The sequence below is a fragment of the Bidens hawaiensis genome, unplaced genomic scaffold (assembly GCF_021521415.1).
Source record: "Bidens hawaiensis isolate Kalapana, Puna unplaced genomic scaffold, B.hawaiensis_p1.1 tig00014463_1, whole genome shotgun sequence".
Taxonomy (NCBI): Eukaryota; Viridiplantae; Streptophyta; class Magnoliopsida; order Asterales; family Asteraceae; genus Bidens; species Bidens hawaiensis.
This window is the reverse complement of record NW_027492258.1, coordinates 235,806-379,984: the sequence shown is the minus strand read 5'-3', so window position 1 is coordinate 379,984 and position 144,179 is coordinate 235,806. Positions and strand designations below refer to the sequence as shown.

General features: G+C 36.3%; 8 protein-coding genes, 1 long non-coding RNA gene and 1 pseudogene across 11 annotated transcripts in view; 5 read left to right on the top strand and 5 right to left on the bottom strand.

The window, feature by feature from the left end:
• Positions 1–61,092: 61,092 nt before the first annotated feature.
• LOC143546766 (uncharacterized) lies at positions 61,093–63,441 on the top strand. Its single transcript, XM_077038355.1, has 5 exons — positions 61,093–62,453; positions 62,528–62,704; positions 62,767–62,886; positions 63,015–63,086; positions 63,168–63,441. The coding sequence occupies exons 1-5, from the start codon at positions 62,253–62,255 to the stop codon at positions 63,300–63,302; spliced, it is 705 nt and encodes a 234-aa protein (XP_076894470.1). The 5' UTR covers positions 61,093–62,252; the 3' UTR covers positions 63,303–63,441.
• A 13,826-nt stretch (positions 63,442–77,267) lies between these two features.
• LOC143546777 (fasciclin-like arabinogalactan protein 2) lies at positions 77,268–79,213 on the top strand. The gene is made up of 3 exons (XM_077038369.1): positions 77,268–77,669; positions 77,907–78,508; positions 78,725–79,213. Exons 1-3 carry the CDS (start codon positions 77,309–77,311, stop codon positions 78,980–78,982), a joined length of 1,221 nt encoding a protein of 406 aa, XP_076894484.1. The 5' UTR covers positions 77,268–77,308; the 3' UTR covers positions 78,983–79,213.
• An 8,788-nt stretch (positions 79,214–88,001) lies between these two features.
• LOC143546765 (uncharacterized) lies at positions 88,002–89,046 on the bottom strand. The gene is made up of 2 exons (XM_077038354.1): positions 88,823–89,046; positions 88,002–88,733 (listed from the first exon to the last, which is right to left on the bottom strand). Exons 1-2 carry the CDS (start codon positions 88,937–88,939, stop codon positions 88,032–88,034), a joined length of 819 nt encoding a protein of 272 aa, XP_076894469.1. The 5' UTR covers positions 88,940–89,046; the 3' UTR covers positions 88,002–88,031.
• Positions 89,047–93,420: 4,374 nt separating this feature from the next.
• Positions 93,421–94,734, top strand: LOC143546764 (uncharacterized). Its single transcript, XR_013137645.1, has 3 exons — positions 93,421–93,549; positions 94,485–94,537; positions 94,705–94,734. It is a non-coding gene; the product is annotated as an uncharacterized LOC143546764 (long non-coding RNA).
• Positions 94,735–98,421: 3,687 nt separating this feature from the next.
• Positions 98,422–100,459, bottom strand: LOC143546776 (thiohydroximate-O-sulfate sulfur/sulfate-lyase (nitrile-forming) NSP5-like). Its single transcript, XM_077038368.1, has 2 exons — positions 100,377–100,459; positions 98,422–99,448 (listed from the first exon to the last, which is right to left on the bottom strand). Exons 1-2 carry the CDS (start codon positions 100,404–100,406, stop codon positions 98,501–98,503), a joined length of 978 nt encoding a protein of 325 aa, XP_076894483.1. The 5' UTR covers positions 100,407–100,459; the 3' UTR covers positions 98,422–98,500.
• A 7,058-nt stretch (positions 100,460–107,517) lies between these two features.
• On the bottom strand, positions 107,518–110,364 carry LOC143546762 (uncharacterized). Its single transcript, XM_077038353.1, has 2 exons — positions 110,086–110,364; positions 107,518–109,967 (listed from the first exon to the last, which is right to left on the bottom strand). The coding sequence occupies exon 2, from the start codon at positions 108,552–108,554 to the stop codon at positions 107,586–107,588; it is 969 nt and encodes a 322-aa protein (XP_076894468.1). The 5' UTR covers positions 108,555–109,967; positions 110,086–110,364; the 3' UTR covers positions 107,518–107,585.
• A 15,427-nt stretch (positions 110,365–125,791) lies between these two features.
• LOC143546761 (NAD-dependent protein deacetylase SRT1-like) lies at positions 125,792–129,699 on the top strand. Of its 2 annotated transcripts, none has more exons than XM_077038351.1 (14): positions 125,792–125,943; positions 126,591–126,620; positions 126,703–126,795; positions 126,972–127,091; positions 127,172–127,272; positions 127,389–127,497; positions 127,593–127,672; positions 127,762–127,840; positions 127,941–127,994; positions 128,092–128,191; positions 128,279–128,382; positions 128,475–128,542; positions 128,670–128,772; positions 128,850–129,699. In XM_077038351.1, exons 1-14 carry the CDS (start codon positions 125,845–125,847, stop codon positions 129,321–129,323), a joined length of 1,614 nt encoding a protein of 537 aa, XP_076894466.1. In that variant the 5' UTR covers positions 125,792–125,844; the 3' UTR covers positions 129,324–129,699. The 2 variants fall into 2 exon arrangements, with proteins under 2 accessions (XP_076894466.1, XP_076894467.1); XM_077038352.1 differs by having other exon boundaries at positions 128,300–128,382; positions 128,850–129,694.
• An 865-nt stretch (positions 129,700–130,564) lies between these two features.
• Positions 130,565–133,032, bottom strand: LOC143546775 (uncharacterized). Its single transcript, XM_077038367.1, has one exon. The coding sequence runs from the start codon at positions 132,691–132,693 to the stop codon at positions 130,675–130,677; it is 2,019 nt and encodes a 672-aa protein (XP_076894482.1). The 5' UTR covers positions 132,694–133,032; the 3' UTR covers positions 130,565–130,674.
• Positions 133,033–139,436: 6,404 nt separating this feature from the next.
• Positions 139,437–142,916, top strand: LOC143546749 (protein NOI4 pseudogene; annotated as a pseudogene). The gene is made up of 3 exons (XR_013137644.1): positions 139,437–139,442; positions 142,076–142,279; positions 142,733–142,916. The product of XR_013137644.1 is annotated as a protein NOI4 pseudogene (transcript).
• A 139-nt stretch (positions 142,917–143,055) lies between these two features.
• The window catches only part of LOC143546774 (transmembrane emp24 domain-containing protein p24beta2-like), a 2,932-nt gene continuing 1,808 nt past the window's right edge, over positions 143,056–144,179 (bottom strand). The window contains exons 2-4 of the mRNA XM_077038366.1: positions 143,984–144,170; positions 143,789–143,896; positions 143,056–143,337 (exon numbers count right to left, since the gene is read on the bottom strand). Of these exons, the coding sequence (XP_076894481.1) occupies positions 143,204–143,337; positions 143,789–143,896; positions 143,984–144,170 (429 nt within the window). The 3' untranslated portion in view covers positions 143,056–143,203. The remainder of the gene's footprint in view (positions 143,338–143,788; positions 143,897–143,983; positions 144,171–144,179) is intronic.

Here is a 144,179-nt window from a genome sequence, read left to right as displayed (position 1 = left end):
GTTCTGTATTATGTATTTTTATTTAATGGTTTTGTTATGATATTCCTTAATTTTGGGACGAAATTCTCTAAAGTAGGGGAGACTGTAACAACTCGGGTTTTCGAACTTATACTTTTACCCGACTCGGTTCAATGCTCGGGTTATTTTTATTAAATAAATATAATTGGCGTTTATCGAGCAAAACTGATTATTTTATTAATATAATTAAATCTTTATCGTTTATACACTTTTAGCCCAAATCTTATAGTTTAAACTTCTTGTGTCCATATTTAAACATCAAGGAATAAATTGTAAGTATCGTTATTTAACCCGTTTTTGAATTTGGATCCAAACCAAAACCGAACCCAAAACGTTTAATACAAACCCTAGTTTGTTCTTGAGCCCAAATCCATCAACCAAAGTCTAATTAAGCGTTCATAAGCCTTAATTCGCATCCAGCCGACCCTAATCCCTCGCTTAATTTCGTCTAGAAGGATCCAGATCATGGGCCGCAACTTATTATCACGCTATGAACCCTAATCTCGTTATCTATATAAACGATGATAATTTTGCAATTAAACTCACACCTAGCTTCCTTAAGCCATCGCCTTCATTAACCCTATCATCAATTATATTATCATTGTCATTTACTAGCTCGTCCATAAGCATTATAGGCCGACAACCATTTAATCTCGTTCATCCTCCATTCAAACGAGTTAAGGTAATTAATTTAGATGGTTTTGATCGCGAGATGGTACTGATCAAAAGCCCTATGGCTGATTTGATTAACTTCATCGGGTAGGATCAAATCAGTGTGCTAGGGTTTATAAGCAAATTTGATTAAATCTGTTTCTGTATATATTATTTGGGTTCTGGGTTATATCGCGGTTGATGGGTAGTCCAGCTGGGTAACACCTATGGCTATGGGGGCAGAGGTCGCAGGTTCGATCCTCTGCTACCCCGAAACTTTCGAGATTTTTGTTAAATTTTTCCTTTTTTAAATTAATTAATGGTTATATTAATAAAAATAATAACTATTTAAACTTATTTTAGTGAAAACCGACTTTATAATACTCGTTCTCGTTGTCATTCGTGTATTTACATATATGAAAGCATATAAGTATATATGCATATATATATATAATTACTTTACAAACTAATATTTGATTTGTGTATATGAACTATTATATATTTGTGAAACTTAAAATGATATTTTTCAAGATATGTTTTATTTATTTAACTAATTATTTTATACTAAATCTTTATGATATTATATTATTATAATATTAACTTAATAATGTTTATCGAGTTGTCGAAATCAATCTTGTTCATTACTTAGCGGATTCGTATTTCTCTTATTCCTTTTTAGGCTTTATCGTCAACGTGTGATTACCGCGATCGCGATTGGTTGTTGAAACAAGCCATCTGCAAGGTATTTTGTATTAGTTTTCTTATATTTGCCATTTGACTCATACTAACTTGTTTCTTTCCTTTTCCGTTATGTTGCCCAACGTATCATTAATAACGATTATATGACCAAATGCGTTGGATGCCTTGTTACTGTTGCGCAGCAATTGAGCCATAAGGCTGGTTTTCAGGAGGCTGTGACGCATTTGCGAGACAATCTTCCTCCTGAAGCCCACATGCTTCAAGGCATTGATTTGGAGGTAGAGTATGTAACAACTCGGGTTTTCTAACTTATACTTTTTCCCGACTAGGTTCAATGATCGGGTTATTTTTATTAAATAAATATAATTGGCGTTTATCGAGTGTAACAACGTGAAAATTTCGAGTTCAAAGTATCAACTTTTCAAAGTCTAGGGACTGAAAATGCCAAATTCCAAACCTTAGGGTTAAAAATGAAAATCTGATTTCTTGTCCTATCGCGCTACGCGATGGACAAAAGAATAAGCCCATCGCGTACCGCGATGGAGCTTCTGACACGTTTTGACACGTGGCACACGGTGGCACTATGTGCTGCCACGTGTCGCCACGTGGCAGACCTACGTGGTGACTAATAACACCTATATCGCGATACGCGATAGGTGCCCAAAGGACCCATCGCGTACCGTGATGGGATCCAAATTTGGCTATAAATAGTAGGGCTACGGGTTCTCAAAACTCACGCCTCATTTCACACACTTAACTCTCTCTCTAGCCTCTCTCTAGAATATCCCAATCATATAAGCGATTTGCCTCGATAAGCGTGCCACAATCCTTTGTTTGTGTACCAACGTTTCCTTGAAGTTCGTGCCATCCTACACCCACATACAACCAAGATGGTGTTTGTTCTCGAAGTTCCTGTCCACGAGCGTTGAAGATTTGGCGTTCCTCGACTAGCGTGTCGAGATGTAAAGCGGCGTCGAAGTGCTGCTCAAGTCCCTTGAGTTTCTATACGCCACTTAAGGTTAGGCGTAATGTCGAATTCAATATAATTTAATATTATATTCAAGGCTTAAGCCTTAAGTCGAGGTTATACTCGATACCTCGATAAAAGAAAAGAAAAGAAAAGAAAACATAACAAAGAAACGAATGAAAGTTTGATTATTGAATATTGTGATACATATATATGTGTGTAAGTATATATGATTATATTATTTGTTATGAAAATATTATTTAATGAATAAAGAGTATTCTTAAATAATAAAACATTACGTTTCTTAAAGAAGAAGAAACGTGGGGTTTTATTATAAACTAAAGGTTTATAATTTAATTTTAAACTAAAGGTTTTCAATTAAATAAGAATTTAACTAAATGTTCAATCGAGGATTGAGATATAAGACTAAAGGTCTTAAGCCGGATCGTGTATCCGACTAACAAATATTTATACTCGTACTATAGGTACGTGATAAAGAAAGGGAAAGACCCTTGGACGGCGAGTGAAGCCGATCCTAAAGAGACAAGGTGAATACGCCCCCAAACGTTTAAACTTCTTTTCAAATAAGTAACTTGTTATATGAAATTGTTTACAAGGAACTATGTGTTCCTAAAACCGTTATAACTATGGGTATGAACCTAGCCCTCAAGCTGTGGTATACATATGTATGGATCCCTTCATAGGTGGTACTATGCGATGTATGGGCATGATCGCACCACCCTTGGTCGTAGGACGCTCTCCTGCAGGGAGTACGACCTTATGTGTATATTTACGAGTACTTAACTAAGTCGAACGCTGCGGTGTTTGCTGAGGTGACCTAGTGTAGAGGCTCTAGTTTATAATGTGTTATTTGACTTTGTTATTCCTAAGCCACATTGGGCCGAGGCAGGCGTAGTCTCGAGGGGTAATAAAGTAAAAGAAGTTATTTTGCGTCAGCGTGTTCACCAGCATTCGTTGCTGACGTATTTTCTTACATTTTGCAGGTGAACAAGTTTAGCGCTTGGATTGTCGAAGCACTATTTATATAACCGATGGCTCGGATTTATTTTGTGAACTTAATATATGGTGGTTTGTAAACATAAACAAGTAAATCTTTTGTTAACAACTTAAACGGGTATTTTATAATCCCGTCTTTTGAATATATATATAAGTTACACTTTCGATCCTTAAAGTTTATAAGTCTTCCGCAAATTAATGTAACTCTGATTTATTTACAATTACGATACCAACTTATGGGTCACGCTCCTAGGCCTAAGTTGGGGGTGTGACAGGTTGGTATCAGAGCCATCGATCTTAGCGAATTGGGTATCATAAAACAATACCCAAGCTTCGATCCAAGTATAGGAAATAATTGATTATGTGTTTTAGGGATAAGATAGGCTGGTAACCTTTCTTTTCCACTCTACATTCTAAACCACCCATAATAGATGTTATTCAAAGCTCACATCGAGAACTTCATACGCAAGGCCAAGGAAGCTGGAATTGCCGAACCTTACCCTGAAGACAACATGAGTGATGGTTACTATGAAGCATACTTCAATCAAGATGTCGAACATGACTTAACCAAACCAGTGTACTACCCCGGAAGTCGACACTACCCAATAGACATTCCCGATAGTCCACCAAAACAAAGGATGGAGCCACCAAGACACTCAAGCTATCATGCACCAACAATACCGATGTATCAACCTTCTGAAGTACCGACGTACCACCCATCGGAGATCCCAACATACTAACACTCAATGATACCACAAGGTTACCCAACTGGATATTTACCGAATCCTCACCCGTCCTATGCATTCCTCTCCAATAGACCAATCAAGGAGGAACCAAAATCCCCATCTTCCGACTGGATGCAATGTCACTCCGATCCATGCTGATGGTTTACTGGAAGCTCAACTCTTAATGAAGTCAACTCTCAACCTAACAATGGTGAAGGGCCGTCCCGAAAGCCCAATATGAGGATTATGATGCCTTTTGAGACCTTCCAGATGCCCTCAATGAACATTGAGACCACACAACCCATGGAGGAAGATGAACCGGAAGAAGAGGAACCCGAAGAAGAAGAGGATCCCGATGAAGACCCCGAAGAAGATGAGGATCCCGATGAAGACCCCGAGGAAGAGGAGGAACCTGAGAAAGAACCGGAAGAAGAGCATCCTGATAACCCTAATGAGATAACAAGTCCATTGGAAGGATCACTCACTTCCCAAAATACAAGCTATGGTTCTGTTGATCCATATGTTCAATACCTTGAGAAGCTCAGGATTCAAACTTCGTCAAGTTTCCCACCATTCCAAGGAGAAATTCCTTCAATTCAAGAGCAAGCTGATGAGATTCGTGAGCAGAACCAAGCTGCCAAGACCTACCTCTACATTTCATCCATCATGGACTATGTTCAGTATCCAGAACCGAGGAACCACTACGAGATGGTGACACTGGGTTACCGTGACCCACCTCCACAGTATGGATACCCCAATATAGTCCCACAATAATACGAAGAGCATTTGGATTGCGCTTTGCACGAAACTGATGACTGGAGGAAGAAGGTAGGCGAGGAAGAAAAGAAAAAGAAGAAGTTTGGAGAAACACTCCTTCGTAAGTGCAACAAACTAACGAAGTTTGTGAAGAAGTTCATGAAGAACTAAAGATGGTGGAACGTGATGAGAAGCTATGCGTAAAATAGTCTTGAATGTTATGTGTATAAATAAAGAACGTCTGAAACGTTCTTATGTAATGATAGGACAAGATATATATATATATATATATATATATATATATATATATATCGTTGGAACGATATATATATATATATGTGTGTGTGTGTAATGTATATATATCCTTGTGATATATATATATATATATATATATCAATGTGTAATAAATAAATGTGTGTTTAATAAAAGATATGTTGTTAAAATTTTCAAACCAAATTGAAAAAGAAAAAAAATGTCTGAACAAAGTAACAATAATGATAACGCTCGAAAAGAAAAAGAAATGAGAGATAAGGGGATAGGCCCTGAAAACGAGCGAGAGGAAGAAATTCCTGAAAAGTACCTGAATAAAATTTAAAAGATGATTAAAGATGCTGTTAGGGAAGAATCCGCGTTTAGATCTCAATCTAGACAATCTAGGCATTCTCGATCTGTTAATCCTTCTATTCATCCCTCTCGAAAATCCGAAAGATCTCGTCCTAAACCATACCGTGATGAAGAGAGCGATCATGGGTCTAATGCCGATGAAGGTGTTGGGCAAAAGTTTAAGAAGTTAAAAGTGAGTGGGTGTACGTTCAAGGATTTTAAATACTATGGACCGAAAGAGTTCCATGGTGACAAAGGAGCCATCACGACCGTGAGGTGGCTCGAGGAGATGGAAACTATTGTGATTACTAGAAAATGTTCTGAGGAAGAGAAAATCTAGTACTCTGCCCTAATGTTCAAGGGTGAAGCACACGAATGGTGGAATGCTCTGTTAATGAGCAAGGGAAGAGACAAGATGTATGGTCTGAGTTGGGATGAGTTTAAGGCCATGGTGATGGCGAAATTTTGTCCAATGCACGAAATCGACCAAGTGCAAACTTAGTTTCTCAATCATAAGGTCGTGGGGACAAATCTTCGTGAGTATACACTAAGTTTCTCGAGTATTGTCGCCTTGTTCCCCAGCTGGTTAACCCTGAGTCCAGCAAAGTAACTCGATATATATGGGGATTGCTGAGGGAAATCCGCAACATGGTAAGGTCCACTTGCCTCAAACCCCTGACTCTGCAATGGAGTTGGCTGGTTACCTGATGGGCGCCATGGTCCGCAACAAAGAAGAGGACAAGATGATGGAAACAACAAATGCTCAAGGAAGGACTGAAGGTGGTTCTAACTTCAAAGGCAAAGGCGTAAACCGAAACAACTCTACGCCATGCAAGACTTACAGGAGGTACCATAAGGGCCGATGCAACTTCGCCCCGTCTCCTAAAGTCTGTGAGTACTGTAATCGTACGGGACATGATGCTGCTAATTGTTGGAAGAAGAATATGACTTTCTTTAACTGCAAGGAAATGAGTCATTTAAGTTTTGAGTGCCCAAAGAACAAGCCTGCTGCTGGTGGTGCGGGTGGAAGTGGCCAAAACAAGAAAGGAAACGCTCGAGTCTTCGTACTCGACACAAAGAAGGTCGCTGACATGCCGGAAACCAAAACCGGTACGTTTTTAGTCAACGACACCTATGCTAGAGTTTTATTTGATTCGGGTGCGAATTTAAGTTTTATAGATTATAGTTTCTGTAGTCTATTAAACGAACCATTAACAAAATTAGATAAAACTCTAAGCGTCGAGACTGCTAGTGGCGAAATCATTAAGATCTCCGAAGCCCTTGAAAACGGAAAAATACTTCTAGCTGGTTATATTCTGCCTATTTGTTTGTTACCCATGAGTCTGGCTGGTTTTGATATTGTACTTGGTATGGATTAGTTATCCAATAACCAAGCCCGTATCATCTGCAATAGCAAAACTGTTGAACTTCAAGCCCCCGATAAACGAACAATTCAAATTGAAGGGGACAAGGACGCTGGCCAAGTTAACATAATTTCTATGATTAGAGCTAACAAATGTTTAAATCAAGGATGCCTCGCATTCATGGCATATGTCACTGAAGAGTCAAAGCCAAAAGAAATCAAAGACGTACCTATCATTTCTGACTTTTCTGACGTCTTTCCTGATGAACTTCCCGGAATCCCTCCCGATCGTGAAGTAGAGTTTAGGATCGATCTTATTCCCGGTACTTCTTCGATCGCCAAAGCTCCATATCGCTTAGCACCAACCGAAATGAAGGAGTTAAAGAAACAACTCGACGAACTTCTTGAAAAGGGTTTCATTCGACCAAGTTCTTCGCCTTGGGGAGCGCCAATACTATTTGTCAAGAAGAAGGACAGATCCATGCGAATGTGTATCGATTATCGTGCGTTGAACAAAGTTACAATCAAAAACCAATATCCACTCCCTCGTATCGATGATCTTTTTGATCAACTTCAAGGTGCTAGCTTCTTTTCTAAAATTGATCTTCGTTCCGGCTATCACCAACTCAAAGTTCAATCCGAAGACTGCTTTTCGAACAAGGTATGGACATTATGAGTTCACGATCATGCCCTTTGTACTTACTAATGCTCCGGCCGCATTCATGGACATGATGAATCGAATCTGTAAGCCGTACTTGGATAAATTTGTTATCGTCTTCATCGACGGCATACTTATTTACTCTAAGTCCTAGGCCGATCATGAAATTCATCTTCAAACGTTGATTGAAATTTTTAGAACCGAGAAATTGTATGCTAAGTTCTCGAAATGCGAGTTTTGGTTGCACGAAGTACAATTTCTTGGTCACATCATTAATGTTAACGGTATTCAAGTGGACCCCACTAAGATTGAAGCTATCTCTAAGTGGGAGGTCCCAAATTTGCCAACCGAGATCCGAAGTTTCTTAGGTTTGGCCGGCTATTACCGTAGGTTCATCGAGAACTTTTCTCGTATCGCCGTTCCCTTAACTTCCTTAACTCGTAAGAACATCAGGTATGAATGGGGAACGAAGCAACAAGAGGCGTTCAATATACTTAAACAAAAGCTAACCCAAGCACCTATCTTGGCTTTGCCAGAAGGTACTGAGAATTTTGTGATATTTAGTGACGCGTCTCACTCGGGTTAGGGATGCGTATTAATGCAACGCAAGAAAGTAATAGCTTACGCCTCTCGTCAACTCAAAGTACACGAAAAGAACTACACGACTCACGATCTAGTGTTAGGTGCCACAATCTTTGCACTTAAGATATGGAGGCACTATCTCTATGGAGTAAGATTTACCGTGTACACTGATCATAAGAGCTTGAAACATATTTTCGATCAAAAAGAGCTTAACATGCGTCAACGGCGATGGATGGAAATGCTCAATGACTACGACTGTGAGATCATTTATCACGAAGGCAAAGCCAACGTCGTGGCCGATGCTTTAAGTCGAAAAGAACATGAGAAGCCGAAAAGAGTTCGAGCCTTACGACTAGAACTACAAATTGATCTCATTGAACAAATCAAATCCGCGCAAACTCAAGCAACCGATGAAAACCAAATCGCCGATGAAAAACGCAACGGCACCATTGACTCATTAGTCAAAGGTGACGATGGTATCCTTAGACTTGGAAATAGGATTTGGGTACCAATCATTGGAGGTTTGCGTGAGAAAATTTTGAATGAAGCTCATAAGTCGAAATACATGATGCATCCCGGAAGTAATAAAATGTATCACAACCTAAAAGCGAACTATTGGTGGAACGGAATGAAAAAGGATGTCGCTTCGCATGTTGCGAAATGTCTTACTTGTTTGAAAATCAAGGCTGAACATCAAAAGCCTTCGGGATTGCTTCAGCAACCCGAACTTCCCGTTTGGAAGTGGGAGTTAATCACTATGTATTTCATTACCAAACTCCCGAAGATGACTCGACAACACAATGCTATTTGGGTAATTGTGGATCGTTTAACAAAGTCCGCACACTTTATACCCATCAATGAGTCGTACTCAATGGATAGATTAGCGCGTATCTATGTAAACACCATTTGTGTACTTAACGGAGTACCGCTGTCTATTATTTCTGATCGAGATAGTCGTTTTACATCTCACTTTTGGAAAAGCTTCCAACAAGCTCTTGGTACAAAACTTAACCTTAGCACTGCCTATCATCCACAAACCGATGGGCAAAGCGAAAGGACTATTCAAAAGTTGGAAGATATGCTCCGCGCTTGTGTGATCGACTTAGGTGGAAGTTGGGACGACCACTTACCCCTAATGGAATTCTCGTACAACAATAGTTATCACACAAGTATTCAAACCGCACCATTCGAGGCGTTGTATGGAAGAAAGTGTAGAACACCCGTGTGTTGGTCTGAAACCGGAGACAATTAATTGTCTGGACCCGAGATAGTCCAAGAAACCACCGACAAAGTCCTTCAAATTCGAGAATGACTTAAGACGGCGCGTGATCGCCAAAAGAGTTACGCCGATGTCCGTCGTAAGCCATTAGAATTCAATGTCGGTGACAGAGTGTTATTGAAAGTCTCGCCTTGGAAAGGCGTTGTTCGCTTCGGTAAGAAAGGAATGTTAAGTCCTCGATTCGTTGGACCCTTTGAGGTTCTTGAACGAATCGGCACTGTTGCATACCGTTTGCGACTGCCCGAGGAAATGCAAGGGATACATGACGTATTCCATGTTTCGAATCTGCGTAAATGTTTGACCGACGAATCTTTGGCTATGCCATTAAAAGACTTTGAAATTAATGAGAACTTAAAATTTGTAGAACGTCCAATACAAATTGAAGATTCGAAAACAAAGAAATTAAAAAGACGAACTTTGAAAATTGTGAAAGTAAAATGGGACTCGCGTAGAGCACCCGAATATACTTGAGAACTCGAATCATAAATGAGAAAGAAATACCCCCAACTATTCTTGTAAAGCAATCTCGAGGACGAGATTTGTTTCAAGGTGGGTAGGATGTAACAACATGAAAATTTCGAGTTCAAAGTATTAACTTTCCAAAGTCTAGGGACTGAAAATGCCAAATTCCAAACCATTGGGTTAAAAATGAAAATCTGATTTCTTGTCCTATCGCGCTACGCGATGGACAAAAGAATTAGCCCATCGCGGGCGATGGAGCTTCTGACACGTTTTGACACGTGTGCCACGTGGCACACGGTGGCACTATGTGCTGCCACGTGTCACCATGTGGCAACACTACTGCCACGTGTCGCCACGTGGCGCAACGGCTGCCACGTGGCAGACCTACGTGGTGACTAATAACACCTATATCGCGATACGCGATAGGTGCCCAAAGGACCCATCGCGTACCGCAATGGGATCCAAATTTGGCTATAAATAGTAGGGCTACGGGTTCTCACAACTCACGCCTCATTTCATACACTTAACTCTCTCTCTCTCTAGCCTCTCTCTAGAATATCCCAATCATATAAGCGATTTGTCTCGATAAGCGTGTCACAATCCTTTGTTTGTGTACCGACGTTTCCTTGAAGTTCGTGCCATCCTCCACCCACATTTGATGGTGTTTGTTCTCGAAGTTCATGTCCACGAGTGTTGAAGATTTGGCGTTCCTCGACTAGCGTATCGAGAAGTAAAGCGGCGTTGAAGTGCTGCTCAAGTCCCTAGAGTTTCTATACGCCACTTAAGGTTAGGCGTATGTCGAATTCAATATAATTTAATATTACATTCAAGGCTTAAGCCATAAGTCGAGGTTATACTTGATACCTCAATAAAAGAAAAGAAAATAAAACATAACAAAGAAACGAATGAAAGTTTGATTATTGAATATTGTGATACATATATATGTGTGTAAGTATATATGATTATATTCTTTGTTATGAAAATATTATTTAATGAACAAAGAGTACTCTTAAATAATAAAACATTACATTTCTTAAAGAAGAAGAAACATCGGGTTTTATTATAAACTAAAGGTTTATAATTTACTTTTAAACTAAAGGCTTTCAAGTAAATAAGAATTTAACTAAAGGTTCAATCGAGGATTGAGATATAAGACTAAAGGTCTTAAGCCGGATCGTGTATCCGACTAACAAATATTTATACACGTACTATAGGTACGAGATAAAGAAAGGGAAAAAACCTTGGACGGTGAGTGAAGCCGATCCTAAAGAGACAAGGTGAATACGCCCCCAAACTTTTAAACTTGTTTTCAAATGAGTCAAACTTGTTATATGAAATTGTTTACAAGGAACTATGTGTTCCTAAAACCGTTATAACTTTGGGTATGAACCTAGGGCTGTGGTATACATATGTATGGATCCTTACATAGGTTGTACTATGAGATGTATGAGCATGATCACACCACCTTTGGTCGTAGGACGCTCTCCTGCAGGGAGTACGACCTTATGTGTATATTTACGGGTACTTAACTAAGTCGAACGCTGCGGTGTTTGCTGAGGTGACCTAGTGTAGAGGCTCTAGTTTATAATGTGTTATTTGACTTTGTTATTCCTAAGCCACGTTGGGCCGAGGCAGGCGTAGTCTCGAGGGGTAATAAAGTAAAAGAAGTTATTTTGCGTCAGCGTGTTCACCAGCATTCGTTGCTGACGTATTTTCTTACATTTTGCAGGTGAACAAGTTTAGCGCTTGGAGTGTCGAATATTGATATATTCGATGGCTAGGATTTATTTTGTAAACTTAATATATGGTGGTTTGTAAACATAAACAAGTAAATCTTTTGTTAACAACTTAAACGGGTATTTTATAATCTCGTTTTTTGAATATATATATATATATATATATATATATATATATATAAGTTACACTTTCGATCCTTAAAGTTTTATAAGTCTTTCGCAAATTAGTGTAACTCTGATTTATTTACAATTACGATACCAACTAATGGGTCACGCTCCTAGGCCTAAGTTGGGGGTGTGACATCGAGCAAAACTGATTATTTTATTAATATAATTAAATCTTTATCGTTTATACACTTTTAGTCCAAATCTTATAGTTTCAACTTCTTGTGTCCATATTTAAACATCAAGAATTAAACTGTAAGTATCGTTATTTAACCCGTTTATGAATTTGGATCCAAACCAAAACTGAACCCAAAACGTTTAATACAAACCCTAGTTTGTTCTTGAGCCCAAATCCATCAACCAAAGTCTAATTAAGCGTTCCTAAGCCTTAATTCGCATCCAGCCGACCCTAATCCCTCGCTTAATTTCGTCTAGAAGGATCCAGATCATGGGCCGCAACTTATTACTCACGCTATGAACTCTAATCTCATTATCTATATAAACGATGATATTTTGCAATTAAACTCACACCTAGCTTCCTTAAGCCGTCGCCTTCATTAACCCTATCATCAATTATATTATCATTGTCATTTACCAGCTCATCCACAAGCATTAAATCTCGTTCATCCTCCATTGAACGAGTTAAGGTAATTAATTTAGATGGTTTTGATCGCGAGATGGTACTGATCAAAAGCCCTGTGGCTGATTTGATTAACTTCATCGGGTTGGATCAAATCAGTTTGCTAGGGTTTATAAGCAAATTTGATTAAATCTGTTTCTGTATATATTATTTGGGTTCTGGGTTATATCGCGGTTGATGGGTAGTCCAGCTGGGTAACATCTATGGCTATGGGGGCAGAGGTCGCAGGTTCGATCCTCTGCTACCTCGAAACTTTCGAGATTTTTGTTAAATTTTTCCTTTTTTTAAATTAATTAATGGTTATATTAATAGAAATAATAACTATTTAAACTTATTTTAGTGAAAACCGACTTTATAATACTCGTTCTCGTTGTCATTCGTGTATTTACGTATATGAAAGCATATAAGTATATATGCATATATATATATAATTACTTTACAAACTAATATTTGATTTGTGTATATGAACTATTATATATTTATGAAACTTAAAATAATATTTTTCAAGATATGTTTATTTATTTAACTAATTATTTTATACTAAATCTTTATGATATTATATTATTATAATATTAACTTAATAATGTTTATCGAGTTGTCGTAATCAATCTTGTTCATTACTTAGCGTATTCGTATTTCTCTTATTCCTTTTTAGGCTTTATCGTTAACGTGTGATTACCGCGATTCATCAATCTTAATACTTCTCTTTTTTCTATTGTTCGTGTATCGAGGTGAGTACCACATTCCCCTATTTTACCGCTTTCAATGTTTTGGGGACATATGCGTAAATAATATTTCTTATAGATACTTATACTCATAAAACTGCAACTTTGTCTTATGAGTTAACAACTTATACCTTACTTGTTTATGTGCTATTTGCTTTGTATGCTTTCTCATTCGGAGAGGTCCAACATAATCTCAGTCTAGTATGATCATACGCCAGTCGTTATAGCTTTGTGCTTCTCGACATCTCAGTTATACTTGCTCATTTGGTTATTTTGTTATTCGCATATGACTTGTTGCAAATACATATTTTTATTTATACTTTGTACTGGTGCGTTGCTCACTCAACCTTGTGTTGACAAAACTATATTATTTTCAACGCATATGCAGGTATTCGTTTGATGTGAAGTACAAGATCACTTAGGGATTTATGCTAGAAGGAAAACATAATGAGACATATTGTAATTGATTGATATATGTACTTGTGTATTTGAATTTTGCATGGATGTTTGTTATTTGGAAATTTATTTAATAGATATCGAAACTTTTAATATTGCATGATAGTACCTTGAAAGCTGTGACAATCAGTTCGCGCCCCGATATTTCCGCCTTAGGTTGGGGTGTGACAGAGTATAAAGGCGCAGAGACTGAGTATGATGCTCTTTCGTTTCCCATCTTATCCGTTGTTGCCCAATACGCCAAGGAGTAGAATAGCATGCAGTTACTGAGAGGGCTGTTGGAGCCACGGCAAGCTGGTCCTTATGACGGTTATGAAGTTTCTGGTCATGACACGGGGAAGAGATTAGATGACGTCGATTAGGTCTTCTTGCGTTGATATGTCTTGTATAGTTGGTAGGAATGTAATTTTCTTTGGCGGATGTTGGTATCCGCTTTGTAAATCCTCTTTTTTGTAATTTTTACGTTGTTTATTTTCGCCGTTTGAAATTCGGAGTATCGTTTTCATTCATTGTCAATGGCCGCTGGCCTGTTTTTACAAGGTGAAATCTATTTACATATAACACCTTCGCAGTTGCGGCGCTTTCCATGTTCTTGGAATCGGTGAGCCATCGAGTTGCATCAGCGCATAAGCGCCTTTTCCTAGGACCTCTTTTATTTGATAAGGCCCTTCCCATGTTGGTGCTAACTTTCCTTGCGCTTGGGCTTTTGATGCCTCGTTATTGCGAAGGACGTAATCTCCTGCATTGAATTCACAAATTTTTACTCTTGCATCATAATAATTCTGGAGTTGGCGCTTGTAATTTTGTTCACGCATTGCTGCCAATTCTCTTCTTTCTTCCAGGAGCATTAAGTCAATGCGCCTTTCGCTTTCATTGTCGGCTTGCAATAGGATTCTTGGAGATGGCACACTGACTTCTGCCGGGATCATTGCTTTCGTGCCATAATTTAGGCTGAATGGTGTTTCTTCGTTGCTTGTGTTCTTTTGAGTGCGGATTGTCCAAAGAACGTGCGCGAGCTGATCGACCCAACCTGACCTATATCCTGCCAATCTTCTTTTAATTCCGCCAATGATGCTGCGGTTGGCGCGTTCAACTTCCCCGTTTCCTTGCGGATGGGCGACAAAAGTGAATATCTTAGTTATGTTTAACTCTTTGAACCATGCCTTGATGCGTTGGTCCGCGAATTGTGTCGCATTATCGCTGACCAGGTTCATGGGTAGTTCGAAATGGCATATGATGAATTCCCATATGAACTTCTTGATACTGGTTGCGTTTATTGCGGCAACCAGTTTTGCTTCAATCCATTTGGTGAAGAAATCAATTGCTACGATCAAAAATTTCACTCGACCTAACGCTTCGGGGAACGACCCTGTTATATCGATCGCCCATTTCTGGAATGGCCAAGATGACGTCACTAGAATCATCGCATTTTTGGGGCGCAAAGTGTTTGGCGCATGGCGTTGGCATGCGTTGCACCGCCTTAATTCTTTCTCTGCATCAACGTGCATGCCTGGCCAATAATACCCCGTGTACATTATTGTTGCTACCACCATTCTTGGGTCTGCGTAAACCCCACAAATACCTTTGTGTATTTCTCGTAATAGATAGTTTGCATCTTTTGCATCTACGCATAGGAGGAGTGGCCCAAGGTAAGATCGTCTATACAAAATACCATTTTGGAATGTGTAGTTAAACGCTTTGTGACGGATCTTCCTAGCTTCCGCTTTCCTGTCTGGTAAGATACCTGATGACAAGTAGTTGATGATTGGGGTCATCCAACTGGATGTACCCGCGGAGCATACATAAACTTCTCTTATGGTTGTTGAGGGGTTTGTCAGCACTTCGACACGAACATCTTTGGAAAGGTGTTCGAAGCTGACTGATGCCAATTTGCTAAGAGCGTCTGCTTGTTTATTTTCGCTTCGTTTCACATGTTTTAGTTTGCATATGATAAAGGTTCCCATTAGCGCCTTGGATTGCGCTAAATATGAGGCCATCTTATCATCTTTTGCATCATATGACTCTTCAATTTGGTTCGCCACCAACATTGAATCAACATGTGATTCTAAATGATTTGCTCCCAGCTTTTTGGCGATTCTCAACCCTGCCAACAATGCTTCATATTCTGCCTCATTGTTCGTGCTTTTAAATTCCAAACGTATTGCATACGTGAAGTCTTGTCCTTCTGGATTGGTGATTTTCAACCCTGCGCTTGCGCCTTCATTGTTGGATGGCCCATCTGTGAACAGCTTCCATGTTTTTTCTTTATGTTGTTTAGCTAGGGGTTCCATGTCCTTTCGACATTCTTCCTCTTTTTCTGGGGGCACCTCTGCTATGAAATCTGCCAATATATGACATTTGATAGCAGCTATGGGTTTGTATTCAATGGCGTATTCTCCCAATTCTATTGACCACTTCGCTAATTGTCCAGATAATTCTGGCTTGGCTAATACATTTTATAGGCGATAGTTGGTGAGGAAGTTCACTGGGTGTCCGTGGAAGAATCTCCTTAGTCGGCGCGTTGTTTGCACTAGCGACATAACCAATTTTTCCAAAGTGGAGTATCTTGTCTCTGCGTTCGCCAATGTGTGACTAACATAGTAGATAGGCGTTTGAACGCCATCCGTTTCTACTAGCACAACTATGCGGACTGCTTTGTCCGAAGCTGCTAGGAATATTAGTAGTGGTTCTCTAGTTTGTGGCGCTGTTAATGTTGGCAGTTCTGCTAAGCGCATCTTGATCTCTTGGAATGTTGTTTCGGCTTCAACTGTCCACCGAAACTGAGATTCTATGAGACAGTTTCTCAGAGTTGAAATGAATGGAAAAGACCTGTCAGCATGGCTTGACGGGAATCTGTTGAGCGCGACTAACCGCCCATTCAGCGTTTGCACCTGTTGATGGTTTTAGGGGAGGGCATTTTCATTACCGCTTCTATTTTTTGGGATTAGCCTTGAATCCTCCATTATTAACGATAACCCCAAAGAATTTCCCTTCCTCCATTATGAAGGAACATTTACCTGGGTTAAGCTTCATGCTTATCCGTCGCAATGTCCTGAAGGTCTCTTCAATGTCTTTTAACATGGTTACTTCCGTATCGCTTTTGATACTAGGTCATCCATATAGACTTCTAAGTTTCTCCCAATTTGAGACTTGAACTCTTTATCCATCAGGCGCTGGTACATGGACCCTGCATTTCGAGGCAAAATGGCATCATTTTGTAACAACACGTTCCATTATTTGATCGGAATGCCGTTTTGTCTTTATCTCCGGCCGCCATATGGATTTGGTGGTACCCTTTATATTCATCCAAGAAACACTTGTATTGGAAGGGGACGAGTGATATACATGTATTTATACATCTCGGATCCCTTGTAAAGTTGTGTTTATTTAATGTTTCGAGTTCGTTTTAGTTCGTGTTTTGGTTTATCTTTTATTATTTAAGGTTTTGAGTCAAGTTTTATATATTTATCGTGTTTTAACTCTTTTAATGTCTTGCGTGTTAAACTTAATTCTTTCTATCATTTCATGCGAAGTTTATGTTCGTTTTACTCGTCAATGACTACATGATTAGTTCACTTAGAGTTTCGATTTGTTTTCATGTAGATGGTGGCTTTGGAGTCAATGAAAAGAAGTTCTAGAAGTTTCTCATCGTTACTTGGAGTTCAAGAAAGGGGCCTAACATGAATAAATAAGAAATAATTGCAAAAAACAAAAATTCCCCAAAAAGGGGCGCCGTGCCTAGGCAAATGCAGCAGAATAGGTTTCCGAACAATTACAGCGACAATAATCAGAATTGGAACACCTACAAAAACCCGAATCAGAATAGTTCCAACTGGCGTCCGTCAGGCACACCACCCGGATTTCAAAATTCTTATGCTCTAGCACAAGGTCAGTATTTTAATGATAATAATACCAATAATAATAATGTTCAAAATAATGTGCAGGATTCGAGCGGTGGAATTGGGCGTTTGGAAGAGATGATGAAACTAATCTTGGAGAGAGACCAAGCAACACAGAAAAAGTTCACCAAGTATGACTTACTCTTCAAAAACCAACAATCTTCTATTCTCGATATTCAAAGGACTGTTGGTGACATTGCTCGCCGTTTAGAAGAAAGGCCCCCAGGTCAGTTTTCGGGTATTCCTCAAACTAATCCAGCTGCTCAATTGAAAGCCATCTCCACTCGTAGTGGTAGGGTTTTTGGTCCGGAGGTAGTTAGTAAAGAAATTGAGAAGGGGGACGATGAATTGGTAGATGAGGAGATAGAGGTAGAGGCTCCGGGTAAGTCACAAGTTAAAACACCAATTATTGAGCCACCAGTTGAAAAGAAGCCGGTTGGAGTCCGGCCACCACCACACATCATTAACCCTGCTTATGTCCCGTATCCCGCTCGTCTAAAGCATCAACAGTATACAAAGGATTACAGGCATTTTCTTAATATTTTTAGCCAATTAAATGTCAACCTCCTGTTCGTCGAAGTCCTTCAACATATTCCTAAGTACGCCAAGTTTTTGAAAGATATTCTTAAAAGAAAGGATAAGTTGGAGGAGCTATCGACTGTACCGCTAAATGAAGAGTGTTCTGCGATAGTTCTTAATAAAGTACCAGAGAAATTACCCGACCCCGACGCTTTTACCATTCCATGCCTTTTCGGAAGTGATACGACGTGTCAAGCATTGGCTGATCTTGGAGTAGCATAAACCTCATGCCATATTCTTTGTATGAAAAGTTGGGTCTAGGAGAGCTCACCCCTACTCGTATGATGTTGTCTTTAGCCGATCGTTCCGTTAAGTATCCGAGGGGTGTCGTGGAGAATTTGCTCGTGAAGGTAGATAATTTAGTTTTTCCCGCTGATTTTGTTGTTATAGATATGAAGGTCGACGAGAGGGTTCCTATTATTTTGGGTCATCCATTCTTACGTACCGCTAGGGAAATCATCAAAGTGTTTGAAGGCAAGATAACTCTTAGAGCCGGTGATGATAGTGCCACTTATTTGGCTAAGTCCATGAGACATCCGAGTGGTCAAGACGGTCTCATTGATCCATGTCATCCAGTTTACTCGATAGAATCATTTATCTCGGACATGGATTCTCATCTTGACGATTCCCATTTGGTAAGTTTTAGTGTGAAAATGGGGCAAGCGGTTTCGAGTTCTCGGGTAATGGTAAAGCGTGTTAGAGAAATTGGTGGTGGAAAGCGAAAGATTGAAAGGGTTCATGGAATTAGAAAGAAGAATAAAAAGGTTGACGAATGGTCGGATAATGATTCGGAATTGTTGAGGGCATTGGAGTTCTACCGATGTGGAGGAAGCTCCACTTGGTCCGCCACGTGATTCGCTTAGCATGGTTTCTTGAGTGAAAACTCAAGTGTAGAGTTTGTATTATTTCTTTTATTTTTTATTTTTATTTTTATTTTCTTTGAGTCCCTAATGTAGTTTTTGTAGTTCGACTTTGTTTTGTGTTTTTGAGTTTTGCTAGATTGAAGATTGAGTAAGCTAGAGAGAAGATCCCCGAGGTTGAGTATAATGAAACGAACAAGTGTGAGGATGGAGCAGCCGAGCCGTATACTTTACGTTTTATTATTATTTGCTGCTGATAATTCATGTTTTATATATTTGTGGGTTGATTGAAGTACTTTAATTGCATAATATCTATCATTACGATAAGATACATTTTTAGATATGTTTGTTTTGTTTTACGCTTACGTTCGTGAGAGAAGGAGTTACCATTTGTTGAGCACGTTCGTAGTTGGAGGGCATTCATGGAAAGAAGACTTTGGCATCATGTTTCGTTCGTATATTACCAGCTAAGTCTTTTCCATTATCTAGCTTGTTAACTTTTTATTTTGTTTTGTTTTTTTTATTTTTAGGTTTTTAGTTTTTGTAGTCCGACTTTATTTTAAATTTATTTTTATTTTGATTCTTCATTATCCTTGCATTGAGGACAATGCAAATTTTAAGTGTGAGGATAGCATATTTGAGTCGTAATTTAAATTGATTTTGCTTTAAAAAAAATTAAAAATGTTTAAAAATGTCCCTTGAATCTAGTTTTTTGCGTTAAAGTGGGAGATGATGATATTTATCGGAAATTGGTTTTTCAAACTACTAATAATATGAGATAAATAAAAGAAAACGCACTTAACTTGGGATGTGTCGGTAGGCTCAGCCTTGAAAATGAAAGGGCAATTTGATAAAATTGGTCGGAAATATCTTGTGGGTAAAGCGTTTTGTCCGTAGAAAATAAGTAATGAAAGGTCAGCCATACTCAAGCCTCAATTCTTAGTATGAAAAAGTGGAAAATATCATAAAGTTTGAAAAGTTTAAAAAAATTTGAATACGTTATCATATCATGCTTGGGTAGGTTTAACGTTAGAGTATGCCGTGTAGCCTGTGATATAAATCTTAAACTGCTAGTTTTAGTGTTTTACACATCATTGGCGTATGGTTTTATAACCTCAAATCTTGTATTGATGGGATGCCCCGGGTCCAGAGACCATGGGTCTGTATGCCTACTATTCATCTGGGTATTCACGATTCCAAATGGGGTTGTGAATATTTAAAATAAAAGCTAAAAAAAGAGAAACCCTAATAAGTCTTTAAACATGATCACAAAAAGTACAAAAGTACAAATACATTACAGACTTGATCATCCACGCTGTTAATCATGTGGGGTCCCCTTGCTCACGTCTCATTACCATTAAGAAACGAACCACAAGAGACACGCCACATGTAAGCCCTACAGATGAAATTTTGCATACTCACCTATGGTAATGGTTCGGTGTATTGCTTGATAACGGGGGTATGTCATGTTGTGTGGAACACTAGCTATTAATTAATTGTACCGTAATCATATCTAATGGCTGCTTGGTAGACTTTAATGCTTAAGCTTAGGTGGATAAACAATACCCCTGATCGTCTTAACTATTCATAAATAAAAAATAGAGCAACAAAAGTTTTAAATCTGCTAATTTTGAGGTTTAAGTCAAGTTGGGGTGGTTTGGTCGGGTAAAAGCTGAAAAATAAGCGGGTCTTAATTGTGTAAACCACTGAGTAAAAAAATTTTCGGATCTTATTTGTCCCGGTAAAGATTAAGGCATGGGTTTAAGTGAACAACAATATCGGTGATCGCGGTTTTTGCGTTTTTTCTGAGCTTTAAAAATTAACTTATATGTTTGTAAGACTATATTTTCCGATTCTGATCCAACTGCATTAGACTTTTTCAGGACGAAAAAAGAGTAAGTGTGGGGATATTTGATATACATGTATTTATACATCTCGGATCCCTTGTAAAGTTGTGTTTATTTAATGTTTCGAGATCGTTTTAGTTCGTTTTTTGGTTTATCTTTTATTATTTAAGGTTATGAGTCAAGTTTTACATATTTATCATATTTTAACTCTTTTGATGTCTTGCATGTTAAACTTAATTCTTTCTATCATTTCATGCGAAGTTTATGTTCGTTTTACTCGTCAATGACTACATGATTAGTTCACTTAGAGTTTCGATTTGTTTTCATGTAGATGGTGGCTTTGGAGTCAAGGAAAAGAAGTTCTAGAAGTTTCTCATCGTTACTTGGAGTTCAAGAAAGGGGCCTAACATGAATAAACAAGAAATAATTGCAAAAAACAAAATTTCCCCAAAAAGGGGCGCCGCGCCGCGCCTAGGCAAATGCCCAGGATGCCTAGGCCGGGCGCCTAGGCCTTCTGGTCAGCCAAAAATTGCAAGCCCAAGCCCATTCTCGCTTATATAAACATCTTCATTCCCTAGCCGATCCTAGGATTATTTGCAGCCGTTTTTGAGAGCAAAACCAAGGGTTTGAAGGTGTTTTGGAGTTAGGAATCAAGGAGGATCATCAAGCTTTCGTACAAGCGTTCAAGAGTCGATTAAGACGGGTTCTCTTGTTCTTTATCTTTGTTCTTGTTCATTATCTTTCATGATGTTTCTTTTTGTTTTCAATACTTGTTTAGGATTATTTTTAATAATGATTCTAGGCTAGACTTCATGTCTACCTAGGTTTGATGAACATGTGTTGATTTGATTCTTGCTTTGGATAATGTTTTGATTATGGTTTTGTTGATTTAATAGTAAAAAACTTGATTTTTTTTCATGATGCATATAAGTATTTATTATCTTGATTGATTGTTAACTATTGCTTCACATAGATCTTTTATCTTTTGACTGTGTTCTTTAGATTTAGGGTTTATGTTTAATCAATTACCTGGTGTTTTGATTATTATGATTAAATGGGCCCGTTAGATCATAGAATCTTGTTGATAGTTGGTTAGGGTTTTAAATGTTTTGTTAAATTTCAATAGCTGTAAGGTGAGGAGTTGTTCATGTGTCTTGGTCAATTGCATGCTAGGATAGTAGTAACAATATTCTTGCTTATTGTGTTGATCCATGTTCATGATGTCATGTTAGTTTATCAAGTTATCTAAGGTTTAGTGTTTCGTAAGATTGCTTGCTTTAGGTACTATTAATTAACCCTAATTGATGACTTTGCGGAAATCAATTCAACTGATTGCTTAATAATCTAATAGTTGTTCTTTGGGATTTCATTTGATTCAGTCAAAGGTCCTTAGGGTTTTGTTAGATGAATATGTTTAGAAATCAGTTTCCATAATCATGTTATTTGTCCATTGCTTGATGATTGTTGATGCACGGGATTCTTACCTAGGTAGATTCCTTCTCTGATTGGTTTCGATCTCGTGATTGGTTGCTTGTTTCTCGTTTACTTTCTTATTTGTTTTCTTAGTTTAATATTAGTTTAAAATCCCCCTTAAAACATTAATAATAAATAGTCGTGTCGTAAGTCGAGTCTAATTAGTTAATTAACGTAATTTATAGAGTCCTGTGGGTTCGATATTCCGGACTTACTTAGCTTAGTACAATTGACCGGTTCACTTGCCGGTGTTTTGTTTAGTTGAGTCTTAGGTCTTGTTTTTATTACTTGTTTAATTTAGTTAATATTTATTGACTGTTTTTAGCACATCAACGAGCGCAACGACTTTTAGGTCTATTTCCTATAAAGGGTAACAATCTTTAGGGCATGCTTTGTTGAGATCCTTGAAATCAATGCACATTCGCCACTGGCCATTCGCTCTCGGTACCATTACCGGATTTGCAACCCATGTTTGGTATTGTATTTCCCGGATGATTTCTGCATCCATGAGTTGTTTTACTTGTTCATCACAGGCCTTAGCCTGTTCTGTCCCCATCTTCCTCCGTTTTTGTAATATTGGTACAAAAGTTTGGTTCACTTTCAACTTGTGTTCCGCCTTGGACCTCGGTACTCTTATCATATATGTTGGCGTCCTTGCGAATACATCTATGTTGTTGACAAGTATCCTCTTAACGCCATTCGGGTGTGGTCAGAAATGGTGGATCCGATGGTCACATTTTGCTCGGGAAATTTCCTGTTGAGAACCCATTTTTCGACCTCTTTGGACTTGCTTGTCTTTAACATCTTTTGTGGTGGAGTTTTTACATCCGCCACATGACATTCTTTATTGGCATAAACAATTTACATCCCTGTAGGCGTTGGCACTCCCAATATTCCATGGGCTGTTGATGGGTTGGGGTTGAAATCCCCAATCGCCTCTCTTCCCAAGATTATATCATAGTGTGGGTGTGGGGTTTCCATGACTAGAAAGTCCATGTCTTCAGTTCTTGAGTGTATCCCATCACTGAGTGTAACCGGTAATGTCAACTGTCCCAATGGGTATTCAATACTTTGATTGAAACATGTTATTTGGGCATTGACGGGGATCAGCTTGCGCCTGTCTTTCTCTTCCAATAAATCAAAACATTGGCGATACATGATATCGGATGTGCCCCCCGCATCAATGAAGAAGAGGGGCGTTCAATAATGTCCAAAGACTGCTGTAATTACTAACCGCGCTTTTCGGTTTGCTCCCCCTTTCACTTTTGGGAGGATTACCTGTTCTTCCTTCCAGGCGGCATATTCGGCTAGGTTGCGCTTTTTACTTGTAGCGCCGCCTGAAATCATATTGGCGTGCAGGTCTTTGATTTTCTTTTCTGGCCTTCTGCCATCGCGAATTTGGGTGGGGGGGGGGGCTTCCTCTGCCTTTGATGCTCTTTACTATGTGTTCCAATCTTCCATTTTTTACGTACGCCTGGATGGCATCTTTTAAATTCGAACACTGATTAGTTGTGTGGCCATGTTGTTCGTGATAGTCACAGTAACTTTTCATGTCCGCATTTGGCCCTGGATAGATTGGGGCGGGTTTCTTTAGTCGATTGCCAATTATATACCTAACTTTTTTCTGTTCGCGCGTACCTTTTTTCCGCGGTCATGATGACGTCCCAGCTTTAAGGCATGCCATCTCTTCCTGTAAGGGTTCGGATGAGGTCATCACACCTCACATTTTGGTGAAAGGCTGTGCGCATGAGTTCTACGCCAACACCCACAATATTCAACCCTTCTTGGTTGAATCTGGTGATGAATTCTTCTAGCGTTTCATGATCCTTTCTTGTGAAGTTAAGGATATCTGTTGGATCGCTGATGTGACGCCGTTGTTGACTGAAGTGTTGGGTAAACTTGCCCGCTAGATCGTCCCATGATATAAGCCAAATTTATATATAAATAAGTGTTTAAGGTTTTAAGAGATAATGAGCTAAAATTGAGTATGTTTACTAAACTAGAGACAACGAGCTAGATATAGAATTCATTTTAAAACAAGCTTGTCTAAAACTCTAAAAGGTAAATCAAGTCTTGATGTGAGATTTAATTAATTATTTAAATTAGTTTGAGAGTAAATGGAACGATGTTAAAGATAACTTAATTAAATTGGGGAGGGTTATTTTGAGAACCATGGTGAGTTTTAAGAACTTTAAGAACTCAATTTTGAACCACACATTTGATTAAATGATATGAAATATGTGGCTGAGATTAAATTTCATTAAAAAATGAAGCAGGAGAGAGAATAAGTATTTTTTATAATTACACAAGTTTAAACGTTAGTTACACATGTGTAAAAAGTCGATTCGGTGTGTACAAAAATACCGTAATTTTTTGTACATCACTTACACTTACGTATTACACATGTGTAAAAAAAATTCAAAAAAAAATTGTTACGTTGAGTTCTTTCGAGTTCTTAAAACTTAAAGTGGTTCTCAAAAGAAATCAATCCTAGAAGTTATTATTATTATTATTATTATTATTATTACTACTTGTGTTGAATAAAGTAATGCTAATATTAAATGTTCCTACAGTGAATGAGGATTCCAAGTTCAACAATTGGGTGTAAAAAAGATAATTAAAGAATGTGTTACGTGGGTTTTAAGGAAAAACATACAGATGGACTTTGAATTAGTAATTGGATTTGGGCCGTCGTGTTTTTGGGTGGACAGGGATATCAAAAGAGAGTTTATTATTATATAGGTTTTAAGGTTTTAATTGAAGTTGGCTGTTCTTTTTGTCTACTGTGTACGAGAGGGAAACACAATAATTCAAGGCAAGACAATTATTATTCTTTTCTTGAGATCAGCGCACAACACAAGAAACAAACAGAGAAGGAAAGGAGAATCTTTGGTTCATTAATCATTCGGTTTTCGATCTTTTCAAGTGTTTTTTTTATTACATACTGGTTTGATTTAAATATGGGGATGCTATTTGCTTATTGATTGCCGCTTTCGTTCGTAAGTGATAGCTTGGTAGAAAGCACTAGAGTACGAGACTTTCGTTCGAATTGGATTGCATGGAACACGACTCATGAGGCATATCGTTATATTTACCAGGAGAATCTGTTCCACTTTACTTATATTTGAATGTGTTTTAGTTTTTGTCTTTTTCCTGTGTCATTGAGAACAATGTGAAATTTAAGTGTGGGGATGGGAAACCGACGTTTTTAAATCCAAAAAATAAAAATAATAAAAAAATCCAAAATTTTTAAAAAATAATAATAAAAAAAATTGAACAAGAATGTCCCGGAATTTTAACGAAATTTTTTTGCAAATAATGAAAAATGATAGAAGAATTTGAGATTTGTTTTTAAACCTACTATTATATATGAGATTAAATAAAAGATAATGCACTAAACTTGGGATGTGTCGGTAGGCCCAACTAGCTTTGATAGTCCTTTTTAGCATATTTCATATATATAATAAATTGAAAAACGGTGAAACCGAATTCCGATGCTTAGGGAGGATTACCATAATTTAAAAACTTTGAGATGGTATGACTTAGATGCACTCAAACCAGCACACCACCACATGTCCATCTTTTTACGAGCTTAGAAATAGCTATATACTTTAGGGTGATATAAAAAAAAAGAAAAAAAAGAAGAAGTATGTTTTAAAAGTGTATTATGAAAAGCTGTTCCAAAAAGCAAATGATTATGAGAAAGTTATGTATTGTAAAATGCCAAAGAAGCATTCTCAAAGTTAGTAAAAGAGGTCAAAGATGCACATACTAGATGGGACTTAGAGTTTACGTGTTACCTTGGGGATAGTGACTCTGAGGATACACTATTGAGTCTCGAAGGTTCTGTGTCAATAAATATCAAATTAGGAATTTATAGTACAAAGTCCAATAATATTTAGGCATAGCTCATACGACCTCCACAGGACCATTCATCCATCAAATTTCACCGAGTGCATCTAATTAGTACTATCAACGAGTACTTGGCTTATGGTGATTTATCAAACCATTCTACTTTGACCCTAGTTTTTCTAGATCTCTTTGTTTGAGATGGGGTAGGTCTAGCCATAGTTTTTTGAACTTAAAACGCTTTATGCAATTGTGGGCTTGATAGGCTAGTGGCTGGGTTTTAGTGGACAACAATATCGACAATCATAGTTTTTGCGTTTTTCTGTACTTAAAAGATAACCTATATGTTTTGAATGCTAGTCTTAAATTCTGATTCCATTGCAAATACTTTTTCAGGAACGAAAAATGTTTAAGTGTGAGGATATTTGATATGAGCCAAACTTATATATAAATAATATAAGTATCTCTTACACTTTTAAGTGTTTTGAGCTAGGTTTCTATTGAATATTATTCTTAGTTGGCTCTAATATGAGTTTTTAAGGTTCTAAGAGATAATGAGTTAAAATTGAGTATGTTTACTAAACTAGAGACAACGAGCTGGATATAGAATTCATTTTAAAACAAACTTGTCTAAAACTCTAAAAGGTAAATCAAGTCTTGATGTGAGATTTAATTAATTATTTAAATGAGTTTGAGAGTAAGTGAATGATGTTAAAGATAACTTAATTAAATATATACGTTTGTTTAGACCCATAGAAGTTATGTTTATTAATATTATTATTCTTACTTGTGTTGAATAAAGTAATGCTAATATTAAATGTTCCTACAGTAAATGAGAATTCCAAGTTCAACAATTGGGTGTAAAAAAGATAATTAAAGAATGTGTTACTTGGGTTTTAAAGAAAAACATGCAGATGGACTTTGAATTTATAATTGGATTTGGGCCGCCGTTTTTTGGGTGGACAAGGATATCAAAGAAGAGTTTATTATTATATAGGTTTTAAGGTTTTAATTAAAGTTGGCTGTTCTTTTTGTCTGCTGTGTACGAGAGGAAAACACAATAATTCAAGGCAAGACTATTATTATTCTTTTCTTGAGAGCAGCGCACAACACAAGAAACAAACAAAGAAGGAAAGGAGACTCTTTGATTCATTAATCATTCGGTTTCGATCTTTTATCGTGTTTTCTTTATTACATACTTATTAGACATGTGTTTTGTTACTAAAACTGTTTTGCTTGTCAATAACATGAGTAGCTAAATATTTGAACTACCTAGGTTTTGATGAATATTGACATTGTTTGACGGTTTATTTGGTTTTTATAAATTACACAACGTATTACTTTTGAAAAGCTTTATCTATTTTGATCTTGGATGTGTTGGTTATTGTTTTTATATAATTTTTGCATGTGATTCTTCTTATTTCCTTGATTGATTGATTTTGTATCATTTAGTTAGGGTTATTCGGTTAGGTTAGAGACTTGGTGTTTTTGATCTGTTTATGGTTAGAGCGACCATAAGAATCTTAAGTGTGTTTAATTATTAAAATTCAATAGGTTCACATTCCCTGCGACCGAGAGGTAATAGGGAGTCGGTTTGTCTCGTGTCTTTATTCGTTTAGGTTGGAATTGCGCGAGGGCGAGTTTTGGTCTTGTCCGGCTTAGTTTTGCGTGCAAATAAGTGTCTTAGATCAACTTAAATTTTGTTACCCCTTTATCCTTAGAATTGCTAGTACGAATTTTAAGCGGGTTTTTTGTCGTTGAGTCCGAGAGGAGATGCACCATTAGGGTACCTTAGTAATCTTTTTCCCGGTGCATTTATTCAATTTTCATTGATTTGTGAGGGTTAGTTGGTGAGACCGAGATGTGATCTAGCGAATCTTAATGAGCCTTAGTTGATTTATTTTAAGATCACAGTGTCGTGTGATTAATTAATTCCATTAGCCGTTGAACGATCAATAAGATTCTTGCCTAGGTAGTCGTTTCTCCATATTCTTTAAGAGCTCCGTTAGTGCTGTTAGTTTTTCAGTTAGTTTTGTTAACTTAAGTTAAGTTAGTTAAGTTAGTTTTAAATGATTAAGATAAAAAAAATATAATATTTAGGCAGGACTAAGATTAAGGTTAATCATCTGAGCCGTTCTCACGTGTCTTTGTGTTTGACATCCGGACTTCCATTAGACTGTGCTGCTACGCGACCGGTACACTTGCCGTTTGTGTGAAGCTTAGTTAGGATTTTTTGGTTTTATAAATTTAAGACTTAGTGTTGAATTGCGAGAATTAGTTATTAATATTTATATATAGCTTTTCGCATATCAAGTTTTTGGCGCCGTTGCTGGGGACACGGTTTGAGGCGATTAGAGAACGACCTGAGTTGGAGACTTGCCTTTTTGTCTTTTTGTGTGTATATTTAGTTTAAATTAGTTAATATAAGTAGTTTAATTTAGTTTTATTTTATAATTATTTTATTATATGTTTTTTCCAGGGGCCCGTGGTACGTTTTTTTTAGTGATCTTTACAGGAAAAATGCTCAGGTTACAAGTTGGAGAACCACGGTGCAAAGTTTGTGGCGGAAATCACTGGGTGCATGATGTTTATGAGAGGAGAAATATAGAAGTCGAGGCACGGAAAGCTCCATGGGAATCACTTTTGGCAAAGCCTCCTCCATACCGATTTGCATATGATCAAATGGGGTACTTCTTAGGGTATATAGATTTGCCAGGGAATATATTAGAGCCTACCCTCGAATCGGAGGCAATAATGAATGACATGTTGTTTACTATTAGAAATGATTTAGAATATATTCCACCTTTGAATCCACCTTTGTTTGAAACCCTGAGTGAGATTGAAGATACCGGAATAGAGGAACAGAGAGTAGAGGAGTATGTTCCCTCTTGGGAGGAAGAATTTAAGGATGAGTTTGGTGACGAGTTGATGGATTTTACAATGATGGATGATGGAGAGTTTGACCCACTTGGTGATTTGAAGTTGCTCGAAGATTTACTATATAACGAGCCAAGTGTGGGGGTCAAGAAGGAGCCTTGTGAGGAGAGCCATGAGGTGGTTGGTTATTAAGTCTTTCCACCATAGCACTTTGATCGTGAAAAACAAAAACACGAACCGTACTCAATCTCCATTCGGGACGTGTTAGGTTTAAAAATTTGGCTACAAGGATCAGAAGGAGGAAATCTGGGCAAAGAAATCGTAGTGTGATGAAGAGATTGACTTCCCCGTTTCACTTCATTGAACCATTTTTGGGGGAATTCAAGAGTTGGTGGGCCGAGTATAATTCGTATGTTTGGGCCCATGAGAGCGGTGCAGTTGGTTTCGTCCCGACCAATTGTAAGAGGAGGGTGTTGAGGAGCACCGATGGGAAGAGGATCAAGGAGAAGCCTCCTGATTGAGGATTTAGGAGCGAGTCCGGCTGAAGACTTTTCTGTAAACTTAGCGGCTACCAGGGAGGCAACCCGGTAGTATGTTTTTTGTTTTATTTTTTTTTTTTTTTGGGGGGGGGGGGTTTCTTGCTTTGTTTTGCTGGCCATGTGCTTTCTGTGTTTGCTTCCAGGTTGCTCCAGGATGGCTTGTGGAAGTTTGATGAATACTGGTTTGATTTAATCTGGGAGGCTATTTGCTTATTGATTGTCGTTTTCGTTCATAAGTGAGAGCTTGGTAGAAAGCACTGGAGTATGAGACTTTCGTTCGAATTGGATTGCATGGAACATGACTCATGAGGCATATCGTCATATTTAACAGTAGAGTCTGTTCTACTTTACTTATATTTAATGTGTTTTAATTTTTGTTGTTTTCCTGTCTCATTGAGGACAATGTGACATTTATGTGTGGGATGAGAAACTGACGTTTTTAAATAAAAAAATCAAAAAATAAAAAAATCTCAAAAATTTATAAAAAATAGTAATAATAATAATAAAATTTGAAAAAAAATGTCCCAGAATTTTAATGAATTTTTTTGCAAATAATGAAAAATGATAGAAAAATTTGAGATTGGTTTTTAAAACTACTATTATCTATGAGATTAAATAAAAGATAACGGCCTAAACTTGGGATGTGTCGGTAGGCCCAACTAGCTTTAATTGTCCTTTTTAGCAGATTTCATATATATAATAATTAAAAAAAAGGTGAAACCGAATTCCGATGCTTAGGGAGGATTACCATAATTTAAAAACTTTGAGATGGTATGACTTAGATGCACTCAAACCAGCACACCACCACATGTCCATCTTTTTACGAGTTTAGAAATAGCTATATACTTTAGGGTGATATGAAAAAAAGAAGAAGTATGTTTTGAAAGTGTATTATGAAAAGTTGTTCCAAAAAGCAAATGATTATGAGAAAGTTATGTATTGTAAAATGTCAAAAAAGCATTCTCAAAGTTAGAAAAAGAGGCCAAAGATACACATACTAGACGGGACTTAGAGTTTACGTGTTACCTTGGGGATAGTGACTATGAGGATAGACTATTGAGGCTCGAAGGTTCTTAGTCAATAAATATATAGGACAAAGTCCAATAATATTTAGGAATAGCTCGTACGACCTCCACGGGACCATTCATTCATCAAATTTCACCGAGTGCATCTAATTAGTACCATCAACGAGTCATTGGCTTATGGTGATTTGTCAAACCATTCTGCTTTGACTTTAGTTTTTCTAGCTCTCTTTGTCTGAGATGGGGTAGGTCTAGCCGTCGTTTTTTGAACTTAAAACGCTAAATGCAATTGGGGGCTTGATAGGCTACTGGCTGGGTTTAAGTGGACAACAATATCGATAATCGCAGTTTTTGCGTTTTTCTGTACTTAAAAGATAACCTATATGTTTTGAATGCTAGTCTTAAATTCTGATTCCACTGCAAATACTTTTTCAGGGACGAAAAATGTTTAAGTATGGAGATATTTGATAGGAGCCAAATTTATATATAAATATTATAAGTATCGCTTACACTTTTAAGTGTTTTGATCTAGGTTTTTATTGAATATTATTCTTAGTTGGCTCTGATATGAGTTTTTAAGGTTCTAAGAGATAATGAGCTAAAATTGAGTATGTTTACTAAACTAGAGACCATGAGCTAGATATAGAATTCATTTTATAACAAACATGTCTAAAACTCTAAATGGTAAATCAAGTCTTGATGTGAGATTTAATTAATTATTTAAATGAGTTTGAGAGTAAATGGAACGATGTTTAAAATAACTTAATTAAATATATATGTTTGTTTAGACACATAGAAGTTATTATTATTATTATTATTATTATTATTATTATTATTATTATTACTTGTGTTGAATAAAGTAATGCTAGTATTAAATGTTCCTACAGTGAATGAGGATTCCAAGTTCAATAATTGGGTGAAAAAAGATAATTAAAGAATGTGTTGCGTGGGTTTTAAAGAAAAACATGCAGATGGACTTTGAATTTGTAATTGGATTTGGGCCGTCGTTTTCTTGGTGGACAAGGATATCAAAAGAGAGTTTATTATTATACAGGTTTTAAGGTTTTAATTGAAGTTGGCTGTTCATTTTGTCTGCTGTGTACGAGAGGGAAGTACAATAATTCAAGGCAAGACTATTATTATTCTTTTCTTGAGAGCAACGCACAACACAAGAAACAAACAGAGAAGGAAAGGAGACACTTTGGTTCATTAATCATTCGATTTCGATCTTTTATCGTGTTTTCTTTATTACATCCTTGTTACTTTTTGCTTCCACGTACAAAATATGTTACTTATTAGACATGTGTTTTGTTATTAAAACTGTTTTGTTTGTCAATATCATGAGTAGCTAAATATTTGAACTACCTAGGTTTTGATGAATATTGACTTTGTTTGACGGTTTATTTGGTTTTTATAAATTACACAACGTATTACTTTTGAAAAGCTTTATCTATTTTGATCTTGGATGTGTTGATTATTGCTTTTATATAATTTTTGCATGTGATTCTCCTTATTTTCTTGATTGATTGATTTTGTATCGTTTAGTTAGGGTTATTCGGTTAGGTCATAAACTTGGTGTTTTTGATCTGTTTATAGTTAGCGCGACCATAGGAATCTTAAGTGCGTTTAATTATTAAAATTCAATAGGGTCACCTTCCTTGCGACCGAGAGGTAATAGGGAGTCGATTTGTCTCGCATCTTTATTCGGTTAGGTTAGAATTGCGCGAGAGCGAGTTTTTATCAGCAGTATTCATGCAAGGTTAGAATTGCAAAGCCCTTTGTTGCTTTAGAAAAAGTAACAAAGTCCTTGGTTAGAATTGCAAGGAGTCTTTGTGTGAGTTGCTGGAATCAAAACACTTAAAAGTGTAAGAGATACTTATAATATTTATATATAAATTTGGCTTATATCAAATATCCCTACACTTAAACATATTTCGTCCCTGAAAAAGTATTTGCAATGGAATCAGAATTTAAGACTAGCATTCAAAACATATAGGTTAAACTGCGATTGCCGATATTGTTGTTCACTTAAACCTAGCCACTAGCCTATCAAGCCCCCAATTGCATTAAGCGTTTTAATTTCAAAAAACCACGGCTAGACCTACCCCATCTCAGACAAAGAGAGCTAGAAAAACTAGAGTCAAAGCAGAATGGTTTGACAAATCACCATAAGCCAATGACTCGTTGATGGTACTAATTAGATGCACTCGGTGAAATTTGATGGATGAATGGTCTTGTGGAGGCCGTACGAGCTATTCCTAAATATTATTGGACTTTGTCCTATAAATTCCAAATTCGATATTTATTGACTAAGAACCTTCAAGCCTCAATAGTGTATCCTCGGAGTCAATATCCCCAAGGTAACACGTAAACTCTAAGTCCCGTCTAGTATATGCATCTTTGGCCTATTTTACTAACTTTGAGAATGCTTGTTTGGCATTTTACAATACATAATTTTCTCATAATCATATGCTTTTTGGAACAACTTTTTATAATACACTTTCAAAACATACTTCTTTTTTTTTCTTCATTTTTTTCCTTTTTTTTATATCACCCTAAAGTATATAACTATTTCTAAGCTCGTAAAAAGATGGATAAGTGGTGGTGTACTGGTTTGAGTGCATCTAAGTCATACCATCTCAAAGTTTTTAGATTACGGTAATCCTCCCGAAGCATCGAAATTCGATTTCACCGTTTTTCAAATTATTATATATATGAAATCCGCTAAAGAGGGCTATCAAAGCTAGTTGGGCCTACCGACACATCCCAAGTTTAGTGCGTTATCTTTTAGTTAATCTCATATATAATAATAGTTTTAAAAACCAATCTCAAATTTTTCTATTATTTTCCATTATTTGCAAAAAAATTCGTTAAAATTCCGGGACATTTTTTTTCAAATTTTTTTTTATTATTATTTTTTTTTTAATTTTTGATTTTTTTTTTTGATTTTTTATTTTTTTTTTGATTTAAAAGCGTCAGTTTCTCATCCCCACACTTAAATGTCACATTGTCCTCAATGAGACAAGAAAAAGACAAAAATTAAAACACATTCAAATATAAGTAAAGTGGAACAGAGTCTCTTGGTAAATATGACGATATGCCTCATTAGTCGTGTTCCATGAAATCCAATTCAAACAAAAGTCTCATACTCCAGTGCTTTCTACCATGCTTTCACTTACGAACGAAAGCGGCAATCAATAAACAAATAGCCTCCCCACATTTAAATCAAACCTTTTGTTTTTTCCTTTTAATCAAGGCTACGTATCCTACTGTTGGTGTCTATTAATTTAAAATGCATAGTAAACTTATTATACTTAATGTTTTACTTACAATCAATAAATAAGACAATTATATGCATGTCCGTCTACCTAACTAATTTTTTGAGTACTTTTTAAAAGTCATTAATTTAAGAGAAATTTGCAATTTACCTCACTGGGTTATATCGCTGCTAGATGGATTGACCACTGAAAAAGAATTTGCGAACTTTGACTCCCTATGTTTCTCCGGCGGGTTTATTTGACTCCTTTCTGTTAGTTGACCGTCGTTGACTGACAAAAAATATTGAAATTACCATTTTACCCCAGAGCCTATAATTAATTCTAAAACTAATAATCCAATATCGTGTAGAGAGTGGGGTTCGAACCCCCAACCCACGGTTTAACAACAAACAACACCAACCAATTGAACTATACTAATATTTCTTATAACTATATAATATGAAATATATATTACCACTTTATAACTTCATTAAAGGTTTATCATCATCATCATCTCCAGATTTTATTAACGCGTCATCACCATATCTTCATCATCTCAAGTTTATTATCATCTCCAGATTTACAAAACAATTAACATCTAAATATCAATATTCATCCAAAAATCCAATAACAACAAATATGACATAAGAATTAATAACTATTAATTAATTTTTTGAAATAGAAAAACAAAAAAAATACGATATAAATCAATATTCTTCTCTCTGAATTCGTAGATCGGAACCAAAGTACCATTTGCAATCACTCCAGCGGAATCTTTTATGACCTGCGACGGGAGAAACAGGTGCGACAGGGGTGGGGTTGCCAAGGGGTGGAGATGCGACGGGGGTGGTGGCTTCCATGGATGCCGTGGTGGTGGCGTTGCAGAAGGTCGATGAAGCCACGAGTGTGGGTGCCGTGTCGGTGGCTGCCGCGGAAAAATGAGATGACCGGAAAAACGAGATGGCCGGAATCCATGGCGACGATGGCTACCGTGGCAGTGGCGTGGTGCCGGAGGTTAGGGATTTTGATCGGAATGATTTATGGGTGCGGTGGTTGAATTATTGAAGTGATTGGTTGTGGGATTTGAGAGATTTGAGGGTTTGAGTGATGAAATCTAGGGTTTGAGGATTTGAGACATTCGATTAATTGTTATGAAACTGATGACGAAGATGATGAGAGTAAGAGGGATTACTTGGTGGTGGGTTTGAAGATTTGAGGTTGATGATGATGAAGATGAACTGAGGTTTGAGGTTGATGATGATGAAGATGAACTGGTGATGATGATTAGGAAGATGAACTGCAGTTGCTGGTGTTGTTATATCCAGGAGTTATATTCTTCACAGCTGTAGCTACGGCTTGAACAATAGCTGCTTGAATCACGGGATCCAGTTGGACTCCTTCGTTGTTTTCCGGGTTTCTTCCAGCTGCGCTTCCTTCAGCTTTGGTGTTGGAAGCTGTCTCAACCGAAGGTTGCTGGACACGACGAGGCCTGCCGCATCGTCCAGTGCGACCTCCAGCTCCAGCAACGTCTCCAGCTCCAGCCATCGTATTTTAAAAGGGAAAACACAAACATCATCACTTAAGGAACTATTTAGTACAACGATAGTAAGGCTAACAGGTAATAACAGTGGCCAGCTGTGATTAACTGATCACGTTACTTTCCGTGTCCTATACACTTCCCTTTATGAGTCTATTTGTGCTGGTTCTACTTAAACAGTTAGTCAATCAAAATGATCAAGTAATCCTGTCCCTATCATTCCCATTTTCTTTCTTTATCATTTAACATACATCATTAATCGTACATCTTACCTTTACTGAGCTTGCTTGAGCGACACATGGCATCCTTGAACTGACATCTTCTTTCTTTTCTTACTTAAATCCCATTCTCTGTTCGAGTCTAAGCATGTAGGATGCTTAAATCTCTCGAACTTTGCTCTGATACCAACTTGTAAGGCCCCGTTACCGGTAGCCCTACTTTCGTGTTGGATTTACTCATAAACGCAGTTCTAATATCAGAGTTAATTAAAACATTCGCGGAACATTAAAAACTTTCATAAAACATTTCGTAACAATTCAAAGCTTGTCTTAAACAACAACTTGTCTTTCAAAAACAAAGTAATTAAAACATATCACGTCTTGAGCCTTCTGATGACAGTCTCTTATTCAACGCCACGTGTCCCCTCAAGCGAGCTGCCTCATCCTACTCACCTGCGTGCATACTAAAAGTCAGCTACGCTGAGTGAGTTCTAGTTAATCATACATTATACAATACACACAAACTCATATTCTTTCAATCCTACTTTCATACTTTCATACTTTCTTACTTTCTTTTATACCAACTTGCTTTCATATTTTACGTTATAAAGAGCATTACGCCCTACATTCCTCGAGTATTATTAGGGCTCGGTACCCTCCTTCCTCGAGTATTATTAGGGCTCGGTACCCTCCTTCCTCGAGTATTATTAGGGCTCGGTACCCTCTTTCCTCGAGTATTATTAGGGCTCAGTACCCTCTTTCCTCGAATATTAGTAGGGTTCGGTTCCCTAGTTCTCTAATATTAGTAGGGTTCGATTCCCTCTTCGTTACCATACAACCATACATCATACCTCGAGTATTATTAGGGCTCGGTACCCTTTTCGTAACCATACAACCATACAACCATCCTTTCCTTCTTTTATTAACTTTATCACTTTCATACACATAAGCGTACATATCATACTTACCTTATACATAGCGTTACAACCTGATAGTACGTCCAATATCCGAAGATCGTTCACGTACCATCAAGCAATCATTCATACATTTCACATTATTCACATAAGGCATACACTTATCTCTTAGGATAAGCGTATTAACAAACATATTGAGTATGCACACAGCCCCGAAAACATAACACATAAATGGGGCTAGAAACTCACCTGAATCCTGTTACGCTCTCTGTTAATCGTTATTCCCTTCTTGAGCTGGGCACGGCTAACTGTATAATATTTACATGTATCAATTAACTACTACTACTCATGTAGTATTTCTACCTTTATATAACCCACAACGAACGGGGGTCCGGGGGCAGCGCCCCTGGAAGCGGGGTCTAGGGGCGGCAGCCCCTAGCAGGGTCCAAGGGGCAGAGCCCCTGGCTGGGGTCGAGCTGCCTTAACACATTTTTCATTAGGTTTTTAATTTATTTTCTTATTTGCTAACTCCAGCGAACTTATCATTAAGCGAACTTAACATTAAGCGAACTTATCGTTAGCGAACTTAAGCATAGGCGAAGTTAGTGTTCGGCGAAGTTAACCCTAGGTGAACATATTCCAGGCGAAGTTGAGCATTAGCGAACTTAGCCTTAGGCGAAGTTATCATGGGCGAACTTATCACCAGGCGAAGTTACAGTTTGGCGAACTTGGCCTTAGGCGAAGTTAACCTTGACAGCGAACTTATGGTGGCGAAATTGTCAGGGGCGAACTTGGCTGGCGAACTTGCTTGCAAGCGAACTTGCATGAAGGCGAATTTGGCTTGCAGGCGAAGTTATTCAGCATTCGCCTCTGTTCAATCTTAATCATCAAAATCACCCTTATTTCATCGAGAATTTCTTGGATATTACGTTAACTAACTCCGCGATCATTCCCATGGCCTAGTTCGGGTAAAACTTAGCCCGGAAAGACATAAAGTTTGGATCTTTCGGCTTAAAACGTTTAATAACATAACTACGGTTTAGCGAGCCGTTTATGTTTACGGGTCCATTAGGTGGTTTTATCATCAAGTTTAGATCTTTACGTTTCACTCATACCCGATCCATTCTCGTTCTAATGTTTCAAGGCTAAACGTTTATAAAAACGCAAACTTTAAGATCAAAACGTACCTTTTCGTGTTTGTTTGGCTTAGTCACGGACCATAGATCTTGTATTTATCTTGCGTATTGAAGGATCTATCAAGAATCTCGTTTACTTGGTCTTGGATCCCACTCTTGCTCTCGGCCGTATATAGGTGTAAGTGTATGTGTATGTTTTGAGTGTGTAGAGATTAAGATGGAAATGAATGAGGGTTTAGGGTTTTAGGTTGGTTTAGGGGATATTTATATCCCTTAAAGCCCATGGACCTAAGGCCCATTCCCATTTAACCCACCTTGATTAATCTAAGTCCATGATCTATTCTTTACTCGATATTAATTAATTAATAACGCGAAATCACTAAACGTAACTTTCTTTATTTAACATTATAATATTTAGGATGTTACAATAAATATAACATATTAATATTTATGATAATATAACATATTGATATTAGTAAATGATAATATTAATATTAATATTAATATAACGTAGCTGCTGCTACGATGATTATTATTATTATTATTTTTATTATTATATTATTATTGCTATTATTATTATATTTATTATTTATTAGAAGAAGATTACTAAAATACCCTTAATATGTAGGTATTATTACTAAAATACCAACAGTAAACTGACGGTCAACTGACGGTAGGAGTCAGAAGAACCCGCCGGAGAAACACAGGGAGTCAAAGTTTGCAAATTCTTTTTCAATGGTTTATCCATCCAGCGACAATATAAACCAGGGAGGCAAATTGCAGATTTCTCTTAACTTAAAATATTAATAACCTATGAAGTTCTTTCTCTTCTAAATTTACATAATCGAATTATCTGTTATTTAATATATATTTTCTAATTTAGATTTATTATTTAGTTTGTCATAAACATTTTATTTTTAATGTTGTTCTAATATGTATAAACATGTTTTCAAAATAATTTTATTAGAATGAACCAAACATTAAACTTCATCAAATCCATTAAATCCTAAATAAATAATAGATTGTTGGTGATTCGACCTTACGTAAACAAGTTATTAATTATTCATTTACGAAAGACCCTTGTCAATCGAATTGTCAATGCTTACCTAAAACATAAATATGTTAATGTTTTTGCGATTGTTGAGATAAAACTATTTATACAATGGTCTCAAGATACGAGACCTTGAAGGTTATGGTTACCAACTAACACCTCTTCAAATAAGTTATATTTTCTTAAGAATTTTAAAGCCTAAATTTTCAATTGATATCAAGAATTTTAAGTTCCAAAATTTGTACTTATTTCCACGATCCAATTATATACTCGCTTCACCGGTCAACGCCAAATAAGACCAACAAAGAAAATATACTCCCTTGTCAATCGAATTGTCAATCCAGTTCCATTGGGTACAACGAAATTGTGTGTGGCGAGTCAGGTCTTGAATACCTCAAAGTCCTTATAAATTCACTTTCATTCCTTGAAAGGATTTGTTGGTGACTGTTATACATGTTTGGGATTGAAATAATTTGCATAGAAAACTGGGGATTAGTTTAGAAATTTGATTTTCAGATGTTAGTGAAAAATAAAATAATTGGGACCATAGTTATAGTTGAAATAAACTGGGGATTATTAGTCTCTAAAAGAACCATATTTACAGTTGAAATCGAGTGATGTTTGGGACTAATTCTTAGTATTTAAAACATCATATTCAAGACTAATTTGATATGAATTCATGGATTTAATGAGATGCATTGTGGACAAATAGTCATGTATAGGTGACTGATTTTCAATCCCTAAAGTTATAGATTAGAGACTAAAATATCATATTATCCGAGACTGATTTACAGCCACTAAAAAATAGTTTTGGGGACTAAAATGATGTGGTATCGGAGTCAACATTGAGGACTGAATTTTTATGCATCGAAGGCTGACTGTTAGTCTCCGTTGGTGCCATACAATAGGGACTGAGTTTCAGTTACCGAAACCACTATTTAGGACTAGGCTTCGGTTACTGGCTGGCGACTGGCAAATCAGTCTCCAATTACCATTAGGTACTGATTTAGGATTATCCGAGACTAATTTTTCAGTCTCAAATACCTGTATTTTTGTAGTGAGCCCACGTAGTTCTCTTGCATTTCTGGTAAGAAAACACACAAAAATCACAAAAGAACCTAGGACGGTGATAAATTATAGAAAAATACCTCATAAAGAAAGTTTAACAAATTGAACCAGAAATAGAAAGATATTTTCTAAATCTAATTGCAAAAGTGGATATCAAGAAATAGGTCAAGTGAAAAGGACTAGGTCCTTTGTGTATGACACCATGAATATTTGCAACCCCTTTTTTTACCACCCGGCTTTCAGTAGTTCTAACATATTGCGGGATCAAATTTCAGTTTTGTCAAATAAGCAGACTTTTATGAAAAGATCCTAACATGGAATCATATTGACTAAGATGCTTTTATAATGATTCATTTTCAGCATTATTATGACATAGAGAACAGGTTGATAGCATGTATTTAGATACTTAGCATGATTTTCATTGCATCAGTGATATTCATTAGGTTCAATTAGACATAAAGCTTAGACGGACATCACTTTTGGACCTATGATGCCTCTTATCTCTTCTCAAAGCATATTTGGCTTTCTCCGGATCACCCCAATTTGACTCCAACCCCCTAGTGCTTGATCAAAAGGTTTTTGACTTTTACTATACAAACAAAATTTTAGCTTTAAAGTTAAACGTTGGGATTACATGCCATCCGGACTTACAAACCTTACATTCGGAGTGTTTAGGACTTACTTGACTGCCCCACCCCTGTAGTTCTAGTTTGACCCTTTAAGCTTTAAAACAAATTTACTTACAATATTATATACTAATTTTTTAGTTAGATTTGAAATTTCTAACTTAGAGGCTTCCGGTTCAGCGGTTAATTCAGCAATTTTCTGTTTGGTATCTAGGTGGTGACAATATTTTATACAAAAATCTGATTGGAGTTTAGAAAAATAATCGCCGTATGACTAAAAGGGTTTTAGAAACTAATATTGGAAATTGTTAATTTGTTATGGGAAATTGGAAACGTCGCGTAGTGGTAAAGATGATTAGAAGATATTTTGGAAACAAAAACCACTCCATCTATGTTAATATAATATATATGTCTAACATGTCATTACTATATATACTATATATATATATATATATATATATGAGCCTTGTACGAGCCTAAAAGCCGATCCACGAGTCGAGCTACCCCTGGCTTGAGCTCGACTCGAACAAAACTCGAGCCAGCTCGGCTCGCCTCGATTTTAAATCGAGCCTTTTTCGGGCGAGTTTTTTTCGGGTGAGTTTCGGGCGACCCGTGGGCTTTTTGAACACCCCTATTTCTCGGTAAAAAAAACATTCAAATGATTTACAATGAAGTGGCAGGTAAACGGGCAACAAGCTGCGCCGCAACCCCCTTTTGGATTGCAAACCCAGTCCTACTAAAAACAAAGTATCAGTTCTTATCAGCCGATAAATTACTATGCACGACTTTCTAAACTCTGTTCAAAAGGTTCACGACATCCGGAGCTTAAAGACCAAATGTGTCAAAGGCAAAGGAAATAAACACGTGTTGATTCTCCAAACAACCTTTCTCGTGTTTAGCAACCTTGCCCGATGCCGCTTTCAATGCTACCTGACCTGCTACAAACACATTGTTCCTAATCCCAACAAGAGGGGACACTCCTTCGACATATTAGTATAAGAATCACGAACCCCCTTTTCTTTTTTGACAAAAGACTCAGCAGTAGGCATATCGGGAAACCCTTTTTCAACTTGGTTGCTCAAAAAGTTACAGAAATTGGTGGCATTTGTATCATGATTTGGGTTGTGGAAAGGAGCATGTATCAAATCACTTAAATCAACCTTTATCCACAAACCGAAATCTTTCATCAAATATATATATATGAGAATGTGAGTCGGTTTATGAGTTACAAAATAATTTGGCGAGTGTCGTTTATAGTGGAATCAACCAGAGTTTGGGAAAGAAATTTGATTTATCCCCTCGTCAGAAAGCAGTGTTTGAGTGCTTTCGGGCTTAGTATTTCTTATTTCTGGGATTTGTACCACTACCCTACACACACAAAAGTGTTCCTCGAGCCACGTAGCCTTTAATAGAGAACTAGTTATGATTAATGTATCACTGATCCTGCCCCACCACAATTGCCCCATATGCTTTCAATCATTAGGTGAATGGCTATCTTATCAAACTAAGAATAGATGATAGGACCAACCATATATAAGTATATGTCCTTCTGACCTGAGCAAATGGCATAATTTTAAGCAAAAGCAAATCTGTTTGAGTCTTTTCATATGCATCAAACCATGGCAAACTCTTCAACTCCATTAAACTATTGAAGTATTGCACTCCAAATAGTCTACGAATCCCAATTTTCTTAATTTTTCTCAAATACGCGATACTCAACACTTTCCCATTGCAACATCCTTCTGAGTTTTTTGATAATACTTACAGGATTCAGAAAAACTTACTTAGGAACCTCAATACGATCTGGAAAGCAATCTTTCATCTCATCTTTACTGAACTTCTTTGTTTGTTTATTAGGATTTGGTTCCATTTAAGTTTCCTCATCAAACACTTCATCAAAAGCATCAAATTCTTCTTGTTCACAAATATATTTAACATAAAAAGTAACAAGTTTTGTACGGTGGTGATTGAACATTTAATGATTTGAAAAAGGCCATACAGTATCTCCAGTCTCAAAACACCATTCTTCTTCGATGTACCAGACTGTAAAACCACCACCACTGGCATAAAAACTTTCTGAGAAAAGCAAAAACATGATCAAAGCAACCACAACCTACATCCAAGTGTGGCTGATCTCATCAGAACCCCCGTTTATTCTCGAGACACACGTAAATAATGTGTGAATCAAGAACCTCTAGTACGGATGGAATAGCCTCTTGATGGCAGGAGGATAGGTTCTTTCATTGCCCATTCTTTGCCCGATCTCTACTACAACCTAGGTTGAATACTATGTAGGGTAATCAGATTGATCACGAAACAGCAACACTTCACGAATAATGGCCTCATAGATGATCACTGGTTTCTTCTGGATTTTTTAATCAATAGTAACTACTCCCCCGACGCCTCGTTGATTGACTGAGGCATGGTTCCAGAAATCTGTCACCATCTTCTTGCAAATTACAGGATTTTCTCGTAGTGCATGAGAAATCATGCATGTATCCAGACCCACAATTATAGACTTGAATTCCTTGTGAGCTGGAGGAGGATCAAATAGACATTCAATAATATTATGTGTATCAACATATTTTAGAGGTGCTTGATCAGCCTTGACCGCAACGAATGAATCAAGTTAGATACTTTTTAACTTATGTCCATAGTTAATTATCTTTTGAGTTTGATAACATGATAATATTATAAGGACCAAACTTTAATAATGATGAAACTCTAAGTCCCATTTTATAAGTCCGTTTTATAAAGATTTAGTCCCAATAACAGTTTAATGAGTTTTCTTTCCAAAAATCAGTGTTTTCTGTTACAAAATAGAGTTTTCGGTCAATAACAGTTTTAGGTCAATAGCAAGAGATTTTGGTCGAATACAATAGTTCTCTGTTGGAAATGTAAGCCTTGACAGCCGAGAACCAATGGTTCTCGGACAACCTTATGAGTTCTCGGTTAACCATGACCAAAAACCCTTGAGATCTTTGTTAGACTCAGGGTTCTCTGGTTGACCAAAGGTTTTCAGTCAACCATCCCCGAGAACCCAGGATCCCGAGATCTCCGAGGATCTCAGGCGTATAAACCCTTTGAAATCCGTCTCGAATACTGTGTCATCTTCCCAAACACACCAAAATCGCCATTAATAGAGAACCTGTAACTCTTTGAAACACATAATATGACCAAACACACCATAATCATACATCATAATTATATATCAGAATCATATATCACAACCATTTAAATCAAAAACACTCATTTGGTCAGGAGATTGTTTAACAGTGACTCGAGAACAAATCCTTAAAAAGTTCATGTACCTTTTATGATTATCAAAAACAACTAAGATGATCAAAGATGATAATAATGAAGGCAAGAATATTTTTGATATTTAGAAGAGAGGGTTGTTTGCATATTTGATTTTGATGAATAATAATACACACAAATAATAGTTACCTTTTAAACTTCAAAGGCTTGGATCTGGGCCGAAAACTAATGGGCCGAGAACCAAAAAATTCTCATTAACGTCTGGGCCAGACCATATGGGCCGAAAACACAGTTTAAACCACAAAGACCGATCTACGTATGATAAAAACGATCCCACCATTTTATAAATTACACAACGTATTACTTTTGAAAAGCTTTATCTATTTTGATCTTGGATGTGTTAGTTATTGTTTTTATATAATTTTGCAAGTGATTCTCCTTATTGCCTTGATTGATTGACCAAATTGCCCCACCATCACAGCTCAACTTAAATAGTACATAATCCTACAACTTATACACGGTTTCTACCTTCGGAGAGAGAGATATCAAGACTCTCAGAAATTTTCAAATTGTGGCTGAGCCTTTGTTTGAAGAGGTCGCGAAATAGTACATAGAAATACTTTCTCTTCATATAATATTCGTAATAGCATTATTTGTTGTATAAACCAAAAACTGGTCGTGTGAAGGAGATTTGGGAGTTCATGGTAAACGAGGCCAAACGTGGTTTCAAGAAATGGACACCTCAGTTGCCTAAGGTGTTCAAATCAAGAAATCGTAAGAATCCTGAAGTTCTTTAAGTAAAATTTCAAACACTTCCTCAGGATTGCAACTTAGTTTTTGGAACTTAAAATTCTTGATATCAATTCCGCATCATTTAACAATAAATTTATACTTATTAAGGTATTTTCACAAAGATATTTTCTAAATCTAATTTGAAAAGTTGGCCCAGGCATTGTCACCAATTCAAACCCTAGAGCTGGAGATTGAGAAGACCTCAGCTGCCCAAAACATTGAGTTTGAAGATTGAAGCAATTGACAATACTACGGTATTTAACACTATACTGATTCGTCAAAGATTGGATCTTTGAAGGAATGGTGAGCAACTTAAAAAAATCAAACAACAAGAAATTTTTGGCCTATCCCAGGTTTCTACAGATCAATTTTAATCAAGAGTTGGAAGGATTGCCCACTGTTGGTATAACACATGTGCTGCAAGATCCAAATACCTATAAACGGATTGAAAATCCGGGAATCACAAGCAGGTTCAATCCTGAGGAAGTGTTTGAAACATCTCAAAGTTTTTAGATTATGGTAATCCTCCCTAAGCATCGAAATTCGGTTTCACCGTTTTTCAAATTATTATATATATGAAATCTGCTAAAGAGGGCTATCAAAGCTAGTTGGGCCTACCGACACATCCCAAGTTTAGTGCGTTATATTTTATTTAATCTCATATATAATAATAGTTTTAAAAACCAATCTCAAATTTTTCTATTATTTTCCATTATTTGCAAAAAATTTCGTTAAAATTTGGGGACATTTTTTTTCAAATTTTTTATTATTATTTTTTTTTTTAAAAAATTGAATTTTGTTTTTATTATTTGATTTAAAAACGTCAGTTTCCCATCCCCGCACTTAAATGTCACATTGTCCTCAATGAGACAGAAAAAAGACAAAAATTAAAACACATTCAAATATAATTAAAGTGGAACAAACTCTCCTGGTAAATATGACGATATGCCTCATGAGTCGTGTTCCATGCAATCCAATTCGAACGAAAGTCTCATACTCTAGTGCTTTCTACCAGGCTGTCACTTATGAACAAAAGCGGCAATCAATAAGCAAATAGCCTCCCTACATTTAAATCAAACCAGTATTCATCAAACTTCCACAAGCAATCCTGAAGCAACCTGGAAGCAAAAACAAAAGCACACGGCTAGCAAAACAAAGCAAGAAACCCCAAAAATAAAAATAAAAATAAAACAAAAAACATACTACCGGGTTGCCACCATGGTAAGCGCTAAGTTTATTAAAAAGTCTCCAGCCGGACTCGCTCCTAAAACCTCAATCAAGAGGCTTCTCCTTGATACTCTTCCCATCGGTGCTCTTCAACACTCTCCTCTTACAATTGGTCGGGACGAAACCAACTGCACCGCTCTCATGGGCCCAAACATACGAATTATACTCGGCCCACCAACTCTTGAATTCCCCCAAAATGGTTCAATGAAGTGAAACGGGGAAGTCAATCTCTTCATCACACTACGATTTCTTTGCCCAGAAATCCTCCTTCTAATCCTTGTAGCCAAATTTTTAAACCATAACACGTCCCGAATAGAGATTGAGTACGGTTCTTGTTTTGGTTTTTCACAATCAAAGTGCAATGGAGGAAAGACTTAATCACCAACCACCTCATGGCTCTCCTCACAAGGCTCCTTCTTGACCCCCACACTTGGCTCGTTATATAGTAAATCTTCGAGCAACTTCAAACTCTCTAAGTGGGTCAAACTCTCCATCATCCATCACTGTAAAATCCACCAACTCGTCACCAAACTCATCCTTAAATTCTTCCTCCCAAGAGGGAACATACTCCTCTACTCTCTGCTCCTCCGTTCCGGTATGTTCAGTCTCACTCAGGGTTTCAAACAAAGGTGGAATATATTCTAAATCATTTCTAATAGCAAACAATACGTCATCCATTATTGCCTCCGATTCTGGGGTAGGCTCTAATATATTCCCTGACAAATCTATATACCCTAAGAAGTTCCCCATTTGATCATATGCAAATCGGTATGGAGGAGGCTTTGCCAAAAGTGATTCCCATTGAGCTTTCCATGCTTCGACTTCTATATTTCTCCTCTCATAAGCATCATGCACCCAGTGATTTCCGCCATAAACTTTGCACCGTGGTTCTCCAACTTGTAATCTGAACATTTTTCCTGTAAAGATCACTAAAAAAACGTATCACGGGCAGCAGAAAAAAAATATAATAAAATAATTATAAAATAAAACTAAATTAAACTACTTAGATTAACTAATTTAAACTAAATATATACACAAAAAGACAAAAAGACAAGTCCCCAACTCAGGTCTTTCTCTAATCGCCTCAAACCGTGTCCCCGGCAACGGCGCCAAAAACTTGATGTGCGAAAAGTTATTTATAAATATTAATAACTAATTCTCGCAATTCAACACTAAGTCTTAAATTTATAAAACCAAAAAATCCTAACTAAGCTTCACACAAACGGCAAGTGTACCGATCGCGTAGCAGCACAGTCTAATGGAAGTCCGGATGTCGAACACAAAGACACGTGAGAACGGCTCAGATGATTAACCCTAATCTTAGTCCTGCCTAAATATTATATTTTTTTTATCTTAATCATTTAAAACTAACTTAACTAACTTAACATAACTTAACGAAACTAACTGAAAACTAACGGCACTAACGGAGCTCTTAAAGAATATGGAGAAACGACTACTTAGGCAAGAATCCTATTGATAGTTCAACGGCTAACGGAATTAACTAATCACACAACACCGGGATCTTAAAATAATCAACTAAGGCTCATTAAAGTTCGCTAGATCACATCTCGGTCTCACCAACTATCCCTCACAAATCTAAGAAAATTGAATAAACACGTGTATTAATGGTAAAATCTTTGACGGGTAAACCACGCACCAAGTTGTTTTTAGCCAGACGATTTAGGTTTTTAATATTTGCATGACCAAGACGATGATGCCAAAGCATGGCATTATGTTCTGACACTTTTGAAAACAAGCATTTTATTTCATCAGGAACGTTTTTGTTCATGTCTATCACATAAGCATTATCTTTTCTTTGTGATCTAACCAGAACCCAATCTTCTGGTATGATGATACCAGGTTTCAAAATCAAGCACTCATTTTTAGTGAAATGGGTTGAAAAACCTTAATCATAGATCTGCGAGACACTCAGCAGACTGTGCTTTAACTCAGGAACAAAATTAACATTTTAAAACTTTAAAACACCATTACTTACAGTGCCCTTCTACGTAATCTTCCCTTTTTCTCCTCCCGCAAAGGAAACATACACACTGATAAAGATTTGAATGTCGCGTAGTTGGGAAATGTCTCATGTCATGTGCCTGCAACAACCACTTTCAACATACTAAGGTTTGATGATATTCCTCCATAGATGTTCTTCTATTAAAAGACAAACATGTTTTAATTGTGGCACTCGTGGTCACATTGCATCTGCAACATTTTCTTAAGTTTAGATAGATTTTCGTTTCTAACAACACAAAATATAAAACTCGATGTACACGCCTACTTATTTTTAACAAATACTGTTAATTTTACAATTGACACCCATCACTCACATATTTGTTTGTTATTTACTGTTTCAATCTACATCCATATTGTTGTGTTTTTTTTCAACATACATTAATGGCCTCGTGTTTTCTTTTCATATACAGAAATTGGCGACAAGCAACTGGTTGTTTCATGAGGTGCAATGTATCTTTAGACTTATTCTTTGCCTCGTGACATTTTTTTTCTTTGGATTAATTGTTAGTCTCTTACACTAAATAAGAATATATCATTTGATTATTTATAAGTCTAAGCAAATCATTGGATTCCTCCAACAAAACTTCTTGGGTTCACTCCTTCTCTCAACACTTTTTCCCATTCAGCCTTTTGTTCATAGAAGAGTTGCTTCAACTGTTCTTTACCCAAATTGTCAAATACCTTTTCATTCATGCCTTTCTATTTCACCATCACACCTTTCAAAATCTGAATCATCTCATCATTTTCCCAGGGATCTATGGGTTCATCCACTGGTTCTTGTTTTACTTCCACTGAGATAGGGGTTTCTTGTATTGTGGTTCTTTTCAGTTCACTTTCAGCCTTTTCCTTCTCTCTCAAACTAAAATCACATCTAAATCATTTTGTAGAAACCGTGTATAAACCTGTGATGGTGGGGCAATTTGGTCAATATGATTCTCTGCTCAAAGTCAACAAAAATTTGAAAAATATGTACTGATTTTGAAAATTCATACAAAAACACAAAAACATTTTTCTGCTTTATGTTTTATTTTTGGATATTTCTCTTGTAAATATTTTACATCAAAAGTTCAAAAATACCAAAAAGATTTTGCTTTTTTGTTTACATATTATTTAATTTGGTTTTAAGTTAAGTGTTTTTAAAACGTATAAACACGTTAAGGTATTTGGTCATCTGGTGCATTAATACATTTTATTATATTATATTATAGGGATAAGATAGGTTGGTATTATTTCCTATCCCTTATTGTTTTAAAATTCCAAAATAGATGTCATTCCAGAATGTTACAAGATTTAGGTGGACAACAATATCAATGGCCGACTTAACATCTGTCACAATATCGCCGAAAAGTACATATTTTTTAAATGCATTAGAGTATTTTTCATAAATGGAGTTTAACTTATTAATTACATCTTCAACCCGGTCATCAAGCTCATTTTGGGGATACAACCTCGCAAGGAAGGTGAACCTATTGAATTTTAATAATTAAACGCACTTAAGATTCCTATGGTCGCGCTAACCATAAACAGATCAAAACACCAAGTCTATGACCTAACCAAATAACCCTAACTAAACGAAATCATCACCAGGTTTAGCTGCTATGGATGAGAGAGATTTTAACCCCGAAAGAGATTTATGTAGATATTAACACATTAAATTAAAACATAATATGATTGTATCACCTTGTCTATGAAATCAGATTCACAAACTGAGTTGTCATGGGTTGTTCATTAACAATTTAACAAAGTGACACAATATCTTTAAAACATAAAATACGCATTTCATCAAACACCTTATAGGCATAGTTAAGCTTACTTGTTTCCAAGCACTACAGTTGCCACGCCAAGAGTCCTTCATCATCATCGCCGGTGTAGCACAATTGTCAAAGCATTGCATCAAAACCTCATGTGCACCGTACCTAAGGTCATAAATATTCACAACAGAGTCTCAGAAAACCACCATAGCATTTTTAAAGCACAAACAGGCATACATGCATTTCATCGAACACCTCATGTGCACAACGTCTAAGGTCACAACAGAAGTAAGGCACTGCATGCCACCTCCATATATCGTCGGAGCCGGCAGTAAGGGTGAAACAACACCCCATTTTCTCTCTAAGAATGAAAGAAATACATGCAAAGAACTCGATCATGTGTAAAACCATCACAGTTCGAAAAGAAAGTTACCCAAATCGATTACAGTGGAAGTTGTGGTGACATCCAGTTCAGAGAATAGTTAATCAACCAGACATATAGGCCGAGCTTCAGACTACCTCCGCCATTGCTGCCGCCTAGAATTTCAAAATGGAATTCGGCAACAGCCACCACCGCCACCTAGGATGACCTATAACGGTCGCCGGCAACGATTTTTACCACCACCTACGTCTGTCTTCGCCATAGATGGCTCGACAGTCGTATAGTGGCTATGGCAGTAAGAGTAAACCTAGTCGAAGAGGATGAAATGAATATAATTTAGAGCAAGAGAAATGGAACCACCGCATAAAATATAGAGTGAAGAACTTGTAATTAGATTTAGAAAAATGTAAGGTAGACAAAAAATTACAACATGATATGGTATTTGCTACCTCTAGAGGAGCTAAATATAATTGAAAGTTATAGTTGACTATTTATATTATTATTAGAACATACAGAACACCGTAACCATGTTCAAGGAAGTCATAAATTGTAGAATAACAATAGTACCTCTGAAGGATTGCATGATCACACCCTACTTGAATCGATAAGCTGATTAATACAAAATAATTACCTATAAGCATTAAACCATATCAATATTATAAATGCGGTGGAAGAAAATAGTACCTACTTAATTCAGCAGAACAATTACCCATATGCAGCATGATTAAAGATCCAATAACAACACATAGTCAACATTTTACCGTCATCACAAATTCAAAAAAACTACAAAGCAATTCAGTATCGTCACATAGTCAACATTTTAGCGTCACCACAAATTCAAAAACTACAAAGCAATTTAGTATTGTCGATAAACTGAAGCACCTAAAACATAGATGATCAAATTAGCAATATAATTTTAAAAACTATAATTATTACAAATGTGAATAATACCTGAAAATGCGTCCGATACATTTGATTAGATCTAGCTATAGATTTGTAGTCTCCATATGTAGCAAGTTCATGAAACATTCAAATAACAGATAGGTTTTTCAAACTTAACATTTTGGAACTACAAAGTGACCTGATTGACCTGTTCCAAGAGTAGTGCGTAAATCAAACCAAAGAAAACCCAACAAACAATCAAAGGTTATTAATAAACAGAATCACAAATTGGCTCAGATACATGATCATCATAGTTTTTATCAACTCAATCGAGTCACAATTATTTTCTACTACTACTACCATAGACAGTTGTATATCCGCCTACCGCAGTAGGTCGGAAAACATTTCAGAAGAAAACCACAACACACAACAAACACTACCACTCCACTGCCACCAAAGGTTCTAAATCGAACTTGGAAATGATAGACGATGGCCGACCTACCATTGGTCTTGGTCTCTCCGACGAACTCCACCACAACAACGGCAACCGCCTAGGGTTCCCAAATGGAACCCAACAGCGATAAATCTAACCGCTGAACCACTGCCATAGGGTTCCTGAATTGAACCTAACAACGACGATTGAGGGGGCAAACGCCCTGAATCGAACCGTTGCCACGTCAGAAGGACATAAATCCGATCTATCTCCCTACCAGACAACTGCAATCACCACACCACTGCCACCTAGTGTTTCAAAATCGAACCCGGCGACAACGGCCGATGGCAACGATCATCGGTGTGAGAAAGAAAGAGCGCTAGAGAAACCTAAGCATTAACAGCCACCGCAACAAAGATTTTTGAAACCAAACTAGACTAGAAAAACCTCCACCGTCGTGTCACCGCCACCACCTAGGGTTTCGAAATCAAATCAGGCAACAACACACAACAACGATCACGATGGAGGAAAGAAGCATGTAGAAATCGCGTCCATAACCATGAATCTACCATCGTCTAGGAGAGAGAGACTATAGGTAAGTTGAGAGAGTGACGACAGGTAAATAACATATAGGCAAGATGACATCAGCCATGTACGATTGAAGTGTAAGTTACAACTCGTGATACCTAAAATCCCCCGGAAATGTAATATTATAAATTGTAACTAGTTTTTATACCCGCTGCGTCCGCGTTGCAGCAGGTATGTGAGACGTATATTAAATCTTTAAACAAACCCATTGCATACTACAAACACAAAACCACCAAGATATTGTAAAATCTAAAAGTCTTGCAATCATGGAGTTTATATTTTTGCTAGCATTTTAACTTTTTATGTGATGTTCTAGAAACAATCACATGCATGCATCAGCTTAAAGAAACTACAGGGGCTTGACACAAAGCAAAAGTGTTTGTGATGTGTTTACCATGAAGCATTTCATGCAAACAACCCATAGTTGCACTGATACAACAAGATTCGGTTTTTATTTTCCTTGCAATAATCATGAAGTTGGAAGAAATAATTATTCTTAAGTCTTGAAATCATGGCTACCTTCATGTATCCAAAATTAACAATATAGACTATATATATCTACAAAACCATGTAGTGTGTATGTATGTATGTATGTATGTATGAAACTCAAAGCATTTTTTTAACATAATCTCCTGATCAGCACTCGATTTTGAACATAGCAATCCGTGTTGACAGCCTCAGCCCAGAAAAACAACGGCAGTTTTGAATCACACAACATGGTTCTTGCCCCCTCAATAAGAATTATGTTCCTCCGTTCAGCAACACCATTTTGTTGCGGTGTCCTAGCTGAACTGTACTTCTTATAAATAAAATAAAACTATTTTCTTATAAATAAAATAAAAACTTCACAATCTTTTTGGTTTTTCAGATTTTTCTGTACAAACGAGAAATTCACAATCTTTTGTAGTCTTGGGTGGAATGGAGAAATAGTGCTCCAGTGACTCAAGAATGTTTCTTCTTTGTTAAGAAACATTATAAAATCTTTATAATTATAAAGAAATAATATTTCATATGCTGATTCAGCGTCTTGACCGGCAAATGCTTCATTATTGTAGGATATCACATACTTTACTCTAACAACTTGTTTAAGACCTATCAATGCACCAATGCAATTAAGCACACAGTCTTTTAAGCTTATTTCTTTCTGGATTTGGGGTCAACCAATCAATGTACTATCATTTTCTTTTCATCTCATTCACAAGATGACAGTATCTCTCAGTCAGTTGAGCCATTGATTCACCTTTGACCATTGTGAATGTATTTTTATAAAATGATTTTGAAGAAAAATAGTAAAACTTGAAAACAGAGTAAAAATCGAATTTAGAAAAGAAATCAGATCTAAGATGCAAATCTCTGGATCTGAAGTTTCTGGTTCGATTGGAGTAAGATTCACAAATAAAAAAAATGCAAACTTTTAAGTAAAGACAGAGACAGAAAACACCAAAGATTGTAGATCTAGGAGGAAATGACTAACATAGCAGCTGACGTCATACCTCAATGGAACAATGTTCTGCTTACGTCATCTTTCTTCTTCAGATTTGCAAATAGAAAATCCATTATCATCATCATCACCTCCATCACCATCGTTCCCACCTGGTCCTTCCTCACGCTTCGAATCCAAATCATCGTGGATCCAGCAATCATTGTCAGGACATACATAATCTGGTTTCACCAGATGACCAATCAAACGTTTGGTCCATGGAGTATCTTTCCTGTAACTCTTCATTCGACGTACAGTATCAGTAGACATATGTTCAAGTGGTATCACATCACCCACTACAGCTTGATCAATAATCAAATTCGGAATCAAATCTTGAATTATCAACTGAAGAAATCGAGGATACATCAGGAACTTCTTACGTTGAATCACCGTAAGGCACTGTTCCTTAAGGTGATAGAAAATCATCTCCGAAAAGTTAAATGGCTTGTTCAGTATCAACGCGACAAATGCCGACTGTAACATAATCTGGCATTCATCGAAGCCACCTTTACGTCCTCCCAAGAAATGGATCAATACATGTAATAAATACTCAGTAGAGCATCCCTCTATAACAAACTTAGGCGGTGAGTGTCAATCACAAAGGCGGATTAGAATCGAATATAATGTTGATCAAGATTCAGAGAAATATTTGGCAGGGGTTCGTTACTTAATGAAGAAGAAAGGTGAATAGTGAAGACGAACCGTCTACACTAATCCTTAAATAGACTGACACGGCACATTTACCAGTGTAACGAATCATCTGATTCGTTTGAATTTTGAAATAACGAATCAGGTGATTCGTTATCTTAAATGAACACGTGGCATAACGAATTACAAAATGATTCGTCAAAATCTAACGAATTAGAAGCCATTCATTACAGAGTGGCGGAAGCGAATTAATATTAACGAATTAGAACTCAATTCGTTATACATGGCTTTAATTTGTTACTTTAACGAATCAAAGTTAACGAATCACTTTATAAATCAATTAAATAAACAATTTTAACATGATAGTATAATTTAACTTAATGAACTTTGTTAATTTAACTGGTTGTTCTACAAACTTAAGCTTTTCGTTGACTTTAACATCCTTTAATGGCATTGCAAGGGTTTCATAGGCTAAACTCTTGCGTAGGTTGGATACGTGAAACACGGCGTGAATGCCTTTCATTTATTTGGGTAACTCCTGTCGATAAGAAACTGGTCCAATCTTTTCAAGTATTTTGAATGGTCTAATGAAACGTGGACTCAATTTTCCTTTCTTCCCGAATTGTACTACAATTTTCCAAGGTAATACTTTGAGTAGTACTCTATCTTCTTCTTTGAATTCTAACGGCTTACGGCGGATTCTGCATAGCTTTTCTGTCTATCCCTTGCTGCTTTCAATCGTTCACAGATTTGTGTTACTTGATCGGTAGTTCTTTGAACAATTTCGAGTCCTGACTATTGATTGTCACCTGTCTCTGACCAGCATACAGGTGTTTTACACTTTCTTCCATAAAGAACTTCAAATGGTATCATTTGGATACTCGTATTATAACTATGGTTATACGAGAATTCCGTTAGAGCAATATGAGTATCCCAACTTCCTCCTAAATCGATTACGCATGCACGCAGCATTTCTTCCAAGGTTTGAATTGTACGTTCACACTATAACCAAATACCAGCAGGCTCGTGTATGACTGAATAATGACTTATCTCCTTAGAATTGACAACCTTCTGAAGTGGACTTTCTGCTCATATTGCACCTTTCCAATAATACTCTGTGTTTCCAGACCTGTCTTTCACCCACCACATACTCTTATCAGTAACAAAACCCCAGGACATGACTCCTAATCGATCACCATATTTGTTTGAGATGCCCTTCTTGAATTTAACAATGAACTTGTCCGGGTGATCATAAGATTCAACATCAATATTCACAGGTCCAAAAAAATCCATGTTAGTGAATTAATGATAAAATTGTTTACCAAATTTCTTTACTGTGAGTGAGTATGCACGAGTCCATCATGCATTGTATCCCCCGGGGTCCGTTTCTTATTGGTATTGAGACGCGCGCAAGGGAGGAACAATTGTATGACTAACAACGGATTTTGATCAAGTCAGTAATTTAAATTGTACGAAGTACAGCAGTGATCAAGTTTAATGACTTTGGGTTTGCTCTAAAAGCGAATAAAATATTCATGCATATGAATACCCAGATGATTAAGCCGCATAAAGACTCACAATGTCCAGAAGCCTAACGCTTGTTATTTTCTTTATTTTATTTTGGGCGATCAAACAACTATAAGGCTTGAGTATGAAAGGTTATTACATTTCTGCCATCCTCACCGAGATTTTTGTTAGAAACTAACACATATTTCAATTTGGCATTTCTTTTTGTTTATACTACATCCGGACTTCCATTAGACTGTGCTGCCACGCGACCGGTACACTTGCCGTTTGTGTGAAGCTTAGTTAGGATTTTTTTTGTTTTATAAATTTAAGACTTATTGTTGAATTGCGAGAATTAGTTATTAATATTTATATATAGCTTTTCGCACATCATCCCAGCTTAAAATTTTCCCTTCTAGCAGTCTTTCGAACCAAGCTCTTGCTGCCCAACTAGTGTTAGTGTGAATATGTGGCACCATAACAGCATGGTCCATCCCGACACTAGTCCTGCGGTTATATAGGTTTGTAAGTGATCATCCAGAATCGATAGGCCGTCGTACTGGCCTACCGTTGGCGGAATTTTTGGGTTTTCTGGTAGTTCCACCTCGGCGATTCTTCTTAAAAACTTCGATCTTCCGGCTAATGTTGTTGGCCGGTATGGCTTGGAGAAGTATTCATTTGCGTCTGGAGGGTATTTTGTAAGTTTTTTGGCGGCTGCGTCTAGACCTTTCCAACTTTCTTCATAGTTTGGATCGTCTAGGCGCGAGTCAACCACCTGCCGCGATCGCTGTGGGTTGTCTTCCGCCCTGTTGTTTGGCCTGTTGCTTCATGTTTTGCAAGTTGGCGTTTTTGCTCGAATTGGATTTGACTCCTCTTCTTCGCCATCATATTCTTCTTCCTCACCATTACTACTGGCTTCCCCGTCAAACAACGTTCTTGGCCAAATGACCGAAAAGGATATAAGTTTTGTACGGTGATGATTTGGTTGGTAAGAATTGTAGAAACCGTGCATTGGTCTCAAAAACCAACTTTGTTTCTGAACCTGTGAGTTAGGCTTGGTTTGATGAGGACTAAACCTACCAAATTTGTTTATGTTCCAATCACCATGCCGATTCAACAACTGCTTCTGTTCATGATCAATCACCAAAGCCCGCTAGTCCACCATCTGATGTTGTTCAATGCAATATTGCGGTTAATATCAAGAACAATAATGGACAAACTGTTGAAAACGTTCAAGAACATATGGCTTTCTTAGGATCGGTTCTTGAGTCGTATGAGTGTTTTATTGCTGGGCGCATTGGTAACTACAATATGACTAAAAAAGATTATAACCAAATTGATCCGGAGGAGATGGAAATGCTTGATAGATGAGGGATAAAAGGTATGCTGAAGATGCCTACAAGTCTAAAATGAAGAACAAAAACCCTCTAGCAAACATGATGGAATGTATCAATATAAAGCGAAAGAATGCTCTCTCCCGATTTCAGGTTTTCAATATTGATACAGTTAACGTTTACTTGTGGGATGAACTACATAAACATAGTTCGTGAAAATGCGTTTGACAGTGATAAAAGAGGAGCTTGTATCCCCAAAATGAGCTTGATGGCCGGGTTGAAGATGTAATTAATAAGTTAAAATCCATTTATGAAAAATACTCTAATGCATTTCAAGCTGCTAAGGTTGTGAATAGCAACCCAATGAGCACATCATCTGGAGGCTCAAGTGGTGGTCAAGAAGATGATGAATTTTATGCTTTTCTTAAGTCTAGATCGGTTGAATGCATACAAAAAACTGAACTCGTGGTGTATTTAGAAGAGCCGAGTTATACAGTTTTGGAGAATATGAAATTTGATGTGTTAACATGGTGGAGCCAAAACAATAGCAAGTTCCCTATTTTAAGCAAAATGGCTCGTGACATATTTTGCATTCCAATCACAACGGTTGCCTCAGAATCAGCGTTTAGTGCGGGAGGACGTGTATTGAGTGATTATCGAAGCTCACTTTCAATGTATATGGTCGAGCTTCTTGTTTGTGGAGGCGATTGGTTTAAGTTGGCATCAACTGTTCAAAGTTTAGAAGTAAACTTATATTTATATTTATATTTATATTTCTGGCACATCTTTAGTTTTATAATTTTATTCGAACATTTGTATTTTTTTAATGCGTAGCAATCATCAATGGAAGAAGAAAATCTGGAAATTCCAATCCCGAGTTCCGACAAGTAAGGAGGCATTCATTTGATATGAGAGGTAATTAAAATTACTTTTTGTTATAATATTGTGTAAACCAATGTTTTAAAAACCGGTTTGAACCGGATTTCGAAGAGAAGCCCGGTATATTATACCTGGTTTAGTTGAACGGTTTTGTGATACATCGAACCGGCCGGTTTTCATAGAAAACCGGTTCATACCGGTGAACCGGTTTAAGGCCCACCAGATTTTTTTTTTGTGAGGCCCATATTGTTTTACATTTACAATTATGTTAAAGTAACATTAACCTAGCGTGATCATCCATCATCCATTCACCCTTTCACAATTAAGTTAAATAATAACGTACCAGGCTGATCACCCTTTCACTCATCCACCACCATTTGAACTGCTACAGTGCTACTAAGTTCGGTTCTTATTTTCTAAAGCATATTGTGTTATTGATTGATATAGTATCCAAATTCCAAAGTAAAAATAACTTCTTGTTTAATAATTATGCATGTATGATGTTTTTTAATGGTTTAAAATTGGTTATTATCTTGCATCTATTGAGATTTTCGGTTGATTATATATGGCTTTATTATCTTAATATAGTAGTTATATGGAATCATATATTTTTATATTTATTTTTTAATTAAAGTTGCATTTGTATAAAGTTATAAGGTAAACTAGACAACCCGGTTGAACCTCCCGGTACAATCTGGTTCAACCGGTTGTACCATTTTTTAGTATAATCCGGTACGCTTATTATACCGGTTTTTAAAACATTGGTGTAAACTATATAAAATAAAGGGTTTTGGTGGGTTGGTTGATGAAATATAGGACATGGTTTTGGTGATTTGGTTATGAACAGAATTACAGATTTATCATGCTGATGTTTTTATTTAAGTTGTAGATTGTAAGCTGCTCACTTTCGGCTCAAATATGATGGATGATAACAACTCAAGAAGTACAAGATGTGAAAGGAAATCTCAAAATATTATTTTAGAATTTTGTGTATTGTTTAACACGAGTTATTGTGAACTAGAACATGTTTATTTACCTTTTCTTAAGTACGTTAAGGGGTTTGTTGCTTGTTAGTTAATGATCTTAAAATGATTATCCAGTTAATTATCTCAAAACGATTGTTGGCTTGGCTTGTAGGTTTATTTTTTCATTGTTTAAGTTTGAAAAATCTGTTAGCTCGTTGAGCCGCGAGCTGGCTCGAGTTTAGCTCGAGTCGGGCTCGAGCTCATTTCCACAGCTTGTTGTTGAAAATCGAGCCGATCCGAGCCGAGCTGGCTCGAGCTAAGTTCGAGTCGAGCTCGAGCAAGGCCTAGCTCGGCCCAACTCGGCTCGTTTACAGCAAATGACATGACAAAGATGTTTAATGGTAAAAAATAATAAAATAAAATAAAAGAAATACGCACACGTGCATCACTTCAGTTTATTGTTATTATTATTACTAAACAATTTTTGTATTATAAATTATATTATTATATGTGGCATTTTATACCATATATCGTTGGAATAAACTCAATTTTCTCTACGTTTGACTTAAGAGGGTGTTTGGGATTGCTTATTTTCATCAACTTATAACTTATTAATTTTTTTAAAGTAATAAGGTGTATGGGATTGTTTATACTGTGAGAGAAAAAATTACATAAGTTACACTTTTATAACTTATTAACTTATTAAAAAGTTATAAGAAGGTAAAATAAGGAATCTTAAACACCCCCTAAGTTTCAATAAAAACGGAACATGGTCATAATCAAATATAATATACTTTGCTATATATAGTTAAATGATTTGATCGTCTTAGCGCTCGCGTAGATGCCTTATATCTCTAATGCATATAGTATTCTCTACTTACTCATTTAACAATAACTAAATTACGGGTTTCATATCAAAACAGGGTGCTACACATGTGGAAATAAAGGATGCATGTGAATTGTTATACCATTTCATGTACCTGTTTTAACCGGTCCATATACCGGTCTCTCATTTAATATCCGCAACAGGTTTACTAATTAAAGTAAACAATATATTATATTACTAGTAACATGTATTAATAATATAAACTCGTCAATGATTATATGTTACAATGATCTGTTTCGCATATAATTCGTAATTACCAATTAAACAAGTTAAGTGGATTTAGCTGGTTGCCCATGGTGTAACTCTTACGGGTGTTAACTCGGTCGGCCGCATTAATTAATCGAGCTGGTCCATTGTTCCAATAGTTACACCATGACTTAGTATCGATTACCACCGTTGCCGACTGCCATCGACAATCTACTACGCTCAACCACCAGTCACACCACTAGTTGCTTACCACCTCCTAATAGATCATCACTATAATCTGATCACCCCCGAATAGTTAACTCTCTCGTGTCTCACATACATAAATAGTCTTTTTTACTTAGTTATGAGCTATGATCGGTATGTGTATTATTATTATTATATATAATATTATAGGTGATAGTCGTAAGTTTCATCAAACACCTGTCATAATGCGGAAAAAAAACCCAAAACGCCGAAGGAGGGGGGGCGGTGTTCCGGGTCTAAAACGCCGCCCCATAACTCTCCATTACGGATGGTCTAATGAGTTGTAATATTTGTAACCACCTTATCCCAATTAATATTGAACCATGTTTATCCTCTCCTTGTCTAACTTCAACACCAATTAAAGAATTTGCATAAAAATGTATGCACATAATATCGTTAATTATATAGTCATATATACACCCATATATATTATCAATGAAAATAAGGGTGTGTTTGGGATTCTTTATTTTCCTCTCCTTATGACTTATGAAGGTTGAATAAGTCAATTTTATGTTTATAAAGTGTTTGGGAACACATAAGGCCTTTTAGGTTTCTCCTTATCATCAAAGCTAAAAAATAGGTTTTCAATAAGTTAGGATTTGGTAACTTATCTGCTTATAGGTTTAGAATACTCATTTCACCCTTCCATTCCACTCAAACACTTTTAAAAACAACTTATTCACTTATACAAAATTGTGTTTTTTGGTCATTTATATTAATAAGTTAAACAAAACACTTTTTAGAAAACAACTTATTAATTTATGTTAATCCAAACACTTTTTTGGAAACTCCTTATTAGAAAGTCACAAATCCTTTTTCATTTATTACATAAAGGGTTTTAAACTTAAATAAGGAATCCCAAACACACCCTAAGTTATTTAATCGTCTTAGTTCGATATCATTCATTAACACATGTCTGTCTTAAAACGGTAGTTTCATCTTTTCTATGACTGCTTAAAATACTTAGTCTAATATATATATTTTTTATTTCAAGACTGCAGGATGTTACAGACACCATCCCGGTTGTTCGCTGCCTATAGAGGAATAACTAGTTTTCAATTCACAAATAATTTGTTCTCAGATAGTTTTAAATAATCCCAAACACGCAGAATTATGTTTATACTCGGAATAATAACCCTTCCAAACACCCTCTAGATCACCTCCCGTACAAATAAATACAATACTCCCAACGCAATTCCTTACACGTACGACTGATGTGACTCTCATGGCGACCAGAATCAACGCACTCCGTGTTCTCCGTTCTTCGTAATAATTTTCATCAACTTCAGGTACTTTCACAATGCTCGCTTACAATTTGAGTATCGTCTTCATTTCGTCGTTTTATAATTGCTAAATCTACCTGAATTTTATTGATAGTTTATGAAATTGTTGTTGTTTCTTCTGCTGTTGTATGCTCTAGTTCGTTACTGTAACCTACATACTAATTAGCATGCATGATTGGGAGAGGATTGCTGTAATTTGCTTGTAATATGTATGATTGTTAATTACTTAGGGTTTAATAAGTGTTTATGGTCTGTTTTAGGGCTCAGATTTGGTTGCATTGTAAGACTTGTGAGTGTTTTAGAGTTTTCTCGAGTGCATTGTATTATACAGACTACAGAGTGTTTTTGAGTTTTTTTTCTTGGGATTATATATTTTTGACGGTTCAAGCTTCTGAACTGAGTAGTTATTGCTAAATCTACCTGAATTTCATCGATAATATATGGAATCCTTTTTGTTGCTGCGGCTGCTGCTGCTGTATGTTGTAGTTGATTAGTTATAACTTTTGATTTGTCAAACTTCTAATTAGTATGCATGATTGATAGAGGATTGCTGTAATTAATGTGCCTCTAATATGTATGATTGTTGATTTCTTAGAGTTCCTGAGTGAGTGTTTATGGTCTGGTTTAGGGCTCGAATTTTGTTTCACTGTATACTATATGACGACTTGGGAGTGTTACTTTTCTCAAGTTGCATTGCATAATACATCTGACTTTTGACTCTTAAGTAAAGCAACTGAGTAATGATGTTTTTGTATATATAGTGCTAAATTAGTATTTAACTTTCAGTGTCATGTATTTTCAAATAACTTCAGATTAATACACTATTATCATAGTACTTGTTAGCAAATTATATTTTGTATTTGATTATGTATTTTGTTTGGTTATCAAGAGTACTGTTATTGACTGCTGTCAACATTCATAAAACTTTCTAGCAGAAACTGTTGTGTTTGGTAGCTAATGTTTATCGCTTTGTAGTGTTATTTCTTCAAATCATCAAGGATTCCTGTGAATGTGAAATATTGAGACAGTGAATCTTGAAGGTGCTAATGGTTCCTCACACTTGTCACCGCCTACAAGTGCACCTTTGTGTTAACTTATAGTACTTGATTGTGGAGACAGATCATGATTATTATTATTATTATTATTATTATTATTATTATTATTATTATTATTATTATCTAGCTTAAAATACTAATTGGTTGAAGGACCAATTGTTCTTTACAGGAAAAACGATGGACGGCGACTTGGCTACCAACATCACATATGCATGTTTTGGTAAGTTGCATCTTTTATTTATTTATTTTTCTCATGACGTCACTAATAAATATGCAAATGTGTTAACGTTATCAGGCCCTTATCGCGTTGAGGATGTAGATGGTGATACTGCGTTACCGGGTCTAACTGTAAAAGAGTACATGATCAAAACGAAAAACGTAAGATACGCAAATACATATCAAAACTGCATTAAGATTGAGTATTAATATATTATCTTTTTTTTTCCGGTTAGGTTGGGTGTCTCTTATTTTGTGGTGTACTACTACGTTTGAGTAACAAATTTGGTGTGACTGTCATGCTTGAAGCCAATGCTCAAGAAAGAGATACCGGTATTGCTAGAATAAACTTCTTGGGCTATGAGCGTAACATTGCACAAGCATGCATGGCAACCACGGGCCTTGTAAATAGGGTTAGTTCCATATTTTAATTCTCATTATGTTTTTTAGATTTATAAAAATCCTGTTTGTGCAGGGATATTTCAACATGCGCATATATGGATATCGAGGTATTATGCCTACGGCCCTGCTTCAGATAAACATTGATGGTGGTGCTGGTGTCGGATCTTATGAGGAAACTATACCTTTAGACATGGTATTAAAAACTTACCTTTAACCTCCTCTAGTATGGTGTAGATTTAGCAATGAAATTGGTTATCCGAAGGTTAAAAACAACAGTTGGGCCTCTAAAATGATTAAGCGTTTTTTTGTATATATATATAGGCGGATTTCTTCTTTGGAAAGGATGATCGGTTAATCTTTTCACTTGAAGCACGGACGGGTGCATGGATATTGGTAATTGTTTTTAATTATATCATTAATTAAAAAAAAATGGGAAATGGTATTGTATTTATGTTATATAATTATCTTTTTCAGGTAAAGCCTTTTGCCTTTGAAAAAAATGCTGAAGGTGTATACATTAGAAAGGCAACTATCATTGGCACTGATCACCAAATGAACCTTGTGATGCGTACATTGGAACGAACCTCCATGGGACGGGCAGGGGCCTAAAGGTAAAATGCATGTAGGAGAAAAATCTAGTTTTTCTCTTATTTGATTTTGTATAAGGGACCTCATCCTTGTTAAACTCATAATAAGGAGACAAACTCTTGTCAAATATTTTAGTTCAAAGACTTCTTCACGGAGAGTATTAAAGATACTTAACATTTCTTTTAGGTCTTTCATTTTCTCTTTTATATTGCCATCTTATTAGTCTTTTATACTCAGATTTAGAAGGAAAGTTTTTTTTATATAAAAGCTTTTACCTATGTATTATCAACTCTTAAAAAATCTACGTTATCATGTAGTAAGCTAGTTTTACCTTTACCATCTATTTTCATTCCTAAAAAATATATGTTATCTTGTAGTAAGCTAGTTTTTCATTCTGATAGACCTAAACATAAATATGTAAATATCTCAAGATGTTTAAATGTATATTAATATCATCAAATAGTATTAAAATATTATCAATATATGCAAAAATAAAATCATAATTCCTCAATATAGTATCCATTTTCCATTAAAATATCCTTGTAGCATTTTTTCAATCAAATGGCATTACACGCAATTCGTATTCTTGAGGAGTAGAAAACGCTTTATAAGGATATTATCTGGATGCATTCTTATTTGTCAAAATCCACTTTTGCAGTTAAATTTAGAAAATATCTTTCTATTTCTGGTTCAATTTGTTAAACTTTCTTTATGAGGTATTTTTCTATAATTTATCACCGTCCTAGGTTCTTTTGTGATTTTTGTGTGTTTTCTTACCAGAAATGCAAGAGAACTACGTGGCGCTATGGCTAGCTATGATTAATCTTAATATGTAGGTAGGTAGGTTGGTGGGTGGGTAAGTAGATAGGTTGGTAGGTATTACGTATGTACGTACATACGTACGTAGATATGTTATGCCTATTTTCATTTGCTTCGCACGATTAGTAAGTTCAATTTGTTTATTTTTGATTCAAACCCTATAAATATAATTTAATAAAATCAAAACATTAACCCACAGACTATTTATTTACCTTAGTATCTTTATAGAAAGACTTTCAATCAATAACCAAGAAGGTTAAGAATGCATGAAGTTGGAATGAATGGTATATCAGTTGACATTCTTGTTAGACAAAAAAAGGGGCTAATGAAAACATGTAAAATGAGAACTTGTAACCTGAAAGGGAACAAATGTAAAATCGATGAAAGATAACACCTGTCAGTTAATTAGGGCTCGGCTTTTCTTGGCAAGAAGAAAAAGTAACATCGTTAACCGGTTTGCCCCATCCTTTAGCAACAAAACATGTAAAAGAATCCAATATTAAAACTAAAAATAGTTTAGGTCTTAGGGGAGGTTGAGGTTAAAGGCAGCCTACTAATGTTGGGCGATGTGTAAGTGTGGCTTTTGATTCAACAAAGGTTGTAGGGGACCATATCTAATGCTGAGGGGTGTGGGGGGCTTTAATGGGGGCTTCAACCAATAATATTATGACGTGTGGCAGCGAGAGAAACTGGATAAGGGGGGTGTTGGAGCTCCCGTTGGAGCCCCTGGCCCTGGTGTGGAGGGGCTCCAGCGAATTTTTTTTTTATTTTTTTATAAATATATTCAAACAACGAATTATTAAAAAAACTCATAAATTATTAAAAAAAACAAACATTAATAAAAAAAACATATTAATATCTAAAAATAAAATAAAAATTAAAGTACTAAAAAAAACATTATTCTTATTCTTCGGCTTGGTCTTCTTCGATCATCCTCTTTCGGATACGTTCCTTTTGCTTTTCCATTAGCATTTGATCGACCGGATTTAGGTTACTGAAGTCTCTAGTAAGAAAGTTCAAATCTCTCATTCGACTTTTTTCCTTTTTTTCATAAGAGACCACCTCCATGGTTTTGTTGAATTTATTGAGGGATTCAACAAGATTGGCGATGTTTACGGCTTCCCCCTCAGCCGGTTTTTTCCCCTTGGCGTCCCTTCCCAATGGGCGCCTCCTCGACGGTGAAGACGTTTCCTCCTCCGCAATGTTTAGGTCGAATCCAACGCGGCAATCCGACCTGGTTGAAGTGCTATACGCTCCAGACGAACTAGTTTTAGTCCGTTTCGGCCTTACTTCCGCATCAACGTCCGGCGCCACCAGCTCAACCCACTTGGAACACCTTTTCAACCTATCCCACAACTTTAAATCGTCTCACGTCTTCACCATCCCATACCTCCGCAAACAATCCTGCTTCCACTCTTCGACCGTGAAATTGTAAACCGCCAAATCATCACTGCCACTTTGTCTCATACGACCGCTGTTCCTGTTGAAAAGATTAGTAAACAAGCCGACAAATTTTCTGATTTCGGACCACCGACCCGAAATCATATCGGCGTTCCGCTCTGTACTCCCAACGAGCATGTAGAACGTCTCCCTAACCTTTGTCCAAAAAATCTTGCTCTTTTGGTAGTCGGCTGCAAAATGAATAAATAAATTAGATTTCCATTTAACTTTTTTATTAAAAATCATTTTTAAAAACGTTAAAACAATTACCGCAACGCCGATCCTCATAAATGACTATCCAAGCCCGACACAAGGCTTCCTTCTCATCCGATGACCACGGAGTGGCTTTCCGTTTCGTCCTCGGAGTCGAAGCCAGTCCCGACCCGTCCGTTGCAAGTTGTTTTTTCCGGTGGACGCGTCTTTTTGGTCCCGTAGCTTCACCGTGTGATTCTTGTGTCTCCGGAACAACAAAGTTATGAGACGGTTGTGTGTTGGATGGTTGAAAGCCGGATGATTCTTGCGGCTCCGAATAAAACATCGGTTGATGCGGTGACGACCATAAATCGTCGTCAATATAATCTGAATCAAGGTTTGGGTACCAATTTCCAGCCATTTTTTTTAAAAACAGTTGAGAAGATGAATTGATTTTGGGTGAAGGTTTGAAGTTGTGGTATAAAAATGGGTGAAATGGGGTATTATATAGGAAAAAAAAAATTTTAATTTAATAAGAGCCCAACGGCTCTTTTTCTAAAACCAAGACAAGCTTTTCTCTCTCTTCTCCCGCTAACAGGCTCACGCCTGCATGGTTTTTCGCATTAGCGCCCCGTTAGCGCCCCGGTGGTGTGGTGTTAGCGCCTTCGCTCGCGCCCCCGTTGAAGCCCCACACCCCTCAGCCTAAGTGTGGATGAATGTTCTTGGGTTGATGAACTTAAATATTGTTTAATCACACATGTTTTCAATCCAGAGGCAAAACACTTTAATATGCATGGTTAGCATTTCATGGATGCATGGCTATTTATGGATAATACAATAGTTCTATCATATTAACTATTTCCAGAATCACTCAATGATATATTATCTTAATCTACACAAAAAGTACATCTAAGGGGGTGATTTTTAACAGAAAGTGAACTTTTTTTTAAGTTAATACTTAAATAAGTTTAATGAAGATTTAACAATTTCTTTATTAAAAGTTGCATCTTTCCTATCAAACTGAATCAAGGTGATGTTTCAAAACCTAAATCAAAGAGTTGCAAAATTAAAAACAAAATGAAAATGTATGAACAAGTTGGTTAATGATCAAGTTTATTAGACATTCGAAATACAAAGTTTGTGTATACAAGAATAAAAAATTAGAAAATGTATACTTTTGACTTAACAATACAAATGTCTAAATCAACCATACGTACACCACATCAAGACTAGTTAAACATAATCCAAAACATAATATAGTGCAAACATAACACAACATAAACAAAAATCTATATTTAAAGTTTTAAACATAATCCTGCAACTGATAGATTATAACTTATAAACATAACAAACATAGAATAGAGCATCATAATATCTACCCATCAAATTCAACAAAAAGCAAAGGGTACTAAAGCGTTGGATATATGCACTAATGCACATGCCCGCAATAACATATGCTTGGACGTTATTAAGAATTGTAGGTACTAAAGCGTAGTTTTGACATAACAAAAGTGTTGGACATATGTACATGAAAAGAAAGACGCTGATACATAAACATATTGAATCATACACGTGATGGAAGCAAGTGGACACCAAGAAATACCGAATCTAAATTTGATCACGATCAACCCTTAGCTACTTATATTATAAATATAAGGAGGTGAGATATTCTATATCACATAGTTTAATTATGAGGCAAACAATTAGACTTAAGCCTTACTAGATTATAGTCAATTTAATGTCACCATCGAAAGTTACATATTAATACTCATTATATGTAGCAATAATGACATCAGTTAGTTGTTTCGTCTAATGGAATGTTACTCATGATCTTTATTTTACTTTTAATGAAGACTATCTACGATATTAAAAACGTTGAGAAATAAGAGCTTAAAAAAATATCAAACAAAATGTCATGTTTCCATGGGTTTTACCACAATGAGCTTTTGTACGGTGGGTTTCCTCTAAAATTGGTGGCATACCGGTCACCATCGCTGAGATCACGGATGTGAATGACCTTTTGCTAATGGCTGAACCTAGGGCCCGAGCTTTATTGGTCGTTTTAAAAAACATATGTAGTATTTAGTCATTTGAATCGACACAAATAAGAAAAAGTTTGTGAAGTTTGGTAGTTGCATTAACTCATGAGATTAGACTCTTATAGACAACTGAAGACATTACTCACGAGAGGTGTACATCACTTAGGGTTTTTTGAAAGGCCAAACTTGTATTAAACAGATATTCGTAGTTCACAAGACTCAAGAGGCTTGAACATACAAAAGGAAGGAAAAAAACAACCAAACAAGACAACTACAAAGGAATATTTACAAAACAAAACTTGTACCGACCCTCTCAATCAAGGTTCAATCTCCAGATTCTACTCTTCACCCATAGGAATGAGGTCGTTTCAATATTGAAAACCAGGTTGGCAGGTTATCTATCAAAACCGGTTTATTGTTAAAGATTTTATCATTACATGATCTCAAATTTTATTTTTTCTTTTCAGTATAATCTAATATTCGAAGCCCACTTTTTCAAATGATAATTTGGGCGGTGACCCTCATTCCAGTCATATATTCGAAGAACGAGATCACGGGAAAAAAAACTATTCGTCCGTCAATATTCTTTGTACACTGCACACATACTTTGAATCATTGTTTGAGGTTTATAAAATTGTTTTATGTGTGTGCATGCATGTCTATTATATGTGTGTGAAAGTGTGCAACATGATTTGTATATTCGATTTTATTTCAGGCGACCTATAAAAAAAATTTACACCAAATACTATGAAATTTTGAAGTTGATCTTTTGACAACTCTCAAGAATTTATTTAATATTTTATAATAATAAATATAATGATATAAAACTAGCATAAACAGCCATGTCTTACACAATTAAACAAATAAGCCAATTTAAACTAAAATCTTTCTTTACACAATAAAAGAAACCAAAACAGTTACAAGACACAAACAAACAAAATTCAGCACATACTACAAGATAATAGGGATTTGACCCGGTCTAACCAATAGTCCTAATCCAACCATATGAATTTCGTTCTAATCCTCCAACATGAAATCCATGGAGAGAAACATATTGTTGAATATTCTCACATTTCTTTAGGCTTAAAACAAACCAAAAACCAAAAATTCGGTTATTGGGTAAATATTAAATTAACTTTGTAACAAAAATTCAAAAGTTTGTCGACTCTCAACCTACTAGCTTTATGGGACAAAAAACTAGCTTTATGAAAACCACTTTGTTAATTACCGTTGTTAACCTCATGCATGTGTATATAATATATGGTACATCTTGATGACGCATTGCATGAAAACATCATTAGAGCCACAACCCAAATGAAATAATGTTTCTAACTTTTGTAATCAATATTGTCAAATAGCTTCGCTTAATTTATACTTTTAGTTTGAATTTCACTTTCGAGCATATGACTTCAAATTATTTAGAAACTGTTAATATTAATTACACCGTATTTTTAAGATCTATTGAGTTCAAATGCAATTTTAGAAGGCTAAAATGCTATTTTGGTCACTGAGGTTTAGATTCTATAACACATTCTGTCCAAAATAGAATTTTTGTATGAGTGAAACAATAGCGTTTAATTTTGTATGTGGTTTTCCTCACAGGCTGACGGCATCTATTTAAACCAGGTAGTAGTTACATGTGCCCATCACATGAGAGGCAAAATATTCTTTTAATTAACAAATAGAAAATTTATGACACATTTACTCTATAAATTTTGACAACCAATATAGGCATATATTATAATATTTACCCTTTTTCCTCCCGGTCATCGTCGTCTTCTTCCCACCCCATTCTTCCTGAGCCAAAGTTGCACCACCATCGCCTACTTTCTACAATGAAATTGACATATAGACGAAAGTGAATCAGTGATGAATTAAGTTAACCACAGCGATAGGCCTTTAGGTTCATCTAGCTTTGAGTCCGTGTAACATCATAGGCCACAAATATTGGACTTTTGTTTAATGATTTTAGTGTCATTAGGTCATTTTGGTTAATCACAATTTAGCAAGAACATAGAGAACTAAGATATAAATTGATACGAGTTAGTAGGTGTGGAGTACACTGTCGAGTATGAGTATCTTATTTTTGTGCACCAACAAAGGCAACCATTACCCATAACCGTGAATTCAGGTCAAAGCATGAGAAACTCTCATTTACAAGTAAAACAATCTAATAACTTAAGAAAAAATAGAAAGTAACAAGATAACTTTTAAATATTTCATTTATATATATATTATAGATATAGATAGATTTATCATTATCCTTACAGTTTAGCTAAAAAAACATATGCATCACTATATATTATTCAATCTTTAAAAATCTACCACATTTCTACCTATATCTATTTTTATTTAACTAAATAATACTTTTTTATTCTATTATTGTTATTATTATTATAATAATTTTTATCTATTCTTATAACTTTTCTTTTATTCGACTAATATACCACTCAAAAAATCATAAAAAATGGATAGTGAATTTGTATGCTTACATAATTCGTGTAGTTTCCCTAAAATTGTTCCTTATTATATTTTGATAAAATGTTTAGTTTTTTTTTAACTAAAATGGTGATTGGGAAGTTCTTAATTGTTGAGAAACTCAATCTCGTTATTTCTTCTATCACGTATTTATTTGTAACCACCTGCTCGACTGTCCGAGCTCGTAAAATACTGGTTCACCTTATTTGCTGATATTAAAAAAGTTATAATTTTTTTCTTTTTGAAGTTAACCAGAGACCAACATCCAAAAACCACTCTATCTCAATAACTATTTGACTTTATTGTGATTTATTTTGTGTGTTATTATTTTGGTCAACCAACGCTCCAAACACACTCACACACCACTATGCCCATGAAATAAGGTTTGACACTAAGGCCATGCGTAGTAAAGGGGCTACAGACTAGGGTGAATTGCGACATGTGGCGTCCAGTCAGCAATAGATGAAAATTTGTTTTTGAGATGTAATGGTGTTATAGTTATATATATATATATACACATATATATAACACATATATAACACATAAACAATATAATAATAATAATAAAAAGGAAAGAAGAACGACGAGAAGGAGATGTCGCCCCCGCCGCTTTTCGCCCAAAAATCGCCGGCGGTGTTCCACCACCTTGTTGCCCCTTTTTGCCCCAACCTTCGCCCCACTGCGTATGACCTAATAAGTTAAAAATTTCAATTCCTTTCTTTCAACCATTTCAAATTTATCATCATTTCTAACTATTCATTAAATTATTTGTTTACATGGAATTTCAGTCGCACATAAACAATACAAAGAATAACTTGGCTATATATAATAATATTACAATTTAAATTTCACTTTCTTACATACAAGAACATTGTACCAAAATCGATAACAAGAAATCCCTTAGTTCAAACCCCTTCAAACCATACCGAATTGTTTTTACCAATTACTTTTTACTTGTGTAATTTCATCATGGTTTTTTAATAGAACTAGACCGGTTAGTCGGGTCAGGAACCAACTTCATAACTAGACGAATTACTTTTTACTCGTGTAATTTCATCATTGTTTTTCGAATGAAGAAATCAAACAAGATGATTGGGCCGGATTTCATGTTCTTAACCTTAAATCTTGTCACCAACTGTTTTTACAATTTCAGACTTCATATTTTATTTATTCTTAACTTTATATTTTGTTAATAATGTAAATTCCCATAAAAAGATTGAAATAAACTTGCATTTTGTTTTAGATTAGATTTTAAAACTAGACCGACTAATAGACCGGTAAAACATCATTTTTTAAACCAGTCAAGTAAAAAAAACAGATGGAAGAGGCCTCATGATTCGACCCATCAACAACTTGAGCTTGAAAGTTGTATGTGCTTAATTTCACACGTGATGTTATATGAACAACCAGATCGGTGGCTTTGGAAAGGACCACCCGACTCTAACTCCGACTTTTAGGTGAAAGTTTTGAGGTTGATTTCACCTTTTGGCTAAGTTGGGTTTTGATGAAATATAACTTTTTTTCATATGGAGACTGTTTATGAATATGATAACAATCAATGAGCAATTGTAATATAGAGGGAACAATGCGGGTGATAATAAGTGTGTTTTGGATATGCATTCGGAACCTCTCTTCATCTCATGGTGCATTGTAAGGCCACGAAATAGGTTTGGTCGGTAATACATGACTGGGTTAAGTTACCAAAAGCTCGGTTCTTCTGATTTGGTGAAGGATGTACTTGAATAACCTCTTAAACATACAAGCAATTAGGAGAAATGTCGAGCAAATCAAGTGATTTCGGTTGATACTTATTGGACGATACAGAAATTAAGGAGTGACATGATCTTTAATAACAAACCTCTTTCGATGTACAATGTGATTAATGAGATCAAAACAATCTCATTTTTATGGCTGAAGCATAGAAACAATCAACTAACTTTTGAGTGAGAGGAATTGTGTCGTTTTAACTTTTTCAATTTTCCTATCTAAGGATTGTATAGGTTTGCTATACGTTTCGGTCTCTCGTTTCCTACAAGTCAGCCTTTTTTTTGTCAATAATATTATTGGCCTTTGAGTTTGATTTACAATCCACATAATTAACCAAATGTGGTAACACATGTTATAACCAAATGTGGATGAAAACTTGTTAAACATCCTATAAAAGGTGTCTGAATCAAATTATGATGATTTAACGGCTTGATGGTGAGCTAGAATGAAATACCCTGTTAAATGTAATTTACTTTTAACTTATTTTCATTTTAAACAATAAATGTTACTCTTATTTTAAGCCTGAGCCCTTCTATCTAAGAGGCACGCGTCTCTTTAAAGTGGGTAAGCCCTACACTTGACTTAAATTATTTAATGGTGGGTTTTAAACTTTATGACGAAAACTAATGTAACAAATGAGTCTAAATGCTAAGAGTGTATTTCAAGGTATTTGAAAGTGAAGCTTTATATATTGGACATCAAACTTTTTAAGAATTAGGGGTTAAAAAAGGCTCAAAACCAACCATAGTTATTAAAGTGTTAAAAGGATGAGGAGGTTTGAAACGATGAGCAAGTTGTGATATGGGTTTTATGTCCAAAACTTGGCTAGTTTGATATGAGGAAGGAAGTCAACAACTGTGAAGAAGAAATTAATAATCGAGCATCTTAGGGGAGAATGTGAGTTTATCCATGATTTACAAAATATATAATAATCTCGCTGGGATGTGATTAAATTTGATTAAATTGTGTGCTTTGCCCAAAACTCAAACAGTGTGGTCCACTCGTGGGCTGTTGATTATATAACAGTCCCTCCATTCGGTCCAATAGCAGCCCATTGTTATTAGTGTGACCCTTTTAAAACCAAGCAACTGAACAAATACAACAACTTACCTTTTAGCCCATCAAAACTTGACCAAAACTTGTACACCTTAAATAAGTACAATTGACATTCCACAAACAGAAGGCATGATCGTTCACAAACATATAAATATGAATATGTTTGTATTTAAACGCCGTTAAGGAGACATCCGAATGATAAGTAGTATTCCCTAACCAATATAGTAACCATTAGCTAATGAAGTCATGGGAATCGGGTCGTTTAACTCTTTTGAAGAGTAGACTTTTCCACCATTTTGGTGATTTTACTTAATAAGATATATTAGGTGTCGATGAAATAAAATACCGTATTTAAACAATGATATGCACGTTGAGATTTTGATGTTTATGCTTGTGACGGGTTATAGAGGTTAGAAATTGATGAAACTTGGTAACACCGGCACACCACCTCTATATTAAGACAGAAAGTTTTTAATTTATTTATCTTATATTATTAGATTATACAAATATTTTTTCAAAACTAGTATTATGTTATGAACTGTATAATGTACGGTGCATAAAAGATTAAACAAGGTATGGGGGAGAGAACATGGATGGTTAATATAATTGTCTTGTATACCAAATTCAAAGCTCTAAGTACAAATACATTTTGTGATTCTCGCGATTCTCAATATTGGTTCTTAAGTGAACATGTGACTTGGTTTATATGAACGATGCCAACAATTAAACTAGAAGACATTAAGTTATTTTTTTAAAGATATACATGGGTTTATAACATTTAAAAAAAATTACATAATACATCCTTTACATTTGTTTTAACTTTCAGGTTTCATTCATGATGTTTAAAAATCAGTTTTGCCATCTTTTACGTTTCATTTTCCACTTTTTATTCTTTATGGCTGACACCGTTTGTTTTTTTAATTAAGTCATGGCATGTGAAGTAACATAAACATAATATTTTTTGTATAGTCATGACATGACATGTTAGTCTTATGTAAGTTTAAGATTCAACCAGTCTACTTTGATATTTTGTGGATCAAATATCTTATTCTTAACTTTTCTAAAGGTTTACACTTTATGTTTATTAAGAGGTAAGTATATTAACTTGTAATATGCTTTTTTATTTTTTAATTTGATACATACTTATTTTAATAGCAATATGAATTATATGGTTCCAAAAAGATTTTATCTTAATATGATGCATGATTGAGAGTTAGTTGAATCAATTAACCTCTAGTAAACATGATGTGATATTTTGGGACGGTCTTTACTCTTGCTCTTCTCCCGCATAGCAAGTGCGTTGACATTTTGACCAACAACGTTAGCAAAGAATGGCACCATAGGAGCCACTATTCGCCACTTGTGTCTTGCGAAGAAAATAAAAACTATATATCATCATAATAATATAGTTTTAAATTACATGTAGCTTACTAGCAGTTAAAAGGTAAAACATACTTGAAATAAAAGTACAAGTATAGAGTATTTATACAATGGATTAATGGTTCACCTTATCACCTATATATGAAATTATGAAAATGTGTGTATTCTCACTTAAGTTATCATTTAAAGTCTGAGTTTATTTATCTTTTGAAAATTGATTTGATTTTACAAATTCGAATAGACTGAAACATGTGAGTTTAGTCGACAGAGCTCAAACATCATGCATGAAACATGTCAGAAAAATTTTTTAATTAGCAACCGACACTGATTTGGGTCCCGCGCTTACCAACTTTGAAGGCCCACCAAGAGCAAAAGAAATCGAGAATTCCCCCTAAACTTATGTGGTTGGTAATATGTTCATCTAAATACATCATATATCACTTTACCACCCTACACCCACCACCCACACACACAAAACAGAAAATGCAAGAAAGAAATATACAAATCTTGAATTATGCGATTCATCTGGTTATCTTGAATCTATAAATCCTGTTAAATATAGCATCCTTGGTGATGTTTAATGTGTAGATTTTTTATTCGATCTTTAACATAATACCGGTTTAAAATTTAAAGTTGTATTATTATTATTTTTGCATCATTAAGAAATGTGGAATATAAACAGACATAAATGAGAACTACTAGATTTATGTGCGCAAATAGAATTATAAAGACCAAGACTGGCTTATGAAAAATTTTAAACGAAGTTGCTAGCTTATCAAACGACCTTCAATGTTTCGTCTTAAACGTTGAACACAAACTTGTCATTAAAAAACTCCAACCTTTTCAATTCCTTGAAGTTTACATGTTCAATTTTTAATTTACTTTTGTTTTTAGTACCAACCATGTTAAATACGAGTTTTTTTTTCAATCATGTACTAACTCTAATAAAATTTGTGACCAAATATGGTTATTTAGAGTTTTTTACTAAAATGGGGGAGGGTGGAAAATATTTATCAAACTGAGTTATTTGAAAAATATTTACCAAAATAGGTTTTTTGGTAAAATTTGTGACCAAATATGGTTATTTAATCAATGATATATACAATAAATATATACTTGTAAAAAATATATATTTCTTTTCATATTTATGAATTTAGGTGCGACCTTGTGAAACAATTTGAAACATACTTGGGAATATTATCATAATGGTTGTTTTCTTGATATATAATTACAAAATACTTCTATTTCTCTCTCTGAAGTTATATATCGTTTATGAAAAAGGTTAAAATACATAAAAGCACAATAAAAATCCATGTTTTCATATATTCCCTTTTAATTTTGTCATCTAATATTTTCTTAAAATATATAAGCTTTTATTGAATCATGCATAATGTTTTTATGACATAGTTGTTTTAAAAAAAATAATACTAATAAGAGTATATAAAGAATTATTCATGAAATTATCCCAAAATTCATAAATTGTCTGGAAGATTTTGTAATATGAGAAAGTGTATGGACTAAATATGTCGTGGACCACTAAAACAAAGGGATTAGATAAAAAGACAAAACAGTGGGAGGGTGTAGACGTGGACAATATGACAGTGATACGGTTGTTTGTATTTAACAGAGATTATTAAACTTAATTATTTTATTTAATATTTTACTGAAAATCAATTAAATTAGGTGTACAATAAATAATATTCTACAACATTTGGATGACTTTATACTATATGTAACACAACAATATATATAGCATTGATGGTAATGGGGACCCAAATAATTTGATCGACAGTCTGTAACTCACTTCCTCCACACCCTTTCATTATAAATCATTTTCTTCTTAATTATTATTATTTCTTTTGGAAATACATAATGTTTTTTTCTCATACAATTGCAAAGTTAACTATGGTTTACATCATTACATTAGTTACTTTTAATCAGCTCAGTTGATGAGTTTATAGATACCAAGCCCAGCCGTATACATTTAACTTGTTTAACCTAAATGTGACATGTACAATTTAGTTGATAGGTTGTATATAACTTAGAATGACGTAATCATGACTCTATTCCGTGTGTAACTTGTTTATCTAGACAATACAAACATGTTAAACATGCCATAAATGGGTCACCATCGGTGCAAATGAGCCGAGACGCTCGTGAGCAACTTAAGATTAGATCGAGAAACTTATTTAAAGAAGCCAAGCCTTAGTAGAGTCCGAGTTCAAGCCTTGTATATGAAGATCGTCTAGGCTTAACGAGCCTAGTGTATTTTTAAGTTTAATTAACTTAGGCCTCTATGTATTAGTTACAAACAACACAACACAACCCCATCGAGCTTGAGCCGAGCTTTGACACGTTTAAACACTCCACACGACCTCGATACGAGGCTCCAAGCTTAGGCTTGTCAAGGTTTACCTCAAGTTATATAAAAATATTTTAAAATGTATATAAATTATTTAATAATTAAATTACAAATAAGCAAGTCAAAGCTAAGCCTGATCTTTAAAAACGACTCATGAACCAAGCCCGGGTGTTAGACTCAATTTTAAGCTCTCGTAATCAAAACAAGTTGAGCTTGACCCTAATCAAACTCGTGTTCGGCTCTGCTAGAGAGTCTGGCGTCTGCCTTAATGTCAACATTTAATATGATTTTAGGTATCATATAAAATAATACTAACTTAATTATTGTACCATAATTGATTTAACCACTTAAATGCTTTTATGATATATAAAAACATTATTGAAAAGCTATCACGTATTCTACATGGATATATATAACCACACTTAAACACACATAGACCACTCACTTCACTAGCTTATCTTCCATTACTACCAACACCACCACCACATTCCGCCATGCCGACGCCACCGGCGACTTCCCTCGCCTTCCTCCTCCTCCTCTCCATCTCCACCACCATCACCGCCCACAACATCACCAAAATACTCGCCTCAGACTCGAGCTTCTCAACCTTCAACCACTACCTCACCATCACTCACCTCGCCAATGAGATCAACCGCAGGCAAACCATCACCGTCTGCGCGGTCGACAATGCTGCAATGTCGTCCCTTGTCGCCAAAGGCTACTCTCTTCAAACCATGAAAAACATCCTCTCACTCCACATCTTCGCCGACTACTTCGGGTCCAAAAAGCTCCACCAGGTCACCAAGGGCTCCACCACCACCGCCACCCTATACCAGGCCACCGGTGAAGCACCAGGTATAAGGAAATATAATATAGTATTTAGAGTTTTAGTGTCACGCTTCACCATTATATATTAAAATATAATATTTAGTATATATTGTAACCCTATATTAAATAAAATAATATTCAATATATACAGCTAAACTGTGACATTAAAATATTTTTTCTTAGTTTAGCTGTATATATAATATATTTATATCGTAATCCTATATTGAATAAAAATAAATTAATTATTTTACCATGTTACACCAGGAACCACCGGATACGTCCACATCACCGACGTCAAAGGCGGAAAAGTCCGGTTCACGCCGGAAGACAACCCGTCCCAAACCGACGCCGTTTACGTGAAATCGATCAAGGAAATGGCATACAACATCTCCGTAATTCAAATCAGCTCCGTTTTACAATCGCCTGAAGCCGAAGCCCCAACGGCCGCTCCCGATCTAAACTTAACCTCCTTATTACAACGAGAAGGTTGCCAGTCATTCTACGACCTGTTAACAACTTCGGGTGCGATCGGAACGTTTTTAAGCAGTGTTGAGAGTGGTGTAACGGTTTTTTGTCCGAGAGATGATGCGATTTCTGCTTTCGCGCCAAAATATAAGAACCTAACGGCTTCGGAGAAGACGTCGTTGTTGCTTTACCATGGTATTCCATTGTATAACTCGTTGGGTATACTTAGATCGAGTAACGGATTGATGAACACGTTAGCGACGGAAGGAGCGAAGAAAAAGTACGATTTTACCGTGCAGAATGACGGTAACGATGTTAAGTTGAAGACGAAGGTTGTTACGGCGACGATTGATGGGACCGTTGTTGACGCGGAGCCGATTGCGATTTACACGGTCGATAAGGTTAGTAAAACTTTTTAAAAGACTATTTGATAGTCTGATACTATTAAAAGACCATCTCTGAATCAGTAATAAAGAAATAATATTAGGGTTTACTTTAAAGTTAAAAATATTTTAGTGTTTTGTAAAGTCTTTTAATAGATAAGTTTTATAATGTATGGAATTGGTCAGACCTCTTAATAGTTTTAACGTTTGTTTAATTACATTATGTCTAATTAGGTTTTATTGCCGAGAGAGTTGTTTAAAGGCACGGTTGAAGCCGATGAGCCCGCGCCTGCCCCCAAGGGCACAAAGAAGAAAAAGAAGGCGGCGAAGAAGGGAGACTCCACGGAGGATGACGCCGAGGCGCCAGGACCGGGTTCCGATGACGACTATAGTGACGATGATGCGGCGGATCAGACGGTAAGTGGTGGTGGAAGGCTGGTGGCACCGGTGGTGGTGATGGTGTTCAGCTTGTTGTGGTTGGTTTTGGTTTGATTTTTTTTTTTTTTTTGAGTGTCGGTGTGATAAAGTGACAGCGGGTATGGATTTGCTCATCAGGAATAGAATTCTCTCTTTTTTATTTTTTGTTTTTAATTTATGATTAAAAAGATATTTATTTTGTTGTTTATCATAAACAAAAATAATTGAGTCTTTTTTTTTTTCGGGTTGTTTTCATTGTAATTACTTTTGTGTTGTTTATAAAATAGAAAGTGTTTGTATGATATACCTACTACTCTCCTTTATGGCTATTTATTAAGCATAAATTCGGCGTTGTTATTTTAGTTGTCAATCAATAGCAACGCTCCACACGTTGCTATTGATTGATACGTAATTTATTTAAAGTTTAAATTGCATAACTGTGAGAATTGTTGAAGATTTCTACGTAAGTACGTATTACTGACCAAATATAATGAAATATATAAAAGGAAAGACGGTTATACAATAGCTAAAGAGATAGATACGTATGTGGATATGGCATTTGTAAATAGTATTATATTATTATTATTATTATATTTGAATTAGTTACGTATTAAATGGCTTCTACCTATTAAAACTAGTATCGCGTTAGCTATCATATTAGTTTGGCAAGAACTTAATTTTATTGCATTAAATGAAAACAAAATTAGAAATAGTATTAAATTGTGTAAAAAAGTGTGTTAGTAATAAATAATAATGTAAAATCAATTTATAAATCACAAAGTACGTTTGATGAAGATAAGATGGTAACGAAGAATTGAAGAATCTGCCAACTGGTTGTGGGCATGTGCCTAGCTGGAGGCAGTTGGGGTTATACGTTATTCGTATTTTTCCTTTTTATTTCATTTGATTTATATATACTTCGTTGATTTTTAGATACACACATTTTCTTAACTGTCCCAATAAAAAATATATATTTTATTCATGTAAAAAGAATATAAAATTAGTTTCTAGGAAGCGTAGTAAGTAATGTTAGGAATCTACTCAATCTAGGATATATGATACATAGTGTTTTAAAATTGACCTTGATAAAATAGTAGTAGAAAAGGTAAAATAAGAATTAACATAAAAGCCTCAAATTCCTAGTTATGTAAAAAAAATTCCAATTCTCTACATCACCAAAAACTAATGACTAAACTAATAAATCCTACTATTCGTAACACATTGATAGCAGCAAAGAATGCTTATCTAGCTTAGAAGCATCGTCTAACACGTTCGAACTTTCAAAACCCTCAAACAAGCATCTTCAAATATTTGAGTTCTTGCAACCCCTATCAACATTCTACCAAACCGTAATGGTTAAATTAAGAAACAATAATAAACATACAAACATCTTGCACTAGAATAATTACTTGTATTATAAGTTGGGCTCGAATTTGGAATGTTGCAACAAATTTCCTTTGAAGTAGATTTTAGTTTTTTTAATCAATATTTTTTTTCTTAATTGAAAAGATGTATAGGAATCTGTCTCCCTCATCTTTATACAGCTTTGTAAAATTGTCTTTGTACGAGTGGCAATTTATGTGATGGAGAGCAAGTGTGTATTGTCTGCTTGTCTTGAAAATAATCATTGAAGGAAGAGAAAAACAAACGTGGGGATATCTGGACTTGTTCTAGAGATCTATAGATGTCTTAAATATGATTAGGACATCTTAAAAATTAATTAATGTCATATATTTCTTAAAACTGAAAATATCACAGAAATGATTTTTTTGAAGAATTTACGGTTCTATATGTAATTTTATTTTTATATTTGAACGGTAACAAGTTGGGAAGTTAATTATGTTAATATTTTGAAAATTTTATGAAGTTTGATTGTTATTATAATAATCAAGTGTAAAGGGGTGGAATAAAGTTGAACCATAATTGAAAACCGAATCACCGAGTATAACCAAAACTGACAAAGTCGACCGGTTATAGTTAAATAAACCCGATTAACCAACCATTCGATTATGTTTTCGGTTAATGTGTATTCATTAACCAACTTTAATTGAAACAAAACCAAACCTTGTATACTTGTGATGTCTAGTTTGAATGTGACTTGAGTTTGGTTATTCGTTAAAAATTAGAATGTTAATTTGATTACTTATTACAAAGTTAGAATTTTAATTTTGATTTGAATTTCACTTTCCAGTTCTTAAAAAACGGAAATGATGTTACAAAAGAATCTTATCAAACGTTAAAACTTTATCTTCACGTTATATTCAGATAAACTGATATGAATAATCTTCCTTCAAATCCTTTCAAATGAAAATCAATTTCCTCTTATAATCATAAGCAAAAAGTTGGTAGTAGAAGTGAATATTTGATTAGAGGTTCGTTGCAACCAAGAAGCTATGATCTTCTTTCATATATGATTAGGCTATGTGTAGTGGAGGGGTTATAAAATGGACGACTTACGTCATGTGCCGCCCAGTTAGTAAATGGTAGGTTTTTGTTTTTGAGATGTAATGGTGTTGTAGCCCTATATACATATACATACATCACACTCACAAACATATATAATATTAATATATATACAAACCAAAGCCGATGACAAATACCCCCCCCCCCCCCCCTCTTTCGCCCCACAATTCGCCCAGTGGGGCAGTGTTCTCGCCCAATTTCACCGTTTGTCGTCCAGATTCGCCGCTCATTACGGATGGCCTTAGTGGTATATCAAGACATTTAAGTCATGCTTGATTTGATAGTTAAACTGTGCATACATAATAACTTAGCCTCAACATCTCTATTTATACTTGTTCTTTGCATTTCATTATTTCAATTGTAAGTTACAATTCTATTGAATTTGTATTCAACTCGATCATAGTGTAATTTTGTTTTTAAATTTGAAAGAGCATCCTTGCAAACTTTTGTTTGAGAAAATATATTTGGTTATTAGATGTTAAGCACAAAATATTTATACTTCAAAAAATGTGGAAAACAATAAGACACCCTTCATGTAAACTTGTTTTGTAAAGAGTATAAAGGCAAAGAGGCATCAAAGTTGTGTGAGCATGGTTTGCAAGTAAAGGATATGGAACAAAATCTACAAGCAAAAGGCATATTATATCCATACCTTTAAATCCAATAGTGAGTTTAAGCATTACCTTTTCAAGATACTTCGGAAATCATTCTTACATTCGTACATAAATAATAATTTTATATTCCAACCCTTACTTTTGTACATTTTGCTTGCGTCAAGTAACAACTATGATAAGTAACGTTTAATGCTTTTCTTTACACCATGTTCCTAAAGAGTATAAATGGTAAGATGAGGTGAGCGAGAATGAGTCATACAAACAAATCTTTTATGTAGTTTAGATCAGATCTGGTTGGTAATTGTGACTTGTGATATACGATATGATATGTTTACATGATTTTTTTAACTTTATAAATAAACAATATATTTAAATTTTTATGTATATTTTTTTAAGAGTTTATAAACCTTCAACATAGTTGCAATGCTTTATAAAAATGCATCTAGTTTTATTTTTAAGCTTATAAATCTTGACACACCTTCAATAATTTCTAAACTCATTTCATTTTCTTTAGCTAAGTTTTGGTAACTTCGAATCATTAGATCCAGTGAGGCATATGGTTTAACTTAATAACTTGTGTCAAATAATCAAGAACATATTTATTGAGCTTGATGATGAGGTACCCTAATTTGGAACTAGTAGGGGACTTAGATCATCCACAAATGTGTGGCAAGTGCCACACGTTACCGACCACGTTGTGGCTAACCCAGTGAAGAATTTTTGGATGTGATCCGTCTACGTTCGTTTGTGAGGGTTGTATCTCAAGATCTTACAATCAAGCGACTCAAACAACGGAGACATTTGATTGTAAGATCTCATGGGTCAGGATCATCTCTGTTTCAAGAAATTCATAGGTTTCTCGACAAATAAAATTAATTATTTAAAATAGATAATCTCTTTTAAGTATCAAATCAAGAGTACTTACATATAAGAGCTTTTAATTAACACAGAGATATCGATAAACAAGTAAAAGATAAACACCAGCCAACAAAAGAGATTACACCAAACAAGCCGATAACTCAAAACAATTAAACAAAAAAAATAATAATTAAAATTAAAATATTAAAAATTAAAATGCTCTTTCCTCGTATTTTTTTCATCAATTTCAAGTCGATTAAATTATAAAATAATATGTTTGAATGTCTATACGTACAATATGGTTTGATTTTCAATATCTATAACTGGACTGGTTTGGTTAATTCAGTTATATATGCTATACATCATAACATAAGTTACGACTTAACCAAACCACTAGTTAATTGTTCAATTTGGTTAATGATCCAGCATCCCAGCTTGTAACAGGAGAAGAATATGACATTCATATACCATTGAAATATATCTCAAACAAACAAAAATAAAATCAAACCGAGCAAACCAGGGGTCCCAACATCACATTTTATTTCATTTTTACACAAAGTACTTGTTAATTATCAAACATGATGGTTTCAAGCAAGCTTAATCCAAGCAAGGGGTAAAAAAGTAAATGTCGTCTAACCGATCATTACTCGGAGAATTACCACCTAACGCCAACAACCCATCCAACCTGCCACCCGTAACGCACACCACCCTTGTGGTCCCCACCACCCCAAACCATCCTCCACCCGATCGCACTCAAACGTCTCTGTGACCCACACATACACCTCATGCTTGAACTTCCTTATACCTACGTGACAGTAACATGACACTTTAACTTTGATTTTGAAGCCCCTCCCACAACACATAGCCGAAGCACCTAGACCAACTTTCAAGACCATGGAAAGATCTACAGAATGTTAACCGCCTAAGAAGCATCTTGATCATACCTGAAAGGACTTAAAAAATCTAGACATGCCTTGTAGAAAATCTCTAGAATTTTTACATACGAACTTGCTAGATTTAGTATAGTCAGTAAACTAGTCCGTTAGTGTAAATAGGCATGAAATGTCTCATTTGAAACCACCTTCAAAACGTCTCTCAAATCTTTGTAAGATTTCTTATAAGCAATACAAATACAAGTGTTCCTTGCATTTTTATCAACCGAACTAAACTGGTGATTGGATTTTCAGTTTCATAAAATTTGCATTTGGTTCAAAACTAAATAACCTAAATTAACTGAATAACAAATGATGGTAAAAAAAGTATTGAAAGTTTTATGAATATCTCATCCAATGCGGCAAGAATGGTCCAAAACATGATTGATTAAAGTTGTTGTTCATGATGGAGTAGTATCCCTATAATCAATTATTAGTGACTTTAATAATGTACAACAAGCCATCTGCAGGTTCCAAATCATCATATCATTAAACTTAACACATGTGGATACATATAATTTTCATACTAGTTGCTCTTTAATTGAAGTATTGAACCTACCAACAAATTTGATACGGTAATGAAAGCAATCAAATGACAAAAATATGACTAGAAAAGAGAAAGAGGCTACCGTGTTTATAAAAAAGAATGGAAGTAGAAGTTTTAATGTTATTTATTTGGTATTATTAATTGTTATATTGTAAGACAATTTTCATATAATGCAAGTCATGTAATGTCCTCATATTATGTTATGTGATCTTTTGAAGGGTTTTGTGTATAAACCATGGGTTTATATATTGTGGCTAATATACATGTCACAAATTTTGTTAGTCGGTTCTCGTTTCATTTGGTCTGGTAACTGGATAGTAACATAAAGGATCATTTGTTGTTTGGATAGTAACATAAAAGAGCCAACACCTAGAATGATCTAAACAGGTTTAACAGTATTAACCATTAACCATAGGGTTGTAATACAAATGCCCGTAGGTAACAGTATTAACCATGACGTTACTTTTAATCAAGTCTAGGGATTTTGGCTTTGATTTCCCCAAAACCCACAAACTAACAGTATTAACCATAGCCTTACCTTTAATTCAAAACCATAAACAAAACTTAAACCAGTAACTAGAAAAACAACGCCAGCCTCCTTAATATATAATCCATAGAAAATCAACACATTTCAAATATTTCAATGGTCCTTACCCCATATGTAATCAAGTCTAATTTTTGTCACATTAAACACATTACATAAACAGAAACATAACCGTGACCAGTAACAAACCCAAACTCCATCGATCACCAAACTCAGGCAATCATAAAAACCATGACACTAGCTAAACGCCCGAAAATACCACTAGGTTGATGTAGCCTCAGTCTCCCATGGCTACAAGAATAATAAGATGCAAGCTCGTTGGATGCGGGCACAACAGGCCCTACTTCAACTCCATTGACCGTTTTCCCAATTGAAAAGCCCGGGGTACCTATATCGATGACCCATGCAGAGACGTCCCCAAAAGAGTCACTGTGTATATTGATGTTTGTGATGCTAATATTAGATAAACTTTAAACCATGGTAAAAGAAAAAAAATTTAATATAATGTTTGTATTTAAAATGATTAGTACAAAAAATACACTCACAAGACCGAATATATTAAATGCCCCTTATTGGGCAGAGCCTCAATTAACCGTACAATATACAAATTTATTGGGCAGGGCTAGAGCCACAAATAACCATCAATTAACTGTACAATATGGTACAAACCAAGTCCAAACTCAAGTCGTTTAACTTACAAGAAATCGAGCTTTGTTCGGGCCTGACTTGTTCATTATTTAATTACTATATAAATACACGCATTTAGAATTATTTTATGTAACTTTGCAAGTATATCTAACATTATGTATAAGGCTCGTTTATTAAACAAGCTTATTTCATACTTGTTTAAGCACGACTAAATTCGAGTTTAACGAGTCAATCTTGAATAGCTTACTAGCGGCTTAGCTCGTTTATCTTAACTAGATATATTTTTATTGTTTATAAGTACACCAACAATAAACAAAACAATGCAACTATTTTTCTGATTTTTTTCTTAAATCTGTATTATGTAAACATAAACTTAGTTTTACATTAAAAAAATATTTTAAACAAAACATAGCAACTACTTTTCTGAATTTTTTTTTCTTAAATCTGTATTATGTAAGCATAAACTTAGTTTTACATTAAAAAATAGAGTAATATTTATAGGAGAACATACCTTGAGGGTGTGGAAGACGTGCACCCATTGGAGCCTATAAAACATGTAACAACAAAGTTTTGAGTTTAAAATTAATTAAATCTAAAAAAAAACAAACAAATTAATCAGCATTGAATAATCAGTTGAATAAAATGAGTTGATAAACATAAACGAAAAATAACAAGACTAACTCGGATATGAGGTGGCTGCATCCATGAAATCAGACGAGCCTTGGAGTATCGGACAAGTGGCTTGTTGTAGCGCCATATCCAGTGCATCTTTCTTACACACACACCGGGTATGTTTGGCAAAACTAGCTGTTAGCTGGTGGCTGGTAGCTGTAACCTTTTAGATTATTTAGGTGTTTGGCAGAGTAGCTGGAGTTTTTAATAAAATGTATAAAATGACCAAAATGAACATAACTAAAAAAAACATAATACTAAATGTAATCACACACACACACACATATATATATAAAAGTTCTGACAAATAAATAAAACATGGTCATTTTCAATTAAATAAAACATAGTCACTAACAAACAGTCAAGACCATAATATACTACGTAACTCATTAATGTCGTGCATTCCATATCAAAGTAGCAATATTGTTGCGAACCTGCTTCATCTCATTCGTTGTTCCTTCAAATAGACCATTCGCGTTTGTTTCATGGTTACTAATATCATCCAGTTCATCTCGTGGTATGTAGTTTGGATGTTGCTCCATTGTAGTAAACAAGATATCTTCTTGACAATTTCGTATATAGTTATGCAGTGCAAATGTAGCGATGATAACATCAATTTGTGTGTGCACGCTATACTTGGGCATTGTACCAAGTATCTTAAATCGTTTCTTCAAAATTCCAAAGGACCTCTCAATATAACTGCGTAAAGATGAATGTGAACGGTTGAAAGCTTCTTGCATATTATTCGGGGGCTCTCTTTGAAATTGAGATTGATGATATCTTGTCTTTGAATATGGAACAAGGTATCCATTTCTGCCTTGATATCCTTTATCAACCAAATAATATCTACCTGATAAAAGAGTTAAAAAACAAAAGGCGTTAGAAATTTATTAAAGAGTAAAATGAAACAATTCCAAATATATATATATATGTAAACAGTTCCAAATATTACCTTCAGGTGGGTGTGGGAAGTTGAATTTACTATTTTGGGTTGCGTTAATAAAAACACGTGTGTCATGTGCTGATCCCTCCCACCCAATTGATACGAATGTGAAACACATATCGAAATCACATGTTGCCATTACGTTGAAAGTTGGCACCCCTTTTCTACCAATATAAGGTAGTTGTTGACTCTCTGGGATGCAGGCCCCTATATGTGTACCGTCAATACATCCAATACAATCCTAAATATAATTTGAAATTAGTTAAGTAAAAAAGTACACAAGCATGAATGCTCCCCAACATCCCTGTTAGATAAACCCAATGCCAATGTATACAGAAATATCCCCACCTTCTCAAAAGTTGGCATTCTATCACTCGATTGCAATCCATAGTTTGATTCAAGCTCTCTACATAATTTCATAAACACGTTTGGATGCATTCTGAATGCATCTACACATCGTATAGGATTGCCATTTAAGACTTCCATTATCCAAGCCTGTCCCGTTTGTGATGATGTCATGCATGGTTCTTTGTATATATACTTATAAAAGTATGCAACAACTAGATCACTTGTATAGGTTGAATCCAACAAAAAGTTATAACAATGCAATTTGTGCTTCTTCTTGCTTGTTTCATTATCCATAACAAACCTGGTAATAAATCAATATCAGCTTAACATATAAACACATAAATAGCTAAAAGATAAACTCATAAATAGATTAACATATAAAGACGTAAATAATATTCTATCATAAATACAAATTAAAATAAAAGAGATCAAATAACTTCCATAGTCACGGCAATAAAACATTAAGGTAAAAAAAACAATAAATCAATCCAAGAGCAATAAAGTTCAAATAAATAGAAACAATAATGTCTTCATAACATGCCCTCAAAGAAAACTTTAGTCGGTGACCCTTTGCTTTCGTTGCAACCACGCTAACCTACTATGATCCTGTCGCATGTTTATAAACATTTCTCTTTTCACGGGATCTTCAAATAAGTCCATTGCAAATAACCACAACTCCTCATCTTCTCTCATTAATCCTGCATCTACCATCTGGTTAAACACACCTATAGCACCTTCAATACTAAACTTAGTACTTTGACTAAGTTTGGAAGAATCTGATTCTAATATTTCAAGAGCACGTTGTTGATACATATTACTTTGAGTTAAATGGTCTTTAAGCATTGAAGCTCCCAATGAGTCTCTTCCTTTACGTTTCATCTTAACAGGTGTAGGCTTAGTGTTTACTTTAGTAGGCTTCTTAATTTTTTTTGCCACCTCACTTGGGCTTGATGTTGATGCATTAGGTTGACTTACTTCATTCAAAAAGTCAGCGTAGAAATTGTTTCCTTGAGTTTCCAAGTTTTCTAGATTATAAAGTGTATCACTGTATACATGATAAGCATTTGCATCATCACCTCCCTCAACATTGTCATCCTCAAGGTTCTCAACATGCACCTCACTGAATGTCGTTGGATCCATAGAGGGTGCCACACAATTTTCCCCACTAGCAACTGCATCTCCAAATAACTGATCCCACTCTTCTTGTAGTTGTATAGATGGTTGATTATTTTGAATTGCTAGAACTTTCGGGTTTTCCTACACAATATAATGGTAACTATTTAGTTATCATTACTACTGGAATATTATACGGTATTTAAATTTTAAACGAGTTATATTTTTGTCACCTGAATTTTTAGTTTCCACCACTCATCAGAACAACTAAGTTGCTTGGTACTTTCATTCCAGCCTAAACCAGTCTCTCCGTTCTTAAGTGACTTCCAAAGGTTGTACTCTTTTCTCATATGGTCATATTTGTTCTTCGTAGCTTTGTCACTGACAAATTTATGATTTATAACCTTTTCAAACTCTGGCTAAAGAGAAACCCATTTGAATGACGAAGTTCGACCATGCTTCGTTATATATTTGTTTAAAAACCAACATAATTCTAATACAGTTTCTTTTGTCCAATTTTCTCTTTTCCCTTTCTCTTTTTTGGAATCCATCTAGTAACCGCGCATACATATACATACAATTTACAAATATAAAAAAAATAATTAAAATCAGCTACAAACATATTCAACAACTAATGAACTAGAAAAGCAAACCTAATCAAAAAGTTTCCTGGTTATAAATTAAGTTCTAATCACTAAAGTATAATTTTTCATTAGGCAAGATGTTATAGGATGACCTATTTAACCTATCAAGCATTATATGTTTCAAACGGGCCGAAGCGGACTGCAGGTGCAGGTCAAAACTGAGCTTCAAAAGTGTATGTGTAAGTGTATATATAAAACTAAAACCTTAATAATATTCTCAACTCTCTCTCTCTCTCTCTGTAACCGGATTCAGTTTCAACATCTACCTGCCTGCCTGCAGTTGAAAAAAGATTGTAACAAGATCCTCACAGGAAAGCCAAGTACTTTACTTTGTTGTCTTTTATATTAATTATAAAACACAAACATGATGATTACTTATGTTCTGTTTTACTTTACTGGCTTTAGAAGAAGATCTGTTACTGTTTCTAATTTATTCATACATCATTCATATTTTTTTGTATGTATTGTTTGTTATAGGAAACCATGTTTTAAACCAACCTGAACCAGATTAACCATTTTTGAATCGACCCATTCTGACCCGAACCCGCTCAACCAGACCCGTTTGTCAGTCTTATACTTTTTAGTATTCTAGTTTGCTTCCAACTAAAAATCAATATATATTTAGGAAACTGTTGCTTAGGCCTGTAAACGAATCGAACGAACACAAACACTTAATGGAACACATATTTTGTGTTCGTGTTCGTTTATTTAAAAAATGAACAGGTTCGTGTTTATTTATGTCATTTGTTTAACTTCTAAACGAACAGTTCACACTTCACAAACATAAATGAACATATATAAACAATGTAAATGAACACAAACAAACATAAATGGACACACTTAAATGAACACAAATGACCATATATAAAACCTCATTAGGAACGTAGCCTACGCGCCCTTTTTATTTCAGCTATACCGAGGTATTTAAATCCCCGGGGCCCGTCCTCGCATATTACTAATTATGCCTTCTCTAGGGTTAGCTAGCTATTATGACTGAAACTTAAATATTTTGATTATTAACTAAAGCACACCAATTGTTGGAGAATATGCCAATTATTATAATTTACAACTAAATTAACAAACTTTACATCATTCTGTTGCAAATAAACAATTCATAAAAACACAAAATGAACCAACTTTTCTAGCCCATGAGTCAAGACTCACTTTCCAATTGAACCCAGATGAATCAATTGATTAAATAGTAATAATGCAGATTAAAAATTAACTTTAGTTAGCCATGATCATAGTCACATAAATCGCGGTACGCTTCGGTACGGGTATGTGGTTCGGGTACACGGTTCGCTAGGCTAGACAAATTCGGTACGGAGTGGGGTAGGTTCATTTCGGTACGAACCGGTACGGTGTACCATGTAGTACGGTTCGATGCACCCAAATAAAAAACTAGCTATTTATAATTTATATATATTATATACTTAATTTAATACTTTTATGTATAAATATATAAGATTAAGGATCAAATGTAAACTAGTGAGAATAGAGGGGGTTAGTTATTAGAATACACAAACTAATTTTACATTTTTAATAGCTTTTATGTAAACATTTATAAACTTAAGGGACTAAATGTTAAGGATGAAAGAGTAGGGAGTTTATGTTAGATTATTTAAACTTTAAAAACCCTAAAATAACATCCAGACAGCCTCTCTCTTCTTTCTTCTTCATCTTCCTCATTAATCTATTTCTTCTCCTCTTTCAATTCAGTATAATCACGAATTCTTAATCAATAAGAGCGATGGACCAGCATCAATTGAATCGCGATTTAGGTTGTTAGGGATCGAAACGTACCGGAATTTGAAGTCGCGAATTCTCCGGCGACTGGAACGCCGGCGAATTGCGATTGGGTACACAACGTACCAATTCGAAATTCGCGGGTAAGCTAGCGATTTATGTAACTATGGCCATGATAACTACTGCAGTAACTAACTATTTAAATAGTTAGCCATGATAACTATTTAAATGCTCTGCATTGTCCAAAAAAAGTCAGTAACTATTTAAATATGTCATCCTTTAGTTAGCCATGATAACTATTGCACCCCTAAAACGAGCCGAGCCTAGCCCAAGCTCAACTAGGCTCGAGCTCGGCTCGTTTAACTTACACAGAGCTGGAGCTCGGCTCATTTCGATCTCTATTTTCAAAGCTCGAGCTCGGCTCGTGAATGGATTTTGAAGCTCGAGCTCGTCTCGGGCTCGGCTCATTTACTATTTATCAATTATTTTTTTATATAATAATAATTATCTTATATATTTTTTTCTATTATAATTTTATGTATAAAAGAATATATAATTTTATATTTTTTATATATAATAATAAACGAGCCGAGCCGCTCGCGAACTACTCGAGATCGACTCGTGTAAAACCGCGATCGAGCCTGAGCTCGAGTCTAAAAGTAAGCACGCTTAATAAACAAGCCCGAGCTTCACTTATCGAGCTCGAGCCGGCTCGCGAGCCTAAATGATTTCAAGTTAGTATTAAATAAATAATCAGTTCTCCCTATTTTCTTTAGAAAAAAGTCAGTAACTAATTAAAGGATAGGGGTACAAACGAGCCGAGCCGAGCCCAAGCTCAACTAGGCTCGAGCTCGGCGCGTTTCGAGCTCTAATTTCAAAGCTCGAACTCGGCTCGTGAATGGATTTTGAAGCTCGAGCTCGGCTTGGGCTCGGTTCATTTACTATTTATTAATTATTGTTTCATATAATAATTATTTTATATAATAATAAACGAGCCGAGCCGAGCCGCTCGCGAACTACTCGAGATCGGCTCGCGTAAAACCTCGATCGAGCCCGAGCTCAAGTGTAAAAAAAATATAAATAGCTTCAGATTTCTAGTAGTATGACATTCAAGACAGAAGATATGATTTATTATAATATCATCTACAACCTAATTTTGTATTCATCATTAAAGATTACATAGAAAGCTGAGCAAAAATTCTGCAGAATTAGTTTAATAAGGATAATGATCCAAAGCAATTGAAGATCTAAATAATCAATTAAAATCAAATTAGCCGATGCACACAGTTACATATCATCAATCAAATCGTAAAAACATATATTATGCATAATCAATGAAATAAAATTAAGTAATAATTGAAGATCAGATTCTTACCTTTAACCTTGCTTGAAGAAACCTGAAGGAACGTATAGAAACAGAATAGTAAAGACGTGAAGGAAGATGGGATGGAATAAAAAATATACTGGGAGGTTAATTAGGTAATTATAATCCCTAAAAGCTTGTAGACTTTTTAAACGCTACTATGTTTCAACATGGAGCTTTTTCCTCAAATATAAAAGCTTATAGCTCCTCTAACTAGACACTAACCAAACAAGGCTTTTTATAAAAAATGAGCTTTATCTTAAAAGCTTGTAGCTAGAAGCTCCTAAAAGCTCATTGCCAAACATGTTGAACCTTCACAGTCACATTACACATGGTTAGGTAAGCCACCTGAAAGCTCAAGAAGAGCCGAACCTAGTAGATCGGCTTTAGATACATGTATGCAACCCTAGATCTACAAGAAGCAGTGAGAGAGGTGATCGTACATGATTGTTGACCGGCTGATAATATGAACACCAAAAAGAGTAAAGCAGGAGCCAGCGCCATGGATATATAAACTGTACAAAATTAAAGTCGAAGTCGAAGATAAACTGCACAGTGCTTCAACAAATCACAGAACAACAGTAAACAGCTGGCGATGAAACATACCTTACCTGTGAAGAAAATATTATGTATGAAACTGACCGGAGTATTATCTTTGGGGTAATTAGGTTTTGTTCTACTCTTTCTTGTTCCTGTATCTTGGGGTTTTAGTTTCTTGATAGCCTTTTATTAATAAATTTGCATTTTGCTGTTCAAAAAAAAAATGTTATTAATGAATGGGAATCGAATATAATAATAAAATTGTAAAAAAGGTTGGTCTACTACTGTAATTGGAAAGAATTCTCTTGTTTGTTTATGAAAGAAAGAGGTGAGAAATGGAAATAAACCATTTCTATTTCTCTGATTTTAATTCTCTAAAAAAAACGGAGAAATGGATTTCTCTACGTTCATTTCTCCCATTTTCCTCCTTTTCATTTCTCCCGTTTTCCTCCTTCAGCAAGGATTCCCCCAAAGTAAAAACAGAACACCAAAACCCTAACCACTGCGCGAGTGTGTGGAGATGGATGCAATTAGGAAGCAGCTGGATGTGTTAATGGGAGCCAATCGTAACGGAGACGTCACGGAAGTCAATCGGAAGTACTACGATCGTGACGTCTGTCGTCTCTTCTTAGCCGGCCTTTGTCCTCACGAACTCTTTCAACTCACTGTAAGTGGTTAGGGTTTTGGTGTTCTGTTTTTACTTTGGGGGAATCCTTGCTGAAGGAGGAAAACGGGAGAAATGAAAAGGAGGAAAATGGGAGAAATGAACGTAGAGAAATCCATTCCTCTTATTATACTATATGCATCCCGACACACAATTACCTCATTTTAGGGTTTTAGCTGTTAATTTTCTACCAAGTATGTTATAAAATTTGGGGAAAATCGTGTTATGTGAGTGAATAGAAAGGAATTGTGTTCGTGTTGAATAGCTTGTTGTGGAATTGAGTTTTTTGAACTTTAGATTATCGTATTTAGGTGTGTTTTTTAGTAAGATTTGTTACAGAGAAACAGGCGGGGGGTGCAAATGAGCCAAGTCGCTCGTGAGCTACTCGATATTGGCTCGTTAAAATTTTGAATTCAGTCTAGCTTACACGAGCTTGAGCCTGACCTCGAGCTAATAATCTCGTTTAATAAACAAACTCGAGCCCGAGATTCACTTGTCAAGCTCAAGCCGGTTCATGAGCCTAAAGGAGCCCATTATTTATAAATTTTATCTAATATATCAAATATATAATTTAGTTATAAATATTATTATAGATAAAGTTATGAAAAAAATAATAAGTAGTTAATATACAGTATGTTATATATAAAATATAAAAAAAATAAGTGAAGTAGTTAATAAATAATTAAAGAGTCGAGCTCGAGCCTAGACGGGCTTGGCTTGGCTACACACTTAGCCTGGTTGCAATACAGTCAACTTGTGCATAACAATGGTGTCTACTTTTCAGTTTTGATTCAGCTTGACTCATTTACACCCTAGCCAGTTTAAAACAGGAGAGTTGAATTCCTGATAGCCTGGTTGCAATACAGGCAACTTGTGTGTATACTGTCACGTTTTGTTTTGGTGATGCTTACTCAGTTTTTTTGTGTTTTGAATTTCAGAAAATGGACATGGGACCATGCCCAAAGGTGCATTCATTTCAGCTGAGGAAAGAGTATCCTTTTTTTCACTTTTTATTTTATCAGTCTCATATTATTAAGTAATAAAGAAAGTGTTATGAAGATGCTATCTCAAGTAATGGTGTACTTTATATGGATGTTAATCATACGTGAGATTTGAACATTACTGTTTTCAATGTCTGTGCTACTTAACTTTAATCAGATACCAAGAACCAAAGGCAAAAGGTCAAGATAACTCATCATCATCATCATCATCATCATCATCATCATCATCATCATCGTACTCAGTATATCCCACCAATAGCAATGCTATGGTAGGGTCTGAGGAGGGTAAGATGTAGACAACCTTACCTCTACCCCATAGGGATAGAGAGGCTGCTTCCGATGAGACCCCCGGCTCGATAGTAGTTTTGCATCAAGCCTTGGACATAAGGCACATAGCACTCAATCATCGGGACACCGGCTGATTGGTGCATGTGCCCTTGTCTTTCGGCTATCAACGCCACCACATGATGCCTGAATAACCTTCCCCCACTTTTGACGTTATTTTCACGAGATTAGTAAAATAACGTCAAAATTAGTGCAATTTTACTTTTGCCCACCCGAGATTAGTAAAATAACGTCAAAATTAACGTCAAAATTAGTGCAAAATTAGTAAAATAACGTCAAAATAAGGTCAAGATAACTATGATAGGGGATTGGAGGATCTTATAGACAGACTTATTGTTGAATGTGACAGAGAAATTGCAAGAGCTCTTAAACGACTTAGTGAGGAAGATGCTAAAGCAGCTATTGCTATCTCTGTGTCAGAAGTTACTCAGGTTGATTTAACTTTTTTTTTTTGGGCTATTTTGTGTATCACTTTGTTATATTTTTTAATTTGTTGATTTGCTGAATGTTCAGACACCTGAGATTCTTGAGTTGTCAAAGCAGATAAAGTAGAAACTAAAAGAGGCTGATCAATGTGGTAAATTCTGTTCACACCAGCTAACATTTTCTTTTTCGTTTTCTGTAATTAACCCAAATTTTTTGCCTATCTTTAATATACACACATGCATCGATCTGTATACATACTTATATGTTTAGTTTTAGAATACGTGAAGGTATATTCTAAAAAATATATTTTTTAGATTTTAAAATTTTAGTCTAATTTATTTGTAATTGTCTTGTAGTCTCACAAAGGTGCTGTGAATTTTCGTGACAAGTCATTTCCTTTCTATGACAAATTGTGTACCATATTCGGTAAGGATAGAGCTACTGGTAGTAAAGCAGTTGACCTTGGAGAAGAAGATGTTGTTCAAGAGACGCAAAAAAGCTCACCTGTTGATATTGAAGACTTTGATTTTGTTGATGAAGCCGTTCCAAATGTTGATAGATCTGAAGGACAAACAGGAAGTGTAACAGGCACGCGCAAAAGAGGTAGAAGCACGGATGCAGATGAGATATATCGAGAGTCTTGCAAAGATATCAAGGAAGTTTTGCTTCGATTTGGGGAGATGGTGGGTGAACAACTTAGCAAAGAAGGTATGGAGGCTCGTGAAATCTATGAAAAGGTTAGTGATGAGTTGAAAGCTTTACCAGGTATCACTACGAAAAAACAGTTCAAAGCAGCTCATTTGATTGGTAAAGATGTGGATCTAGGACGTTCTTTTCTTGCATCGACAATAGAAGAGAAAATTGAGTTGGTCGAGTTGTATACCGATGGTTCAATGGGATAGTTGTGTATGGTTGAAGTATGTTTTGTATGTGAATTGGTTTTAACTATGGTTGATGTTTTTTGCTTAAAAACTATGTTTTGTATGTGAATTGGTTTGATCAATGCATATTTTGGTTGGAATTTATGCATCTTTTTATATGTTTTTTATTTTTTAATAAATATTTGTTATGAAAAAAATACTTGTGCTAATGATAAAGTTGATATAATTCTCTGTTTATTTTCTATGTACCAAACAAGAGAAATGATTCTCAGCTATATTTCTCTACTGAAATATCTGTACTACCAAACAGAACAGTCAATTCTCATTCTCTAGACCAATTCCCTTTCTCTGCAATTCCATTTCTCTATTCCATTTCTCTACAATTCCATTCTCTGTACCAAACACCCCCTTAGAGTTTGATGATAAAAGGGTTTCACAAATAAATAAGATGTTATAAACTGGTTTAAAAGTTATCTAGGTTTGGTGAGATCCAAGACCCGTTTATTTTTTTTACTATAAAATTGTTTCTATAATATCTTTTTTTTTAAATCTTATAATAATTTTTAATATATCCTATTTTATAGGATTTTCATATCAATAATTTGGTGAGAATAATTTTTAATTTAATGAGATGCTATAACCCGTTTAAGAAATATCTGGGTTTGGCAAGACCCATACCCGTGAATTCGGATCAAATACATGAGAAGTCTCCTCCATTTGAATGTAGCTTGTAAACGAAACAAGCCCGTTCGGTTTTAAACGAAACAACACTCTTAAGCTTGTAAACGGGCCTGTTTTGTAAATCCATTTTCCCCTAAACATATCATAGCTTATATTTGGCTATTTAAAAATATAATCTTCTGTTTTATAAGTTTCAGCTTTATATTTTCCAGAATTTACGGTTTAACTTGTTATTCTTTAGTTCCAAAAATACCCTTTTTAACAAAAACCCACTTTTGGTCATCATACAAGTGTTGTGATACATAAAAATAGGTTGTTTTAGCATTTCATGGGTTTTGAAAGTATGTTCACAGCTGCATTTTCGCTAACGGCCCAGATTTTGGCTCTTTCGGGTCTTAGTTCGGTTTTAAAAACGATGATTCATGCGAAATGGCTCTGGCAGATTATATATCATTAAAATATTATATTTAGGGCTTCAAAAGAGATCATATTATTACTTTGGTTGCACAGCTTATTTCTTATCGAACACGTCACCAAAATGCCGGTTCGGTTAATTTTTAGTAGTCGGTTTATTAATAAACTTTGGGGCTGGTCTTTACCAAGTTTAACGCCTCAAATATGCATACTTAATTTCTGGAAATTTTTTTAAATGTCCAGAAGTTAATAAGGTCGCATGTCGGGTTGGTTTTCAAATTAGTTTTCACTTAAACGAGTTACCGAACGCCTACAAGTTGGCTTTGGCTTTAAGGGCTACACATTGTGAAATTTTAAGAGGTTCACGGTCATGTTCATATCAGTTTCCTTTATATATTGTTCTTAAGTCTTTGTTCAGAACTTATTTGATTTGGGCTCAAGTTAACTTCCAAAAATACCCTTTTAGCTATATAATCAACATAAACTCAGTTTTGATCATCAAGTCATTCATGACCTGAATAATATAATAAAATATGTTGTAATATCATATCTTGGTTTATAAAACAGCTAGTGCTTTGATTAATGTTGCGGTTTCGGTTTTTGGCCCGTTAAGGACATAATTCGGTTCTATCTGATGATTCATGTAAAACAGTTCCAGGTCAGGTTATAAGTTATCAAAATAATATGTGTAGGGCTGTAAAAATAAGTTGTAATATCAGTTAGGTTTTTGGGTTTGTTTCGCAATTAAACGGGTTACAAAAGTGACGGTTTAAAAGGTTTTTACTATCCGGTTTTAGTATTACCTCTTGGGGCTGGTTTATACCATGTTTAATGACTTAAATAAGTATGTTTAACTTCTGGAAATTAGGTTTAATGTCCAGAAGTTAATGGGGCCACTTGTCGGGTTTGTTTCTAAGCTAGCTTACACTTAAACGAATTACCAGTTGACCATAAATCCAGCCACGGTTTCGGGGCTGCACAAGATATAATTTTGGATGCATGGAAACTGATTGGAACTGCAGATTTGGAGATATTAATTCTTTAGGTTACCAGAAACTTCAATAAACACCAAACAAACTGATCAAACTAAAAATTACGAATGCACATGCATCACAATTTTTACATTTTATTTCCTTTTTACACAAAATACATGAACCCAAATCACTTGCTCTTGTTAATTATCAAACATGACTGTTACAAGCAAGCTTAATCCAAGCAAAGGGTAAAAAAGTAAATGTCGTCCAACCGATCATTACTCGGAGAATTACCACCAAAAACCAGCAACCCATCTTTCCCATCCAGCCTCCCACCCGAAAACGCACACCACCCTCGTGGACCCGGGTGGTCCCCACCACCCGAACCATCCTCCACCTTGGTCCACACAAACGTCTCCGTGTCCAACACATACACCTCGTGCGTGAACCTCCCCGCACCCAAATGACCCAAATCACTAGGGTCCACTTCACCGCCACAAACAAATATGTACTTCCCAACACCAACACTTGAGAACACACTTCTGGGTGTCGGTTTCTCACCCGTCGTCTCGACCTGGACCCACTTCTCGGTTTCCTTGTCGAAAAAATGCACGTCGTCGACCTCCATACCCGCAAAACCATACACCACCCAGATTTTCCCTCCAACCGCCACGAGCCCGGGCCCACCTCTACCTTTGAGATTATCTCCGGGTAAAGGAAACTTGACCCATGTTTTGTCAACAACATTAAAAGCCCATAAATCATTAAGTCGGCCCGCAACACCACACCCTCCAAACACATACACGTGTCGGTCATCCGTGGTTACCGAGTGGTAGCTACGGTGAGCTGGCCCGGTGTCCCCGGAGGACAGTAGGGTCCACTTGTTTGTACAGGTGTTGAAAGAGTAGAGCTCGTTGAGTTCAGCGTGTATTGCGTCTCGACCACCAAACACGTATATCGTTTGACCAATAGAAGCCATGGTCACACCGACTCGTGGAGGTGGGATGTCGCCAGTTACCTCAGCTATGGACCATGTTAGCTCGTTTAGGTCAAAGACGAAGAGCGAGCTGTCGACAGGGACCCGGGGCTTGAACTCGCCACCAAAGGCGTAAGCTTTGTCTCCAACAATAGTTATTGCATGTGAGCTTCTTGCACCAGGACCAGATCCTTTTTGGTTCAACTGCAAATAATAAGATTTGCAGTTAGTTAATACTTAATACGGTTTATTTGGTAATGATTTAGCTTGAATCCAAGAACACTGTTAACTGATCACTAAATAGTCACTTTCATGTCAAAGAATTTTGAAGCCTGCTTCTATCAGATAAGAAAGGGTAACCTAACTAGGGCTATAAATGAACCGAATGTTTGACGAACTGTTTGGCGGGCCGTTCGATGATGTCTGCTCATTTTATATATGACGAACATGAGCAAGGAATTTTGTTCCATTAACTAAATGAATGAACACGAACATAGGCCATGTTCATTCAATTGTGTTCGTGAACGTCCGTTTATATGTTTGTTTCTTTATGCATGTTCATTAAAGATTTTTAATAATTTTTTTAGACTTTTCTAATCTTATTAGATTTAGGCAAAAATTATTAACTATAAAATATATATGAGTATTATCTGATTCGTTTAAATGTAAATTAACATATGCATATGAATGTTAAAAAAAACACCAACACAAACTCACTAGTCGGATTGTACCGTTGACACTGACCATTTTGTGTTAGCCAAATCAAATAAAACATTGTTTGTGTCCGTGAACTGTGAATGAACACGAACAAGAAATTCAGTTCGGTTAGGTGTTCGTGAACCGTTCGCTTATCCAATAAAAGGTTAAACGACGAACATGAACAAGGCCTTGTTCGGTTCGTTCGTTTACAGCCCCTAAACCTAACCCTGACATAATTTTTTTTAACCCCTAAACAGACGAGTATTAAGGAAATTAACACGCAATTGGAACAATAATAAGTGGTCAATTTCATGAGCTGAAAGTCCGTAAGTTACATAAAGTAATCCATATTATTATCAAATGTTTTTACGAGATACAATTAAGCGAATAGGTGACAGTTATATGCAAAATTGATGAAGAAGAAGAAGCTGACCTTAAGCCATTTGCCTTGTGTTACCGCCATTGTTGTTGTTGGTCAGTACAGATGATGTTGTCTTTGAGTTTTGTTTCTCTTGTTCAACTACTGTCAACTTATATTATATAGGCACCAGTGGCCATTTGTTGTACACCATTTTATAAAATAATCACAAAATTGGTTACATCTATACTCATATAAAAAGCAGTGAAAGTGAACCCTGATAAACAATAATATTTGTTTATGTTCTCAGTTGAAAACCATTGATGTGTTTTTAATAAAAGTTAATATACGTTTCGGACCACAGCCCGATCTGTTAAGAGTATTAACAAGGGCCACTATGCAAAAAACCACCATGGTTCATGAGCTTCTTCGTTAGGCCCACAAACAAATCAGACATAAAAGAATGGAGGCATGTTCATGTTCATTTATTTAATTTTAACCGGATACGAACATATAATTGAATAATTTTTTTGGTTCATGTTCGTTCATTTAAAAAGCTTACGCGTGTTAAATATTTATGGTTTTGATGGATAGCTATATTAAAAAAAAAAGAGTAAAAAGCTAGGTGGGAATGGAACTATGTGGTGTACTAGTTATTTGATTTATCATGTGACGAATGAAATCACTCAACATTAAATAACATATGCTTTTGATTAACGTTTATAAAATATAACATAACTAAGTAATACGAACTATACAAGAATTGTTAATGATGAAATAAGTTATCTTTTAATATAACGACAAACTATGATAATGTTATTAAATTCTAACCGGTTATCATTAGTTTATTACAATACATAACCGGTTCCCTTTATCGAACTTGATACATAAAACTTGGGCACGAAAAAATTTAGGATCGACTCAGTTTAACCTTTTAATAAACTAATATCAAATAGTTTATAAGCTAGTCAATTCATATATACCCGTCTCATATTACACTAAAACATTTAGGTTTGACAAGATAACAAAACAAAGAAAATAGAGTAGACAAGGACCCAATTTGTAAAAAATTTAAAGAGAGTAGGTAGCAGTCATGCTGTTGCTTTGATATATCAAATTCACAAATCACAATTATTCTTTTAGTCCCAAAGATTCCTTGTACGTCAAAATTTATCACTGGTTAGGCCATGTGTAGTGGGGCTTGAGTTTGGGCGATTTTGGGCGACAATGGGCGTGAACACCGCCCCCTAGGCTACAAAGGGGCGAAATGTGGAGGGGCGATGAATATTTGTCTCTGCTTTCTTGTTTCATTTATTATTATTATATTTTGTATGTGTGTGATAGATATATGTATATATATATATATATATTATATTACTATTGTAGCCCCTACACCATTACACCCCAAAAACAAATTCTCATCCCTTGCTGACTAGGCGCCACACGGCGCAAAACGTCTCAATTTGTAGCCCCTCCACTACGTATAGCCTTAGTATTTGGATGATAAAGTTTTATTAATTAAAATTATATTATTTTATTGAAAAGTTGATAAATTGTTATTTTTTGCATTTTTTTATTGAACGTTCATATTCATTAGACTAATAATGAAACTGAACCGAATGTACTATCTATATTCAATTGAGCTCATTTTGGACTACAATCTATAAGAGTATATGTAGCGCAGGGGGTCTTCCAAATCGGCCATTTCATGCTACGGTGATAACCGTCTATAAGTTTATTGATACACGGGGTGCAATTGTTGCCTCTTCTTTCCCACAAACTTATTGGCATTCTATCTTCTCCCCTCCTCATGGAAACAATTATACAATTCAAAATACTTGATATGAGAAAAACATATAGAAATTATATAATTCAAAATACCCATTAATTGAATAACTCATATTACAATGTTTGTTTGAAACTGAAGCATGTCGAAGCACGAAATGAATCTTACCTGATCCATGACGATGTTTCCACGGATTTTGAGATGAACGAACCACGTCTTGATCTTCTTCTTCTTCTGCGGCTGCGCCAGTGACCTACTATGTTGAGACCTGCAATGGTTTCGGGGGAGTGGAGGCGACTGCTAAGATATCCTGAGGATTTCTTGTTCACAGACACAAAAAGCGGTGGTGGCTCTTATTGAGCATGACCTCTGATAAGGAGGTGGAGACCTCCTTATATAGAGTCTCATGGCCACCATCATGGTACCCTAATGGGCCTAGCCCAGTTAGGGTTACCTCCACAAAACCCCCTCGGCCCAATAACATCGTATTAGTCCATGTAATGAAATAAGCCAAACATAATAGATTTAGGGTCGTAGAACCGGGTTTTAGTACCATACCCCTACAAGCCCCCTCAAGTCCAGTGTTACTCCTGGGCGCGCACGCGTCTAGGTGGAGCGCTGGACTTTATAAGGTGTGAGGCGGTTTTTTTCCCTCTTCTTTGGCCTTGTCTTTATTGTCTGAGTTTTGAGAGGCTTTCTTCATGATGGTGACATGTTGTAATAAAAGCCTGCGCGCGAGGCGACTTACAAGCTAAAATAATAATAAAGCTCGCGCGTGAGGCGACTTACAAGCTATAATAATAATGAAGCTCGCGCGTGAGGCGACCTACGAGCTATAATAATAATGGAGCTGGCGCGAGAGGCGACTTACGAGCTAAAATAATAATAATGCCTGCGCGCGAGAGGCGTCTTACGAGCTTAGAATAATAAAAGCCTGCGCGCGAGAGGCGTCTTATGAGCTTTGAGAATAACAATTGAGCTGGCGCGTGAGGCGACTTACGAGCTGTGAAAGTAATAAAGCTTGCGCGCGAGAGGCGTCTTATGAGCTATAAGAATATAATTGAGCTGGCGCGTGAGGCGACTTACGAGCTGTGATAATAAAGAAGCTGGCGCGCGAGGCGACTTACGAGCTTGTAGAATAATGAAGCTGGCGCGTGAGGCGGCTTACAAGCTGTAAAATAATAAAGAAGCTGGCGCGCGAGGCGACTTACGGGCTTGTAGAATAATGAAGCTGGCGCGTGAGGCGGCTTACAAGCTGTAAAATAATAAAGAAGCTGGCGCGCGAGGCGACTTACGAGCTTGTAGAATAATGAAGCTGGCGCGTGAGGCGGCTTACAAGCTGTAAAATAATAAAGAAGCTGGCGCGCGAGGCGACTTACGAGCTTGTAGAATAATGAAGCTGGCGCGTGAGGTGGCTTACAAGCTGTAAAATAATAAAGAAGCTGGCGCGCGAGGCGACTTACGAGCTTGTAGAATAATGAAGCTGGCGCGTGAGGCGGCTTACAAGCTGTAAAATAATAAAGAAGCTGGCGCGCGAGGCGACTTACGAGCTTGTAGAATAATGAAGCTGGCGCGTGAGGCGGCTTACAAGCTGTAAAATAATAAAGAAGCTGGCGCGCGAGGCGACTTACGGGCTTGTAGAATAATGAAGCTGGCGCGTGAGGCGGCTTACAAGCTGTAAAATAATAAAGAAGCTGACGCGCGAGGCGACTTACGGGCTTGTAGAATAATGAAGCTGGCGCGTGAGGCGGCTTACAAGCTGTAAAATAATAAAGAAGCTGGCGCGCGAGGCGACTTACGAGCTGTAAAATAATAAAGAAGCTGGCGCGCGAGGCGACTTACGAGCTTGTAGAATAATGAAGCTGGCGCGTGAGGCGGCTTACAAGCTGTAAAATAATAAAGAAGCTGGCGCGCGAGGCGACTTACGAGCTTGTAGAATAATGAAGCTGGCGCGTGAGGCGGCTTACAAGCTGTAAAATAATAAAGAAGCTGGCGCGCGAGGCGACTTACGGGCTTGTAGAATAATGAAGCTGGCGCGTGAGGCGGCTTACAAGCTGTAAAATAATAAAGAAGCTGGCGCGCGAGGCGACTTACGGGCTTGTAGAATAATGAAGCTGGCGCGTGAGGCGGCTTACAAGCTGTAAAATAATAAAGAAGCTGGCGCGCGAGGCGACTTACGAGCTGTAAAATAATAAAGAAGCTGGCGCGCGAGGCGACTTACGAGCTTGTAGAATAATGAAGCTGGCGCGTGAGGCGGCTTACAAGCTGTAAAATAATAAAGAAGCTGGCGCGCGAGGCGACTTACGAGCTTGTAGAATAATGAAGCTGGCGCGTGAGGCGGCTTACAAGCTAAAATAATAAAGAAGCTGGCGCGCGAGGCGACTTACGAGCTTGTAGAATAATGAAGCTGGCGCGTGAGGCGGCTTACAAGCTGTAAAATAATAAAGAAGCTGGCGAGCGAGGCGACTTACGAGCTGTAAAATAATAAAGAAGCTGGCGCGCGAGGCGACTTACGAGCTTGTAGAATAATGAAGCTGGCGCGTGAGGCGGCTTACAAGCTAAAATAATAATAATGCCTGCGCGCGAGAGGCGTCTTACGAGCTTAGAATAATAAAAGCTTGCGCGCGAGAGGCGTCTTATGAGCTTTGAGAATAACAATTGAGCTGGCGCGTGAGGCGACTTACGAGCTGTGAAACTAATAAAGCTTGCGCGCGAGAGGCGTCTTATGAGCTGTAATAATAGTGGAGCTTGCGCGTGAGGCGGCTTACGAGCTACTTTATGTCACGCGCCACGTGCAGATGTTGCATGCACGTGCGCGTAGACTTTGGTTTTGTGTTATGCGCCACGCGCAGATGTTGCGTGCGCGTGCGTGTAGACTGTGACATGTGCGAGCATGTGATGCGTAAGCATGTGATGCGTAAGCATGTGTAATATGCGTGAGCATATGTGATGCATGAACATATGGTATGAGGATTCCTAACCCCTAAGTTTGGCGTGTAGCCATATGGGATCTTAGGAGGATTCCCAACCTTGCAGTTTGGCGCGTAGCCATATGGGATATTAGGGGGATTCCCAACCTTGAAGTTTGGCGCGTAGCCATATGGGATATTAGGAGGATTCCCAACCTTGAAGTTTGGCGCGTAGCCATATGGGATATTAGGAGGATTCCCAACCTTGAAGTTTGGCGCGTAGCCATATGGGATATTAGGATTCCCAACCTTGAAGTTTGGCGCGTAGCCATATGGGATATTAGGAGGATTCCCAACCTTGAAGTTTGGCGCGTAGCCATATGGGATATTAGGAGGATTCCCAACCTTGGCGCGTAGCCATATGGGATATTAGGAGGATTCCCAACCTTGAAGTTTGGCGCGTAGCCATATGGGATATTAGGAGGATTCCCAACCTTGGCGCGTAGCCATATGGGATATTAGGAGGATTCCCAACCTTGGCGCGTAGCCATATGGGATATTAGGAGGATTCCCAACCTTGAAGTTTGGCGCGTAGCCATATGGGATATTAGGAGGATTCCCAACCTTGAAGTTTGGCGCGTAGCCTGATGCGCGCATGCACGGCGATAGAGTGGTGACTCGCAAGTGCGTGTGCATTAAGGAGGTCTCTTGCGCAAAACCCAGATGGTGGTTTCCGCGGCGGCACATGCACGGCTGCGGAGTGAGAACCCCCGGGCGTGCGTACATGGCGGCGGAAGTCTAGTAACTTCTGGATCTGTAATTTAAGAGTCAGATCTGCAACTTTAGACCTAAAATCCAGGTCTGTAATCTAAACCTAGATCTGTAAATCAGATCTGGACAGATCTGAAGATTCGGAGCAGATTTAAAACCATCACAGATTCGGAGATCCTGAATCTGTGATTCATAGATTCGGAGATCTGATGATTTGAATGATCACGGATTTTCCTTCTTGCCCAGATCTGGAAGCCTCTTTTTAGATCTATGGATCTTTTTGAGCTTTAAATAGAACAAGCCTTGAAGCCTTTTTCTGTAGACTTCCAGATCTGCGTTTTTCTTGGGAGAGATCTGACAGCCGAGATGAAGATCGAAGGGCAGTTCGTTGCCGTCCCACGGATGGCGCCAATGTCGAAGCACGAAATGAATCTTACCTGATCCATGACGATGTTTCCACGGATTTTGAGATGAACGAACCACGTCTTGATCTTCTTCTTCTTCTGCGGCTGCGCCGGCGACCTACTATGTTGAGACCTGCAATGGTTTCGGGGGAGTGGAGGCGACTGCTAAGATATCCTGAGGATTTCTTGTTCACAGACACAAAAAGCGGTGGTGGCTCTTATTGAGCATGACCTCTGATAAGGAGGTGGAGACCTCCTTATATAGAGTCTCATGGCCACCATCATGGTACCCTAATGGGCCTAGCCCAGTTAGGGTTACCTCCACAAAACCCCCTCGGCCCAATAACATCGTATTAGTCCATGTAATGAAATAAGCCAAACATAATAGATTTAGGGTCGTAGAACCGGGTTTTAGTACCATACCCCTACAAAGCACAAACAAGCTATTTATGAGAACAAACTCGGATTACAAGGTTTGCTATGACTTGAATTGAATTGGTATTTCTAAATATTCATAATTTTTAATGATTAAACAAGATGTAACCAAGATACATGTTTTATTCTTAGAATATGTAGACTATGTAAAGACATGAACTCTATATGAAGTGGATTGAAATTAACATAGATAAATTAGATCCATGAAATTAAGGGAAAATTGTAGGATATTTATTACTCACCAAGAGGGAGATGGGAAATCAAAACCTCTCTCTCATATTATATCATTTCTGTTAGCTAAAAGTCCTTCAATTTGTTCGTGCTCTCTTGACCCGTTCGTTTCTTTTAGTTCCCACTTGGGCTCTAGTAATATTTTGATCCATAACTTGCCCTATTGAGCCCAGTACATTCCACTCGCAACTAGAGGGGTACAAAAAAACCGGTCCCAGGCAAACCGAACCGAACCGGTTTGGGTTTAAAACCGGTTTCACCCAAACCGGTTTCCAAACCGACCCAAACCGTCAGTTTCAGGACCGGTTCCCCTTCAAATATATCAAACCGGTTTTAAAACCGAACCGGTTTGGGAAAAACCGGTTAAAAACCGGTTTAAAACCGGTGAAACCGGTTTATAAACCGGACCGAACCGGTGTGACCAGGTCAGCCTATATTGCTTCGAAACCGGTTTGAGTCAAACCGGTTTTGACCAGCCGTTGACCAGACCGGTTCGGTTTGGGTTTAAAACCGGTTTTGTACACCTCTACTCGCAACACTATAATATAATATCACATTCCATTCGCAACACTATAATATAATATCACTCGTTTCAAGGGCCAAAGATTTCAACTTATGTCTCTTTTTTACTTTTTTTTTTGAACGACCAACTAAAATATATATATATATAAACAGAGTCTGAAGACCCAAAGATACACCCAACAAAACACCAACTCACCAAAAAAAACCAAACAAACATCATACGAAACTACAAATGAAACCTCGTCCAATCTTCCCACGAAATGTTAAGCTTTTTTGAGCGGTTCTTAATCCAAAGAAAACTAAGAGATTTGATTTCCCCTACCACCCTCGCAAGTTGACTCGGCTTCCCATTAAACACCACGTCGTTTCTCAACTTCCAAATACTCCACATAGTTATAAGACAAACCGCGTGGAACGCCTTCTTTTTAGAAGAAGTAAACCCCGAATATTTAAATAGATCTAGCAGATCTTGTATACAAAACGCGAAAACTGAATGGGCCCCATACCACATCGATATCACCTGCCTTACGTCTTGTGCAAATCGACAAGAATTAAACATATGTTCCAAGGTCTCCTTCACTTCCCCACATATCGGACAAAGAACCGACCCGTAACAAATATTTCTTTTTGCTAAAGCCACCAAAGTTGGTAGCCTCTCCAAACTTGCACGCCAAGCTAGTATACATACCTTCTTTGGAACCCAATTATTCCACGTGAATGTGTTTAGCGGCGACGGGTATCGGATCTCTTCCACCTTCACCTTAATGCTTTTAACAGAGAAGATCCCATTATCATTTAAACTCCAGCATACTTTATGACCCTCATTGCTTAAATGAATACCTTCACAAATCCTCAACAGATTTCTAAGCTCCTCAATCTCGTCTGCCGAAATCGGGTTTACTATCCAATCCCACACCCCGCATATTTCTCCATCATACATAACCAAACGGTCTGAAACTTGGCACGTCTTATTATTTTCTAACAAATACAGACCCGGGAACCGAACCTGAAATGCTTCCTCCCCAACCCATATATCGGACCAGAACAATAAGGTTACCCCATTCCCGACTACAGATCTCAAATCTGATCGCATACTAAGCCCCATTGGATCCAGATCTGAATCAAGCTTCCCTATACTCCTCCACGGGCCCGGAATCGACAAACTGTATGGAATAAAATTCCAAGAGTTATCCATATGATGAATTGACCACACAACTTTCCTCCACAGCCCTTCCTTTCATTTTTGAACCTCCACCACCATTTTGCAAGCAAAGCGAGATTAGCGTCTTTTAGAGAACCGAACCCGAGCCCCCCTTTTTCGATGGGAGCAATAACATTTTGCCAAGCGACCCAATTAATTTTAGATTTATCCTCCGTTCCACCCCAAAAGAAAATTCTCCTGAGGCTATCCAACTTTTTTAAAACACCCTCTGGAGCGCGAAATAACGAGAAAAAATACGTCGGTAAAGAGTTAAGGACCAACTTAAGAATTCTCATTCGACCCCCGATCGATAAGCTCTTTGCCTTCCGTATTGAGAGACGTTTCCTAAACAAATTCACCACCGGGTCCCACTCTTTAATTCGGTTCATGTTTCCCCCTACCGTTAGACCAAGATGGCGAAACGGAAACTCCCCCACTCTACAATTCAAAACCTGGGCCATCTCCATCAATTCACTTATTCCCACCTTCGTCCCAAACACATGGCACTTAGATAAGTTCACTTTTGAGTCCCGACACCGCATGGAAGCATCTAAGAATTCTTTTTAGAGTTGTCGCGTTTGAACGATCCCACCTTCCAAGAAATAAAACAACATCCGCATATAAAAAATGAGATAAAGACGGGCCGTTATAACCACCTTCCAAACCCCCATATAACCCAATGGAACATGCCTTTTTCATCATCCGAGTCAAGCCTTCCATGGCAATGAGGAAAAGAAAAGGAGATAGCGGATCTCCTTGTCGTATACCACACGAGCATGGGAACTCCTGTGTTGGCGACCCATTGACCAGGACCGAAGCCCTTGAAGCGCTCAAAATATTCATCACCCACTTCCTCCACAAGTCAGGAAACCCCATTTGTCCCATTATAGAGTCCACATACCCCCAATTTAACGCATCATAGGCCTTGTCAATATCTACCTTGACTAACATCGCTCTCTTACTGAACTTATTCAACCATGCAATAAGCTCATTAAGAATCAACGGACCATCGAGGATACTACGATTTGCCAAAAACGCCGACTGTTCCTCCGAGATCAAGTTGTGAATATACACTTTTAACCGAGCCAAAAGAACTTTTGACACCACTTTATTAATACAACCAATCAGACTTATTGGTCTAAAGTCCGCTAACCCAACGGGGTCTTTTATCTTAGGAATTAAAGCAATAAAAGACGACATACAACCCCAGTTAAACGGCGCACCCCGGTGAAAATCATCAAAAATTTTAAGGAATTCGTACTGAAAACTGCCCCAACACCTCTTTAAAAATTTAAAATTATACCCGTCCGGACCCAGAGCCTTATCACCAGCACACTCCCACACTGCATCCTTTATTTCAGATAAAGAGAAGACCCTGATCAGACTTGAAGCTTCTGCTTCCGAAAGCTGGTTAAAATCCAAGCAGATTAAGACCGTCCTAGACGGAATTTGTTCGGTAAATTTCGCCGAAAAAAAATAAATATCTCGTCCTTAATTACCGATGGATCAGAGACCCAATTCCCACCTAAGAACAGCCCATGAAGACGATTGTTACTTAGATTCGAGTTGAGGATTCCATGAAAAAATCTCGTATTATCATCCCCATCTACCGCCCACCGAACCCGTGATTTTTGTTTCAAATCTTGTAATTTTATCCGGTCAAATTCCTCCACCATAGACTTACACATCAACATATACTCCTCTTCACCTGGTAATAGGTCTCGTACTTCCGAGATCAAGAGTAACCGGCTAACCTCTTTTTTATTTAATTCATAATTCCTTTCGGCTTGAGGTTTACTCCTAGCGACCCACCCTTTTATACACCCTTTTATACACCCCCAACTTGGTCGCCAATGCCAAGTCAGCCGGGCCTGAGAACCGAAAGACTCTACTTTTCCTCTCAACAAATTCCACAAAACCCGGCAAATCTAGCCACGAATTAAAGAACCGGAACGGAATGTGGCCAAAGTTTTCACACCCCGACACTAATAATAACGGACGGTGATCCGAAGTACCTTTTACTAAAGCAGTAAGCGAGACCGTAGGCCAGAGATTCAAGAACCCCTGACACACCAGGAAACGATCCAGCTTGCTAAACTTATCCCCTCTGTCCGAGATGTAGGTGAACAAACCGCCCCCCATTTGATACTCCAACAACTCCGCATCATCAATGAAATCATTAAACTCAGCCGCATTTGATACCCTCATTTCCACTTCACAAAAGCATATGATGAGAGGAAGGGGGTCTATTCACTCCATTCACATGACTCATCATCCACCACACCATCTTTCTGTATCATAACACATAGCCTAAGAGACAATTTATAACGTTGATTGTGTATTGGTTAATGTAATTACTTACTTACCTAAGTAAAATCCTAAAAACAATACCCGATAGAGGGGGAGGGGGGAGGGGGAGGGGGGAGGGGGAGAGGAAAACATGTTTAGTCATATAGGGATGAGCGTGGGACAATACCTATATCCGTACCCGTGCATGTACCCGATTGTACTCGTACCAAAAATCAATAAAAACACGTACCGATACTCGTACCAATTTTTTTGGTATGATACGGGTACGGATATTTCGGTACAGTACCCGTTTTTGTACCACTTTGCTTTTTTATTTCCAAATCTTCAACGATCTTGAAACCGATACCGGTGCGAGTAACAAACAACCTGAATTAGTCCGGGTATCGGTACTTTCTTAGGTACGTGACGGGTAGAGGTGCACAAATCGGTTTTTTTTTAAAAAACCGGTTCGGTTATTAACCGGACCGGTTTTTTTCGTCCAGGAAAAAAACCGGTTCGGTTAATAACCGGTTTTTGTGTATGAAAACCATAACCGGTCAAACCGGTTAGGACCGGTTTAGGAACCGGTTAGAACCGGTTAATAAACCGGTTTTTTTATTAACCGGTTTTTTAATAACCGGTCTAACCGGTTAACCGGTTTTTTTTTTTTTTTTTTTTTTTTTTTAAATAACCATTATTTTTTCACAGTATAAACAAACCGGTAACTACAAGGCAAACCGGTAACTACAAGCATTAAATCGTTATCGCATATTCGTAACTCAAAACATATCACAAGTCGAGTTCCATCTTGTTGGACAATCCCAATTGGGCCCCAACCATTGACAATTAGCTTCATCACAAAATTTTTTGTATCTTGAAAATGTTTTATTGTTGCTAAAAACATCTCGTAACATTCTTTTAAAATTGTTTCTTTGCGTTTCGATCACGTTTAACCCATCTTGCACGGCCAAGTTGATAATATGTGCAATGCATCGGCTATGAAAAAACGCTCCATCACAAATAGGTTTATACTTTAATTTTAAATGGCCAACCGCCGCCGTATTGTTGGACGCGTTATCAAACGAAATTGAAAAGGTTTTATGTTCAATCTTGTATTGTCGAATGACTTTATCCAAGAGTTTAAAAATATTTCTACCCGTGTGCGGGTAATCAAACAATTGATACGCAACGGTTCGTTTCATCATTTGCCACGACTCGGGGTCAACCCAATGAGCCGTCACACAAATGTATGAGTCGGGCGAACCATTAGGTACCGACCACACATCCGTTGTTAAGTTTACACCAGTTTGTAAGTTTGAAAAGTATGAAATTAGTTCGGATTTAGCGTTTTTCCAAGCTTTAAGACAATCTCTTCTAAGGGTCGAACGACTTACGTGTTGGTAGCGTGGTTGAACATACTTTTGCATCATCTCCGTGAATTGAGGGTTGTCGAAGTGGTTGAAAGGAAGTGTATTTTGAATCACAAAGTTTGAAAACTTTTGACGTACCGCTTCAAGGTCGTACGTAAACACCGTTCCTTGATTCGTCATCTCCGGCTGCGAACTACTTCCCGATTCGTCCTTCAAGGCCTTGCAAAAGGGCCTTTGTACATGCGCTTTTAAAGTGGAGTTTGCATCTTTGCCATAAAACTTCAAACAATGTTTGCATCGAGCTTTTTGGCTACCGTTAGACATTTCGCATAGGTCGAAATGTTGCCAAACATCTTGGTTTCGTTTCGTGGGGATGACCCGAACGACCGTTTCTCCCGTGTTCGAGGCACCCATGTTGACGGATGAAGTAGCACTTTGGGAGGCCATGATAATCGACTACGAAATTAGAGCGTATGGAGTGGTAATGTGGTATAATAGAGCGTGAGATAACAAAATAATCGCGTATGAAATAAACGTTTAGAGCGTTTGGAGCGTTTGGAGTTGTATAATCGAGTGTGTTCTAACCAATACCCAACCTAAACTATATATAGATGTTTGTGGGGGTAGAATGGTAAATAAAAAAAAACGGTCAAAAAATGAAAAAAAACGGCTATATAGCCGTTTCTCAACGGCATTAAACCGGTTTTTAACCGGTTAACCGGTTACTAAAAAACCGGTTAACCGGTTTTTCTAAAACGGTCATAAACCGGTTTTTTAAAAAAACCGGTTAACCGGTTTTTTAGTAACCGGTTAATTAAAAAAACCGGTTTTTTTTATAACCGGTTTCAAAACCGGTTTGGGCTCTAAAAAGTATAACCGATATACAAACCGGCGGTTTGTAAACCGGTCAAACCGGTTTTAAAAAAACCGGTTTTTAAAATAACCGGTTTCCGGTTTAAACCGGCAAACCGGTTCGGGGACCGGTTTTTTTGAACACCTCTAGTGAATGGTACCAAGTTAGTACAGGTACCAAATTGGCCGTCGATTTTATGATAAGATAGTATTGAAGAATCCTAATTCGATCACCGACTTTAAGTGATTTATTTGTTGGTTTGAGTCTTTGATGTTATATTATTTAATTTTAAAGACACGTTTGGTACTTGTTCAACAATAACACGGTTGGATAATTTATTTTATATATTAAATAGGAAGAATCCCAATTAAACCTTTATATAATCCAAACAGATACAAAATATCAAATGTACATGTACCGTACCCGTACATATACCCGATTGTACATATACCAAAATTCACCAAAAATGAGTACCAATACCCATACCGAATAAGCTAAATTAGTACGGGTACAGGTACATATACAGGTACGAGTACGAGTATTTGGAACAAAATAAACATCCCTATGGTCGGATATCACATTAGAAAATATTCCTTCTATAAAATACCGAATGATCCTCGTTACTTGTACACTTATCTTTATATCAATACTTTTATTTTAATAAAATTTAAATATACAGAAGTATAGCCATTTGGGAAAAAGTTAATTCAACTTGTTGTCATCGACCTTACTTGGACGGGTTGAGAGTTTTCCAACATAAACATTTAAAACAATTGCCTTACTTTTAAAAGTTCAATATTCTGATCCACTTGATATTCTCACATGGTATAAAAGTTTGAATTGCGTTGCCTTTTCTCATTTACAAAGTTATATTAATACAAGGAGTGTCACACCCTGACTTAGGGCCTCGGCGTGTGACCACAAGTTGGTACCTGTTTTGTAAATATATCATAGTTTATGAGTTAATTTTAGCGGAAGACTTTAGGTTTGAATATAATATTAATTTACATTGAAAATTTACTCGATAATTAAACACCCAAGTATAGTTTACAAAATATATGTTTCATAATACAAGGATCTGTTTCTAAAAAACGGAGTCATCTTTAACGCGCTTCTATCTTCATAAGACTCCAATCCTTGCTAATATTTAATAATTCTTAATTACCTGCAATGGGTTGGAAAAATACGTCAGCTATATGCTGGTGAACACGTATGACTCAATAAAACATTTGAATGACATTACAATACAAATATAGTTTTCTCTACAAGCTCAGCAGAAGCATTTCTACTTCTGGTCTATGTACCACTGCCCTACACACACAATTGTTCCCGAGCCACGTAGCTCTTACCGGGAGACTAGTTATGACCATTAGCCCACGGCCACGTAGCCTTGAATGATTAGGCTGAATGGTTATGTTTGGATCCAGACACATATGTATTCGGTCTGAGTTGTTTTTATTTTCTACTTTGTATTATAAAGTTTGAGAGATTACTCGATCTCATGTAGACATGATTGACTCATTAAGACAAACACCCGTTTGTCTTATTGAGTGTAAATATGTTTTGACTGATCAAAAAGGTTAACGTATTCACCTGTACCGTCGGTGTTGAAAACCTTGACTGATTGATTGATGATTGTGAATGATACTTAACATATACATAAATAGGTTCGTATGAATATTTTGAATGATGATTAAGCTATGATTGAAAGCTTAACCTTGAAATCGTTTACTTTTGATTGTGAATGAAAACACTCGGTTTTATGTGACGTTTGATATAGCATGCTTTGGACTAATAGGTTCTAGCACGTTGGAAAGTTTCTCCAGGTAAGTAAACGGGTCCCTCGGTTGATTGGGATTTGTACGAATTACTTTTCCTTAGGCAAGAAACTTACTACTAGTGCTATCCCCCTTCCAGTTACTACATGCCCGTCAAAATATATCTTTTGTTTAACATTACTTCATCATGAAGTAACGTTTATGAAATAATGATTGTGAATGAGTGTTTGTAAAATACGATCAAGGTTAAAGGCCATAGCCTCGATTGATAGTCTAAGCTATAATTCAAATAACTTAAACGTAAATCCTACCTTAGATTGGATGCTTAAAATGATAATAAGAAAAAGGCAGGATCTTGATCTACTCGATTATATGATTGCTACTCGATTATAACTTCGTTGCTTGCACGAAATACAAGAAAATCGACGCTTCGGCTTGTCACGGCTATTGGGCACGCTTCCCTATGCTTAACTATGTGAAAGTGAATGTGTGATGGGATGAATTGAGCTCATGCCCGTCACCCCCCTTTTATAGCCGAATTTTGATCCCATCGCGGTACGCGATGGGTTACTTGGGACCTGTCGCGTACCACGGCGCCGCCTTTTTACACCGCCTTATGCGGTGATGACACGTGGCCTGTCACAACGTGCCACGTGTTGACACGTTGGTTGACACGTGTCCACTGACTCAGCAAGCCCATCGCGCTACGCGATGGGTTGAGTGTTACCCCCTCGCGTACCGCGACGGGAGAAGATTTTCAGAATTTTCATTTTTGGTCCCTGTACTTTCTTAGTTAGTATATTTGGGCTTAATTTAAAGAGGGTAACAGACGCCGTGTTACATCCTCCCCACCTTTTGAATAATCTCGCCCTCGAGATTTATTGAAATAGATATTGATATTTCTTCTTAATTTCTGACTCGAGTTCCCATGTATACTCGGGTCCTCGTCTTGAATCCCATTTGACCTTCACGAGTTTGATTCGTTTGTGCTTGAGAAACTTAATCATGTTATCTTCTATTTGAATCAATTTTTCTACAAACTTAAGCTTCTTGTTGATCTTGACATCTTTCAATGGCATTGCAAGGGTTTCGTCAGCTAAACACTTGCGTAGATTGGATACGTGAAACACGTCGTGGATACCCTTCATCTCCTCGGGTAACTCTATCCGATAAGCAACTGGTCCGATTCTTTCGAGTATCTTGAATGGGCCAACAAATCGTGGACTCAGTTTTCCTTTCTTTCCAAATCTTACTACACCTTTCCAAGGCGATACTTTCAATAACACTTTGTCGCCTTCTTTGAATTCTGATGGCTTGCAACGAATGTCCGCATAACTCTTTTGCCTATCCCTTGCTGTTTTCAGTCGTTCACGGATTTGTATTATTTGATCGGTAGTCCTTTGAACAATTTCAGGTCCTGACAACTGACTGTCACCTGTTTCTGACCAACATACAGGTGTTCTACACTTTTGCCCATACAAGGCTTCGAATGGTACTGCTTGAATACTCGTATGGTAGCTGTTGTTGTACGAGAATTCCATCAGTGCGAGATGAGTGTCCCAACTTCCTCCTAAGTCGATAACACAGGCACGAAGCATATCTTCCAAGGTTCATTCACTTTGGCCATCAGTTTGGGGATGGTAAGCAGTACTCAAATTTATTTGAGTCCCCATGGCTTTTTGAAAACTTGACCAAAAATTTGAAGTAAAACGACTATCTCTATCGGATATGATGGATAGCGGCACACCATGCAAGGATACAATGTTTTCGACATATAATTGTGCTAACTTATCCATACTAAACGTTTCTTGAATTGGAATGAAATGAGCAGAATTCGTAAGTCTATCTACAATAACCCAGATGGCATCATTTTGGCGTGAAGTTTTCGGTAACTTCATGATGAAATCCATAGTTATCATATCCCATTTCCAGATCGGTATTTATGGTTGTTGAAGCAATCCTAACGGCTTTTGATGTTCAGCTTTCACTTTAGAACATGTCAGGCACTTAGCTACATATAAGGCAATGTCTTTCTTCATCCCGATCCACCAGTAATCGTCTTTTAAATTGTGATACATCTTGTCACTTCCCGGATGCATCATATACATTGATTTATGTGCTTCTTCGAGAATCTTGTCTCTTAAATTTCCGACCATCGGTACCCAAATTCTTGTACCAAGTCTAAGGATTTCGTCACTTCCTTTTGTTAATTGATCAATTGTGCCGTTCTCTTTTTCGGCCTTGATGTTTCCTTCCTCCAGTGCCAACTTCTGAGCTTCCTTGATTTGACTTGCTAAATCAATCTTTAATTCCAATCTCAGAGCTCGTACTCTCTTTGGCTTCTCATGTTCTTTCCTACTTAAGGCGTCAGCCACAACATTGGCTTTCCCTTCATGATATACGATCTCACAGTCGTAATCATTAAGTGTTTCCATCCAACGCCTTTGTCTCATATTCAACTCCTTTTGATCGAATATATGCTTCAAGCTTTTGTGGTCAGTGTATATCGTGAACTTTACACCATACAAGTAATGTCGTCATAACTTCAATACGAAAATTATAGCGCCTAATTCCAGATCATGTGTGGTGTAATTCTTTTCATGAACTTTCAATTGTCTTGAAGCATAAGCAATCACTTTCTTTCCTTGCATCAAAACACATCCCATTTCCGTGTGCGAAGCATCACAGTAAATGGTAAAGTTTTCTAGTCCATCTGGCAAAGCCAAGATAGGTGCATTGGTTAACTTTTGTTTTAGTGTTTCGAATGCTTCCTCTTGCTTCTGTCCCCATTCAAACTTAATTGCCTTTCTTGTGAGTGAAGTTAATGGAACAACTATTCGGGAGAAGTCTTGAATGAATCTTCGGTAGTATCCGGCCAATCCTAGAAAACTTCGAACTTGAGTCGGTGTCTTGGGTTTCTCCCATTTGGTTATGGCTTCAATATTTGATGGATCTACTTGAATACCCTTTTCATTTATGACATGACCAAGAAATTGAACTTCGGATAACCAAAATTCACACTTGGAGAACTTGGCGTATAATTTCTCGTTTCTTAGGGTTTCAAGTATGATTTTAAGATGAACTTGATGATCGTCTTTGGATTTTGAATAAACAAGAATGTCATCGATGAAGACAATAACAAACTTGTCCAAATATGGCTTGCATATCCGATTCATCATGTCCATGAATGCTGCTGGAGCATTAGTGAGTCCAAAAGGCATAACGGTGAACTCATAATGTCCGTATTGGGTTCTAAAGGATGTTTTAGGTATATCTTCCTCTTGCACCTTTAATTGATGGTAACCCGATCTAAGATCAATCTTAGAAAAACAATTCGCTCCTTGAAGCTGGTCGAACAAGTCATCGATTCTTGGTAATGGGTACTTGTTCTAAATTGTGACCTTGTTTAGCTCTCGGTAGTCTATACACATTCTCATTGATCCGTCCTTCTTCTTCACAAATAAAATTGGAGCTCCCCACGGTGACGAACTTGGTCGTATGAATCCTTTCTCTAAAAGTTCATCTAACTGTTTCTTCAGCTCTTTCATTTCCGTTGGTGCTAGACGATAAGGTGATTTTGCTATCGGTGATGTTCCTGGCATGAGGTCGATCTTGAATTCTACTACTCTGTCAGGCGGGGCTCCTGGTAACTCGTTCGGATATACATCTTGGAACTCATATACGATCGGCACTTCCTCCATCTTCTTGGGTTCGGGTTCCTTGGTTACATAGGCCATGAACGCGAGGCATCCTTTACCTATGCAATGACTTGCTTTAATCTTAGATATGATTCCTACTTTTCCTCCTTCTTTATCTCTGGTTATACGAATGGTTTTTTTATTATGTGTTCGAATGTCGATGGCTCTATCGTTACATAGGATACGGGCCTGATTAGATGATAACCAGTCCATTCCTAATACTACATCAAAATCTGCTAATGTCATAGGTAACAGTCGTACAGGTATGACATGATTGGCTAAAGAAACTATGGCATTATCTAAAGCCTCGGTTATCTTACTTATACTTCCATCAGCAGTTTCTACTTCATAATGTTTATCTAGTTTAACTAAGGGCTCATTTAATAGACTACAAAATTTATAATCTATAAAACTTTGATTTGCACCTGAGTCAAATAAAATTCTAGCGTAAACATTATTTATAGGAAACGTACCGGTGATCACGTCCAGTATATCAGCTGCCTTCTGTGTGTCTAGCATAAAGACACGAGCGTTTCCTTTCTTGGCATCGGTCTTTGTACCGCTACCACTTGCACCAACCGTCACTGTCGTTGGTTTCTTCTTTTTCGAACACTCATTGCTATAATGTCCCTTCTCACCACAAATGAAGCATTCAATTGTTTTCCTTGTGCAGTCGGCTTACACATGACCAGGTCTCTTGCAGAAATTACATGTGACCGTGTTGTTTGGCCGAAGACATTTTCCGAAGTGTCTCCTTCCACATGACTTACACACAGGGCGACTATACACAAACGCCCCTTCTCTTTTCTTCTCAGTTTTCCTCACTTTTCCTCCAACTGGCGTCTTGCCATCGTCTCTCTTCCTCTCGTCCCGATTCCTTATCATTCCATCCATTAAATACCCGGCCAACTCCATGGCTGATTTCGTCGAAGACGGCATATGTGAACGTACTAAATCACGGATCTCTATTGGTAGTCCGTAAATGTATCGTGTCACTTTGTTGATTTCAGGAGTGACCAGATAAGGGACAATCCTACAATACTCAAGAAACTTGGTGTTATATTCCTTGAGATTCGTTCCCACCACCTTGTGGTTCCATAACTTCGTTTGAATCTGATCCATTTCATTGATCGGACAGAATTTCTTCAATATCATGGCCTTAAACGTTGCCCAGTCCAGATTGTATAAATTTTCTCTACCATTGATTCCGATCAGGGTATTCCACCATTCTAATGCCTCTCCCTTGAACATATGGGAGGTATATTGCACTTTCTCACTCTCCGTACATTTGCTAATTAATACAATTGATTCCATTTCCTCCAACCAGCGGAGGGTATGTATCGCTCCTTTATCCCCATGAAATTCGTTAGGGTTATAAACTTTAAACACCTTGAAATCACAACCTTCATGTATCTTAAGTGTCTTTGTTTTCTCATGTAGGTTGTTTTTAGCCGTCGAACTTGCATCACTCGTTTCTTTCTTTCTTTCGATTTCCTTTTTCTTACTCTCCTTCTTTTTCGATTCTTTTTTGGTTTCTTTCTTTGATTCTCTTTTCGAATTAGCCGTTTCACTTTGACTTGCTCTCTTGTTAGATTGAGATGCAGTTCGGATTGGATCATTTTTCAATATTTCATAGATTGCATTCACAGCTTCTTTTATTAAGTCGCGAATTCCAAGCACATAGTTTTGAGGTATGGCTTGTAAATTTTCCGTGATAGCTTTTTCTTGTAAAATTTCTTCAATTGTCTTTCCTTTATTGTTTACTTGAATTTCTGGATTATTGTTTGCTTTAGACATGCTGTTACATGAATAAAACAAAATTTAGGGAAAGACACACCTTATATTACATTAGTTATGTTACATGTAGATCAACAAAAAACTATACATAACATGATATCTAATCCTTAATCCACTTTTTTAACAAGATTTTTCATCTTGTCATATTTCTTAACTATTTTCCTTCCCATTTTCTTCTTATCCACAAACTCATTCCTCAGCTCGTCCATCACCGAGTTTGGCGGGTTCGGATATCCCGTTGGTGCAGATGCAGCTGGGAAGAGATATGCATTCTCTCGTGGATAGAGATGCGGATTAGCAACGTATTCAAGCTTTTCTTCATCGGGGATATTAGTGGTATAAAATCCCTCGATAAGATTTGCTTCCTCACGAATCTCCATAGCTTGTTGTGAGATCGAAGGCCTCAGTCCTAAATATGGAGGAAAGTAAGGATTCTCTTTCTCTTCTTCCTCCTCGGGATCCTCCTCCGATTCATAAGGATTCTTGATTGGTGATGAGTTAAATCTCTTTTTGTATGGCATGCTAACCCTCATTTTTGGTTTATGACTGGGTTCTGCAGATGCTGGTGGGGTCTCGTATTGATAGTTCAATGGTGGTGATCCAAATTGCCATCCCCTTTGATCAGAGTGACAATTCATCCAGCTTGATGATTCCGATTCGGTTTCCTGCTTAATTTTACTTTTTACCTCCTGCTCCTCGGAAGGATGGTAAGTCGGAATGTCGGATGGATAATACTGAGGATTGTTGTTGGTGGTGTTGTCAGAAATTTCGATTGGGAACTGTTGACTGCCTGGGAGATACACGGGTTGGCTCCCATATGGTAACACCGGATTGATTGGTTGATTGTGATTGAAAAAGCTAGTGTAATAACTATTGCTACTCTCCATATCGGATGGTTCAAGATTGATTGTTGGTTTTGATCGAATGGCTACTCGGTGTCTACGGCCAAAGTAGTTAGTATATGACATCTGCATCTTAGTTAGATTAGGGATAGGAGGTTTACCAATCCTATCTTATCCCTACGAACAATAGTAAGAATAATGGTTAAAGCCTAGGTACTAATGTTTTAATACCTAATTCGCTGAAACCGATGGCTCTGATACCAACCTGACACACGCCGACTTAGGGTCTAGGCGTGTGACCATAAGTTGGTACCTGTTTTGTAAATATATCAGAGTTTATGGGTTAATTTTAGCGGAAGACTTTAGGTTTGAATATAATATTAATTTACATTGAAAATTTACTCGGGAATTAAACACCCAAGTATAGTTTACAAAATATATGTTTCATAATACAAGGATTTGTTTCTAAAAAACGGAGCCATCTTTAACGCGTTTCTATCTTCATAAGACTCCAATCCTTGCTAATACTACTAATGCTTAATGTTCTGCAATGGGTTGGAAAAATACGTCAGCTATATGCTGGTGAACACGTATGACTCAATAAAACATTTGAATGGCATTACAATACAAATATAGTTTTCTCTACAAGCTCAGCAGAAGCATTTCTACTTCTGGTCTATGTACAACTGCCCTACACACACAATTGTTCCCGAGCCACGTAGCTCTTACCAGGAAACTAGTTATGACCATTAGCCCACGGCCACGTAGCCTTTGAATGATTAGGCTGAACGGTTATGTTTGGATCCAGACACATGTGTATTCGGTCTGAGTTGTTTTTATTTTCTACTTTGTATTATAAAGTTTTAGAGATTACTCTATCTCATGTAGACATTGATTGACTCATTAAGACAAACACCCGTTTGTCTTATTGAGTGTAAATATGTTTTGACTGATCAAAAAGGTTAACGTATTCACCTGTACCATCGGTGTTGAAAACCTTGACTGATTGATTGATGATTGTGAATGATACTTAACCTATACATAAATAGGTTCGTATGAATGTTTTGAATGATGATTAAGCTATGATTGAAAGCTTAACCTTGAAATCATTTACTTTTGATTGTGAATGAAAACACTCGATTTTATGTGACGTATGATATAGCATGCTTTGGACTAATAGGTTCTAGCACGTTGGTAAGTTTCTCCAGGTAAGTAAACGGGTCCCTCGATTGATTGGGATTTGTACGAATTACTTTTCCTTAGACAAGAAACTTACTACTAGTGCTATCCCCCTTCCAGTTACTACATGCCCGTCAAAATATATCTTTTGTATAACATTACTTCATTATGAAGTAACGTTTATGAAAACATGATTGTGAATGAATGTTTGTAAAATACGATCAAGGTTAAAGGCCATAGCCTCGATTGATAGTCTAAGCTATAATTCAAATAACTTAAACGTAAATCCTACCTTAGATTGGATGCTTAAAATGATAATAAGAAAAAGGCAGGATCTTGATCTACTCGATTATATGATTGCTACTCGATTATAACTTCGTTTCTTGCATGAAATACGAGAAAACGACGCTTCGGCTTGTCACGGCTATTGGGCACGCTTCCCTATGCTGAACTATGTGAAAGTGAATGTGTGATGGGATGAATTGAGCTCATGCCCGTCACCCCCCCCCCTTTTATAGCCGAATTTTGATCCCATCGCGGTACGCGATGGGTTACTTGGGACCTGTCGCGTACCGTGGCGCCTCCTTTTTACACCGCCTTATGCGGTGATGACACGTGTCCTGTCACAACGTGCCACGTGTTGACACGTTGTTGGACACGTGTCCACTGACTCAGCAAGCCCATCGCGCTACGCGATGGGTTGAGTGTTACCCCCTCGCGTACCGCGACGGGAGAAGATTTTCAAAATTTTCATTTTTGGTCCCTGTACTTTCTTAGTTAGTATATTTGGGCTTAATTTAAAGAGGGTAACAGACGCGGTGTTACAAGGAGAATGCTAGAGTTTATGAACCAGATTACAACTTAACATGGAAACAATCACGGTGTGATATTATACTAAAAATATGCACAATTCAAATTTTAAATGTTATTTTTTCTGGCTTGACTTCCCGCTATTGGATATAGGTTCAATATGCCCCCCGCAAGATGAACGATCTTTGGAGAAGACCAATATTGGAGAGAAGATGATTGAAGCGTATTTGAGTAGTGGTTTTATCAAGGCGTCGGCTAGTTGGTCATCTCCTGAGATATGAGTGACACGTATAGAGCCATTGCGAACCTGTTCTCGTACAAAATGAAAATCGAGAGCATGATGTTTCATCTAACTATCCAAGAGTGGAACACGGGATTCGCAGAGTAGTGGGTGGCACTCAAATTTGTCACAGTAGATTGTTGGAGTGACATTTAAGTGGTACCCAAGTTCAGATAATAGGGACATTAACCACTTGACTTCGGTTGTTGTAGATGCACTGCTCTTAACTCGGCTTCAGTAGAGGAACAGGGAATAGTGGCTTGACGTGTTGAGCTCCATGAGATTGGGTTGGAACCAAGATAGGTGACATAACTGTTGTGCTTCGGTAAGTGACCTTGTCACCCACCCAGTCGGCATCGGTGAAGGCATGAAGGTGTAGTGGGGACTCACGACGTATAAGTAGTTCGTGAGTCATGGACTCATGGTGCCTTGTAAATATCTCAGTAACCGTTTGAGAGCTGCCTCATGTACATTCGTGGGAGAGTGCATGAACTGTGATAGTTTGTTAACCGTAAATGCAACGTCAGGACGTGTTAAAGATAAGTATTTTAAGGCTCCAACGAATGCTCGATAATCGGTTGGTGATGAAAGTAAAGGTGCCATCAATTTTGGTTAGGAGAGTAGAAGTGGACATCGGGGTGGAGGCCGGCTTGCAATCGCTCATGTTAGCTCTTGTGAGGAGGTCATTGATATATTTAGTTTGGGATAGGAAGAAGTTGTTTGGGTGAGGTATGACCTCAACACCGAGAAAGTAAGAAAGGTTACCAAAATCCTTGAGAGAAAACCGAGAGGCAAGTAAGGATATGAACTTGTTGAGGAGAGATGAATCGGGTCCAGTGATGACAATATCATTGATATATACGAGAACATATATCGGAGAGGAGGTAGAATGGTTCGCAAATAGTGAAGGATCAGAGATGGTTGGTGTAAAACAAATCGAAAGAAGATAAGACTTAAGCTCGTCATACCAAGCTCGGGATGCTTGGTGTAGGCCATAAATAGCCTTGTTGAGTTTACATACATGGTTAGGAAGAGAAGAGTCGACAAAACCTGGGGGTTGAGACATTTAGACAACCTCGGTTAGTGTTCCTTGTAGAAAAACATTATTGATGTCGAGTTGTCTAAGACACCATTATTGAGTGGTAGCAAGAGATAAAATAAGGCGAAGAGTGGCAGGTTTGATTACAGGACTGAAAGTCTCCACATAATATATACCAGGCCTTTGATGAAAACCTTTTACAACCAAGCGAGCTTTGAGCCGATCACGGAACCATCGGTTTTAAATTTTGTTCGAATGCCCATTTGCAACCAACAAGATTTGGAGCAGTTTCTGTTGGAACAAGAGACAAAGTCTGGTTATGTTATGATACCATATAAAAGTTTGAATTGCATTGCCTTTTCTCAACTACAAAGTTATATAAATACAAGGAGAATGCAAGTGTTTATGAACTAAATTACAACTTAACATGGAAACAATCACGGTGTGATATCATATTAAAAATATGCTCAATTCAAATTTCAAATGTTATGTTTTTTGGCTTGACTTCCCGCAATTGGATATAGGTTCAATACATAGATGTGCTTAATTAACACAAGGACAACCTAAAAGTTAACATTCTAATTGACCACCCAAAAAGAACTTCCAAACTATATGTTGATACAACACGTCTTGAATCAAAGACACGATGGAATGATACATTCTTCAAGACAGATGTACTTGGATAATTTGCAATAGATTGTAGATAAAGATAATATTAACAAATTTCCATTGATCACACTTTCAAGTCAAGCGTTACATACCAATATACCATTCTGATTTAATATCATTAACTTATTAGTCAAATTAAAGAGATGTTTATTATTCAGAAGACAAAAGGATTCACTCATTTAAAAGAGTCTCTCCACTTGAATAACTTGTATTCATAGATGGGTTGTAAAAGGCATAACTACCAAATGAAGACGGCAAAGTTTCCCATATCAACTTGGATTCAATCAATAATCCATTCGATTCTGGAAAACAAGAAAGCAACAAAAATCTAGCAAGACACAAAAACACTGTACAAGATACAATGCTTTTATACATACATACATATACATACCACCTTTAAAATTTGATCATTATAGTTACTTAAAACGATCACTTTGTAGGCATGTAATGTAAGTATTCGGTTAACCTTTGGATTTCACCTTACCGTACCCTTTAAAACGATAGTCATAGTATGTAAAACATGAAATCAATGGGGCTTTTTTATTATGAGTTGTGCATCCGTACACCTACGCAAATCCAACCCCCAAAATCATTTAGCCCCAATCGTTGACACTTGACACTCATAAACCTCCTCGTAATCACTTGTTTGTTTGTTGGTTTTATTTCATCAGAATTCTAGAATGTCTTTAGGATACGCACAGAAGCTGTCTTACAAAGAAGATGTGGGAGATGTCGGAATGTCGGAGTTCTTTGACACCCAACACATCTTACAACAAAAAGTTAGTTTTTTCCCATAATTATTGTTCTTATTCAACTCCAATCAAACTATTATTATTGTTCTTATTCAAACCCTAATTTCGAATGAAAAGTTTGTGATCGCCTTAGTATTATTTCTGAATACTAATAATAATCATTTAGTTTCTTGATGGGTTTGATGCATATTCGTTCTGGGATATTATGATCATTGCTTGCACCCATTATTGCTGTCATTTCTGCATTATTAATATTATTATTATACCTGATCGTTGCTGATATTGTTAACTGTGTTTCTTCTTCTCATCATATCTCATTTATTGCATCAAATTCATAGTTTCCAGTTTAGGGGTGGGTGACCAATAACCCAACCGTTAATAAAAACCGACCTAACTGAAAACCGAATTAACTGATATCGCTTTTCCTTTTTTTTGGTACCCTTGGCTAACCGAACTTAACCATTAATATTTTCAAATATACCGTCATTTCATGTATTTTTAAGCAAAGTCAAGCCCGAATTTGGTTTTTACCCGATAATCCGAAATTAACCGGAAACTGACAAACTAACCGAATAAACCCAACCGATTAACCAAAAACCGACAGGTTAATAAAATTGATTAACTTGCGATTTTATTGTAATCCTACTGATATTGCAGTTTCTTTTAATTTGCAGATTGAAAAACTTGCAAAGATGATTAAAGAGGTTGACCTCAGATCTGCTGTTTCTTTTATTGTTCATGTTATCTTCACAAGAAGTATTTAAAGGATTGTATAATTGTGTGCAGAGTAAGCATCTGGTAGCATTTACGGGTGCGGGAATATCAACTTCTTGTGGAATACCTGATTTTCGAGGCCCAAAAGGAGTTTGGACACTTCAGGTCCATAACCATACTTTCATTACCGCATATGCTCGTAAATGATCATAATTTTGAAGTAAACATATTAACAAGCCAATTTGCATAGGAGAGAAAATGAAAACAATATAAGCAAAAAAGCATGGAAAAAATATAAACATAAAAGGCATCTTTATGAGATATTTTTTGTTGGATTGTAGCGTGAAGGCAAAGGTGTGCCCGAAGCATCGTTACCCTTTCATCGTGCAGCACCAAGTGCTACTCATATGGCTTTGGTTGAATTGGAACGGGCTGGTATTTTGAAGTTTGTTATCAGCCAGGTCAAATTAATCTTGTGTTTCTTTTTGTGAAATTTGTAAATTTTATTATTATATATTTTGAAACTTTTTTTTTTGTGTAGAATGTGGATAGCCTTCATCTACGTTCTGGAATACCGAGGGACAAGCTTTCAGAATTGCATGGAAATTCATTTAGGGAGGTTTGCCCTACATGTGGCACCGAGTAAGTTGTTATTAATAATTTTTTTTCTGTAGTTTTCTATAAATGCTCTGTTTGCACTTCTTTAGAATTTTTTCGAACCCAAATTTTATACTGTTAGGAACTCATTGCTCATGTAGGTACTTGAGAGATTTTGAGGTGGAGACTATAGGTTTAAAGGAGACATCGAGACGCTGTTGTGATCCAAAATGCGGGGCGAAACTCAAGGACTCGGTTCTTGATTGGGATGTACTACACTACTGATTAATGATTATATATAATGAATATTATGCCTTGTTATTATTATTATTTTTAAACTTTTACGTCTTCAATTGTCCTCATAGGATGAACTACCTCCTAAAGAGATGAAAGCTGCAGAAAAGCATTGTCGAAATGCAGATCTTGTGTTATGTTTAGGGACTAGGTAATTATTATTCTAGTCGCACTCTCTTTGTTTTTAAATTTTTAGTAAGATCATTGGAATTTTGAAATTAATATTTAAGTTTTATGCAGTTTGCAGATAACTCCCGCATGCAATCTTCCTTTAAGGTCCATTCGCAATGGAGGAAAGATGGTAATAGTCAACCTTCAGGTATTTCATGTTAACCTCACTCAGTGTCATGTTTGTTTTCTTAGTTTATATTATTGGTGAAAATTAATTTGCGGGTGTTAATGATTTTATATATTTACAGAAAACTCCAAAAGACAAGAAAGCGAGTTTAGTCATTCATGGTCTTGTTGACAAGGTAACATTTATTTGAATCATGTTTAGTCATTTACAGAAGTCAAGAGTTAACAAAGATATTTGAATCGATTAATTAAATTGAGACTATTTTCATGTAGGTAATGGTGGAGGTACTGCAACTTCTTAAAATGCCTATTGCTCCATACGTTCGAGTGGATCTTTTCCAGCTAATCCTTAATCAAACAGGATGTGTCTCGGGTACATGTGTTTTTTGGTTTGTTTGGTCATTAATTAAACAAATTTTATTCTTTACTATGCTGTAAATATAGTTTTATAAATATGTAGTTTGCTGTACTTATATTGCAGAATCAAAATATATAAAATGGTCTCTTAAAGTTATTAGTGTTCATGGAGAAAAACCCCCCCTGCCATTTATTGAATCAGTAGAGGTTTAAAGTTTAATACTATAAAGTTCTTTTAATGCTGTTGTTTTTTTGTTATAATTCTCTGTTTAATTTATTCGATTTATATTTTAATCCAGGTTACCTTTCCAGAGAGACCGGAGCTGAAAACCGCTGTCCTAAACCAGCAACCTTTTTTGCTCAAAAGGTTATTATTTATATAAGTTTCTATTTATGACTCCAAACCCCTCAAGTATTAAACTTACCGAATTCGTCCCCCGTGTTCTTTTTTTTTTTCAAATAATCCAATGCTCTTTTGCTATTAATATTTGCAGGGAAACGCTTAAATCAAGACCGATTCACATGGTTTTATGGGTTAATTTCAGTGAAGGTTGTGGTTGTCGGTTTATTAGCATTGATTGTCCAATTGATTTTCTGGTAAAGTCCTCACATTTAAGTTTAATTAACCTCTGAAATTAAAATACCATTACAGAAAGTTTCATATATTTATGCAGTTATCACCTGATGACATCAGCGAAGATAAGAATTATGTGATCCAACGGCTCAGAGATATGTCAAATGAAGATCAATATTGTGGGCAGTCATCTATAATTGACAGAAAACATGTTCAAGATTCTGGGAAAACGGTTTCTACATACGCTGTTGCTACAAACATCGTTCACTACAATGGGTTGAGTAACAAAGTCAACGGAGGTCGGGAAAAAGTCAATCTTGATGATGGTATAGATATGTCTACCAATAGCGTGCCTTCAAAGGCAGTGCAGTCAGAGTTGACTAATAAAGTCAAGGGAAATCGGGACAAAGTCAATCTTGATGACGGTATAGATATATTTACCAATTGTGTGCCTTCAAAGAAAGTGAGGTCAGTGTTGACTACCAAAGTCAACGGAGGTTGGGGAAAAGTCAATCTTGATGGTATAGATATGTCTTCCAATAGCTCACCTTCAAAGAAAGCGCGAGTTTATTAATCGGACTGTTAGTTGTTTGGACTTTGGACTGTATATATCTTGTGTGATGGTGGTTAAAGAAAGTTAGTGATTGGGGTAGTAAAGAGAAAGCGGGTCAACGTTGAAGCCCATAGGCAAAACTGTAGTGAGTTACCAAGTTGGTTGTTTTGGCTAGTTATCTTCATTCCACTTGAGTGACTTGATTTTGTTCTCTGCTAATTAGATTCCATCATGTTTCGTGCCTTACTTTTATGCAAAATGTCATTTCTTATCTATTTCTAAAACCGTATATAATCGGGCTATATAAAATGAGGTTTTTTGAGAGAAAATATAAGTGGCTAAATTGTCGCGTGGATACTGAAATTTGAAAACTTCTTTCATGCTGATCATCATCCAGGAAATCTTGTTATTTGATGGTGTTGTGAAAAATAGTGAAGCAAAAATTTGTAAGGACAAAATGTGTTAGTTTCAGAGAACGAGTTTGTAACACAAACAAACAAGTGTAAAAAATTATCTTTCTAAAAATTAAAAAGTTAATAGAGTTGATAAATTGTTGGAGCATATTTTTAATACAAATATAAAAGAATGTCCTTTATAGTCATTTTATCTTTTGTTTACTTTAAATTATCAGTAACAAATGATATTTTGAGTTTATGTAACAAATGATTTTTTGAGTACAACTTCTTGCAGCATACACACATCCAAACATCTCATCTGCCATGTTTTATAGGAGTTGCTTATTTGATTATATCTATTAGATAAAGCCCCGCACACCCCTCGGAAAGCAACTCAAGGCAACAATGTACGCTTCAACAAGATAAAATCTTGGTGTGGATTTAGCACCTTAGGCAATCAAATAATATCAAATGGATCAATTGTAGGTGCAGGTGACATGTTATTTGCTAAAATTCAATTCTCATTTCTGCAACTTTTTATTTACATTCTCTGCTAAGCACTAACATATGCTTCTTTCTCTGCAGATGTTTCCAAAAATAGTCATAAATTTTAGAAACATAATATGAACATAGTATTAACGTCCTAACAAAATCAGTTACCAAAAATAGTCAAAAATCACTACCAAATGGTAGGCCAATCATCATTCGGTAAAGCTGGAAAGTTAAGACTTTAATGCCTGAAACTGTCAAGTGTTGAACCTGAGTTGGTTGACCTGAATAGAGTAAAATAGTCATCACATTAAATCAGACTGAAGGAGTATTTTCCATTAATTCTAAACAGAACTACAATAGAATAAGTACTGTGTTATTACCTTGTATCCCAAGGCTATTTTGGTAAAAATCCAGCCTTTCTTCTTCATTCCCCTTCTTGGTTTGAAGCCCATAAATTTTAAGCACAAACAAAGCGGCTTCCTTTATTATATACCCATTTGGCTTCTTTTGGTTTCTTCATCTTTAAAAGTGAATAATGTGCCGAAAGAGGCGGTCAACACAGAACGTTTCTCACTCAACTCCTTAGCTTTCTCCAAATCCCCAGTCTTGTGACAACAATTCACAAGAACATTATATAAATAATTATCTGGTAATATGCCATTTTGCACCATTTCATCTAGTACTCCACACGCTGCAGCTGAATCCCTAAACTTGCAGAAACCAACGATCATCCTACTATACGAGACAAAGTTTGGAGTCAAACCCTGCTCCTTAATTTTATTAAACATTTCCTTTACTCTCTCAGTTTTACCAATTCTAAAAAAACCCTTTATTAAAATGTTATAAGTAAACGTATCTGGAGTACACCAGCCATCTTCAACAAGCTTACAAGCTTCTTCAGCTTTTCCTTTATTGCACATACCGAATAAAAGAGGACTTAACGATGAAAGATTAAAAACATGACCCTCTTCTTTTAGTTCCATCAAGAGCCCATAAGCTTCTTGATCTTTTTTACACTTTATGAGACCATCAAGAAGGACTCTATACGTGAAAGTGACGGAAAAGAACTTTCTAGAAAGCATGAATCTAAAAATGGAGAACGAGTCAACCAAGTTGATACTTTCACAGTTTTTTTGAATTAAAGCTTCATAAGTTGAAGCTAACGGGACTAAACCACGGTATATCATTGCATAAAAGTACTTATTTGCAACCTTTAGTTCACTTAACTTGCAATAGCCATTGATTATTGCTCCAAATATGTGAGCATTTGGCTCTAAACCGTAATCCATCATTTCATTCATGTAAACTCTTGCTTCATCCATTTTCTCAACTCTACAAAAGCATCCTATAACACTTCCATAACAAATCTCATTTGGAATTACACTTTGGTCCTTCATCACCTCCAGAACTTTTCTCAACTTTTTGTAATCATTTTCTTTGGAACAAGCACTTAAAAAGGTCTCATAAACTATATAATCGAGTTTAAGATTCTTAAAACTTGTTTCCAACATAAGTACTTCCGCCTTTTCAAGATCCCCAGTGAGACATGATCCAATGATTAAAAGACCATACGCTCTTGCATCCGGTTCCAAATAAAGCTTTCTCATTTCTTCCAAAACTGCAAAAGCATCATTCATTCGCCTCACTTTACAATAACCATGAATCAACAAAGTAAACGTTCTAGCATCAAGTTTCATGCTTAAACTCAACATCTCATTTACTAACTCTTTTACTCTATCCATATTATGCATCCTGCATAGCCAATAAATAAGTGTATTATACACAACCAAATTTGCACCAACACAACTAGCGTTCATCTTATCTTTAACCCTAAACGCGGCTTCCACATCACCTTCTGACATGAACCCGTTAACCAAAGCGTTATACGTCACAACATCTGGCTCCACGCCCGCATCACTCATCTCATCCAATACCATTCTTGCATCTTCCCATCTTTTCACAATGCAAAAACCATTAACTAATGAGGTATACAAGAATACGTTAGGAGCCAACCCACTGTTAACCATACTATTCTTGAGCTTAATGGCTTCATCAATACGCCCCGTTTTACACAAACCATCAATGAACACATTGTAAGTAACAAAGCTAGGGTTACACCCATTCACATTCATCTTAACAAACACCTCTTTTGCTTTCTCTATATTCCCCACCATACAATAAGCTTTTATCATATTAGTATACGCGTAAACATCAAAGAAACCGACTTTTCTCTGCATCGATTCGCATACCTTCCAAAAAAGCTCCAACTTTTTATCCTTAAGCAAATCTTTCAAAATTGAATTGAAAAACAACGGGCTAAACCCGAACTGATCGGTTTTTAACAGAATCTCAACCGCTTCATCTAACAAACCCTTAACTCTATACCTATCAACAACAACCTCAAACACCTTGGGATTCAAATTACCACAAGAAACAAAACATTCTTTATAACAGCTCACAAAAGAATCCAAAACCGATACCGGAGACAAGCGCATTGCAATCATGGCATCAATTAGAATACTAACACACCCATACAAGTTATGATTACACAGACTAATGGCTAAAAATGTAATCTTTTTTTAATTTGGTTGAACACCCACCTGGTTTTCTTGAAGCAGCATATGGATTACACGTGGGTTTAGATTCTTGGGCACATTTGAGTGTGCAAGAATGGTTTCCCAGTTGTCTGATTGGAGAATATTCTTGATTTCACTGAGCAAGAAGTGGTTTTGCTTGGTGGGATTTGATGTATAGGATAAAGATCGGGTTTTTATGGTGGTTTGATGAACACCCAGTAAAGATTTTGGGTTAATTTGAAGGATTTTACGCATTATGAGTGATGAAATGAAATGAATACACAGAGTGTGGGTGGGTTTTGAATTGAAGTGATAAGTATCAATTCAGTGTATTGAACCACTAGAATTCAATAGTAACATGAATTATTGGTTGTTTGTTAATGAATTGGATGGAAAATAGTTTAAGTGAAGTGGGCATTGAATTAGGCCTTTGTTGTTCATGGAATATGATGGCAGAGACGGCGGAGTGAGTACAGTGGTAGCTTGTTTTTGGGTTCACTCAGATGAAGCCCATTGGGCAGATGTTTATGTTATCGGGCTTTATAAATATTTCAAGAGCCCAAGTTTTTTGTTTATTTTGACAAATTACAATTTTTAACTTTAAGCATAGTCGGTTTTTAAAAAGTTTAACTTTCACTTTATGTTCTTTAAACATAGACAATGTAATCTTTTTACATGTAAAATAAAACTTATATAACCTTGTACTTTCAAATATTTAAACTCTATCAAAAATTTGAACTCTACATTTTTTTTCGCATTAGATATCGTATAGTTAAAAGTAAGACATTTTAAAAGTTATTATTCCAGTTTGATTAGTATATTGTTCTATATTCTAATAGCTTGTGCTTATAGTATAGTCATGGGTAAAAGAATATACTATAAACAAAAGCTATACAAATCAAATTGAAATAATAACCTTCAAAATGATATCTAATGTGATATAAAAATGTAGCTAACATAACTCTTAAACATGCCTCCCTCAAGTTAAAACAACTGCGATTAACTTATATAGAGGGTGTTTGGCTGAGCTTATTTTTTTTGTTTTTTGCTTTTTGGAGGGGCAAAATGTCCAAAGTATCCATCCAAAAGCACCTAAAAGCACCAAATTGAAGTTTTTTTGCTTTTTGGAGGGACATTTTAGACATTTACCCTTACAAAAAGCAAAAAACAAAAAAAATAAGCTCAGCTAAACACCCCATACTTACAAGCTAAGTATATAAAAAATAAGCTCTACTGTATATCATATATATATCTTTTTTTTCTTAAGAGTACTAATAAAAACGCATGAAATGACCATTGTGGTTAACTTTTATAAAAATAAACCCCTTACTTCATAAATTTATATATTGTAACTATTATATATTATATTAATTCAAACCATATTGAATACGAGTTAGCACGCCGCTACACGTGTGTGGTTCAACGTTTTTACGTTTAACTTTTGTTATGTTTAGCGGTTCTACTGCAACGTGCTTGACCTTTTTTTAGCGTATGCTTTCGGATATTAGCAACGCCTTTACTGTAACGTGTGAGTTTACATAGAATATTTTGTTTTTTGAGTTAAGTGTCATTTTAGTACATGTGGCTTGACCAACTACGCAACTTTAGTACATATTCTTTATTTTATGCAAATGGCTACCTTATATTCAAAAAACTTGCATTTTTAGTACTTTTTTTAACCCTGTCAGTTTCCATTCGTTAAGTCAGGAGTATTTACGTACTTTCATTATTATTTGTTTTATTTTTTTATTTTTCTCTCCCTTCTTAAATTATTGAACCAGTAGTCTGTTTTAGCTATAATTTTCAAAACCAATAATCAAAATTCTCATCAATCAATCAACCAATTTATCAATCTGGTCGTCAAATTTATAACAATCTGATCATCGATTCCCCAACTTGAGCGAATCCGACTCCAACACTCTCATCAGCACCACCGACCCCGGTTTCGCCAAATGGAACATAACTTCTTCTTGGTTACAAACCGGACCCAACGGAAAAACTGAGTCATTACTTAACGGACTAATAACACACTGGCCGACGACATCGTTTTATCAAATCTTTACCTGTATTCAACAAAACCCGAATAAATTTCACCTAGATATATCAAAACGCTGTAAAAAAAATTACAAACCCTGGATATGTACAAGGGTAACTGAAATGAAATTAAATCTTATACGACCAAGATCTACAGACCCAAATCCTAAAACCTGTATCAAGTAACGAAATTGACGAGACAAGATCAACAATTTTGAGAATTAGAGTGAGATGTGAATAGAATAAAAAGACGGAATCGATTCTTACCAAAGTGATGAAATAGAAATTGAGAAAGATGGTGCGATTAAAATGGAATTCAGTGTGTTCAAAGGTGAATGATAATCATTAATTGATCGAATTAGGTGGTGGTTACAATTGCAATACAACGATGGCTTGAGCGCTGTGCTCCCGAGTCTCATTTAAAGAGGGGAGGGGAAGGAAATGAGAAGAAAATGAGAAAGAATCATGTTTCACAGATTTTTTAAGAAAAGGAGGGGAGGGGAGGGGAGGGGAGAGAAAAGGATAGAAAACTTAAGTCTATATCTATCCTTCCAAATTGAAGAGATTAGGAGAGAAAATGTGTGTTTATAACATTAACTACCTATTAACTCCTATATTTTCTTTTCTTTTCTTCCATTTTTCATTAAACTCGAGAACATGAAATGAAGTGACTTATTCTCCTCCCCCTCTCTTTCTTTTCTCTTTCAATTCTCCTCCCTTTCTTTTCTCTCCTTAAATGAAACTCGAGAACACAGTGGAAGGAAAAGAGATGAGAGTGTAAGAGAGAAGGAATTAGGGTTCTAAAGAAAATAAATTGGGGGAAATGGGTTAATGGACGGGGAGAGAGGAAAAAAGAAAAGAAAAATAAAAACTAAAATATAATAGTAAAATCACCAAAATACCCCTCATTTAAATAATTAAAGTACGCAAATACCCCTGACTTAACAAATGAAAATTGACGGGGTTAAAAAAAAGTACTAAAAATGCAAGTTTTTTGAATATGAGGTAGCCATTTGCACAAAATAAAGTATAGGTACTAAAGTTGCGTAGTTAGTTAAACCACATATACTAAAATGACACTTAACTCTTGTTTTTTTATATAAACTTTAGAAACGTTAACTTTTCCTATGTTTAATGCTAAAAATTTGTATTTGCTTTTTATGAATTCTTCACAAAACATGAGTCATAAATACTAGTTATTTTATCAAATACTATAGATATCCATCTCTATATAGAGAGGGAAGGTATGACCGGTTCTTGTAATATAGAATGATATCCTTTATTATTTATTTATTTATTTGTTGCCATTATAGTTTAATATATATAAATGGTTTTCAAAAGGAGGTTTGTTTAAATCACTAATTACTAATTCATTTTTTAAGTTTATTTTAATGTATAGGATTATAATGTACTTTTTTTTATTATACGCCATACAGTTTTTATCTATATTTTCACGTCATGTGTAAACCTGCAATTCCGTTTTAAACAACAAATTTATTTTTAATTCTTGTCGTTTATGAAACTTGAGTCATAACCTTCTAAACTCTATGAACTCAAAGTGTTTAAAAGATCTATATTTACCATCCATTAGTGTAGAACATGTAGCTAATCTATAACTCTTCACCATGTCAACCAAATGAGAATTGGCAAAATAATTTTGTGACAAGTTTATTATTTTCAGTTATACTTTAATAATATAATTCCAAAACTATAATACCCTTTATTATATAAAAATCCGAATAAAAAAATATATGATTCAAGATGTTTCAAGTTGAAGTATTTGGTTGGTGAACAATAATACTCCAACCATCGTTAGGTTCGTTAAATAAGTACAAGCCATTGTCTGTCTATATTATTGAAAACCATCACATTAAGGTGCTGTTTGTTTTTGCAGACATAAACTGTCTGCAAGCTGATTTCATCTGTTTTCATGTCTGCAACTGAAGATGTGGTCTGAAGATCTGCAAGCTGAAAATATAAGACTGTTTGTTTTTATAAGCTGATACTGTCTGCATAACTGTCAAACTTATCTCACAAGATAGAAGTCATTTATTCAAGTTACATCTAGTTTTTAGTCTTTGCTTGCCATGCCGATTTGGTTTTGGTGGGTGGTGGAAGGTGGTGGTGGTGGATGGTGGTAGTGGCGGCGGACGGTGGGTAGTGGCGGTGGATGGTGGTGGTGGACAATGGGTGGTGGTGATGGATGGTTTTGGTTGGTGGTGGACGGTGGTGGTGATGGATGGTGGTGGTGGGTGATGGATGGTGGTGGTGGCGGTGATGGATGGTGGTGGTGGTGATGGATGGTGGTGGTGATGGATGGTGGGTGGTGGACGGTGGTGGTGATGGATGGTGGTGGTGGTGGCGGACGGTGGTGGTGATGGATGGTGGTGGTGGTGGCGGACGGCGGTGGTGATGGATGGTGGGTGGTGGACGGTGGTGGTGATGGATGGTGGGTGGTGGACGGTGATGGATGGTGGTGGTGGTGGCGGTGATGGATGGTGGTGGTGGTGGCAGACGGTGGTGGTGATGGATGGTGGGTGGTGGACGGTGGTGGTGATGGATGGTGGGTGGTGGACGGTGGTGGTGGCGGTGGATGGTGGTGGACGGTGGCGGCGGGGTACGGGGGTGGTGGTGGCGGCGTACGGTGGGTGGTGGTGTTGGCGGACGGTGGTAGGAGCAGTGGATGAGAGGGTGGCTGCAAAGGGAGAAGAGTAGGGTTTTTTTGTGAAGATGTTTTAAGCAAGATTTCCTTGCTTTTCTTTTAAGATGAAAGAAGATAACTTCAGATCTGTTTTAAGAAAAAAAACAAACAGTCTTCAAGGGTAATGTCTGCGCGCCTGCAGACATTAGCTCCCTTGAAGATGTTTGAAGAAAAAACAAACACCCCCTAAGTAGTCTTGAGTTATTAATTACATTGAAATAATAGTGTAATTAATCCTTTAATTATGACTTTTGATGGCATACATGTTCTCAACTTTGGAGAACTATTAATTAATTTAATTATATCATATAAAGTATTATTGATTCAATAACCTTTAATAATATAAAGATGGATTGCACTTGTGTCATATTTAGGTGGATATTGACAATGAATAATTGAGCTACACTTTGTACAAATATTGCCAGTTCGAAACCCTGAGCCCACCCGTGTTTTCGTCCCACCGCGTGTTACGTTATGCCAGAGAGTTCTGCTATTGTGGTGGCACAACGGCTGTCAAGTGGTAGTCGCGATATGGTATCCCAAAGAAACGCCCAAGCTAAACTCTGAACCCAGCGTGAACCCGATTAAGACGACATAGTCTGGCTAGAGTGAGGCATCGAGCCTCTCCAAATTTGGATAGTGTGGTAGCCTAAATACAAGAAAGTCATCGTTTAAAAAAATATAAAAAATGATCCATGAATCTTTTTCACATATTGTTTTTTTTTATGATCGGGTGTCTGTTAACTAGACGTCCTAATTTTCGATTCATATTGGTTCATGTCACATAAATAATTATATTTTTTCAATGCAACTAATAAACTAAGAGATACGAGTTTATTTTTAGGTAATAATGATCATAAAATGGTAAAGAACTCTTAATTAACCATTAAAAAATAACACTAGAGATAAGTGGGTCTTGGTACAGAAAATACCGGTATCTATAATTCTAAATTCTTGGTGTCGGTATCGAAATGTTTGGCTCAATACGATATTAAATACAAAATTCAGAAAATATTAGTACCATAGAGATATCAAGAACTCAAACTTTTCAAATTTTGACATCAATGAAATGAAAGCTACACGCTAAAAAGAAAAAAGAAAAATCTTTATGAAACACTAAAGTTAATTTAATAGTTAACATCTCTATACTAATAAATAAAAAGGAGATACTTGTCATATTTGTAGGTAATCTGATTTTTTGTTTTTTTCACATCTATTTTATATTAAATACTGATATTAAATAATAATGACAGTTAAAAGAATTTATATATGTAGATATTTCATATAACTTTTAATTATGAGTAGTTATTATATGATTATGGATAATTATTAAATCAATAACCAAATAAATTTAATATAAAACTTATTATGAGTTTTCTAAATAATTTTTTTTTAATTTAAAAGCTTCTATTTAATTCTTCAACTTACATCAAATTGAAAACTACTTGTTCGTTAAAATATTAAGAAAAGAGAATAGTAATAATACTAATAGTTTTTTATGACTGATTTCAAAATATTTAATGTCACGTCAAGGTTCATTTTACAAAAAAACCATATATTACCGATTGTATATGTTAACAGATTACAACTAGTGTAATATACGGTTTTTTTTTAAACATAAGTTTTTGTTACTAAAGTTCCTTTTGGCTAATAATTTTCTGTAAAATAAAATATCTGAAAAGTCAAAATGCAGTTGGCATAAATAAAAAGAACGGCGTTAGCGTTTACTTGGGTGGTGGTGGTGACGTAAGCATGGGAATATGACCCACAAATAGCCAACTGTATGTATATATGTATATGTATCATCTTCTTCTTCTTCTCTCAACTCTAAAAAGTTAGGTATTGGGTTCTTCTTCAAAATTAAAATTCCCCCAAAACAAAACCACCTTTCAATTCAATCAAATCAAATCCAACTTCTTAAACACTTCTATCTATCATGGCGGTATGTTCTCAATTTCATCTTATTATTATTATTATTTTTATTATCATTATCTTCTGCTTATTATACGCTGTGTTTAGTCTTTAGATTCCTTGTGTTTAGCTTCTATCGATCGTCTCTGCTTGTTGATTGATTCTGTGCTATTTGTAATAACAAGATGATTGATTTTGTTTTTTTTTATTGGATTGGACTGCGTTTGGTCAATCAGTTAGTGATATTGATTGCATCCTTTAATTATTGTTTCATGTTAGGAATTGAATTGAATCGAATCAATCATCATCTATGGATTCTGTTGCTTACTAATAATCCACACTTTGACTTTAGTTATCCATGTTTCAAACTGCTTAACCCAACCGAAACCACCCAAAACAGGTCAAAAACCAATCGTAGCCCCGTTAAGAAACTGGTTTCAACCCGAACTGAAACCAATCATAAACCGCTTTTGACTTTTTTGTTGACCGAACTGAACCAGTTTCAATCGAAACCGTAGGTTTGGGACCCGTATACTCTCAATTGAAACCAGTTCCAAACCAGTGAAACTGTACCGGTCAAGAAACCGGTTTGTACTTAACCCGGTTTTGACCTTTTGTTGACCAAACACTGGAATTGTTTTGTGCGCCTCCATGCAGAACTCTTGGTATTCATTTTTGCAAAAGAAGTTTCTAAATTTGAACATATGGTAACTGTTAGGTGTGACATAATTAAGTTAAACTTCTTATTCTGTAGCATGATTATCTTTGTTAGGGTATGAATCTATGATTGTATGACTCTTTTTTGGCCTTGCAAAGAGCATAACATATGATAAAAAGAACAAGCTTTTTCTTATCTACTAATTGTATATTATCTTAAGGAAACTGGTTCATCTTTGGACACGTATATTCACTCATATTATGTATGAGTGTATGACCAATAATTGTATCTTCAATAAACTGCTAGAGTTGTCTACATTCGCAACAATAATCCATATTCGTTTTGGGTTGGGAGGGGACACAGTTTTGGAATATTAATAAGAAGGGACCTAGTACAGTTTTTAGAAGCCCCACAAGGAAAATGTGGAAAGATTGAAATTATTAGAGAATATAAATGTCATGTCATATTTGTCATCGCATGTGATGATCACCATCGTGGACCATGCTGTGTCATCGCCTCATCATTTCATATTTTCGACAATATACATGGTAAACTAAGGCTTTGCAAAAGGATTTCTAGACCCGCAAACCTAATGAAACCAAAACATGTCTTACCATTGGTTCTAAGGGTGCAAATGAGCCGAGCCCGAGCATTGTAGCCTTACACTGCTCAACCTCAGCTCGCTAGGCTTTCTTGAAGCTCAAGCTCAACTCAGTTCGAAGAGCCTGGCTTGTATACTGAAATTGTAGCTCGAGATCAACTCAACTCGAGCTAATTTGAGAAATACCTTAAAACGAGCCTAAGCTCGGCTTGAGCTCGTGTGGGATACCTTAAAAGAGCCAAAGCTTGGCTCGAGCTCGGCTGTGCAGCGTGAAATTTAGGAGTGCAAACGAGCCGAGCGCCCGAGCCCAAGCTCGAATCGGGTCGAACTTGATTCGTTTAGGCTTACGAGAGCTCAAGCTTGGATCAGGCTCAGCTCGTTTATTATGTATTAATTGATTTATTTAGATTTTTAACTATTTTTGTGTACTTTTTATTTAGTTTATTTATCATAATTTCATATGTAATAAATATTATTATATAAATATGTATTTAATACGTTAAATAAAAATTATATAAGTAATAGGCTTGTTTAGGCTCGCGAGACAATTTGAGCTCAATAAACGAAGCTCTGGAGCAGGCTCGTTTATTAAACAAGTTTATTTTAAGTCTCGAACTAATTTAAGTTTGGCACTATTCAAGCTTTTAATGAGCCAATCTCGAGTAGCTCACGAGCCGGCTCGGCTCGCTTGCACCCTATTAGTTAATAAAGTCTTAGTATAGGCCCAGCCCTAAGTTGATTATAGCCGGCTCTAGTCTTTGTAATCCTAGTCTATATATATCCTATATGCAATCCCATTGTAATTACAATTTATAATACAATCAGTATATACTACGATACCAAATACCAAGTTTATCTCACCCCTAGTGAAATTAATACATAGAAGTCCAAATGAGTTTAAAGTCAAAGATAAACAAGACTCGAGCTCGTACTCGATAACTAAACGAGCTTTGGCTCAATAACGCTTGGCTTGTCTCAGGTTTTTTATAACGATCCGATCTCGAGTAGCTTGTGAGCGGCTCGGCTCCTTTGCATCCTTAATTGGCTCCACGTGTTACTCATGACTTTGATGTTTTAAATGTGTTGTATAAACGAGTTCTTGTAGTCACAATACATGAAGCTTTGTATATATTAAAACCGGATAGATATAATTTTGTGTAGATTATGGGGAAAAACAAGCAAATATAAAGGAGTTGAACATAGATTTAATTTGGTATTTAGATGTATAGCCATTGTTATTCGTTTTCATTAATTTTTGAATCAAAACCCCTAATTTGTAACCATCTCTGAATGTTTGGATGAAAGTCCTACACATTTACAAATGAGATAAAACTTGTCAAACTCCACTTTATTCTTGTTATGCTATTTTATACCATACCTAGAAATGAATGAATGCTAATTAAAGGTTAAATATTTACAGGAAAAAGGTCCACCATTGCCAAAGTTTGGTGACTGGGATGTGAACGATCCAGCATCAGCTGAGGGATTTACAGTTATTTTCAACAAGGCTAGGAATGAGAAAAAGGCAGGTGGCACATCTGACTCGCCACCTAAAACCGACTCTACATATAATAAGTCCGGGACAGCTACTCTTGGGAAGCCTCAATCTGTAAGTTGTGCATTTTGTTGACTTGATTAGATTGCAGTTATTTTCATAAACCCGTATTGTGTTTGTGTATAATGAATTAGTGGTTATGGATTTGAGAATCGGACCTAAAAATGCAGATGTCATATTAAAGGTGACCAAATGGTTGGGTCGGGTTTGGTTGTAAATGTAATAATACGGTTAAATGTGTCGTGTTCGTGTGAACCCGTGAAAAATCGTGTGTCAAATATGATTACAAAAGTTGTAGTATTTTATTTTTTGACAAAATGATTTATGAGATTTTATGCATTTAAACTATACTTGGAGTAACTTTGACACGATTGACTTGTTTCATTTTTAACTAATTTCCTATCATTATACCCTTTTAACAGATGAAACATAACCTGACTTGACACATTCAACTGTTGGTTTTCATAATTGTTGAATTATTTTTTTACTTTTGTTTTTGTTTTGCAGAAAAAATGGTTCTGCTGCATGGCATAAAAGTGATGAGAGACTCCTTGTATCTTATCGGGCCGGAGTTCATTCTGCTTTGATTTTTATGATGATAATGTAAACCTTTGAACAGTTGAACAAACAACTATATGCTTGTGATTGCCTTTGTTCACCGTTTCCTTCTTAAAAAAATGTTTTTAATTTATTTTTACTTGTCACTAATATCTTTCGTTTTTCATTTAAAATTGTGCCGGGTTGGCAGACTGAATTGACGAACCGCACACGATCCATCCATGTAAGCGGCGATCCTTATAAAATATTTCTTTTATTCTAATTACAAACATGTTAAAAGGGTTGAATCGGTTAAATCAAACATGACATTATTAAATGGGTTAGACAATACAAATCGCTACAAGGTAAGAAGTAAAAAAAATGTTAAAATAACTTTCTGCTTATACAAAGATATGGTGACACACGAGGCACGAGATCGTGTTAAACTCTTGAAGAGCCGAGCTTGCGCTCAAACAAACGTTGAAGAAGATAAACCTGAAGTATACTAGCACCTACCAGTGCTAAAGATTCAATTATTGCCTTGTGAACTGCTCTCTTGCTCATTCCTTCATTTACTGCACTCAAAAATACAAATCAACAAGTCAGACACAAAAGGTTGAGTTTTGAAGTCAAAACGACTATGGTTCATAGCATCATAAACGATATAAAGTTTGTGAACCGTCAAAGAACCTTTTGTCACTATATTAAGTTTATGTCACTATATTAAGTTTATGACTGGTAGATAAATAGCACAAAGTAATTATGAACTCGAGACAGAATTCATGATTATAATATGGTATGCAAGTAACAAGCTTTGACTTCAAAAGTCAAAGAAGTCAAACAAGCCATGACTCAAAATTTCATAACTGACACAAATGCTTCCAATCATCAACAACATTTTCATCCGTGACTCATTTTTGTATAAATATAACTTAGTAACGTTAAATTTGTATGAACTAAATGCTGGAAAATAACAAGATTTACCTCAAAAGTCAAAAGGAAGAAAGTGTTGGGTTATAATTATACCTACTGCCTGTCGATCGGTTTCAGCCTCCAACCAATGCTGCTCAAACTGAATGTTGTAAAGAGCTTCCTCTAATCTTGATATTAGTTCAAATAACGGGTTGAAATGCTCTACAAATGGTTATTAATCCACATGTCAAATGATAACAAAATAAGTAGACTAAACTGATGAACTAATTACTTAAAGTATATGCTTACCATCCTTGGCGTGCTGATCATGGTATGCAAAATGGGCAACTTGAACATCAAAGTCTATGGTTTCATGATATGGAGATCTGTTTGTAAAACAAAAATGATATACACCTTTTTTGTTAGCTGAAAATTCGTATCTCTCACTAGTTTTGTCATGTGTCTCGTGTATATGCTCGTCTTCCGGGCCTTTTATCTGGAATTT

What these genes read in the sequence shown, in the direction of transcription:
- LOC143546765 (XM_077038354.1), bottom strand. Translation starts at nt 88,939, where the DNA reads ATGAGAAAAGAGTACAACCTTTGGAAGTCACTTAAGAACGGAGAGACT. An exon ending in GGTGGAAACTAAAAATTCAG is followed by an intron (nt 88,734 to 88,822) that starts GTGACAAAAATA and finishes TATATTGTGTAG; the next exon opens with GAAAACCCGAAAGTTCTAGC.
- LOC143546775 (XM_077038367.1), bottom strand. Translation starts at nt 132,693, where the DNA reads ATGATTGCAATGCGCTTGTCTCCGGTATCGGTTTTGGATTCTTTTGTG.
- LOC143546766 (XM_077038355.1), top strand. Translation starts at nt 62,253, where the DNA reads ATGGACGGCGACTTGGCTACCAACATCACATATGCATGTTTTGGTAAG. An exon ending in ACATGATCAAAACGAAAAAC is followed by an intron (nt 62,454 to 62,527) that starts GTAAGATACGCA and finishes TTTTCCGGTTAG; the next exon opens with GTTGGGTGTCTCTTATTTTG. An exon ending in CCACGGGCCTTGTAAATAGG is followed by an intron (nt 62,705 to 62,766) that starts GTTAGTTCCATA and finishes CTGTTTGTGCAG; the next exon opens with GGATATTTCAACATGCGCAT.
- LOC143546761 (XM_077038351.1), top strand. Translation starts at nt 125,845, where the DNA reads ATGTCTTTAGGATACGCACAGAAGCTGTCTTACAAAGAAGATGTGGGA. An exon ending in AAGGAGTTTGGACACTTCAG is followed by an intron (nt 126,796 to 126,971) that starts GTCCATAACCAT and finishes GTTGGATTGTAG; the next exon opens with CGTGAAGGCAAAGGTGTGCC. An exon ending in TGCCCTACATGTGGCACCGA is followed by an intron (nt 127,273 to 127,388) that starts GTAAGTTGTTAT and finishes TTGCTCATGTAG; the next exon opens with GTACTTGAGAGATTTTGAGG.
- LOC143546776 (XM_077038368.1), bottom strand. Translation starts at nt 100,406, where the DNA reads ATGGCGGTAACACAAGGCAAATGGCTTAAG. An exon ending in CACAAGGCAAATGGCTTAAG is followed by an intron (nt 99,449 to 100,376) that starts GTCAGCTTCTTC and finishes TATTATTTGCAG; the next exon opens with TTGAACCAAAAAGGATCTGG.
- LOC143546777 (XM_077038369.1), top strand. Translation starts at nt 77,309, where the DNA reads ATGCCGACGCCACCGGCGACTTCCCTCGCCTTCCTCCTCCTCCTCTCC. An exon ending in GGCCACCGGTGAAGCACCAG is followed by an intron (nt 77,670 to 77,906) that starts GTATAAGGAAAT and finishes ATGTTACACCAG; the next exon opens with GAACCACCGGATACGTCCAC. An exon ending in CGATTTACACGGTCGATAAG is followed by an intron (nt 78,509 to 78,724) that starts GTTAGTAAAACT and finishes ATGTCTAATTAG; the next exon opens with GTTTTATTGCCGAGAGAGTT.
- LOC143546762 (XM_077038353.1), bottom strand. Translation starts at nt 108,554, where the DNA reads ATGGATAACTCTTGGAATTTTATTCCATACAGTTTGTCGATTCCGGGC.